The sequence below is a fragment of the Amblyomma maculatum genome, chromosome 4 (genome assembly GCF_055883805.1).
Source record: "Amblyomma maculatum isolate TAMU_Amacu chromosome 4, ASM5588380v1, whole genome shotgun sequence".
NCBI classification, from domain to species: domain Eukaryota; kingdom Metazoa; phylum Arthropoda; class Arachnida; order Ixodida; family Ixodidae; genus Amblyomma; species Amblyomma maculatum.
Window position 1 is genome coordinate 11,740,698 of NC_139347.1, and position 144,179 is coordinate 11,884,876.

General features: G+C 44.0%; 1 protein-coding gene across 1 annotated transcript; it reads right to left on the bottom strand.

Annotated features, from left to right (window-relative positions):
* Positions 1–25,199: 25,199 nt before the first annotated feature.
* On the bottom strand, positions 25,200–91,811 carry LOC146190302 (uncharacterized). Its single transcript, XM_084599766.1, has 14 exons — positions 91,581–91,811; positions 89,297–89,503; positions 88,358–88,557; positions 85,787–86,081; positions 84,333–84,363; positions 82,105–82,300; positions 77,797–77,996; positions 75,606–75,716; positions 74,758–74,949; positions 71,993–72,115; positions 66,728–66,871; positions 28,739–28,826; positions 26,013–26,064; positions 25,200–25,388 (listed from the first exon to the last, which is right to left on the bottom strand). Exons 1-14 carry the CDS (start codon positions 91,809–91,811, stop codon positions 25,200–25,202), a joined length of 2,259 nt encoding a protein of 752 aa, XP_084455892.1.
* Between the last annotated feature and the right edge of the window lie 52,368 nt (positions 91,812–144,179).

Below are 144,179 nucleotides of genomic sequence, written 5' to 3' on the forward strand. Positions count from 1 at the left end.
GTGCGACTGTACTTCTTGTTGTCAAGGGGGGCGCTTCCCGAAATCTGACTGGCGGAAGCTATACAGCGGGAAATATGTCGTGCATGCACATCATACGGTCATGTCAAAACGACGTTGCATGACGTAAAGGTTGTGCTGCCATTGCCGTTAATGGCAGAAGTTGAGCACCACGTTTGGGACCACATTATGGCGAGCGCATAAAAACATGGCGAATTTGACGTGGAGTATAGGCGGCTATTAACCCTCCGAAGATCGGCAGACAATTACTCTGGGAAAGGTAAGCTGAGAAATCTTTTTGTAATTGCAGAGAGCACTGGAAGAACGTCGAAAGTGTACTGTTTACGAGCGCTGACTTTTTAGAGGATTAGCAATGAACATGTAAATTTACAGCTGCACGTTGGCACTAGCTGTCCTCCCGATGCAAGCGCTTAGCCCTTACAGAGAAACCATCGACCCCATGATTGTTGCTAAGTGGATCAATAACTTTCTGCTAAATCAAGCGGTTAATCTGCGCGACACGAAGCGTTTCAGAGAACCCCGCCATGCACATAAGGAGTCATATGTTGCAGTGGCTTTGCAAGGAACGTAGCTGTGACAGGCAGCGAAAATTCACCAAGGACTAATTTAAACATCGGCCCTAATTACTTCTTTTTTTATCTAGCACTATACCTTCACTTCATTGTTATTGAAGTGAAGAGCTTTCCTATCGCGAATACACGCAAGCATGAATAGAGTTATGGTACGGTAAGTTTCACCATTTCCCAGATGAAATATGTTCTCCTGCAAGCCGCTCGGACTCCGCTCAATCGAACGTCAAGCTTCTCCTGCTAGCACCCCCTTTTAGAGCCCTGATGCTGGTCCACAAGACAGCGGCGTATTGCCAAAAAGCATCAGCGAGGGGCTTGTTGAAACATGCCTGCAAAATTCTAAACGACGTGACGCCAGTACCCAACTGATAGAACGTCTCGGCCTGCCGGCCCGTGCTGCCTCCGGATTGGACATTTTGAGTGCCAACGTATTTTCTAGGCTGTATAAGCGACCACACTGCCTTTGGAGACCAACACCTTCACGAGCGTTCGTCGAATGCCGTGCCACTCCCAAAGAGGGGACGCGTCGAGTCTCCCCGGCCGTAGCTGTACGTCTTGTTGTCCGCAGCCCGTGACGAGTTGCTGTGAATAATGGCATGTATATAGTGTATAAAGACGCCTTTGTTCATCTCATCGACGTTGACTTGCTTTTATCGCTACCGCCAAGGGAGCAGGTAATTCTCGGTAACGAAACGGGTGACGTGAGCTACGGGCCATACTACGTACTGCCCAACTGAATGGAGAGGGTTTATTATCAGTTTCAAGATTTGCGCCATGCTGTCGCCTCTCCCGTGTCTTTATTGCGGCTTGTTCGTGACTTCGACGTAGCCTCGGTGGAAGTGGACCCTAACAACTATAGGTGTTATAGTTGTCTCGATACTCATTGCGTAACCTAGACAGTGCCGTCACGGACCCCCTTGTTGGCCCTGTGAAAGGTACCTGGTGAGAGAGACGAGCTCACGAAGTAGTTAGCCAGAGAATGAAACCGTTGCTCAGAGCTCGAGCTAGCGCGCTTTTGAAGAAGCAGGGAAGCTATTTATCAAAAACTTGAACTTATGCGAAAAACGTATTATTCATTCAAGTCACAAGTTATAGCAACGAAACTTCAACGCTTTCGTATTAATATTCCAGGAGTTCCGCAAAGATGAATACCTTTGTGTGGGCCATTAGGTGAGGTATCATGTTCTTGTGTCGTTGTTTCCTTGCTCTGCTTCTCTCTATGGTCCCGCAAAGGCCTTGAGTCTTCATAAATATTCAGCTTGTTCTTGCAGGTGTAATTTGAATGAGAATTATATGTATGTGCTGTTCCTGTATATGTTCTACAAGCATGTCATCTTAAACGGGATAATTCAGCATTGCAAGACCGGAATTGAACTCATCTCTTGAAATGATTTCTTTTGCACCACCGCTTCAGCTGCAATTATAACAGGTCGGGCAGATCCAGGCCTAGATAAAGGCCCTTTCATTGCGTGGCCGGGGCGGACTCAGGTGTGCATTATAGGGCCTGGCTCAAGCTCAGAATTTCGGCCCACGCGCGCCTCTCATCGGAGGCCCCTCGCTCCTTCTCGATTTCGGCCTTGGTCACTTTTTGGTTGTTTTAAAACATCCTTTACTCTTAAAACCCAATTGCTATCCCATTACGTTCTGATTGAATTAGGACTGACTATGGCAGCATAATTTTACGTGCATTTGTCTCAAGCAGATACAGCTGTTCAGGTCTGCGAGAAGATGAGTAAAGAAAGAAAAGCCTTCCACATTGGCTAAGCGAGGTAAGGGGATGTGCGTACTGCCCTCTAGTTTCCGCTTGCTTTAAGTTGTGTGAGCTTTCTAGCCAACTACCTGTTACGCAGAAACTTGCATTTACATTTTTATGATCCGTGTGCTGCGCGATGTCAGTGCACGGTAAAGATACTTAGGCGGTCGAAATTGCTCCAGAGCCCTCTACTCCCTTCACTCGTTTCTCTCTTTCCGCTTTTCCTACAACCTTCCTCTCTTCTCTTAAGGCGCGAGTCAGGTGTCTACGGAACAAATGTGACAAATACTTCGCTTTTCCTTTCTTGTGAACCAATTAATAATAATAATAATAATAATAATAATAATAATAATAATAATAATAATAATAATAATAATAATAATAATAATAATAATAATAATAATAATAATAATAATAATAATAATAATAATAATTATTATTATTATTATTATTATTATTATTATTACAACAACACTTTATGACACAGCAGTATCCCTTATTTTCACGGTAGGTCTTTGTTTCCGGCAAGTAGCATGGCCTACTTTTCACATGGCCATTTATGTGTATTTACTTATGCTCAAGCGGTGACAACTGCTGAACTACCAAGCACCCTAGCCCCCCATATACACCTCCGCAAAAGAATACGTGAAATATATTTCCCAGGAGATGTTATTTGAGAAAGAAAAATCGAAAGTGCTGTTTTGAAGTAAACAACAAAAAGTCCGTCAATCTTTAAAGATAAGAACAAAGATCACTTCTTACATCCCTCGTGTTCTTGATAATATTCGATACATTCGAAAAAGCAACAGATAACGTACTAGAAAAGAAAGATAAATAACAATAATTTACGTCGCACAAAGAAACAAATGTGTTCGAAAGAGCATGTGAAAGAGCAAACAATGACCTCAAGGTTAAAAAAATGCGGTTTACCGGCACATATTCTGATGGAAGCGCTGTGTTAAATTGCACAGAAATGTTGTCTCAAAGCGAGACAGGAGTACAATTTCTTAGTGCCTGAGATTCGCCAATAAAAACTAAAATATCATATTGATTAATTACAGACTCAATTAAGTTGAAGGAAGAAAGGCAGCTCTAATTTTGCTATCCTGATTATGTCAACAGTGGTCTGAAATGGTGAACGTGAACCGTGAGCACGATAATAAGAAGTCAATTCGTTTATACCTTGATGCATACAAAGAGCTTCTGCCAAAATAAAGTTGAGTTCTTGTTCTACAGAGAACAATTACTCAAGGTATTGCGTGTAATAAATAGTTGATTCTTGTCTCATTAATATTATTCACGAACAGATTATACACGCTTGCGTATAATATTATGATTCCGCTTCTTTCTCCATTTCCGCGCAAGAAGGCAGCCCCTGCTATACAAAAACGACGCTTCCTGTGCACTTCTGTGAACTCTACAATTTCGCCCTCTGCTCCCGGTAGCTTCCAGCGCACAAGAAAACACGCGTCTGCTAGCTACCGCCACCTGAACGATCAGCGCCGAACTAACTGACCAGAGCTTGTGGCATCCGAGCAAAGAGGACGCTTCGAGTACAGAAAAATAGGCATTCGTTTTTCGGTAGGGAAATAGGTGCTAAATCATCTGAAGTCTTGAGTACAAAAGGAAAGAGTAGTAGCCTCTTCACGGAACACTGAGCTGGACTGCATCCAGTTATTGTTACCAGCAAAAGTTGATTCCGGGGCTCATCTTGGATATTGTGCCGCTTCAAAACATGCATTGCGAGAATAAATTATATTTTAGATTTTGATTTCGCCCTCGGATCAAACATCAAAATCGTGACTGACTTCAATGACGAGAATGTGGCTACGGAACCACTATTTACAAGCGATCAGCAACAAACCCCAGCCTTTGAGCGGCGCACTGAAAAATCGGCGTCGTCGGAAAGTATTCACTTGTGAAGCCGGCCGGAGATATATGGATATGCGTTTGGGCCTCTTTTAGTTTTCTCGCGTATAATGGCTCCGTTTAAAGGAAAAAACAGAACATTATACCCTTTGTAATCAGACAGCCGTTCCCTATCTACACAGTAAACTTCACGTTGTCCGAAACTCCCGTTAAAAAGCAGGCGCCCATCCTGCGCTCGTGCACTGATTCCATGTATATGCAATGTTCTGACTTGGCAAATTAAATTTTCTGTAGCGTGGCACAGATTTAGGCCCGCATTTACGAAGCCGGCACCTGACTAGCGAGAGCTCGTGTGCCCGCTACAGGAAGCAAGAGAAAAGCCACTCAAACCTAGCTACACTTGACCGGTCCATTATTCGCAGTTTCGCGCTTGTGAACCGAAGGTCTCCCGACTTTGCCCGCAAGCCATAGCGGCCAACAAGAAAAGCATTAAATCAAAATTTGTAGAGCATGCCTTCTCCTGTGGCGACGGGCTTCTCAGCGGAATGCAAGAGAGCTTTAATATTGTCCATCTTACACGTGAGTAGGCGCCATGTTTTACAGGAAGTAACAGAAGCGGCGCGCCTTTATAAATACCAATGCGTAGCCAGGCGATCATTCCGTTCCACAGATATACAAAAGAAGACATCCCGCGTGACTCTCGGCAATCAACACGTGACGTCCAGCAGATAGCTATAGCGAGACAGCGTCATTTAGTCTTCCAAACAGGAGCTTAGTTATCCTCCTCTCGTCGCAGTGTTGAAGTGCAAGTGGAAAGTGTGCACACCGTTTGCGTATCAGCACACCGTTGATGACAGACCGCATTCTATCGCATAACCCCTGTTAAGCACATATTTGAATTAGTTGCATTGTTTTCACAGCACACTGCATATCTTCTCATGTGTGATTCGTATTGCTTCTGCATCCTCTTTCTGCGGCGATCCTTGAGTTCAGCAAACCTTTTACTCAATTCATTCTCTTCTTTGCGACCCGCTGAAAGCTGGTCTTGAAATAGCCACTCGGTACTTCTACTAACAAACATTTACAGCTTTTCATTTACCCTCGAAGCTATTCACAATAAAATGCTTTGAGACTCAAAATATTACCCTTCTGAGCATGCCTGTATTAGGAGCTTCTAACAGATTATTTCGAACATTGTAATAAATTGTTTGGTATGAAAAAACAACGATCCTTTCGACAAGCTCTATATACTTGCATATGTTGGTCGATGCATTCTATTTGTCCCTGTGCGTTGTACGGGCAAAAGAAAAAGAGTTGGAATGTTCGCTCGCTCGACCGTTGAAAGTTTAGCGCAGCCAAGGTGATGGGTGCAGGCTCAGTACACCTGTTAATAAAGCTGCGGCAGTAATATTTTCATGACAGAACGGAAATCATACCGCTGTTGTACCCATAATTCCACTATAGCTGCAGTCTTCATCTGAGATTTATTTTACCGATATTAAAGCCGAGTGCTGTCGATGATTGCTGTATTAAGGATGACGTGTATGGTCCCCGACTCTCAAAAGTTAGGCCTATCCTCGATTGTAGTCGACAGGAAACATCGCTTTTAAGACAAAGGCTCCTAAACGAACGGTGGAAGCTGGGACATCCGTTGGGGCGCCGCGTTTGTCTTTGAACCTGCCTTAACGTAAAAATTTTAGTGCAAATGCACGATTTCACGAGGTCAACCGCGGGCTTTCAGGATGTTCGCCACAGATGCTGCACTTTTCCGTTCCTGTAAAGAAATTATTATTGCATTATTCAAGTGCCCCCACTCATTGTGCGTGACAGATACTGAGCCTAAATTTCTTTTCCTGTACACCGATAACAAATAAGCATTCTGAGGTAACAGCGAACAATGTGGACGGATGCACAAGGCGAGAAGACGGCACAACGAGCACTCCACGTCCACGTTTTGCGCGGTTACCTCAGGATGGAAAGCCAATAGTCCCAAGCTGCTATACTGGCTAGCTAGATTTATAATATTAGTAGGGTATGTAAAAATGACAATTAGTGATGGTGGTAATTAATAGCAAATACTAACAAAATAATAATTTCATGTTAATTGTTATGGTAAAATAATAGAATACAAACCCAAAATAACAAGAATTAAACATCCTTCTGTGCGCCATCGTTGACTTCATAGCTGCACCACGCAATTGCTACGGCACGTCAGACCATGCCAGGATGGCGAGAGAGCCGGGTCCTTCTATGGGATGGATGGACTATAGGAGCGTCCCCTTTGAAACGGGGTGGTAGCAGTAGCTATCATGCTCATTTTTCTCCATATATCTTAATTATTCATTTAGAATGGCTAACTAAACCATCATTCTGTTTATTAAATTTTGCTCCTACATTACTAACATTATGTCACTTCTCTGCTTTTAGGCCACCAATCTTCCAGCCGTTTTTTGCTAGTTTCCACAGCCGGTTTATTCACCCGGCCACTGTTATCTCTAAACCCCAGAGCTTCAGGAACAGTGATTGCGCCTGCATCAACTTCCGGATGGATACCATTGCATTCGAGTATAATATGGTCAATTGTTTCACTGGAGTTTCCACATACAGCACATGCGTCATCTCCATTGTTCTTTTTGTAGCTGCGTGTTCTAAGGCACCCTAATCTAGCTTCAAAAAGTAGGGCACTGCCTCTTGAGTTATCAAAGAAATCTTCCTTTCTGATCTGCATTTTCCACTTTCGGTATAACTCCACACTCTGTTTTTTTTTCCATCGAATTTATCCAATTTTTACCTTCTGTGTTTTTCACCTGTTGCTTAATGCTCTTTATTTCTCCGTCCTTGTTCTATGTCTCGGCCAAAGAAGCGCGCATTGTCCGACTGGTGAGTTGGAATGGGAAAAAGGATGCCGTTACTAATAAGAATACGTTATTAATGTGGGTACATCCTAGAGTGTAACCAAACAGAAACGTAGACGAAAAAAAGACAAATACCTACCAAGAGCTGAACTGAATTAAATAGTGTTTTCGCGCGCCTAACTCGGTGTAACCTTAGTTGAAACCCTGCTAATACTTTGCCTGGCTGTTGAGTAGGAACATATGCGCCGAACCCTTTTTACAGTCATAGCTTTTGAGGAGTCGAACAGGTCCACAAAAAAGGACTTAGTTTCACTGCATTGTTTGCAAGGCTATAATCATTTCTAATCTGCATTCTAGCTAAATTTGAGATGCGTTTTAGCTGCATCCAGTTGGACTACTGTCGATCCCTGATTTGAGTGGGGGATATTGAAAAATAATTCAGTTAGATGCAAGCAACTAACGCTGCCTTTTCTTCGGCATTGTAAGGCTTAATATTGTTACGGACGACAAGGAAGAAGCGGGCAGTGGCGCGGGCAGGAGCGCTCGCACTAGGCCCGCGAACATTCATTAAACGTCATCTACCATCGCCATCGGTCATGTTCTGTCTCCTGTCTTCATCGGCTTGCCGTATCGTAACATTTGGTTGGAGGTGCTGGTACTTCATCATCACCCCCCCATCCTGGTCCGGAGCATCAGCGCCCTGCGACTTCTTGCACCATCGGCGAAAGGTTAGGAGGCACTGCATGGCTGTTCCCCAGCCTGCCGGACCCAGCAAGACCTTGCCGTTCCTCCACCCCGTTCCCCCCGCCCCGACCACAAGACACGACGGAGGAGAGACTGACGCGAGACGCCACACAAGACCACAAGACACAAGGAGAGACCCGAATGACCTAATGTGACCCCACTGACCTTATGTGCCGACCAAGGACCCTACGACCCAAGACACCGCTACACTTCAAGACCTTCTCCCCTGCCTATGCCATGCGGTGCGTGCCTTGGCCTTCGCCATCGAGTCGTGGGAACGTGTGGCCCGAGAGTATCCTGGACCAAGGTTCATCGGGAATCACCATACAGGCAAGCCGTTCTATTCTTCCTTCTTCCTCTTCTTCTTCAAGCATCCAGACACGCCCATCAACATGCCATCAAGTCATCAACATCGCTAAACTTCCGCGTCCACGATCGGGACGATCGCTCGGTGGCCCCGGGTCATGTTACGGACGACAAGGAAGAAGTGGGCAGTGGCGCGGGCAGGAGCGCTCGCGCTAGGCCCGCGAACATTCATTAAACGTCATCTACCATCTCCATCGGTCATGTTCTGTCTCCTGTCTTCATCGGCTTGCCGTATCGTAACAATATAAACCTGAAAACCAACCGATGTGGGCAAAAAGGCACAAAATTAATGGTTTCAATGAAACAATCTACAAAACATTCGTAAAAAAATACAAAATTAGGATTGTGTCAGATGTCAGAATGACACCTGCATGCATGCAGGTCGTGATTATAAAGCTTGAATTTCTCTTGATTAGTCACTGTTCTGCTAAAACGGAGACTCTATGACCTAAATTCTAATTATTATTGCAATTTTCTTAGACAGACCTTTTAAAAGCAGTTTCTGGTTGCTGTGACCCTTTGGTTTGGAATGTAATGTCTCTGCTTTTGAACTTGTCTGAATGGTTCCAATCAGCACGCTGCACCAAACACACGAACGCCGTAATTCCAAACATCTGATTGGTCTGAAAGTCCTTATTGTTGGTGGTGTAGTAAATCTTGCCAAAGCTTCAGGCGCAGTATCTGTTACACTTTTTCTGTGAACACCAGTAACCGCGCAGTCAGGAAAGGGAGGAAGGTGGAAGTAAAAGCTGAAACAAAGAAAGAAGTGCGGTATTGGAGGGCTACGTGTAGTAATTTCGACCACCTGGGGATCTTTAACGTTCACTATCATAGCACAACACACGGCCGCCTCTTCGTTTCGCTTCCATTGCAACGCAGCCGCCGGCGGTCGGGATCAAACCCGGTACTCCGGAAAAGTAGTTAGGCACGTTAACCACTGCGCCACCGTGGCGGTGCTTAAAGGCGCCGTTCAGGTTCCAAGAAAGAAATGTGACAGATGCTGCGCCTTTGTTTTCTTACAAAGCAATGCACTTTTTTGATAAAACAGAATATTAAACATTTCGTGGAATTAAAAGGCGGAGTTAAAGGCACCTCAACTTGAGCACTTCTTAATTCAAAGCATCAAACCATCAAACGATATACACTAGGGCTAAATCATGCAAAATCATGCTCAACAATGATTTCGATCACATAACTAAGTTCAAGTCGTGCTTTATTTGCCACATTTTTTATCGTATGTAATTTTGAGTGCATCCCGTCCGAATACAGTTAGAAGAAAATAGATATTCCGGAGTTAGTTTATAAAGCTCTCAGTACCGCGCACGCGTCATCCTTTGTTTTTCTCGGCATTCGAAATTTATGTACACAACAATTTTCAACTGTTGGTAAGAATTGTTTCGCCGTTTACGAACTGAAACCAACAACTTCACACATTGTACTGTAAGGCGCACATGTATTGTGTTAATGAGAGACGAGGCCCTTGTCAACAAGGAAACTGGTGGCAATGTAGACAAATTATATTGCATCAGTGAGATGGTGGCAGGCATGGTAATTTACCTTAATTTACGGTACAAGTTAAATACAAGCCTACGCACCGACGTGTACTCATGATGATCACGCAGTAGAATACTTCTATAAGAATTGTTCGGTTTGTTAGTTTGTGGCGTCTACCGTCCCACAGCGACACAGGCTATGAGAGACGCCGTAGTGGAGGACTCCGGAAATTTCAACCACCTGGGGTTCTTTAATGTTCACTGACATCGCACAGCACACGAACGCCACTACGTTTCGCCTCCAACGAAACGCAGCTGCCGAGGCCGGGATTCGATCCCGCTCATTTGGGCACAGTAGTCGAGCACCGTAACCTCTGCGCCACCCCGGCGGGGATCTATATAAAATTGGCCGTGGGAAAATTAAGGAGGCAGTATACTGTACTAATGAGTGACTTCATTGCAAAGGCAGAGAAAAAACAGGTTGAAGTCCAGACAGTGGATGGCTATAGCATAGGTTCTAGGAATAGCAGAGGGGAGTTACAGGTTTGCCGAACGCGATAACATAAGAATGATGAACAGCTTCTTTTGCAAACGGAAGAACGGGAAATCGAAATGAAAAAAGCCTCAAAATGGAAACTAAAAATGAAATCGGCTTTGTAACTTGTTGTAGCCCCGATATTACGCAGGATGTGGAGGTGACCGGAAATGGGATGTGCAGTGACCACAGAATATTAAGATCTCGAATTGGTCCAGATTTGAAGAGAGAAGAAAATATATTAGGAATAAAGAAAATCATAAACGAATTAGCGGGGAGGGGGGGGGGGGGGGGGGGCAGGAGAATTCAAGATTCCGTTACAGAATGGATATACAGCTTTAACCTTGGATGGAGATGAACTGTAAAGAATGGTTGATGACTTAGACAAGAAAAGCAGTAAGGTAGGCCTGAAACTGAACATGCAGAAGACTAAGGTAATGTTGAGCAGTCTGGGGAAGGAAGAGCAGTTTACAATAGGTCACGAAGCACTGGAAGTGGTAGGCGTATATGTCTACTTAAGACCGGTAGTAACCGCAGATCCGGACCATGAAAGGGAAATAACAAAGAAAATAAGATTGGGATGGAGCGCATGTGGCAAGAACTTGCAGATTATGACTAGCTCACCGGTATCGCTCAAGAAGAAAGCATACAGCAGTTCATCTTACGTGTACTCACCTATGGGGCTGAAACGTGGAGGCTAACGAAAAGGTTTCTACTTAAGTTGAGGACAAGACAGTGGGCTATGGAACGAAAAATGGTAGGTGTAACGTTAAGAGATAGGAAGCATGCAGAGTGGGTCAGAGAAATAACTCGAGTTAATGACCTTCTAGTACAAATCAAGAGGAAAAAAATGTGCATCTGTAGGCCATGTAATGCGAAGAGTGGATGGCCGATGGCCGCCTAGGGTAACAAATTTGATTCCAGGGGAAGGAAAGCGCAGGAGGGGGCGGCAGAAAGGTGGGCTGATGAGGTTAAGAAGTTTGCGAGGGTCAAGTGCAGGAAGTTAGCACACAACCGGGTTAATGAGTGGAATATGGGGAGAGGTCTTCTCTCTGCAGTGGGTAGAGTCAGGCTGATGATGGTGATGATGTCACACATATTGAGAAAAAAGCATGTTATTATATGTATCTGGCATTTACGTCAGGTAGAATTATGTGCATTCATGTGTGGAACGTACGTATACGCATCCAGCAGGACGAGGTTGGTGAGTAATATCCTTTCATTTATCGGACCTCGTCAATGGCTATACCTGACACTCAAATATGGCGTCATGTGTACTGGTCAAAAGCGCAATTTACGGATATATAATAAATACGCACCCTTGATGGCCTCAAAGGGAACATTCTTGTGTGAAAGACAAAATCACGTGGCATAGTTCTCCTTATCTGCTCTATACACACAGTTTCAAGAATTATATGTAATCTTAAACTTTCCAGGTTATGCACATTTACTGTATTGCCCTGAAGTATCCCGAAAAGTGTCGCAGACTTTTGTAGCATTGAGGCATTCCCGGACTGTGTAGAATGACCTTGCTTATGCGTTCGGTTAATTTATTCACTCTCAAGGGATTATACATAACATCCAGGGCGCAGAACAGGAATGCAATGAAAATATGAAACGAAACACCTTAAACTTCACTTCCTTCTGAGTTATGAACTGCATTTTCGTTAGCGAAAACTTGAGATGCCAGCAATGGCACTGCAGATCTCATTGCAAAAAAAGAGAACATTAAGTGATAGTCGCCAATTACGAGCGATTTTTTTAATAAAGCTTGCTGCCGCTTTCTAAACGGTATGCTCATTTAGTCGGCCGCGTTATTATTATTTTTTCTTATGCATGCGAATTGGCTCGTTATTGAAGCCATTTAGCATATGGGCCTACATGCACTTATGATGTATTCAGTGTAGTAAGGAACTATAAGAAAAGAATTGATTTCCTCTCAAATCCAGGCGGTCCTTACTTTCTGAACAAAGCATGTAATTAGGTCGCAATTTAAGACTCACGCTCAAGATTGACTGGAAAGGGTGGCTGCGTAGGGCAACCATCGGATTGGGGCAACGCTAGGGTGACAGAAGGGAAGGTGGGAAGCACAGGCGCGGCTTTGGAGAATTCCAATAGATCGATGGACACTCCACATCTCTCCTTGCCACCTCTCCCAGCTCGCCCAGCTCGCCTCGCGATTGCGTGCCGCCATTCTTCAGGTTCGGCTCGATCCAACTTTTGTTTTGTTCCCCGTACGTGCCTTGCATTATATTATCGTTTCGTGAACCCTGCGACTTGTATCACAACGAATTCGGTGTACTTCTACTCCACCTCTTATTTAGAGGCCTGCGAGACTGAACATAAGCATCGACCGGGGGTAAGATGTCTGTTTTCGCAGCTTTTTAACCTGCTCGTCTCGTATTTGGCTGCTCCATTGCTATTTTTCACAATACTTGAATGGAAATATTATTATTTCGTTTCCTCTTTCTGGTAATGCCGTTTCGTGGCTTTTGTTTCTGTCTTGCATAAGAAATGGTTCCTTTCACAGCTCTTATCGTGATTGGTTGACGTTCTGAAGTTTCCTTGTATTGCCATTATGTGTAAATGTGCGAGCGTGTTTTTTTATCCTTTTAACTAAATTGAAATTGCCAGGAAGACGGGGAGACTCGGAGAAAACCGCGTTTTTAACGCCTGATGGCCTCTATAAGTTTAAGGTAATGCCATTCAGCCTGTGTACAGCACCTGCAAGATTTCAACGAGCCATGGGCACTGTGCTCGCCGGACGGAAGTGGCAGACTTGTCTTTTGCATCCGGATGAAATTCGTAGCTTTTTAAGCACCTTTTTCGCCCTTCTTGAGCGCCTCCAAATGGTCCCTCTAGTGAAAAATACCGTATCATTACAAACTGTTTTTTACCGGTCCTGTAAGGAGCTAATATTTCACAGACCATTTTCGGTATGCATTTCAAACCGGACATAACGGTCTGGTTAAATCTGAAACCAGGTGCACCAGTGCGGTCAGAATACATAATTTCTGATTTAACTGATACCGGACGAACCCGTGATTTATGGAACTGATACCGGGCAGAGTATTTTAGTTTCTCAACTCAATCCTGACCGTCAATCAATGAAGCTCGACCAGAATGACCATGCCGGAGGGCGCCAGCGTGTTAAAGAAGCCCAAACCACATATATTGTACGATACAACTTTTCTTTATATGCGGAGTACGCGTTGTTTCCCGAATACCTCGAAGATATATGAAGCCATCGACGTGTGTGCCAGCAGGTACATACATACGCACATCCCATCGCTTTTGCGCGTGCTACAGTCGCTGCAGCTCGTCCGATCTTGCGGTGTATCTTCATATTTGCGACTGATGATCTGCTACCTTCAAAGCGAAATTGCGAGGAAGAACAAAGCGTTTCGTTAGTGACGACAAAAGACATGATTAAACACGCAGGGACAAAACAGAAGAGGCTCACACACACACACACACACACACACACACACACACACACACACACACACACACACACACACACACACACACACACACACACACACACACACACACACACACACACACACACACACACACACACACACACACACACACACACACACACACACACACACACACACACACACACACACACACACACACACACACACACACACACACACACACACACACACACACACACACACACACGCACGCACACGCACACGCACACGCACACGCACACGCACACGCACACGCACACGCACACGCACACGCACACGCACACGCACACGCACACGCACACGCACACACACACACATGCACACACACGCACACGCGCGCACACGCGCACGCGCACACACACACACACATGCACACACATGCACACACACGCACACGCGCACGAACACGCACACGCACACACACACACAAGGACGATGCTGCACAGGCAGCAGGAAAGCGCTGCACGGCGAAAACAACAGCGAGATATTCTTGCTCGGTGATGGTGTAGTTGCGCTCAGTCTTGCTGAGAGTCCTACTGGCGTAAGCAATCAAATACTCACATCACGGTCGTCATAGAACTGAACGAGGGCAGCACCGAGGCCTCTGCTACTTGCGTTCGTATGTACATCAGTTGGAGCAGAAGGGTAGAAGGGCCGTAAGATAGGACGTGATGTTAGGAGGAACTTCAGTTGTTGGAAAGATGAGTCACATTTAGATGTCCACTCGAATGAAGCTTCTTCATGTAGCAGGCACGTGAGCGGGTAGGCGACATCTGCAAAACAAAGGATGAAGCGTCGGAAAGGTGAGCAAAGGCCAAGAAAACTGCGGAGCTCCTTCACATTCCGAGGTTGCCGAAACATGGCAACGGCTACGGTCTTCTGAGGATCAGGCCGGACGCCGTCACTTTTGACCAGGTGACCAAGCACCAACGCCTGTCGCTGACCAAAACGGCACTTCTTTGAATTGAGAGCAAGTCGAGCTTGGCGCAAGCAGTCCAGCACGAGGACTAGGCGGTCGCTGTGCTCTTTCAATGTCCGGCCAAAGATGAATATGTCGTCCAGATAGCACATACAGACCTCCCATTCCTGACCGCGTAGTATAGAATCCATGAATCTTTCAAATGGTGCTGGCGCATTGCACAAGCCGAAAGGCATAACATTAAATTTAAACAGTCCATCGGGAGTGATGAAGGCCGTCTTCTCCTTGTCTGCTGGGTGCATTGGGATTTGCCAGTATCCTCACCGCAGGTCGACAGATGAAAAGTATGATTCAGAATACAAGCAGTCAATGGCGTCATTAATGCGGGAAAGCGGGTATGGACATCCTTTTTAGTGACTGTATTCAAGCGGCGGTAATCTACACAAACTCAGGCTGCGATTGCAGATTTTAGGCAGGTTCACACGGAAAAGATGGGCGGTAGGACACTGGTGACGTGTGCCGGCAGCAGGAATCGAGCCGGAGTTCCTCTTCACGAATTATCTGCCGGATAGTTGAAGTAAGGTCAGGAGGAGCATGCTCGTCAACGCTGGCGACGTTTGTCACATTGGCAAGCCTTCCAAACTTAGGAGTTACACGACGGGTCTTTAGTGCTTCGAGTGTGCGGATATGATGGAGGACAGCGAAGACTGTCGAGATATCATTTTTGGCGTTGAGGAAGTTGTAGATATCAGCCGCGATGCCCTTCAAAAGATAGCCAACTTTGTCATCCTCGGTCATGCGAAAATCGATGGTCCTGCAAAATTTGATGACCGCTTCGGTATAGGTAGCGCATGTCTCGCCAGGTAGTTGGGCACGATGGGCGAGTGTCTGCTCGGTCTGATTCTTGCGCGCTGACGAATCGCCGAAACACTGTTTAAGTTCGGTGACAAAGCACTCTCATGTCGTCAGCGTGTTCACATGGTTTTCAAACCAGACAAGGGCGGTGTCGGTGAGGAAGAAAACGACGTTGTCGAGCTGAGTAGCGAATTCCCATCGGTTGTAACGTCTTAGCCGTTGATAGTGGCGAAGCCAGTCGTCAACGTCCTCTCCCGCTGCGCCAGCGAAAGGACAAGGCTCTCGGCAGGGTTGGTAAAGGCCGGAACCCGCCTGATTTAAAGTGGCAAGAAGCACTTGGCTAGGCTTAGTCGGTGGCGCCATTGTAAAGAACAGAGGCGGGAGTCCAGCAAGGAAGCGGCTACGACGAGGCTCCAAGGATGCGTCGATGGCCAAATGACGTGGGATCGAAACCGCACTCTCCACCAAAAATGTAACACTCCTGTCTCTATGTAACACAACCTTTCTGAGCCCAAGAAATGGTGCACACGAAACAGGCGGCAGATCCGCTCCTACTCCCTTCTTCTTCGTCCAACTACCCCCGAGTTCCTCAACTTCATTATTCATGTGGACCGTAAGAATATATTTACTTACAAAAATCTGGAATACCTATAGGAACTTGAATCGCTCCTATCCTAAGTGATATCTTCCTCGCGTCAGTAGACAGGGTGCTGGCTCCACTTCTTGCCGACTTCCCTGTGATGAAGGGGTTCAATACGTACATGACTACTTGCTTTTCATAAGCAATATCAGCCACTGCTTTTACTCAACCGTTCAGGAAATGCTGAAGTTTTTTAGTTCTGCAGCTTCCCCTTTAACCTCCCTTTAACCTTGACACATGAGTTCCAGAGGATCAGTGCATCCGTTTTCTTGATATGAAGCTTCACTTCGTTATCCGACACACTTGTTGGTCATATGAACTCCAGAATAATAAACCTGTGTTTCTTTATCCTTCAGTTCACTCGAAATTATTGAAGCGTGCCATAGCCAGTACGTGTTTTTCAAATGTCCTCAGGAATTCTTGCCCACACAGCGTGCAATCCAGCTTTGAAATAGAGCGAGATAGGTGAACAGAAGCAGGGAACTCTTCACATCTTCTTACTTCAGTTGCTAAAGCAATTTAGAAACAGACAAAAATCATATGTCGAAACAGTGAGGCTAAGCAGTCAAACTTTATTCAAAGGATAAAGAAAAAAAGGTTGCCGTTATTCCGTATTGCCACACTTTCTCACATAATCTCCAGAAGATCGTGTGCCGCGCAGAAGAAAAATTGGTCTTTCCCGCTACAGAGAGCTATTCAAGATTTGCAATCGCGTGAAACCTCGACAAGAAAAATCAGCTATCGGTAATAAGTCATAGAAACCGTTGTTTTCTATGTATAAAAAAACTGCTTTATTCCATTCCTTTGTTCTGTGGCAAAATGTAAATTGGGCAAACGGGCAGGTGTCTAAATGACCGGTTGCGTGAACAGACGAATGTTGCAAAAAACGGTGTCAAAAGCCACTTAGCGGCTGATTGCAGAAAATGTTCTCATTGCCATCCGGAATTCGATGAATGGAAAGTCATCAGTCATCATACAGACGAGCTCGCATGCAGAAGTGATTGAGACTTTTAACAACCTATCTGTAAAAGGCTCATGTGTCAGCGCACCATTCGTAGTTTTATTCGATAAAGAAATTAGGTTTCTTTTTGCTAGCAGGTAAAGCGTTATTGACGATAAGCTTCATTGAAAATCTTTCCCTTTTCTTTTTTCGCTTGTTCTTTCTGGTTCATGCTAGCTCGCCTAGAAAAAATTGGTCGTCTGCGCTCGACCCATCAGTTATAAGTCAGCGTCTGTGCGTGTTTTGTTTGCCACCTTCCTGTCTGCGACCGTTGTGTTGTATCATCAACTATGGAACACCAATTCGCCTTAGCACCCATATTACAGATATTCCAAATTTTACCTGCAAGAAAGCGATGCATATTATAAACATGCGATACTTTGGTGACCCCTCCTCATAGCCAAGAAGATTCAACGACTTAAAGGGCGATCGGTGAATTACGACCACAACTTCTACGCCAGAACAAAGAACGAAACAGCTATATAGAGATATATAGCTATCACAACCGTAATCAGTTTTGAATTTTGGAAGTGTCCTTGGGACGTCACGCCGGAGCATTATTGTCGTTGCGGTCGTGGATTGTTGCAAAGCAATAGCTCGCTGTAGAGGCAAATTAGTCTGAAGAAGTGTTGAGCTCAAGAGAAAACGCAGACGCCTCTAAGTTTTTGCATGAGCCACTGTCTGTAACCTAATTTTATCTCCAAATCTGGTACGTGATGAATGCGTTGTGTTCCACACGGCCCAGCAGCCAAACAAACTAATCAAATACTTGCGGTTTTTGTTTTGTTTTTCACCTGAGGACGTATCCGACGAACTAATTTGTTTTGTCCTATCAAAAAAGGGGGCTTTAGACCTTGTCAAGCTCCGCGGCCCCTTTCAGTGTTTTAAACCTCGCGCGCTTTTTTCTGTTTGCATTGGCATTTGCCCGGGGCAGCGCAAGTAAGCATGAGCGAGCTGACATTCGAGGGAGCAGCATGTAATCGGCGTGAAACTTAGGGGAGATAAACGCATCGGAATTAAGGCTCGCGGCTTTTGCCTGCGGAAGACCAGCGAGGGGCGGCCAGGGAGCGTCAGGGGACAGCGGGATGTGCATGGACGACAGACCGAAGACCTGCCAGACGAAGACGGGAGCAGTGCCTACAGGAATGGATTAGGCGTATTTGCGTGAATTGCTGCCACCTGAGGAGCAATGTTTCTTGTACCGCCGTTAACGATTTGGCCCTATCGCTCGCCCTATTCGTGCCGCAGTGTGTTTTGTCTTGGCGAGATAAAACCCTGACCCTCGTTCTGTTTTGTTCTTAGTGATTCCTTGTCGCGCACATCGATAGCATGTTTCCAGTGCAGTGGCGCCCAATGTTATTTCTTTTTATTGAATGCTTTTCTGTTGTTTTTTTTTCGGAATAAACCGGTGTTTTTAAAAGACTGAATTTGCCACTCGTCGGGCGAGACAATGGCTCGCGAACCTGTTATCTAGAAGGTAAGGTCTTTAACCAGTTCACTGCTTCTGTTGCAAGTTATGTCGGGGTTTTTTTATCTACGGGATCAAAAGAATGAATTTCATCACACAGACATACAAGTACGATTACGCAGACTGCTTCCAGAATTTATTGCGACATCATGCAAAATGTATGGAGCAGTAACGGGTTACCCCGTGAATGGTTCTTTCTTACAGGATGCTAAGTTGCGGTTTTCGGCACAGTATCTGAGTGATGTTAGAAAGAAAAATTTTACAAGGGCCTCACTGATACAATGCTTCCTCTGTCACTGTACCGTTTAGCACACCGTGCAGGCCCATGATCGAATGTGCTTAAAAGAGAAAAGAAAATGCCATTATTGCAATACGTTAAAGCAACTTCTTTAATCTGCACAGGCAGACTTCCCGTTATGACATGGCTTCCCGACAAGGGTATATTCATACCGAAGACAAAAAAACTGTTTTACTTGCAAGAAAGTCCGTAAAATAAAACATTTATTCCTACACTGCCGCGACCCAATATTTTTCTGTGATGTATTATAGCGTACATTAAAGGAACAGCTCCCGCTAGATTCACATGACTTAAGTTTTATTGCCGGTATATTCATCAGATCATATGCCATACGATTGAAATATGGTCCTGTTCCTCTATGATTTGTGGAAAACGAAAATGCTATTTGAACATGCCGAGCTTGCTCACCCTGTGCCCGAAGACTTCATTGAAAGTGCTGTCTGTCTTCGACAGGTGTATCAAGCATTGCCAGATCTACCTAAACGGACGGCTGTACTTGATTTGGCGTCAATGAAAAGATTTTAGTGTTGCGCTAGACAAAGTTCTGACAGCACGTTTTATGCCCTATATTGAGAGCCTGCAATAAAGAAAAAGGTCGTGTTCCAATGGCAAGCTTGCAACCAAAACGTGTTGTATGACCTCTGTGTTTGTGAACTATTACACGGCACCGTTCTGTGACGCTCCTGCTACTCCTAATTTGACCTACTAGCTGACCTCACAGCTCTTATAACACGTTTAGCAGATCATGACTGCGTTGTTATCAATGACCCTGGCAGTTTACCTATTACCTTTTCCTAAACACCTAGCCCTGATGGTATCTCATGCGATTTTATTGCGAAAGCAATACTACTTGCACTTTCAAGCCTTCTGCGTAGCGAGGCGGTGCATACCATTGACCTTTAGCTTCACCCCTGGTATGACGTCATGCCATCTGCCGCAAAAACCGGGGGCCCAACGCGCGCCGTCAGCCATGCCAGGCGGTGCACACCAACGCGGCCTCCTTCCGCGAGGAGCGCTGCAGACGAGTGACGCCGTGCCATCTGCCGCAAAAACCGCGGGCCCAACTCGCGCCGTTAGCCATGCGAGGCGGTGCACAGCAACGGCGGCCGACCTCCCGCTCCTTCCGCGAGGAGCGCTACAGATGGAGTGACGTCATACAGTTGGATAAATCGGGCCCTGGCTCACGCCGTCAGCCATACGAGTCAGAATCAGCCTGCTAGGACCCTGGCATTCACGTTATCCCTATAGGCCACTAAGGTGCGTTCATGCGGCTCGGTTAAAGCGGTGCTTTATATGTGGGCTGAGGAAGAAGGAAAAAAGAGAACGTTCGGTACCCCGCAGCTGATGCTTTCGCTCAATATTTGGTTCAGCAGCGTTGAACTCTTGTAATTTTTTACACAGCTTTTAAATCTTTGATGAGCCCTGTTCTGCTGCAGAGAGAGAGAGAAAGAAAATAGAATAGAAGGGCAGAGAGGTTAACCACACGACGCCCACTAGGCTACTCTAGACGCGTTAAGGAAAAAAAGGGAGAAAAGGGCAAGAAAGAGCGTCAAGGAAAGGCACCTATAACATGTCGAGATCTATAGTGAAAAGGGGTAAAGAGCGTACACTTAGTCTTGAACTCAGCTCCGAATCCTTTAACAATTTAAAGAGCGCCTTAAATGATTTCCTTTGTGATCAGACAAGTGCCTAGAATCTTAGCTTCAGATATTCTGCGCTTCTGTTGTTCGAATGAAATCCGCCAAGACGAACCTTGATGCTCGAGTTCAGCGATCCAGTGAGACTTACACATCTTATATTGAGGACATCCTCGCATTTTGTCGGCGTGTAAATGGCACTATGCAAGAAGCCAAGAGGGACCGGAACGGCCTTATGACATTGAAAAACTCGACTTCAACGCCCTGGTCGTGCAGAACCCTGGCACCATCGACCCTATCATCCCCACCAGTCAACGACTGGATGAACTTCAATCCATCAGCCTTCAGCCTGATCCGACTTCCTTAAGTTCTACCGCAGACTTCGACGACCTCCGTGCGCTTATCCACGTACTAATTCGTGAAGAGCTTCTAGCTCAAGGTGATGCGCCGCTCCGCACCTGAGCCACATCTTCCAAGTGCGGGCTGCGCAGCTTGACTAAAGAGTTGGCTTCTATACTTCTTCCCCGCCACCGTCGCCCGCCCCTACCATTTTACTTGTGCTATCGTACGCTTAGATCGCATCCCTGCCGCCTGCAGTTCAAGCGCCTACCTCCGGTGTCTCCCAGTTCCCATGTCACCGCATTGGCTCCACCTGCCGCGGCGCCGTAATACGACACCACCTGGCGCCTATCCCGCCCCGCTTGCTATTACTGCGGCTAGCGGGGCCATATTTCCAGTTTCTGTTGTCGCCGACTCTGAAATGAACGTCGCTGCTGCGATTCACTTGAAACAGACTACTCTACCTGCTTATCCAGCTATAGCCACCGTTCATTCCCTGATTATCACCGGTGATGAATCACCCTCTCTAGAAAGTTTCGCAGCTCCTCATGGCTACCGGCCTTCCAGGCACCGGTCCTCTTCGCCTTTTCGCCGCTCAACCTAGCCGCTTCGCCTGGCTTCTCCGATGCCGCCACTCCTATTGCGAAACCAACTACTACAGTTTTAGGAGGAAGAACTGCATTCTTCGGCCATCAAAAAAATTCTCCGGAACGCCCGTTCATAATGTTTTAGTATCAGTGGAAAGATACACGTTGAGTCTGATTGACACAGGCGAAGCTGTTTCTGGGATACACGCTAACTTGTGTTCCCGCTTGTGCAAAGTGAAAACGCTTTAGAATGATCCTGAACTCTTTGGAGCTAATAGTGCAATCCTTCGGCCTTCTGCTAAGTCTGCGGTGCGAGGTTTTGTGGACGGTGTCCGCCACCATATACAATTTGCCGTGATGTCTCCTTGCGGTCACCCTGATAGTTTTGGCTGTGATTTTCTGTCTGTCGTATTAGCCAGCATTTCTTGTCATGACAGGGCCATCCACATGAACGAGAGCAATCCGTCTTCTGATCAGCCCGAGCACAGACACCGCCTCATTGCCGCTACTGCTCAATTTTACCACTTCGATGCGAACAAGGTATCGCGATTACTAACTACATTGATAACGGGGATGTACTCATCGCACCTTTGGTCACTACCTAACCAGTGGAATCCCCTTACCACGAAGCCTTGTTCGCTTTGGGCACGGCACAGCGCCTATTGCTGCTTTGAACACTTCCACTTACTCTATAGTGTTGACCAAAGAAACCTGTTTTCCTTGTGCCCTGGACATTCAGCTGGTGTACCTCACCGCCCTCACCCCTCCTATTTTTCACCAGCACCTTCTTCTGATGCCTCTCTGTCTCTTCTCTTCAGTACCATCAATTCAGACCTCCCTGCTTCTTACCTCCAAGCGCTGCAGATCTTACTTCGCAAACACCAAGCCTCCTTCGACGTCCCTTCTGCGACATTGGGCCGAACTTCAACTGCTCTGCACCACATCATTACTCAAGGTACTTCTATTGTTACCCGCCGCCGTTGATATGATATGCTCCGACAATACATTATTCGGCCCTCAGTCAATCCCTGGTCATCCTCGGTCTTCTTGGTAATAGACATGAATGGGTCAGTGCGCTTTTGTGTTGATTACCGTGCACTTAACAAAGTCACTCGCAAAGACGTTTATCTTATGCCACGGATTGAAGACTCTCTCGACTGTCTTCAGGGCGCCGGGTATTTCCACACCTTAGATCTGCGTTCTGGGTACTGGCAGATTCCGATGCACGAAGCCGACAAAAAACAAATCCGCATTCGGAACTCCCGGCGGGCTTTACGAATTCAATGTCATGCCTTTTGAACTTAGCAATGCCCCCGCTACATTGGAGCGTATGATTGACACTCTTCATAGAGGGCTTAAATGAAAAACATGCTAGTGCTACCTGGACGGCATAGTTATCTTCTTTTTCTGATCTTTTATGCCGCCTTGATCAAGTATTAACGTGGCTGGCATCCGCCGGTCGCCCACTTAACACGAAAAGGTGTCATTTCGCAAAGACAGAAATCAAGATTCTAGACCACCTCGCCAGCTGTGAGGGCATTCGACCCGACCCTGACAAGCTTTCCGCTGTTTTGAACTTTTCACGCCTACAGCTGACTGAAGAACACCGTCGTTTCCTCGGCCTATCCTCATACTTTCGCCATGTCATTCCTGATTTCGCCACATTTGCTGCACCACTATACCAGCTTCTTACCGACCGCACTGCTTTCATTTCGTCCGACGAATGCGACGAAATTTTTCAAACCCTCAAGAGTGCTCTCACTTCAGACCCTGTCCTCGCTACCTTCAATAACACTGCTGCCTCCATTCTCCACACACTGATGCCAGCCGCATTGGTATCGACGCCGTCCTTCTGCAGCGTGATAGCGCTTGTCGGGAGAAGGTGATTGCGTCTGCTTGTCGCACTCTAAAACCAGCGCCACGCAACTACGCCATCCCTGAGCAGGAGTACTTTTCAAGAGGCAGTTTAAAAATCCTGCCTCTACATCTAGGGCCGCCATTTCCCGACCGTTCCCGATCACCACGCTCCGTGTTGCCTGTCTACCCTCAAATATTTGACTGGCCTCCTAGGCCGTGGATTCTTGGTCTGCAAGAATGCACCTACGGCATTACCTACAAATCGGGTAGTAAACATCAAGATGCTGATGCTCTTTCCCGTTGCCCGCTTCCAGAGTTCCCTGGTAGTGTTTCTTCCCACCTTCCTGCGTGCACCCTCGACACCCCGAATGTCGTCAAGTGCTCCAGACAACACCTTTGCACCTTATGCCGCTGCTCCGGGGATCACCATGCCCTTGTTTCCCAACAGCGAGCAGATCTATACTGCCGTTATCTAATTCTCAGTCTTATCGGTGCTTCTCTGCCTCCTACCGTTAGGATGCGCAGGTAACTTTAACAGTTCCGACTTGACAACAGAGTGCTTTTCCTTAGATTTATTGCCCTGAAGGCACCCGTTGGGTCGCCGTGGCCCCGAGGGCGCTACGCTCCCATATTCTGGCGGTGCTCCACAATGGTACAGCCTGTCACTTAGAATTTCACAAAACGTACCACCACTTGAAAAGCTGTTTCTTCTCTTAGCCTCTGCTCAAGTATGGAAAATACTCTTGTCTTCCGTGCCAGCGCCGCAAACGGCTGACTTCATCTCCCACTGACCTATTACAGCACCTACCTTACCCTGCCACTTTTTTTTTCCGTTGTCAGCATCGACTTATACGGGCCGCTTCCATTGTCCACACGATGCAATCGCTGGAGCTTCACCACCGTCGACCTTCTAAACCGCTACGCTGAGACCAGTGCCTGAGGTCGCGACCTTCTTTTTGCAAACCCTTGTACTGCGCCATGGGGCCCTCTCAAGTGCTTCTCAGTGACCGCGGTCGGATGTTTCTGTCGGTGATTGTAGCTGAAGTTCTTGAAGCCTCTACCACACTTCACAACAGACCTCCAGCCATCACCCGCAAACCAATGGATCGACTGAGGAATTCCACCGCACGCTTTCTGACATGCTGTCGTGTATGTCAACCAGGACTACAGGAAGTGGGACATAATTCTTCCTTTTGTTACGTGTGCTTACAACAGGGCTGTACAGCGGACTACAGGTTATACCCCATTTTTCCTCGTTTACGGCCATTCTCCCGCTACCCTTCTTGATGCTATCTTTCCTTTCTACACCTGCCAGCTCCTCATCGTCTCTTCCTGGCCAGTTCATTTCCCAAGTGGCCAGATGTCTCCGGCTTGGTCGCCTCAATACTGAAGCCAATCAGGAAGACCACTAGTGTCGCTGCGATGCTACTCATCGCCAAGTTTCGTACCATCCCGGCGACAAGGTGTTACTTTGGACACCATTACGCACTCCTGGGCATTGTGACAAATTCCAGCGCCGTTTTATTGGTCCGTACTCAGTTCTTGGGCAAACCTTCCCGGTCAACTATCGCGTCTCTCCTGTTTATCATCCTTTGGACAGCCGTTACCATGGAACTTAAGTTGTATAGGTTTCATGCATGAAGCGTTTTATTCGGCGCAATGCCGCGGACTACTTGTGGCCAGACTGGCCGCTTCAACTACCGTGGGGGAAATAGTTTGAGCGCTGTATGCCGCTTCATCGTTCACACGGGTGCACGTGCTGTTTTATCTTCATTCTTCTCTCTTGTAAATTCCCATCGTCATCGCTTAGTGTGATTCGCTTCGGTGTGGGGCCCGGGCTTCAAGTATCCAATGAATCTGGTCCGCCAAGCCTGTCTTTACAATATATATGTATTTATATTTTCACTTCTCGCTATGCTAGCTTGCCGACCTCAAGGATCTCGTGGAGAGGCTTGCTCAATGGAGCCTTAGACTGCGGCCGTATGATGTCCCTAGCGTATATAATTCCGGCCGAAAACACCATGAGTGTGATTGCTTGTCCCGAGACCCCGTTGAGCTGGCGCCAGCAGGCAAAGGTGACGACGCGGACAGCTGCATTGCACTATTAAACACGGCAAATATGGCAATTCGACAAAGGCATGGTCCACAGCTTCATCAGCTGATGGCGAACCTCAAAGGAGGTGAAAATGGATTACGCCGTATTTTTCTGCATATTATAGACACTTTCGAGGTTAGGAACAGCGTGCTGCACAATAAGAACATTATCAGCAACCAGAAATTGTTGCTGCTTGTTGAGCTTGAAGACCTTTTCAGCGAGATCACAGAAGCTTGCCATGACGATCCTACATCTGGTCGTCTGGTTTATAGCTGAACACTATCACGAGTCCGAGAGAAGTATTAGTGGCCGAAACTGGCTAAGTATGCGCGTCAGTGCACAATAACTTTTCGGGAGTGTCAAAGGCAAAAGACACCGCCCACGTGTACGGCGGGTCTTCTCCAGCCAATCTAATTTCCGAGGTTCTGTTCCACACAATCGGAATGGCATTTGTGGGCTCATTTCTCACGTCGCAGTCCGCCAGCAAATACATAATGATAGCGACTGATTATCTCACGCGCTATGCCGTGTCCCGCGCAGTTCCATCGTCGACGGCTGCGGAGGCAGCCAAATGTCTCATAGTTCATAGTCCATGGTCAATGTTTCTCCTTGGACTTACTTTGTACTCACATGCGGCAACTGCCGCTGTGATGGGAGGCGGTAGCCGTCGGGGTTGAATTGCCTAAAACAGCGTTTGCTGCATAACAAGCGACCGATCAGGTTCGAAATACTGCTTCGCGATAAAAACTCAGCTTCTCACCGGTGTAACGTATTTAAATAGAGCGATAAAATAGGATGCTGGGCAAAGAGTAATCACTTGGCGCGTGCAAAAAATTGGGGACTTTATCGGTCAACGGCACTGGGTCTTGTGTCCGCGACTGTATAGTTATGCCTCGCAGACAGAGTAAAAAGAGCAGAGTGTGATCCTCGTAGAAGTAGAGTGGGTATTGGTGAAACCCTGCTGACAGATGGAAGTGGCAAGCTGAGCACTGCAGCCATTCAATACACACTGGGAATGTACCAGAAAACAGCAGCGTCCTGGTGAACATTGTTTAGCAGGAAAGAGCATTGAATACATTAGGTTTCGCTGCCTATTTCTGCGACGTACGATGTTAAAGGCGCTTCGTACCCAAGAGGGTAGAAAGCAAAAGCTACATTGATGAACTAATGCGGACGCCGCTCTGGAAACAATGTTCAAACTAAATCAGAGAATGAATGCAAATAACAACCAACTTGTGGCGAATGGCGACTACTTGCTATCTTGCAAGTACATATCTTAATGAGCTGAAAAGCACTCTTGTCTTCACCATTGTCGCTTGCTTTACATCTACTTATCAGCTGAATGAAAACGCCTTCATTTTCCAAAAAAAAAAAGAAATAAACAAACATGAAGCAAAAGACAATTCTCAGAAAACCTATTGGTATGGAGCGCTATTCTCAGCGGGTGTCAGATTGCTGACGTAAGCAGGTGAAGCGTTTTTGAGTTTCTGCATAATGGTTGCGCATTTCACACCGCGAGTACCGGCTGTGCTCTGAGTGGACAATATTAAAGAGACCAGTTCACGGAAAGAACCACAAGTAACTGAAAATGAAGCATAATTCGTCAAGCTGGCGTGCTATGAGTTAATGAAATTTTTCAGAAGCTCTGTAATAGTAATCGCGTTAAAAATTAACAAAACGTGTGTTTTCATCACCAAAACGGTTTCAGAGTTCCTCAAAAGCCCTCAGCAAAGCACTCAGGAACAAAACTGACACTTCTGGGTCTCTTGATACTGTCAACCTATTTTCGCAAGATTTAGTTTCTGAAAGAGACCGCTTAAGGTTTGAACGGTGGGCCTTTTGTTAGCGATACCCATTTAAGCGGCCCGAAATAACTGAAACCAATAACTAGATATTTTACAACAAAGCCCATTGTTTAAAAGTTTTAAAATGTAACGGAAGAAAGGCCACCAAAATATTTCCTTGTAATGATAAAAAGGCAATAATAGAGCTTTAACATTCCTACGTAAACTGTTTCAGTAAAGAGACGTGCACAAGCTTCTGCTCTGAGGTAGGAGCTAATAGAGACGATGGAATGCAATCCACAGTACGAAGGTGTGCTTCACCTTACCACACGCGACGATTAGCTATGTTTATATATGCTTTTCGCTGAGTTCAACAGGGGCTTCGCAAAGTGATGCTTTAGCACTAAACGTTTGAGGAACAGTTAATAATTCTTACATTGACATTGCGATGGCTTTAGAAACCTGTTTTGAGTTACAGTACTCGACCAGATACATTACTATACATGAATTCATTAACACTTATATAAAGCTTGAGCGCACATGCCAGCGATCACCACACTCTGCACCAACCTCTCTATTTTTGGCAACGTCTTAAATCCGAACATTCTTTGGCGGCAAAACAGCATGTCGAAGCTTTCAAAAGCCGGCGTGTTCCTGTGTATATATTACAGGGAACTTTATTATAACTTTCTTAAGATCTCTCTTGTTTTCAACGTGAATAAATTTCAACGGCGCCTCACTGATATTCCTATACACAATACATTTAAGAGGAAATAATATTGGAGAAATGTATACGGAAGCCGGATATAGCTTGTGATGCTTAATCGGTCTGCTACTTAGATGACAGGACGTTGAAAAATTTCCCCCTTTTTTCTTCTTATCAGAGGTGTAGACTCTTGTGGTATGCTATGTTTCACAAGCATATCAATTCTGCTAATATTATGACCAAATGTATTTAATATAAAATTTACACACCACGCACCAACGAGGAAGCATGCAAAGGGTCGCTCGATTACCCTCACTGCTTATGCAGCTGTGGTGGTGCACAATTTGTAAGCGCATAGACCAAAACAAAAGAAAGAACGGGTGGATTCCGGTTGGCATGTACGGACAGATTACGGCATTATGACGACCTAGACGCTGCCCTCCCGCCCCGATCGCGATCGATTCGGCATGCTGTGAACCTAAGATCGAGATCAAGAAGCAGCCTAGTGCATTACCCTGTCTGTCAAGTGCCACCTTTAAAACAGGTGCTCGCGTGATCAGTTCTTCTGTATAGAGGCAAGGAGAAAACTTTTCGGCATCCGATACTAAAAGTATATTCGTGAACGCTATGGTACGTAAGCAAAAAGAATGAGCGCACAGTCCCCGCACAAAAAAAGCAGATAGGCAGACATTGAGCAAGTGCGGACGTGCTCCTTGCTTGATGGCGTGGCCAAATTGATCAGTGTTGGTCTAAGCGACAGAATCGAGCGCACGAAACACAGTGCAGTGGTTACCACCACAGTGAGTCCGGTAGAGAAGGGAATCCGGGAAGGGAACGGAATGATCGATTCCGGGCTCCGGACGTGCCTGTCCGCTATCCACACGATCACCTTCGACAGGAGTAGGTAGTACCAGAAGACAGCGTGCTTGAAGCTGCCGAACACGTACACTTTATCTGTGCAGAATCGGTGTAGACAAACGCAGCAGTTCGTATAGTAAAGGTAATCGAAAAAAGTGACACCGTTGGATTCCGGGAAACTTCGGATGATGTCAGCCTGCCTCGTGACGAAAGTATACACATAGCGGCCTAGTCACTGTGTGCGAAAAAAGAATGGCATAGCAATAGAGCGAGCTGAAAGAAGCTACGCTGTTTTTGTTTCATGTAGGTTCATCGCTATCGCGACCTTCTGATCAGAGTTTGGTGCACACCATGCTACTAAGTTTATTCATATTGCTGTTCTTGTTTTACGACAAAGCGAATCGATGCCGATCCGATCAGTTTTCTTGGGTTCGCACCGACTCTTGGTGCGACCTTAAAGTTCAAGATGCGCGCCAATTGGAGTCTGGAGGAAAGAAAACGTTTCTTAATATTAGCAGGTGCTAGCAGTATAAAAACTAAGATATGTATTTAAGCATTCGTTATCTCCTGTCGCCGTCTGAGAATGGAACAAACTAGATGCCTCGATAACCCGAGCGTCGGCTTTAACACTATTCCATAGAAGGATCTATAGGATGGTATTGCTGTTTGCTTCTGAGTAACGTCGTGAGTGATGCAAAATGGTCTCTGATTATTGATACTTCGTTTCATACAAGTGGAAGCAAATCATTTTGCAGTGCTCTATATTAGTGCAGCTGCAATTAGACTAATCGGAATGGAGGTTTCACGGGTCTCGGCAAAAAAAAAAAAAAGGGGGAAGCAACGAAGCCTTACCTTGGTCAGGATTTTCCAACAAACTTAATATAGCTTGGAGGGACAGGCCTCCGTCCGGTAGATGACACAAACGGGCTATGGAGGATAATTATCTCTATTACCGTTAAATTAAACGATCATCACAAAATACAGAAATGCTGTATTTGCGCAATTTCAGCTATGAAGATATACTTTCTTGCGAGACATTATGGGGGTAATCGCTTCTAGCGGTCAGCTGTGGCCACAGACGTCCGTATATTAATTGACCATGTCCGTACGTGCTCATTCACAGATCGTCTTCGCAACATAGCGCAAATGAATAGTGCGGGAAGTTTATGACGAAATTCCACTAACCACTCAAGTTTATTTCAGAAAACTGTGGACATTTAAGGGGCAAAACTGCACCAAACAACAGCTTTGAAATTGTTCATTGATTGGATGAAACGTTTTGCAGCTAGTTAATATTATTGCTGTGAGAATCAGTCTATCTGAAATTGGTTTATTTTAAAGCAACTACAAAACACATTATGCATTCCATATAGCTAGACTGGCTATTCTTTATTTTAAAAACTATGGTTCAAAAAATCAATATTATCGATTTGTTTCTAGGTATGCGCGAAAGAAACGACGCTTGAATTAATTTGTTTAATTCTGCTATATTTACGAGAATTCCGCAATTTGTAAATGGTACACCGGCTTTTATTTTTATCAATCAATCAATCAATCAATCAATCAATCAATCAATCAATCAATCAATCAATCAATCAAAGTGATCTTTATTTGTATAAAACGAAATACATAAGAATATTTGGACCGATAGCCGCGGGGCTAGTAGACGGTCCAGTACAGAATAAACTTTTCCGCCTCGCCAGCATACCTGTATATCCTCCTTATCACCCACCGCTTAACAGCACACACGAAAGAGTGGTTCAAACGCTCTGAGGTAAGCTTAATAAAATACCTGATAATTATTTTGAGACCAGGATTGTAAGACTCCCGTTCACTTAAACAAAGTAACCAGGTACCCTCACTGTCCGTATTGCTGCAAATTAATGTAGTTCACTGCGTTGTCTCCCTTTAAACAATTTTCCTCGTTATCTTGAATCCAATCTTGCTTTCTTTGATTCTTTTTCCCTAGCCAGCTTATATGATTCCAGAATTTTCTTGCTCCGCCTCTAGAGGCATCGTGTATGTCAGCCATCCAGCGATCAGTGCACTGTTTTATTTTGCTTTGGACCAGGGCCTGTACCTCAAGTTTCTTTTGTCGATATGATTCCCATTTTTGGTCGACTTTTTCCTGAGATACCTGTGCTTTCTTTGCCACTCGATGTACATTCAAATGTGGCGCCAAGCCATTTGCTAATGAAACCAATTTCGACTTTACTTTTTCATTTGTTGTCTCTTAAAGGTCCCCAGAAAGGGGTCACCAAGAAGGGTAAACAACGCCATAACACTGATAGTTATTGAACCACCCATCATTCTCCCGCAAAAAATTTCGATCTAGCTTTTGCAACACCAGAGATATCGGCGATTAAAAATGACCCTTCCAATTTTTCCTCTCAGCTCGTACGCCGAAGGGAGCCATAAAAAAACAAAGAATACAAGCAAGTTCAAAGCTCCGCCCAGACATACGTCACTTCGACGAACTTCCGGTTGCCGCGCGCTCGCTTGCGGGCGTACTCCGCCATCCCGTCCTCGCTTGCACAAACCTGAGGAGTTCGCCAGTTCGCGCAGCGACGGTTAGTGTAACCGCGAACCCGTGGTTATCCTATGTTACACGGCGGACCAAACCATGGTTGCACCACTAACCGTGGTTACCGCAAACCGAGCTTGACGACCTCGGTTTGCGTCGTTAACCGAGGTTATGACGGCGTCTGTTGACGGAAGCTACTCGTCGGCGCCCGAGTGCGCGAAACGTACGAGCGGGCCTGCTTCACAGTTATTCATTTGCCCACTGTATCACGTTTACAGATCGATGTATAGATTATGGTGCCGCCCGACGTCTTCGATTACGGCCGACAGCGCAGCGACTGCGTACTGAAGCCTTGTCGTGCCTACAGTATCGTTTGAACGGCTTGTTGCTGAGCAGAACGCCAAAAAATACGCGGCCTTAGCTATGAAAGTACAAGAGTTTGCAACGCTTGCAGCACGGGATGCCGCGAGCAGGCTGAGGTACGTTACACAATTACCGCGGGGGTGGAACGTGCGAGCGCGGCGAACGCCGGCGGCGTGCGTGACCGTCCCTATCGTCGCTAGGCCTATTGTTTCGCTTCGAAGCCGAGGCGGTCGACGCTTTGGAACATGATCAACGCTGTCGTAAATCGTCTACTTATGAAACTGCCTTATAGTGATTCCTATCCTGCAATAGTAAAATAATTATAGGATTAACTCTGCCGACGCATTAATCGCAGAGCTAGTACGAGCAGATCGGATCAGCCGAAATGCACCAGCGGCAGCTGGCTTGTGCAGAAACTAGCTTGTATCACGGCTATCGCTCTTACCAGCAATTTGCTGCTGGTCAGCGATCCTTACGAGGGCTTCATACTTGATATTCGGCTCAATATTCCAGACGCCAACAAATTTTAGCACGCTTTATTTCGGACATCGGTGCTAACGATCCGCCGTGTGGTTCGCGAACGGTATGCATGAGGAGGGGCCACAGCGGCGATGTTTACGGCGGTTAAGGAGGTGCTGCCATTGTGCGGTGCTTGACCGTGCTGTTGACGCCTCGTCGGACGACACTCCGATACTCCTGAAACCACGTTATATAAATAAGGTATTTGTAAATGCAGCTTCGTTCTGCCGATCCCTGCGTCGCTTCGGTTGTTGCACTTAATGGGCAATGGCCACCTAACCGATAAGGGCGGCGAGCTGTAACAGCCCGCACAGAGTTCGAGCAGGGCACGAGCAGACGACTTTCGCAGCTACCGGAAGTGTGTTCGTGACGTCATGGTTGCAGTGACTGCAGCGAATGGCAGCTTCTAGCAAGCCTTGCCAGTCAACCGACCCGTGACGTCACGGGATTAGGAAATAGTTCCATGCGACACCGCCAAACGACATTCCCTCTGCCCGCGAATTTCAAAAAACGCAGTTTTTAAAAATTAATAATAAATCGCTGGCTTTGTTCCAAGGAGTTATACTTTGCGTTAATGCTCAAAAGGATGTGTTCTACACACTGAACACGTTTATCAGTGGTTTCTTGGGGGCCGTTTCCGTGGACCTTTAATAATTACCTAATAAACCTGTTCGGCCTAATTATTTTTTTGCGCACAACATTACGTCACCCTCTATTGATTGACACCACTCATTACCCTCTACGACTTCTCAATTACTCACAAGTGCTGCGGACACGATTTTGCAAATTGCGCGCCAATCCCTTCCTATGCCCTTTTCTGGAATCTACTTCCGGCTGCGTGACGTCACTTCATATACGTCACATTTTTTTCACTTCTTTTTTATTCATTTTCTTTGATATTGTCAAATCGCGCGCTAATCCCTCCTATGCCCTTTTTCGGCTCTACTTCCGGTTGCGTGATGTCACATCCTTAACGTCCCTCTAGTTGACTGCCTTAATTAACTACTTTAGTCTTCGGTACTATGAAATTCCGCGCCAATTCCTTTCTGTGCCCTTTTTTGGCTCAACTTCAGGTTGCGTGACGTCACATTCTTGACTGATTTTATTTAATTGACTGATTTATTTACTATTTCAGTAATTGATACACTCAAATGTGCCTCCAAGCCATTGTCTACTGAGACCATTTTAACCTTAACGTTTTCATTTTTTGCCTGTAAATTATTACCTTATTAACTTATTGGCCTAATTACTTTTTCGCCAGAAACATTACCTCACCCCCTATCGATTGGACACCACTCATTAACCTCTACCGCTTCTCAGTTACTCGCAACTGCTGTGGACACGATTTTGCGGACGCGACCTGCGGACGCAGTCTGCGGACGCGGCCTGCGGACACGGCCTGCGGACACGGTCTGCGGACAGAAATCTGTGAATATAGCGAAGTAATGCTATAATGGCGGGAATTGGACCTAGTTGGTTATCCATAGCGGTTTCACCTTGTCGTTCTATGTGTTAGCGCGGTGAAACCACTATGTAGTAATGCTATCGCATTAAATAAGAGGCGATCCTCAACCGGCTGGTCGCCGACTCCTACCTTTCCAGCACTAGGTCACACGCGAGCCGATGCGTGCACCAGGTGCACCAGTGCACTACGTAGGTCAACAGGAGAGAGGTGATAAGTGGTGCGCTACTCTCCGCTATCTTGATCGTCAGTCCAGAAAGACAGAAATTGTAACGAATTAGCAACCTGGTGGCGCAGCTTCTTCTTGCATTCAAATATGGGAGTTATTTCATGAAGTAAAGATAGACTTACATTCGCGCATGTTTGCTATCAGCGCCCTATGTATGATATTTACTTTTTATGGGCCTCTATGTTAAACAATGTCTTATCTATGTACGACATAAAGCCTTCCACGCACATTCTGTCTTCTACATTTGCTTTTCGTTGTTCATTTTGGTCGGTGGCTTGGTTGTCACCCTCGAAGCTTCAGTTCAAGCTTAGACCATGATACTGGACGTACTGCATGTGTGTATGTAAAACAAAGTTATAAACGCGCTTCCAAAGTAGTTGATCTGAGACATTTTCTTACAATTTTAACACGTTTTATTCTCATCAAGAGTGTCGACCCAGGCGGCTAGAGTTCTTGCGAAATGTCAAGTACTCATGACATCTTTAAGTCATTCCTCGAACGAGAAATTATGCAGCGCAAAGACAATGCGGTCACTTACTTCCAAGATAATTTTAACGAAAATAACAGTGCCCTTGCTTGAGGCCAAGCTCACATTAATATGTTTGATGCTAGACAAAGGCTTTTACTTTGGAGGTATATCCGTGCTGAGGCTTCATTCCACTGCAGAGTCTCAACATTTATTTTGCATTATGAATAATTTGTCACCTAACAGTTTTCTTAGTGTTTGTGATTTACCATTATCTGCACTTTCAAGTGTAATTTCCTTTCTTGATATTGGCAGGAAAATCTTCCTCTATGACTTGCTGACGCAATATTTGTTTTGTGAATAAAGATTTAAGACGTCCAAAAACATAACGAAAATAGTGGATGGACATAATATGGTGAAACAGAGTAATCTGTAGCCGCCTGGGTATGAATAATTGAGGGTTAAGAAAACCAACGCTCGAAAATTTAATTACTGTATAAAGGTATCCCAAGCCCTAAGAAAGAATCTCACCTTAGAAGTCTCACTGTGTTCATTACCGTTGCAATCTTTCGGCTTTGTAACAAAGATAAATACTTTTACCTTGTTTTGTCGAGCGCAGGATATCTTAAAATTAAGCTTAAATTGGATTTCCCGCCACTGTTCCTTAAATTGTAATTAGGCGACAGTACTTTTCCTCGACAGTAGATTAAAAACAGGAATGGTGCGATTATCATTAACGGAACTTACCTAATCCGAGAATAATTAGATTTTTCGCCAGGAGAAATAAGTCTCTTCTCAGCTGCATTACAGACTATCCCATAAATATTATAAACTAAGCAGCCTTCAAAGTAAAAAGCAAACGAAGCGTGGAGCAATTTCTCGTGTGCATGAGAAATACAAACAGGCACCAAACTGCTCTGTGGTATTCAGGCAGAGCTATGTAATTTAAATTACATGACAAGCAGCCAACACAAAATTTTTTTGAGTTAACTGTCGAATATTTTAAACTGCGGTTGTCTACTTATATACGACTCGTAGGAAAACACTGCTTTTAAAGTTTGTCCTATGCTCATACAATGTTTTTAGGGCTACCCTGTAACGCCTTTGTAATGCATTTTTGAGAGTGAATAGAAAAAACTGCAAGTGCGAAAAGTGCGTATCTGTTCATACATTCATTGCTTCTGTGCTGTGTTTTGATAAGAGAAAATTTGTGTTTATAAACATCATTTGAAAAATGGTCTTCTCCATGCAAACTAGGTGTGTAAAACAGATGAAACCGAATATTATCTGGACTATGAAAATGCAGCCTGGTGACTCTTAGGCTGTACTACCTCTGATTGTGCATCACCGTACACTTTCAATATTAAAACTTGTGCCCGCTTTAAAGAACCCAGTGCCGATTACAACCAGGTGGAGGCAAAAGAAAGTCTACAAAAATCCGAAATTTGATTTGAGTCATCTTTTTACTGACATTCTTAAGGCCAATGTTTGGCGTCGGGGCCATTTTGGCATGAAACAAAGCAAAACAGAGCTACAGGAGAGGTAAACATCCGCAACATCAGCTGTCATCTCCTAACTCATATGGTAGCCACGAACGATGCGTACGAAATATTTATTGGAGATTAGAACGACGAGTTACACCAGACAGTCAGTTGAGTCGCATATTTAAGTAGGTATGTATGAATAATTTTATTAAGATGTCGGCAAATGACGGTTTAAAGCGTCGTGACGCTGGCCAAGCGTCAAGCCGGGGTTATGCCCTACTCTGCGTTACCTCATTTTGGCAGCGAAGCAAAACTATTCCCGCAGGAGAATGTTATCAGAAGGCCGCCTACAAATTGCCGATGGAGATCTGTGGTTGAAGGCTCGTCTTTGACAACCTACTGGTTTGTGTCCTTTTAAGTGGGTGCTTAACATAAACGGTCACTGAAGAGAAATGGCAGAAATAGCAACCATAGAAAAAGCCCTGAGAAGAATTGAAAACATCTCTTTTGTGCTGAAATAGTAGCCACAGTTTTCAGGAAATCTCAAATGAAATGCCCAAAATCTTTCCGCATTCAAATCGCCCGAAAAGTTACCAAACCCCGCGTTATTTTTAATACGCCGAATTGGTCCGGCTCTACGGCTATTGAGAATGGGAGAATACTAAGCCTCAGGCTGCTTCATGTGATTTCAACGCATGGAATTGGTTGCGAGAAAGTGGGACAACGCAGGGCAAATCTGCTACAAGAACACATTTAGTTTCGCGTGTGAATGCTCTCATTCGGCAATTTGGTGTGTTTCGGCGCTTTCGACTGACAATGTTCGTTCGATCCTCAATGAACCATTGTGCTGTAAACAATTGTAACCTTAACTGGTTGGTGCTCTTGGCACTGAAACGTTTTAAAAGGCGAGAGAAATGCATCGGTACAGAAGGGCTGTTTTCTAGTTAACCAGTACATATATTCTATATGTTATGTTAGCTCACTAGTGTAAATGTATTTAGTATCTGCTTTATTGCTCCTTAAAAATACAGCCCTACAGAATGAAAACCAAGCACTTCGTGCAGCGGGATCATCTTGAAAGTAAGGCAGAGGAATACGAAAAGAGAATTGTGAACTTAGAACAATGTTCGAGGAACTTAAACGTTGAAATCTAATGTATCGAAAACGGAAGTGTTCTGGACATTGAATGCAAAATAGGCAGCGCAATCGAATTCCCAATCACACCTGCTAATATTGAAGTTTGCCACCGTGTGCACTACTCGCAACCCAGACAAGTCAAGCATAATAAAGCAGTTTGAATCACGCACAAAGCGCGATGAGGCACTCAGGAAAGCAAAAAAAGCAAGGCTCACGAACTCAGATATAGGTGTCAATAACTCTGACAATAATTGAGCATCTATATATGTAAATGAGCATCTTTACCCCGCACTTAAACGGCTTCTCGGATTGGCCAATAAGAGGAGCACAGAGCATAAATGGAAATCAGTATGGTTGTTCAATGGAAAAATATTCACAAAGCAGACAGAGACCTCAAAGACAATACAGATTGCCGAAGAACACGACCTTTCTAAGATAACCTGACTTGCAAAAAAAAAAAAAAACATTAGCCATGGACTATCAAGCATTTGCGCTACCTGAATCCGTTTTCCGGCCCTCTTTGCAGAGTGCGTCTGTCCTACATATGAACACTCGCTCGGCAATAACCAAGGATGACGCCATCAGTAGCTTTTTATATCAATTTAGTTTTAAATTTAATACAATTATGTTGACTGAAACATGGTACTACGAGGGCTGTAATACCCTTAACATGCATGGGTACAGAGGTTTTGCTTCTTAACCGTACAGATCGAAGAGGTGGTGGTACTGCAATCTATACAGCTGTGTCTAAGAATTATGAAATTTTGCCTGAATATAGCAAAGTGACTGCAGACATGAAAATTTTGTGTTACGAAGCAAGGATGAAATGCTCTCTGTTGTTTACTGCCCTCCCAGTGGCAATGTGCCGTGCTTTCTTGGGTTTTTCGAGCATTGTTGGAATATGTGTCTGAAACCAAAATTAAACTAACATGTTCTGGGGATTTTAACATTGATATTTTAGAAAACAGGAACACAGCTTTCGATTTCGCTGCTAGACTATCCTTAACTGGCTTTACCAACATAATTTGTACAGCCACTCGCTTTACGTTGTCAAGTACATCAGCACTAGATCTTATTATTACTAACATTGAAACAACTATCCACCGTGCCGATACAATTGCATGTGAGGTAAGCGACCACTGCCCCGTGTTTGCGTTTTATTCCAAGACAACAAACGAGAGTATGACAGTGCGCGATTCTTTTCTATTTCAGTGTATCACAACTGATGCAATGGAGTCATTTAAAAACCAAATAAGTGCGCATGACCAGAGGTGGGCATTTGACCTCAAAAACCTCGACCTCACCTCAAACTCAAAAAATATTTGGCGACCTCACTCAACCTCAACCTCATCAATTGAGGTTGAGGTCCCCCAGGCGACCTCACCTCACTTTTCAGGTGACCATTGGCGACATCACTCAACCTCACCTCAAACTCAAAATGTGAGGTTGAGGTCAGGCACTCGACCTCAAAAAAAAAATAATAATAATCATTGAATTAAACCGTAACTTAAAGCAAATATACACTTCTCGGTAATCCTAGGGTATATAGGCTAGCCAGAATTTTGTCGTATGAAGGCTGTATTTTGCTCCTAATTTTATATAACAATTATTATCCCGGATAAAAGCAGAAAAACTCCGGACACTACATGTCCAACTCTGCACTAAAGTGGCAATCCTCTCCCCCTCCTCGCCTATCCTTTTGTGGTCGGTTTCAATCTAAAGCCTACATGGGTACCACGTTAATACGCATACGCCCATAATGCAATACAAAGAGTTTATCCCATCTGACCCACGTGAATAAGATTCGTATTAGAAATAAAACAAGCCAGTTCTTACTATAAACTGAAAAGACAAATGCTGTTGACCCTAGTGACGACAATGACGATATGCTCTTTTGCTTTTCTTGCCACATAGCGCTAAACAGACAGGGACACAGCGAGACACGCGGGACGGGCGTTTTTTTTTTTTTTTTTTCTTTTTTTTTTTTTATCGCCCGTCCCGTATGTCTGGCTGTGTCCCTGTCTGTTTAGTGCTATGAGGCAAGAAAACCGACACCAACTCGCCCAAGCTTCCATCCTTGCTCTTTTTCTTAATTCGAAAAAAAAAATTGATGATTGCCGAGCTTTTTTCTAATACACTGTACATTGTTTTGCGACAGAATACATTAAATTAGGAAAAAAAAAATAGGAATACAGTCGTGCCTCGTTAGTATGGACACTTTGGTTTCCGACCAAAACTTTCCATAAAGCGAGTCATCCATATTAACGAGTCATGAATAAAAACGAAAAGTATATAATTGAGAAAAAAATTTATAATTAATGGCTGCTGTTTTAATTAATTTGGGTATATAAACACAGCCGAGATGTCGATGCTACACTCTTCTCCATAAATCCGTCGACCTGAAACGTCATGTCTGTTCATAAACCTTGTCAGCCATCCTCTTGAGTTGCTGAAGTTAGTTACGCCTAGACATAGCGTAGAATAATATTTCTCAGTAAACATCTCCCTGTTTTACTGAACAAAAATTCCGTAAGTCATCACAGGTAAAACCTATCAAGACGGAGGAAGAGAAGCACCCATAATGTTGCCGAGGCAGCGAGCCTTCTCTTGAAGCATTTCGTCGCTCACGACAGCACCATTCGCGTACACATTCCTGAACCACATTAACAAGGCTGACTCCATATTTCTTCGAACTGGGCTGGGCGCTGTCGGACTGTGGCTTTCGCTGCGATGCCGACGTTGAGCCATTTATCGGAGTCCTGTAGTATATATAGATGGTATACCGTCGACCTGGCGAGGCTGAGGCCTAGTTGAACTTGGGTCCAGTCTTTCACGGCTTGGATTGACTGAGATGGCTTTTTGCCGCTTGTATTCACAGATTTCCCGCTTCGCGCCTAAGTTCAGCTCCATTCTTTTGCGTTTAACTCCCGCCATGCCAAAAGTCAGACTAAAGCTTCGGGTTACAGGCTCCTGCTTCCTTGCACTCTTTTTCCCTAGTTAACCTCCCTGACTTTCCGTTATTCTGATTCTCTTTCTTGCCTTGTACTGTTTCTGTAAGGAAGCGAGGGAGTCAAGTTGGCAGGCTACTATACAGAGGGCTATCGAACAGCCCTTTCCTGCGCCGTTTTTATATGTTCCCATAAAACAAACACTGCAAGCTGAAGTACAGTTTAGAACGACGGCTAGCCGACTACGAAGAGCTCAGACCTTGTCAAGGCCGCGTCGTTGACTCAAGGCGAAACCGACATGCGGATCGCTGTGGCGCAAAATGAGGTAGTTCTGTAGCGCAACAGTGACGAAAACCAGGAGCATGAGAAGGAAGGGCGTCCAGGACGGGACGCCCGGTCCCGGTTGCGTGCTCGTCGCCTTTCTTTTGTCGCCTACTTCGTGAGTGTGTCTTAACCCTGACCGAAAATCGTTAACGGCTTCGTGGAACACACTTTGTGTTCTGGGATAGAAAAACTTCAGTTTCCACCCCCAATTTTGGCGCTTGTCTTTCTTCTTATTATTTCTTTCTTACGTTTTTACCGGCCTCTCTTCTGTTCACGTTCAGCAGAATTTATTGCGACCACATGTTGCTATTTTCCCGACTGCGGCTTCTAGTTGCAGCGCTGCCGCTGCACCCAGAAATCTCCCGGTTCCCTCCTTTTGAGGTCTTTCTTAGTTAGCTGACCCTCGGTTTGCTGTGTACGATCCCTGCCATCCACCCTCCTTTTCTCCTCCTCCTCCCTTCCTTTCCGCGCTTGCGCCCCCCTCCCCCCCCCCCCCCCCCCCCCCCCGCCCTCTTAAAACGACGACACGCCCGCTTTGGTTCTTTCCAACTCCACAGGACTCGTTCAGGTATCCGACCGTATCGGCTGTCGCATAGGTTCCCGGCCTGCGCACCCTTCTTTAACTTGCGTGCGGACTCCCCTGCTTTTTTCAAACGATGTCCAATTAGCGAGACAAAAATACATAGGCCGAATAGGCTGTGTGCATTCATCCCCTGTCCATTGTTCAGAGAGCGAATTTCTATATTAACGAGGCATAAATACATTGAAAAATCTTCGCCCCCAGAAAACTGTCCATAATTCGGGTCCTCCATATTAACGGATGTCATTTAACGGGGCACAAATTTTCTATAATAGTCACTCATGAAACGACTTGTGAATACTAAATCCCCAACAAAACAAACAAAAGAGGAAAAGACAGCAAACATCAATTAATCATAAAACTCGGCCAACGCCGAATAAACCTTCAGAAAATTTCGAAAACGAATGCTGTTTATCTTATGAGGTCCCAACCGGCGACTCCTGGGCGTTTGTTTATAATCATGATCCCGTGGCGTATTGCAAGAATTGGCGGAATTGCTTCTTTGAACACCACGCTTACATTAAAATTACAAGGGTCGGAACTGCTAGGAAAGAGGGTTAAACGTGAACCACTTTGCTGTCGCGAACATCGGCTCGCCCGTCAAATTTCGCCGGAGCAAAATGTCCAACTCCCACCCGCCTAAAATAAAAAAAAAAAAAACACTATATAAATACTTGCACGTCCGAACTGAATACTGGATGTCATTTCGCCAACAATTCTGAGATGAGCTTCTTTGTGGTATTTACTTGTTTTCCTTTGAAGACTGAACTAATAAATTGCACGGTGGTGTCTCCGAAGCTGCTTCGCCGCATGCACCGTACGTGAATCCAGAGAAACCGTTTCCCCGTTAGTGTCGTATAGTTACAGCACATAAACGTAAAATAAAGACAAGAACAACAGTAACGAGGCGAGCAAGCAGCCCGGAGGCACCGTGCCCCCTGCTGTACACGCGCTCCTCCCTTCGCCGTCCGTCAGCATGGCATTTGGTTTTGCTCATGCAGTGAATGCCGAACTGTCACCAATACACACCAAAAGGCAGTGGCGTATGTGTGCCAGCTCCGCTTTCAGACTAGATCGCGCTTTCCAATACTTGCAAAAGAAAAGAAAAAAACTAAATGACCGCGCCGGTAAGTGGAAAGGAGGGTTGTGCTATAGGCCTCTGAAAAGATGCCAAAGAAAGAGCCTAATGTGATGGAAGAAGCCTGTTCTCTTTTCGGCAGTGTACGAACTTAATTGACATACAAGAAAATATATATAAAGAAATACCATGTTGACGAAAGTAATAACAAATGTCGCACACTAAAAACAGAAGTGAACTGTGCTTCCCAGAGCGTATAGAAAGTTTGAGACATCGACTTAGTACTGCATTCCTCAATGATAGCATGTAATTGGCTTCATTCACGTATATCTAAATTTTAAAGAAAAAAAACAACAAATGTCTAAAAAAATTATTCCGACATCTCGCCACAAAAATTTTCATCCGATTGATTTGTCCGCCTCGAGCAGACGGGAGCACAAAAGAGACACGCTCAGTTCGCCATACCAATTCGTCCGTCTAGACACCAAAATGTCGAGCCGGAAACCATCTCAATACTTTCTAGCTCATAAAAACATGTAGGAGAACGCTTTCCTCTCTTTCTTTTTTTTTTTTTTTTTTCTGCGCCTGAATAAGAGATTTCAAGGGAAACCTGATATTATGAAGTTAAGAATCCCTTACTCTCCTCCTTCCTCCTGCATTGCTTGATTTCACTAGAATTTCACTAGAATAGAAGGGCCTTAATGGAGCGAAATTATTTTTTTTTTTCATTGGGCTTTACTGTATGCAAGCCCCATATAATTTTTCGTCTCTTCTATCTCGGCAAATAGCTAACATGCGCAGGCTTCTTTCCTGTATACCAGCTGCGCCTTATAAGCTGTGCCGTTCGTTTCATCCTCTTTACCGCTATATTGGGTATGTAAGGACCGCTAGCACTTTCATCCCATTGCAGTTGTTCGGGGCCACCTGTGAATCTGTTAGAAGAAACAAGCAGCAAAAAACCAAAGAGAGGTTGTTCTGGAGAATACAAGAATATAAATTTACAGGACCGGAATGTAGAACAATGACGTACAATTCGAAAGGGAGGGCTTCAATAAAATGCTTAGATGGTATTGGGCCGGTTTTCCTGGTTTGTTCAGGTTTTCCTTTTTTTTATTTGTCAGTATCACGTCCTCTAACAATTCCGCTGCACCATTTTCTGTTAAGTTTCCGTGTAATGTACAGCGGGATCGAATGTAAGGCAGCAGCCGTGACGTTAGCGCCTTGAAACGGGCATGCACACGACAAACAGCTCTGCTCTGCACCGTCTGCGCAAAGACAATTTGCTTCGCTTTTTAGTTTGCTTGTTTCTTTGCGGCATCCGACAAAAGCACCGCGGGTCAACTTGAGTTACGTGCTTTGCGCGCTCCTGGGTGTTTGAGCCTGCGGCAAGCATCGGCACAAACAAGTCAGAGGAAACGGGGGTGGCGGGCGGGGGGCATGAGTAGTTCGTGAAGTAAAAAAAAAAAAAAAATCTCCTTTCAAGAAGATCAGAGGGAAGCGTCCTCGGGCTGCGGACATTACGGTGGAATGCCGAAAGCTGGGCAGGGGCTGCGGCATCCGGTCGTCCGAACGGGGGGTTACCAAACACCGAGAGTCGGCGGGCACACCGCAGGCAGTACGCTCGAGCTCCACGTCAAAAGGAGCGCTCTTCGAAGAAAGCCGCGGCAACAGCAAAAAGCCTGGAACTCACAATTTCGACCTCACACAATGACGACCTCACTCAACCTCAAACTCACGCGTGAGGTTGAGGTCCAATTTCGTGACCTCACTCAAACAATTTCGAGCTGTCACCGACCTCACCTCAACCTCACCTCACTCCGTGAGGTTGAGGTCATTTTGAGGTTGAGGTCGACCTCATGAGGTCGAAACCTCATGAGGTTGCCCACCTCTGCGCATGACTGGTCTTTTATTTAAAAAAAAAAAACGGAGTCGGTGCATATTCCGCTTTTATTGAAACATTTGTGCGCTTATAAGAACAAAATTCCCCTTTCAAGAGAGGCACACGCTGTAAGAAAATTACAAAGTCTTGGATCACGCGATGTCACATGATAATGATAAGGCGTAAAAACCGCTTGTACAATTCGTTCCTGAGCACGCGTTCGCCAGAGGCTTTGAAGGAATTCAAAAAGACACGAAATAAACTCAGTGCCGAGATTAGACGTGCAAAGCATACGTATTATCATCACCTATTTGCAGGTATATCTACAGATCACCCTCATTTAGCTTGGAAAGTAGTGAACAAAGTATTGGGCCGCAGCAACTTCAACTCCGCTCCAGATAAGGTTATCGTTGACGGTAAAGAACTCTCCAGCAAGTCACTTGCAGATTACTTCAATAATCATTTCGTCAGCATAGGCGCAACAGCACAGCCTGGGACACATGATGAAAATACAGTTTGCAGCCCAGTAAGCAGTTCTTTATGGAACCCACTGATGAAACAGAAGCGTCCAGAACATTTATGAGTTTAAGTAACAGTTCTACTGTAGATTTTGATATTATACAAAATAAACCGGTTAAGTACGTATTGGAATTCCTGCTTCCAGTGCTGGTGCACATATTTAACTTAATGTTTTAATCTGGCGTCTTTCCTGCAGTTATCAAACGTTCAAGAGTTTCGGTCATTTTCAAAGGCGGTGATAAGAACTTCGCGAATAATTACAGGCCAATAAGCATTATTTTCGTTTTTTCTAAAGGCCTAGAAAAGCTTATGTTCACACGTCTCATAGAATATTTTGTTCTAAACAATGTATTTAGCGATGATTTACATGGTTTTAGACCTGGAAAATCAACCGAAACAGCGCTAATATCTTGTAAAAAAAACTGTGTTGGATAATTGCAATAAAAACTTTTTTACCTTTGGCCTTTTCGTAGATTTCGCAAAAGCTTTTTACTCTTTAAATCACAGAATTCTCATAACAAAGCTATTGTGCCACATACGGTACGGAGTATGTGGCACACCTCCGGAATTAATTAAATCATACTTTAGTGACAGAAAACAAATGGAAAACTTAGAAAATCACCGATCGAACTTTCTAGCAGTCACTAAAGGTGTTCCGCAAGGAAGCCTAATAGGACCGCTGTTATTTAATGTCTTTATCAACGATATTGTACACATTGACCCATCAGTTAAATTTATCATTTACGCCAACGACTGTTCTATACTCATGCCCGGTCCAGATGCAAATGTGTTAAGAGAGCAGTGCCAAAACCTCCTTGTAAAGTTATCCTCATGGTCAAGGTCAAACGGTCTAATAGTCAATCCATCAAAGACGAAGATAATAATTTTCAAAGCCAAAAACAAAGCATATCTTTTAGACCACCCTATCACCTATAAAGGCCTGAATATAGAAATAGTTGAGTCACATAAAATATTAGGTGTCACATTTAGCAGTAGTCTAAACTGGGACATGCATGTTATAGACATATGCAAAAATTTTCCAAGGCAGTTGGCGCTGTCTCACGTTGCCGCGCAATTCTTCCAGTGCACATTAAGCTCCAACTATATCATGCATTATTTGCTTCGTACGTCTACTACTGCCACATTGTCTGGGGAACCACAACAAATACTAACATGCAGAAAATATTTATCCTACAGAAAAAAAATCATCCGGTGCATTGCAAAGCATGAACACCTCTCTCACTCCAGTCCCTTATTCGTGACATAAAATATCCCTGTGTCGTGCTTGTACGAATTTCGTATATTACGCTCATATCATCTTTCACGAGGCTCCTTCCACGATTTTTTGATTGCCACTGCTTTATGAAAACCTCACGAAAGCATCATTTCAACAAGAAACTCTGAAATTTGTTTTATCCCGCGTTTCCGCACTAATTATAAAAACCAATCACTAAAACATAACCCCCAACACTACTAAATGGGTACATATATGATGCAAAGTCTACGCGAAAGCAGTTGAGGAACCAATTTATTAACATGTAGAATAAAAATCACGTGAATATGTACTCTGCGTTGGCCTGATGCAACATATTTGTTGAAGTGGTTGAGCTCATCTCACAATCTAATGCTCTTGTATTTTATACCTTGATAGTTTTTCCTTAGCTTGCATATGTGCTGTAGAATTTTAAATATTGTATAACTGAAGAGTGTTTGACATTTCATGTGGTATCAGCGATTATGTATCTGGAATTGTTTATTTGTCATTTGTTTTACATACTGTATATCTTCTTTGTTTGAACGCCTGTGCATCACACGTGTGAACACGTCGGTTTTCGTTGTTCCGGTTGTCTTTTTAACGAATTCTTTTCATGCTCACCACACCCTACCTTGATTTTTCTTTTCTGTAATGATCACCTGGGCCTCGTCAAGCTCCCTCGAGCAGCTTTTAGCCCAGGTGCTCCAACCAGTAAGCACCAGGTGAAAATAAACGATTTGATTTGATTTGATTTGGATTGCCTGAACATTCAGAAATAATGTGTTGTAAGTCTGATACAACTTTCTATACTTTCCCGCTAACTATAGAATTTAGGTGTGTAGAAAAATGTGATAGAACTGTCAGAGAGCTCCGGTCGTTTCTTTATAGACCTCAAAGATCTACATATTACTTCCATTCGTGTTTACAAGAGTATTATAAATTAAACTATTTTGGAATAACAGCGCGAAGGACGAGGACGAAGATCAGAAGGACACAAACACAGCGCTGTGTTTGTGTCCTTCTAATCTTCGTCCTCGTCCTTCGCGCTGTTATTCCAAAATGTATTACCAACTAGCCGGCACCTCAACGCAAATTAAACTAGCTTGAGTTTTTCAATGAGCTGCCCAACATACAGGAGACAGAAGCCCCATCCTTAAGACCTTCACAACCTCTCACATTGTAAGGATTGAAAAGAAAGGACAAGGATTTAAAGCCGCTTCGCTTATCAAACATATTTTCCTGTGCTCCTACAGAACCTCCTTATCAGCCATGGTGGCTCGGGTGCGTATCTTGCGCACAATCCTAGCACCGGCGGTCGCGTTTCAAACGAGATGAAATGCATGACGTGTGTACTCAAAGCTACCAGCTGGTACAAGTTCGGCGGAGCATTTCATAAAACAGCCTTCTATAGCAAAATGCACTTTTGAACGTTGAATTCCATAAACCATAAACAATGTACAACTTGAATACGGCATCTATGATTGCTTTAAGTGACAATTTGAGCACTGTATTTCCATTTTGATGCTCGCTTTGCTGGCTGTTATTGTGGGTTGTATGCCGTGCGGAAAAAATAGGTGTCAAGTTTGCAAACACATGCAAACAACGACCACGGCAAAGAGCACACACTCTGATTTTAAACACTCCATCCGCGGAAATTTGAATTGTGACTCCAGGAACGTGGTATATATGCTCGAATGTGGCGAGTGTCAAATGCAATACATAGGGCAGACCGAGAACCCCCCTTCCGAATTCGTTTCAACAACCATCGCGCACACACCAAATCTCTCCCCCACCTTCCCCTGTCCAAACACCTGCAACAGAAAAGTCACAAATTCGAAAAACTTAAAGTTTTCCTGCTCCAAAGCGGCTTCCATAGCAACCGCGAACGGGAACAGCGAAAATCGTACTTTATATTTAAATTTAATGCCCTGCATGCCGGTATTAATGAGAGCCCTGGTGTTCTTTCTCCACTTCAAAGTTCAGTTACCCCGTAAATTCCTTCCTCAAACACACCCAAAATGGCCAAGTCAAGCTTACTGCAGGTGGCCCAAAGGAATGTCAGCCTCCCCCACCATACACACAATGAAGGTCACACAATTCCTGCTTTTGTCGCCTGGGGTCATACCTATTACTGTGCTTCCTTCCATGTGCCGTTTTTTTTTTTTCCCACCTGCACTTTCTTCCACTCCCCGCCTGCACCTGCTTTTTACCCCACCCATCACTACAATGCCATTGTACTCTGCGCACCTGTCTCTCTTTCCACTCTTTGCATATAAAACCTACTCCCATTGCTTGCATTCACACTCCTGATGAAGGCCAGCTTCTGGTCGAAACGTCGAGTCTAATAAAATGTTTCTTTAAATGAAGCGTACCCTTCGCTCTATAATTTTTTAAGCAGCCAAGTACGTTAAATGTTCTCGCATCCTATATATATATATATATATATATATATATATATATATATATATATATATATATATATACATATATATATATATACATATATATATATATATACATTTATCAAGGCCGTAAAGGTTATATTTTTAAACTGCCCACGCGATCACTGCACTAAATCCCTTACGTGTCTGCAGAGATTAAGGAAACTACTGAGACGTCTGATGTTGCGACAAGAGGACTCCCTGCAACTTCGCAGGGAGTCATTCCCACGCAACAAGGCCAAGCTGGTTCAAACTAGGCAGGAAACGACGATTACAATTAATGAAAATAATACCGCTAAGCGCATCAGTGAGATTCAAAAATGCTGAATATTGCGTTTGGTCGTTTGCTTACATGTGGCAGCTACAACAACTTCCAGTGAAATGGATTAATTATTCATGACTAAGGGCTGCGGTCGTCCCTTAGAAGCTGCGATGTGTCCCGGGGCAAGAGGCTGCCGGAACAGGATTTGAGGCGTTCTATTTCGTCTGTTTGATTTCCCGCAGAAAACGATAGTTTTTACAGAACACCGCGCTCGGCATTAAGGAGCGTATGAGGCAGCGTGGTTGCATTACCTGTCTTTTTTTCCCTGCAAACTGCCTCGAAGTAATAAAGAGCCCACGAGGCCTTCAGCGTTTTGTTTAAGCGAGGCTGTAGAACTTTTGCAAATGAGGAGTTGCGGCTGGTTTTGAAAAAATGCTGTCTTAAATGCTGAGAGAATTGTTTCCTAAGCGCTCCACGACTCAAAATCACAGCGCTGTTGGAAACGTTGTCATCGAACTCCCCCTCCGAACATTTTTGCAAACTCGACCTTTTTATATCAAGAAGTGCGAAGCTTTTCTCATAAAAGCAACAAAAAAAAAAAAAACAACAACACCCTACTGTGTATTGAAGACAAAAAAAGAAAACGCTAATGGAAACTTCGCAAGAGTTTGCTTACGTGCGAGAATGCGAAGGCTGTAATTTACGTCATGCCATTTTGTATAATGACGTTGGATAATAATTATGCGACGTTGCGTAATAACCATAATTTATTACTAAACCCATACGTCATGACCATGCCTAATATGTGTAGAAGTTTTACACCTTGAATCACGTAACTTTATAAAGTGCGAGTTATGCTACGAGCGACTAGTCATTAATGGGCCATGTCGTGTGCCAAATATTTCCTTCTAGTCGTACGCTCCTGTCGTCGTCTATGTTTTCCAAGCCAGATGAATGCGCCTGCGTGGGCTAAAAGAAAGGAGCCTTCCCCACAATAAAAAGGCACCGAAGAGTTCCAGTGATATCTCAAATGTGCTCCTGAAAATTCGGCCATAGAATGCCAATTTGTGATGCCAAATAACGAACCTATCTGTGCCCGGTAATGTACCCTGCGTGCTACCACATACCAGAAGCATGATCGCAATTTTCGCACTATTCGTGGGACGACGAGTTTCTCTCTACAGGGGTTTCAATGTTTTGCATGAATGAATAATTCAGCTTGTTCAGGAAGGTGGCTGTTGGCAGGCAGCTCTAAAACGGCATTCACAGCGACGCCAAGTTATTTTCTTGGTGGCATTCGATTATCTTCGAATTAAATGGAATTATTAATCCTGACAGGCGGCCACAATTATTCACTCCCACGAAAAGGCATTAATAGTCTGCGTCTATTCAGTCCTCTTCACAATCATGTCTCCAGAAGTTAGTAGGTGGCAGGCGATATGGCCACATTCGTGCCTACTATCCATCTCACCGGCTGAATAGCACCTAGCAGTGGCACGGTCATTATGTTCGTGCTATGGACGCCGCCGCCGGCTATTGTACTAATTGGACAAAAAATTTTTATCAAATAAATGACCTAAAGAGAAAGAACTTATCTCCATGTGTTTTCTCTTGCCCTCTGCTGATACGTAGAACAATATTACCTGTCTGAATGCGACGAAAATCGTTCTTGGCCGTATTTGGAAAAATACTGTTCTGAAATATTTTCTAGAAACGACATAGAGTGTAAAAACCATAGCAAACCATGCAGCACAACGATTACTAAGAATTAAAAACTGGACAAATGTTTCAACTACAGTTAGAGTGTAGTCGTTTTGCTAATGTGTAGTTAGAGTGTAGCCATTATTGCTAACTAGGACGTTTTAAGATAAACCTCGCCTCAGACCATTTACAGACTTCTTTTTGACTTTGCAGGACAAAAACAACTTGCCCTAACATACTTGACAATGGCAAACACTGGAGCTGTAAAATTTAAACAGCCAGCGAATAACAGACTGCAGACAAGTGCACTGCCTTTGCAATACAGTGCATTTTTGCTACTGAAGAGGAATACTCGTTCGCATCGCTACTTGCACGCCTGTTAGTATTCTTGCATTATTATATTAAAATCTTGTTCCATCTGACTGTATTGCGTGTGGAGAGAGGCCCATCGACTCGAGATAACTACAGCAACGCACTACCCCCGGTGAGCAAGCTGCAAGCATCGTACTCTTGGTCGCGCTGCCGTCCCTAGTCGGGAACCTTCATTCCAGCGTCAAACACTCAATACTCGCACCCCCCCCCCCCCCGCTTTGTCATTTCACATTCCTGGGCGTGTTGCGTAAGCATTACGTGAACGTAAGATTCTGCCGACTCCATCTGCAAGCTCAGCGTCGCTGCTTCTGCATGACGGATTTAGTCTCCATGCAGAGCGGCCTGTGCGTTGCAGATACGTGTTCTCACAACAGCGTACGGTGAAATACAGCTTAGAGGAAAATAAGTAACCAGGTTTGAATTTTTACTTGAGTGATCCCCGATCATCAGTGCGCTGTGAAGGCCAGTGAAGTAAGGAAAGAATAATAGGCAACGCTCGTGGCATCATCGATCAAATTGAACTTTGTGAAACTGTACCGTCATCAGATTCGACCTTAAGCACGTGAACGCAAGCTTAATGCCTTTTGTGTGGCTCGGGTGTTCAGAACCCACAGGAGCACAATTTACGCTAACCGAATCTCCCTACTGCCAGCTACATGGAGTGCATGTTTTATGCGTGCATTTTTCTGACGGGCACGACGCAAGAGCTTTCGCAATCAAACATTGGCGGTGATATATTGCAAGCATCTCCAGGGCGAACAAAATAAGCAATGCAATTAAACCAACAATAGCATCAACGGCGGCGAGCAAAGCGGATTGAAAGCGCGGAATGGAATGAGAAAAAAATTCGTGCTTGTGTTGGTCGCCAAATGTCTTTCAGCTTCTTGTCAATAAAGGCAACCAAAGCACTCTACCCGAGTTTCGAAGGAAGATCACTGAGAAGAAAAACCTGCTTACCCGTCACTTATCGAGCTGCAGACAAATTTAGTGCGTGCAGGCGTGACTGAAGCCACAGATTCGCCAACTGATCATTATGTTTAGGGCAGCGTAAAGAGTGCTGCTGGAGCGGAACAGACGAAAGCTAAGTGCTGTTGTCAACTCTGCTTACTTCACTGCTGCTTATTTACGACGCTTTCCGAGTGCCAATGCATCATGATATTCGCAAGAAGGTTCAGTGTGGTGCAATTTTATTGTAATTTGAGTGTTCAGTGCTAAATGGCGAACTCTGGACAGCGAAATATTCGTAATGGCAAGCGTGCGCATTGTTGATTTGACCATAAAAGCAGCAGCCACGTCAGAGTCCTTAGTTACAGAAGCGTTGTCAAACTGTAAACTAACATTTGCAGCACGTGTCCTGATTGCGAACATGTTCAAGCAAGACCAATCTCCAGCAGTTCCTAATATCTAAGGGGAGAACAACGTTTTGTAAACAAATATTGCCACCATGATTGCGCACATGATGAAAAACGCAGCTAAACTGAAAACGATACACAGAAGAAAGACACGCACACACCAAGGTAAGCATGATGCTGCAATGAAAACTTATTAATCACACCCACGCACCTCCTTATTTCTTCACTTATTCATAGTACATCTAACTTCTTCCTTCACTGTCCTGCCAGTAAGCTCTAAACTCCATCTTCTTCTTCTTCAATAATGACACGGAAGGCGTGCTAACATATCGTTCACGAGACATATTGATCGCCCAGGCTTCCAAAAGCTCTCGTGTCAACTTCCCCTTATTGGCTTTCAAAACTTACTATGCAGTGTTATGCAGTTCAGTTGGGATTTTTGTTTCGTGCACAACTTGCAAGAAACAAAACCAGACTGGAGCATTGTCTGGTGAGCAATCTGTTAGTAAGCCTTCCGTTTCCTTATTGAAGGAGATGAAATTCCTAGCTTACTGGCAGGACAGGGAAGGATAAAGTTAGCTGTACGTAGAAGAAATAAAGAAAGAAAAAGGTGCCCGCGTGTAATTAAATAGTTGTGAGTGTAGCATCGTCCTTGTCTCTCTATGCGTCTCTTTCTTCTACGTATAGTTGCCTTTCAGCTGCGTTTCTCATCATGCGTGCTGACCAACTAGCTCAACGTTCAGGGTATTATTGATTGTTCAGCAGAATAAATAGATGTGATAGCAAGATCCAATGTTCGCGCTGTGCGTCATTGGGGAGATTAATTACGACTCGGAAGGATGACGCTATTAAGCAACTTAGTTATGGCGCTCGCTATTTACGTTTTTAAAGCCCCTAATATAAGACAAAAGAATGAAAGTGCTACATTGTTCGTAATTTCTACGTAGCATCAATACGTTGGAAGGAAGCGATTCGCCATTCTCTCGGATGCTACAGCGAGAAGGTCTCTAAGAAAGTGATAATTTATTGCTGCATTTTCGCGTGGTTGGTTGGTGTTTCGGCGTTTTTTCTTCATGTATTGTGCCATTCTTACGCCGCCTTTTAAGAATGGACATTACACCTTTCATACAATGATATAAACGTATTAAGCGTGGATGCATAATACGAGACGAAACGTCCATATTGGAAATTTTTGAAATGTTAGTAACTGGTTAAAAAAGTTTCTCACCCGACCGCATATCGCGGCGTAGGCATCCCGCTTTAAAAGCAAGAAATGATATTGACGCGTGCTGATGACGAGGAGGCTACAAGTACGAATTGTTTGTGTGCATGCGTGACAGTCATCTTGTTGGAGTGCTTTTGTACTGTCCCGCTGAGTGAGTGTCAAATGCTCGTTACTTCATCAAGCTCTATTAAAAAATGCGGACGCTTATGTACTTTGTCTAGCTTGACTACTCGTATTAGGTATGCAGGCACCTATTTAAGGAAGCAACAGTTACTGTCTGTCAACCTCTTCTAAAACTGCTTAAGGCAGATGCTGTGGAAACAAAAGAGGGCTGTGCCTGCAGAAATAAATGAACTTCAGGTGTTAATAACTATGTTGAAAAGTAAACCGATTGACTGTAGCATGAGCAAATGAGATTATTTGCGCAACCGCCTCAATAGGCCAGAAATGTAATCAAATACTAGACTTTTTAACCGACGAAATCACTCAGTTGAATGAACATAGTATCATAAAAAGTAAACATTACCACAATAACTCTAAACTTGCATAATTTTCAGTTATACATCGAACACATGTCGAACCGTATGAAGAGCCCACCTCGCGAACATTAAAACAAATGTAGTCAATGCTAAACCGAAGCATCCGCTTTTCGCGCACAGTGCATTAGAAAAAAAGCACCCGAAGCGCAGACGCATGGACTAAATTGCAGAACCCAGAAAAAAAAGTGATCATCGATGGTGCGCTCTTTAAACACTGATCAATATTTAAAGCACAGAGCTTACTGGCATACAAGACAAGAAAAAAAAGCATGCATCACTCATTGTTCAAGAAGAAACGATGACGGAGACAGGAAGCCAGAGATCACTGAAAAACAAAAAATAGTAGTTCATAATGTGATCGAATATAGTGTAAATAATAATTATTTCAATAATGCCTTAATATTACTCTACTAAAAGAAAGGTTCCTTGGGCTAATAGGCGACCGCAATGACAAGACCATTAGAAGTAATAAGGAAGTAATTATACTGATGGCGATCCGAAAAATTGCAATCACACAACTGAAAACCGCTGCGCTGATCCAACTTGCCACGGCAGTAGCTTTCAGGCGCGGACAGGACGAAAAAACGCCTGTCACGCATGTGTTGTGACTGCACGTTTAGGACGGCCAGGCAGACGAATTTATTTCTAAGTAGTCTGCAGTGTGTGTGTGTGTGGGGGGGGGGGGGGGGGGCGCTCATCGCGATCCGTATGCAGGTTATGTAGTTTACGCATCATGAAACCACAACAGTGCAATGGTATGCTTTACGTAACGCACCATAACGTACTAAAGGAGAGCGAGCACTGAACAAGGGTAGAGGGGAGGAATCCTCAGTTCGCAGATCGAGCAAAAGTTTCTACAAGTGGGCTTGTCTTCGCGTGATGAAGACAAGTCCACTTGTCGAAACGTTGGCTTAACCTGCGAAGTCCCTTCTACCCTTGTTCAGTGCGTGTTCATACCGCGTAGCCATCCTCTCCCTCTCATTCTAAAAAAGAGTGAGTTTCTGGATACACGAACTTTTCATTCTGAACCTCCTACACGTTGGAAGTTTTGTCTAACATCTCCTGTACTTGTTGATTAGTACCGCTGTGTCTCGCTATCTTCCAGCCGTCGTGTTTAGGATGTCCCGTGTATAAGGCTTCCTGGAACAAGCGGTAGTTCTGTGTTCGATCCTCCGGCAAGAATGAACGATGAGAAGCCCGAACTGTTTTACAGGTGTATTGATCTTCTTTAGAACAAGTAATGAATAAATGAGCATCGAACCAGAACAAAAAAAAAAAAAAAAAAAGCTTCGCCGCCCACTACGTCTGAACAATGGGACGTCTTGGTGGCTTGTTTCTTGACATGCTTTTAGATTTCGCTTCGCACGCCGTCATCGTCTCGGTTAGATCTGAAAATGGTAGACGTTAATTAGGCTTCGTTCATCTTGACAAATGCCTAAAGAATGTTTGATACTTGGCATGACGAGACGTGGCAAAGCAAATGCACAGCGAGCAAATGTAGCTAAATGAGTGGCAATTAACGCTTCTGCATGCATATCCGTGCTTCGCCAAGCTTATCCGCCGCTTATTACTTCCTGGTGTCACCTAATGATGTTTCGTAAAAAAAAGTTAAGTAGAATGTTTGCATCTGAGTACATCTTGAGACGTTCAAGCCGCAATAATGTTCAGTGTGCAAGTTTTAGGCTCCCGTTTATTCTGTGTTCTTGCCAAGTGCAGTTATATTGTCTACGACAATATTCCCTATGTTTTGTCTGTTGCGATTTTAAAGTAGCCACACATTTCCACAAACTCCATTAGAGATTTCCGTTTGTTATCTTCACACCGGGGCCAATACCAGTGGTACATAATTTACATTGGAAAAGTGTAGCAAATGTTTCATCATATCGTTATTTCATCATATACGATCAGTACGGTAACATTATTTTTATCTTAGTACCGCATGCGTGTTCTAAGCCCCATTTCGACAAAAGCATTCTGAACATGCTTACAGTACAAATGTCATGATGCGAAAGCACTGATACGCTCACCCATACAGACCAAAAATCTTGCCCGAACTTTTACGTGTTTGATTGGCTGAGCTGTTCCGTGCGGTCATAATCAGATGCCCGTGGGCGGGTAATTCAAACTCAGTACTGTACAGCGGCTCCAAAGCGAGAGTCGACTCCTCGTATTTTTGATATTGCATGATTGAACTTAAATGCAATGCAATCAGTAAAGACCGGGTCTGTTATGTTTGTCAGCCAAAAGAAAGACTGATAGAATCTATAAATGAGCATGAGTGATTATGACCTCTAGTAGTTTCATACTCAAAAAATAAAAGAAGGAACTGGAGCGTATGTGGAAGTGTTCACTTCGAGCCTGGTAGACGGATGCATATTTTCAGCGCAAAAATAAAAATAGCGTAGGACGAAGAAAGGACACAGACACAGGACGAATGCTTACATAAGGGGTAAATGTTGCGATAGAACATCCTGCTGGTCGTATACTGGACGCAATGAAAATCCTCTATTGCAATTTGACGTGACGGCGGCTCACTGGCGACATCAAGAGTCTGTTGCCTCCTCGTTAAAGCGCTCCGCGCCGTTGCACCTATATCTGATCACAGAGGCCACGGTTAAACCTCTACAATTTCAGGCGGCGACTCCAAGATGGCCAGTTCACATTTTTTCAACATTAAACAATTCACACATGCAGTCATATTTTTACATTTCATATTAAGGCTGAAATAGCAAGAAACGCTTGCAACAAGAGAACAAACAAAAAGACTTTATTTGACAACTTCTGGTTAGCCGGCAAGCAGCCGGTAAGCAGCAGAAGATTACATGAAAGATAAGTAATTAGCGTAGAATCCAGGATCAGTGGTAAACGTTGGGATAAAGCACGCTGTTGGTCGTACACTGAACACTGTGAATATCTTCTAATGAAAAAATTATTTTGTGCAGCTGGACTCGAAAAAACTACGCGGAGTACTCTACTGGCTTCTGGCGTGTCAGTTCGAACGTTTAATTACTGATATTGAAAACTAGGGCATGTGCGCACTGGTAACTGGCGCTACGGCACGTTCTCGTAGAAAGTTTGTTCATTTTCACTTTAAGGAGACTTGATTCGAATTGGAAGAGAATAGCATTTATATCTGCGCCTGCGCTGTCCTTACACTGAAGTATGTGGTATAATTTCGAATGTGACGACTGCTATGCAAATTGGCTGCCCAGGCGCAATACATGGTAACGAGAAGCCTTTAGATAACAGTGAATTGAAATAAAACTCTGTTGGATATCAATGGAGAGTTGATAACACTCGAGCTGAGATCAGGAGAACATTGGACTGGGAGGTGCTTTTAATGCGTTTAGAATCGGTGTACCCTACAGTAAAAGTGCTGACTGTTTATACTGATTGTTCTCACTCGCTGGGCTACTCTTACAGATTTAGGCACATGCACAAGCATCAACCGGCATGCACGCGGCGTCCTCTCTCAGTTTGTAAGTCAATGCTGTCTTTTTTTTATATATATATATTTCTACAAGGCAATAAAAGGCTGAAAAGGTAGCAATTTTAATCCGCTCTGTTGTGTGACCACTACACGATAACACTAAGCGGCGGCGGGCAGTCTACCGGGCAGACGAACATTACGTTTTTACCATAATTGCCCTTGAGTAGGTGGCCATTTGCGGTTCTAAGCAAAATCGATATCCTCCACTGCAGTTGATGCTTGGGAGCCTGCAAAAAAAAAAAAAAAAAATCTGTTATTTGGTCTCTTCGTAATATATACATACTCCATTTCTATATCTGAGGCAACGACACATCAGGCACATCTCTAGTGTCAAAACATTCATAAGTTTCCTTCGGTTTCTTAGTGGCACTGGAAACTTAAAAATAGAAGTGTACCTCATTGAAGTCAGAGATTACAAAAGTTTCAACGAATAAATTATAAATCTCGAAGCTTTGAGTTGAAGACCGAAAAAAAAAATAAGTCGACTATTGCTAGGTCCTAGGAAACGCAAATCTGGACATGAGGAGCTCGTAGGAATGGGTAGTACCTGTACTGTTTTATTTGAACGCGTTGGCAAATAACAGCTTTTATTATTCTTTGCAATTGTTTATGGCTGTAGTTAGGACTCGCTCTTCTAATATAAACATGGTATAAAGAGTGTCCCTAGCTGTTTCATTATTTGCAGACCAGCATGGCTGTTGCGTATTTCAATGTTGAATTCAAAAGCCTTATATTCAACGCTTTTTTGACGACGTTTTGACTATAATTACGTTTGTATACTTTGTTTCATTTATAACGTACCACTACTTTCATTTACAAGCAGAAAGCTTGAGCGTTCTTCTTTTTTGTGGGCTACTGTTTTTGAGGTTCATTGCATTCAGCTTCAGCAAGTTCCTCTAGGTAAAATTTCAAAGCACTTTAATGTCAATTGAACAAGAGGCTTGATATTGGGACTGACCTGAAAATATATGCAAATAAAATAAATTACATTAAAAACGTCTCAGTGCACTCTATCATAAAATTTTATTTTAATGCATAATTTTTTTTTCAATATACATTCATACTAAAAATAACCTTGTCTAATTGAAACGGTTCTGCATACGCTAAAGCACGACAGTCAATGGCTGGGTTTTGTCCCTAGGGCAATTTGCAACTCGTTTATGCTGGAAATAGGCCGACGAACTTCAGGAGCAGCCACACCGCGACCACATGGCGCAAGATTGAGTTGTTAGCACCAAAGCTAGGAGGGTCACTTTTGTGAGGTCTCTCTCTCTCGGGCCGTCTTCGCTACAAGAAACCCCGTTACAACTTGGTAGAGTGTCATCCTCGCAATTCACTATTCACATTTATTGTCTAAAGCTAATATTTCTAAGTTAGAAATATCATCTTCATTGCAAACAAATCATGACCAATAAATTACCTGTGGTGCGCAAGACACCAGTCTTGACATCACACAGTGGCAACTCTATTCAACTGGTTTCCTTGGCCTACCTCGCCTGCACGTGTTATTTTTTAACCCTTCGTTTAAGTCGGCTGCGGCATCCTGTATGCAGGTATATAGAACCGAAATTTCGCTGTGGCTTACCTAGGTTTTGCTTTTTTTAGCTTTGCACGTTCTGCCATTTAATATGAACTTGTTGTTCAGGCCCTCAATTCATAGGGCACTTAAATACGTTTTTCAGCGCAAACTTTTTAGGGGAGATGAAGGCGGCAATATCTGAAAAGCAGCGACTATAATTGCAGCTTAGCACATGAAGAAACCGGCTACTGAGATGGCGCAGTAGTCTAATGCAGTGGCCAGGGCAGATGACTCGGCAAGAGTTGAAAACTCATTGGTGCTGAATTTTGTTAACCAAAAACTTTCCTATTCTCCAATTTGACATTCAAGGGGCAGAAGAACAAACTGCTGCTATGCGGTGCAGGTGTCCACCGAAAAATGTGACCGATACTGTGCCTGTCTTTTTCTATAAGCCAACACAAAATGTCAGCGTGTGAGTGTTACTATGAGGTTTAGGGTATGAGCGAAGAGCAACATCGCCTCGACTGTTACGCTTAGCGCGTCATACGGGTGCCAGTTAAATCTGGATGCGAAAGAGACCTACCAAGCGTAGCAATGCTCTGAAGCTTTGGCTGAATCCCATGTTAACTATGCAGAGCGTTTGCAAATTTTTCCCTTTCTTATACACCAACAACAATATTAGCGTGGGCTAGCTATTAAACTTTAAGGACCACAGGAAAAGTGGGGCTCTAAATATACTGTCTTCCTTTCCCCATAACATCTGACCGCTTGATGTGTACCCTTGTATACCATCTTGGTGTCGCGCCTCCAGGTCATAACCTTAGCCTTTTGATTTTTGAGTGAACTTTGACCTTTGGTTCACTTTTGACTTTTTAAAATAGGTGCTCAGGAGAAAAGTAGAGGGATGAAACATGTGATTATACACTTGGGTGATGTCTCGGCGCGCCATTGCGCGATAGAAACATCCATGACGTGAATTCATGGGTATAAGCGAAGAGCAACCGCGCCTCGACTGCTACGCTTAGCTCGTCATAGTTAACATGGGATTCAGGCAAGTAAATCGGGCTACGAAAGAGACCTACCAAGCGTAACCACGCTCTGAAGCTTTGGCTGAATACCGTCTTTCCTATGCAGAACGTTTGCTACTTTTTTTCCAGTGGTTGCTGGAGGTAGGTTCAGAGCAATGTCAGAGAATCAGAAAAAAATTGGTTAGTATTACCCAGGCATTAAAATACGCTCAGGAGCGCCACACAGAAGGTAATAGTAGGTGCTGCACCTAAGACTTCCCGCATTTCTAGAAATTGCATTTTTAATAAGCGGACCACTTTTTTCTGCCTTGTATTGTGCAATCAGTTATCTTTTTTTTTTACTTGCTGATAGGCCTATTGGTATTGAGAGCTTTGTAGCACACCGTAAATAAAAATCAGCTGATGGAAGGTCGAACATTTTATTGTCACTTGCTGCAGCGTCAATTTCGTGACCTCACCCATGCGAAAGTGAGCTGTCATAGATACCACCTGCCACGCTTACGACGCTATGAGCGATCGACCACATTACAGGGGCGCCGCAGTGCAACGGGTGCTCGTAAGCGCGGCGGGCGCTGTCTGTGGCCGCTGTTACGACCAAGCATCCGCATTTGCGCGCTCTATTGTTCGCCTGTGGGCATGGATAAGTGCTGTGAATATGTGGTGATGGTCCAATGGCTCTAAGTGAGCCTGTTTCCAGGAATCCTGTTTTGTAAGCATGTTTTGCTTTGTGGACAACCTGCAAATGCCAAATTGACCCTGTCAAGAGAACGTCTGGAAAAACACAAAGAAACGTCCCCCTGCGGGAAATAGCAGGAAGTGCTTTCTTTCTTTTGTTCACCCTTCCAGTCGAGAAGTGCTATCCTCCAGTGATGAATGCCTCCTATCCAAAGGAGACGACAGAGTGACATGTCCGCTGACGTGCAGGACAAGAAAGGAGCATGACTCATACGGCCATTAAGTGATTTCCCGGGAATGCAGGAAAGATTTGCAATTGTCGAAAAGGGACCATGTTGGGAGCCCTATGCGGCGCCACGTGCACTCGGGTTTCTGAGAAGTAAAACCCCTTTTCAGAACCAGCCTGTGGTTTCTTTGCTGAAGAATAGAAATGTACCTCCTCTCCTCGCCGTTCCCAAGCTTTTCCCGCCAACAAGTGATCACGCCCAACGAATGAATGCCGGACCAGTCAGTGCTTCAGACCATCAGTGCAGTGATGTGTTCGATTGGATGCCGATACCTGAGGGGCGTGCCCTGGATTTGGTTGGTCAACATCTTCAGAGAGGGGCTGGACATAGGGGGGTTTTAAGGACGCTGCAGAGCACGAAATGTCGCTCTGGGCCCTGGGTAAACGGCTCATCCAGTCGCTTCTCGCTATGAACTCTTAACGCTTGTCATTTTGCTGATGTACCCTTCTTTTTCATGTAAATATTCTTGTAAATACGTTTTCTCAAAGTGCCAGTAAACCTGCTTGTACATATTTTACCAACTTCGAAGATTCAGTCCTTCTTCAACCCCGAGTCTCTGCACGCTACCAAGTGAAGGCCGGGTCGACTTAGTCCCAGCGTCACGACAACTGGTGGCAGCGGTGGGATCTGAATCTACAAGCACAACGACTGGTGCCCAGCGTTGGGATCTGAATCTACAAGCCACAACATCTGGTGATTGGAGGTGGATCTGAAGCTACAAGCCACAACACCTTGTGATCGGAGGTGGCATCTCAAGCAACAAGCAGGCGCAACAATCGGCCAACAAGAGGGCAGCTCGGAACATCGATCGCATGTGTGGGTGAGTGCTTGGCTTTTCTTCTGATGTGGACCAGGTTCTAGAACAGGGTTAGATTTTAGAACTGGTAAAGAGAGTGTGGAAACGCCTTTAGGTTGGTAGTTTGCACAGTTGTTTTGGAAGTAGCCGACACTCGGAGCGATCATGGACCTACAGAAGCTGCAGAAACCGGACCTGTTGCTATTGTGTGAGGAATTGGGAATTGATACAAGTGGTTTGGCACGAAAACCCTTGATTTTAAAGGCAATCACTGATTTGGGAGCCGATGATGAGGAGCTCAGTGAAGCATGGAACCTCATCGCCCAAAACAAGGAGGAACAACTCAGACAGGAAAAGAGGCGTGAGCGTGAACTTGAGAGGGAAAAAGAGGAAAGGGAGCGCGAACGTCAGAGGGAAAAAGAGGAAAGGGAGCGTGAACTTGAGAGGGAAAAAGAGAAAAGGGAGCACGAACGTGAGAAGCTTGAAAGAGAAGCAAAAAAGCTGGACCAAGAAATTGAGCTCCGGAAATTAGAACTAGAGTTGAGCAAGAGGTCGGGCGATTGTCCCCAGCTAGCGGTACCTCGTCTCAACAAGGAGGCAGATTTCAAGATGTCAAAGTACATGCAGCCATATGTGATATCAGGGGATATCGGTCTGTATCTGGCTAACTTTGAGCGAACCTGCGAAAAACTGTCCTTCCAGCGAGACACTTGGTCTCAGAGATTATTGAAGGTTCTGCCCAGCGAGGCAGCGGAGGTTGTCGCGCGGCTAAGCAAGGAGGACGCGGACAACTACGAGAAGGTCAAAGCTTGCCTTCTGAGAAAGTATAGGCTTAGCGCCGAGGCGTTCAGACAACGTTTTCGGAACGCTACTAAGTCCAGGGACGAGAGTTACCCTGAATTCCTGTACAATTTAAGAGTAAATTTGGGCGAGTGGCTAAAGAGCACAGATTCCTACAGTGATAGGGACGCTGTAGTCGAGCGAATTCTTTTGGAGCAGTTTTATAACTGCCTCCCAGAAAAAGAAAGAAATTGGTTACAGGACAGAGGCGAAATTAAGTCGGCAACTGAAGCTGCCGAACTTATTGAGGAGTATGCTTCGCGCCGACAATTCAGCAACCCAGCAGTGGATAGGCCCCGCAATCCCAAGTTCAGTGTGAATAACCGTCAGAAAAGGCACTTTGCTAGATTTGGAAACGAAGAAATGAAGGTTTCTTCAGGCAAATTCCCTAGAAAGGACGGCAGTGAGAAAAGTGGGGAAGTGACCAACGTGCAGAACACAAAGAATAAGCTTGAGGCTAGGAAGCCGCTCACATGCTTTAGGTGTAATGAGCAGGGTCACATTGCCGTCAACTGCCGGAAAGAAAAGATTGCTTTCTCGTATGTCAGGGACTGCGATGAAAATATGCAGCTTTTAGAACCCTACCTGCATGACCTAGTAGTCAACGGGAAGCCTTGCAAGGTACTGCGCGATTCGGCCGCAACGATGGATGTTGTCCATCCGGCGTATGTATCGCCTTCCGACTATACAGGACAGTGTGCATGGATCCGACAGGTAGTTGAGGAACAGAGTGTGTGCTTGCCGATCGCGAACGTGGTCATCGAGGGTCCTTTCGGCGAATTAACAACCGAGGCTGCCGTTTCAGGAAAGCTTCCTAAGTGCTATCCGTATTTGTTCTCCAACAAATCGGACATGCTACTGCGAAAGAGGGGCATCCTGTTCGGAGACAGAGATGTGCAGGCCTTAACACGTTCAAAGGCGCGAGAACTAGCTACACTGCTCATTTCAGAAAAATCAACAGCGGAGGAAACGGCAGTTAAAACAGTGGTAAATGCGGAAAATAGCGGGCCAGAAAACTTTGAGAGCGAGGCATCTCAGATAAGTCAACATGAAAGTGAGCTTGATAAGACACGGAATGAGGACGTTCTTGAAAGTAACCTCTTGCCGCCAGTGTCTAGTAATCTCACGAGACTTTTAAGTGGAACCCGAGAGGACTTAGCTATGGAGCAAGCCAATGATCCCAAGAATAAGCTCGAAGTACAGTGGGAAGGACCTGCTAAAGTCGTTGCAGAGCTTTCTGACACTAACTACGCAGTGAAAATCCCCGATAGGCGTAAAGCAGTGCGCATTTATCATTGCAATCTTATGAAGCCTTATGTGCAGAAGGAAGCCGTGGTAAATCTAACGTTAAACCTTCCCGAGGAGATGGGGGACAACTTGATTTGCCTCAGCGGAAAAGGAAGCAACGCTCAGGAGCTTCTCAAAAAGACGGAGCAGAGAGGAGAACTAAAGAAATCCCAGCTGTCCGATCTGGGCGAGATAATAACAGAGTTTGAGGCCTGCTTCGTGGACAGGCCAGGGAGAACTGATTTGACTGAGCACGATATTGAGCTGACTTCAGACGTGCCAGTGCGATCAAGGTGCTACCGATTTTCTCCAAGGCAAAGAGAAATTCTGGATAGGGAAGTAACTCGCATGCTGGAATTGGGAGTAATAAAACCCTCGGAAAGCGATTATGCTTCGCCTATGATCTTAGTAGAAGCTCCAGGTAAAGACCCTAGGCCTGTGGTAGACTACCGAAAGCTAAATTCTCTCACCAGGGATCAAGTGTATCCTATTCCGAATATTGAGGAGAGAGTAGAACAGGTCAGTAGAGCGGCATATGTGACTACGCTGGACCTTACTCGAGGATACTGGCAAGTACAGCTCACTGAACGCGCCAGCAGATACGCGGCTTTCGTCACTCCGACGGGCAGCTACCAGCCAACAATGATGAGTTTCGGGCTCAAAAATGCTCCATTTTGTTTTTCCCGACTCATGGATAGGGTTTTAAAGGGGTGTGAAACATTCGCGGTGCCTTATTTAGACGACATTGCGGTTTTTTCCGACTCATGGGCGGACCATATGGTACATCTAAGAGCTGTACTGAGCCTTTTGCGTCAAGCTGGACTAACCGTAAAGGCCGAGAAATGTTGCCTGGCAAGGGCGACCGTGGACTACTTGGGTCACAATGTAGGTCAAGGTTTCAGGAAACCCAGCGAGATTAAGATTTCTGCGGTAGCAGACTACCCGCGGCCGAGCACGAAGACGGAAATTCGAGCATTCCTAGGTCTGACTGGGTACTACAATCACTACATCCCTAACTATTCAGCTTTGGCTAGCCCTCTGACCGACGCTCTCCGCAAGACAGAACCGACAAATGTAGTCTGGGACGAACAAAAGGAAGCCTCCTTCGTAAACCTGAAGGCTGTGCTGATTAGCCGTCCGGTATTGCGAGCTCCAGACTATGGCCGAGAATTCACGGTCCAGTGTGATGCCAGTGATCGAGGGTTAGGTGCTGTTCTCTGCCAGAGAGATGACGACGGTAATGAGCACCCCGTGCTCTACTTGAGCAGAAAACTGAGTTCTAGAGAGAGGGCTTATTGCGCGTCAGAGAAAGAATGCGCTTGCATTGTATGGGCCATTCAAAAATTGCAGTGTTATCTTGGAGGGGCCAAATTCACCGTAGAGACGGACCATTGTCCCCTGGCTTGGCTGCAAACTGCGACATCGAAGAACAGTCGCCTTCTTAGGTGGAGCTTGATTTTACAGCAGTACAATTTTGAAATAAGATACAAAAAGGGGAAGTTAAATGGGAATGCGGACGCGCTTAGCCGCTCTTTCTAAGCGGTCCGAGATGTTCCTCACCATGTATCCAAATTGATAATCAGGTTTTTTTTTTTTTTTCCGTGCGCTTGTATATGTGTGACTATGTAAAGCAGCACGTTTGGTTTTCTAGGAATACGTGGGTCCTGAACGTCTTGAGAGTGGGCTTTTCTCGAACAACAATGGCAGTTTTCTTTTGACCTGGTCTCTTCAGACGGGAGCCGAGTGCTTGCTTCGACATGTGGTTGAGTTTCAGACAGCTCGAGCAATTTGGCCTACAACAATCAAGACAACGCGACAAGCAACAGCGAGCTTCAAGCGTTCACGTGCAGGCCATTAAGTCGTCTCTTCATGCAGCAGCTGGGACTGCTGCCCTCCGAGACTCTTCTGGCGGGGGAGGAGGCTGTTACGACCAAGCATCCGCATTTGCGCGCTCTATTGTTCGCCTGTGGGCATGGATAAGTGCTGTGAATATGTGGTGATGGTCCAATGGCTCTAAGTGAGCCTGTTTCCAGGAATCCTGTTTTGTAAGCATGTTTTGCTTTGTGGACAACCTGCAAATGCCAAATTGACCCTGTCAAGAGAACGTCTGGAAAAACACAAAGAAACGTCCCCCTGCGGGAAATAGCAGGAAGTGCTTTCTTTCTTTTGTTCACCCTTCCAGTCGAGAAGTGCTATCCTCCAGTGATGAATGCCTCCTATCCAAAGGAGACGACAGAGTGACATGTCCGCTGACGTGCAGGACAAGAAAGGAGCATGACTCATACGGCCATTAAGTGATTTCCCGGGAATGCAGGAAAGATTTGCAATTGTCGAAAAGGGACCATGTTGGGAGCCCTATGCGGCGCCACGTGCACTCGGGTTTCTGAGAAGTAAAACCCCTTTTCAGAACCAGCCTGTGGTTTCTTTGCTGAAGAATAGAAATGTACCTCCTCTCCTCGCCGTTCCCAAGCTTTTCCCGCCAACAAGTGATCACGCCCAACGAATGAATGCCGGACCAGTCAGTGCTTCAGACCATCAGTGCAGTGATGTGTTCGATTGGATGCCGATACCTGAGGGGCGTGCCCTGGATTTGGTTGGTCAACATCTTCAGAGAGGGGCTGGACATAGGGGGGTTTTAAGGACGCTGCAGAGCACGAAATGTCGCTCTGGGCCCTGGGTAAACGGCTCATCCAGTCGCTTCTCGCTATGAACTCTTAACGCTTGTCATTTTGCTGATGTACCCTTCTTTTTCATGTAAATATTCTTGTAAATACGTTTTCTCAAAGTGCCAGTAAACCTGCTTGTACATATTTTACCAACTTCGAAGATTCAGTCCTTCTTCAACCCCGAGTCTCTGCACGCTACCAAGTGAAGGCCGGGTCGACTTAGTCCCAGCGTCACGACACCGCCAGGCTTGCGTTTGCTAAAGCGAGGCACTAAATTTCGCCAACGAGAACTTTTCAAAGTAAAAAAAAAAACTGATAAAGATAATACGGCAGGCTGTAGGCCTGACAGAAATAGTCAGCCGAACAGGATCAAAACTCATCAAATAATTACTAGTTCAATGGTCTTCCAACCTTTACATCCTTGCTGTAATATGATGTACTATGCCGTTGGCAATGCTACAGTGAAGAATGTGCTCTTCTAACTCCAAAACCTCTTTTTGAAACTTGCATGAAGTTTCAGATGGAGCACCCTTCATGCTTTTGTTTCAGCCCGCTGCAATACAACATTTTTTTTTCACATTTTTTGTCACTGTTTATCACACAAGAAACACCCGTCGCAATTCCCTATACGCCAAAACAAAAATGTAAGGAAACATTTGTAGTGTTATCCCGTCTTTCAGGTGCGAACCATGTGGTAGAACCAGGGGCCATAAAATAATGAGCTCCATTGGCGTAGTCGCCAGCACTCACCGCGGGCGGAGTATTTCCTCATCATTGCCACGCCAGTGACAGCGCAGCCTGCGAGTGCGCTGGCGGGCGCATTTAAAGGTGTGATCCTGTGCCAGCAGTTGTCTGCCGGGGTGTAACGTTCCACGTCGGAGATAAGCGACGTGCCTGCGAAAGATGGCGAAGCGAGGAGACGATAGCTGGCGCGTATACTCAGAAAAATATCAGCAAAGAGGTGCAAAAGATTCACGGCAAATATTGGCTGCTTGATGAACCTAATGTACCCGACAATGTTACAGCGCATAACGAGGGCCATCGTCCTATAGAGGTGGCGCAGCATTGTCATCGGTATCATGATTCACCCGATTATCTACGCTTTACGGCCTCAGGCTACAATATCTGAGTCTCAGGCCAAGTCTTGGGAATAGAAGCCTCAGGCTGGAATCTCCATGCACTCCTAACCCGCACCCACCGTTTCGTACTGCTACTCCCTCTTTGTAACACAGGCAACATAAGCAGCATTATTTCTAGATGGTCAACTTTAAGTTTGCGCTAGTCTTGTCTTCTTCCTCGTACATTGTCACTCCGCTTCTGGTTTCCTCTAACAAACATCCTGCTCTGTTTCACTACAACAAATTGAGCTGCGCAATCTATGATACTTGCTTTTTCAGTGTAATATAGCATGTTTCATTTCTTGGCAGTAATGAAGTTGTATGCAATACAATTTATTTTCCATAATTTCGGGTAGGCATCATTAAACTTTGTCATGTCTTCAATCACCACAAATGATTTCGAGTGTATCCTCACCGCACGTGACACTGAAGAGCGCCACCTCCCCTCTCGTTTTGTGGTCCTTCACGGATTTTAAAGCAGCTACCCAACAGCGACGTGCCACTTTGCAGCAGGGGTTACGGCAGGTCAACAATGACTGTTTCCCTGATATACGGAGGTTGGTTTGGTCTATATGCTATAATTTACTTTCTTCCTTTTTGTCTAACTACCGTGCTCTAATCTGCCTTGAGACAACTTGTTTTGGTTTAAATATTTGTAGATTTATCTTGTTCTGGTTTAAATATTTGTGGATTTTTCAAGATCTCATTCCAGTTGGTGCATTTTTTACCATCATGCCGACGACCGCCGAACTTGCTAAACAAGTTGATAGTTAAAAAACAAAGTTGAAGAACTGTGGAATTGCCTTTCCATGTTCAATAACCTTTTTCAGCAAATGAAACGCAGCAATCCTTTTTTTTTTTGTTTTAAGAAAGCAAAGACCTGAATTGCTCAAATGGGCAACTGGCTAAGAGGGTGGCTGAACTAGAGCACTACGCTCACATGAACAATAGCGAAATCAAACGAGTTTCCGTTACACAGGGGATGGACTGTTCTGAGATTCGCTAGTGCATGCATCGGCGAAAATATTGGCTGCCCAGTCAACCGACATAGGTACTGTGCATAGAGCACCTGCTAGCATGAACAGAACACAATTGCTAATTTTTGCACTCGTGCAAAGAAAGCTCAGTTAAGAGGCGAGGCGAGGAAAGTGCGACTACTTCTACAAAATAGGAATCAAAGTTAGCGTCTAAGAGCCTTACCGATCCACCGAGCTATATAAACGCTCATCTGACACCTGAAAACAAACGCCTCTTTGGACGGGCGCAAAATACTGAAAAAGGAAAAATGATGTAAATTGCTCTGGGTCGACAACTCATGTCGAATGGCCAGTGAGGTTGATTTTGCCATTGTAACTTAGAAAAATGAAACCAGGCACCTATACTATCTGGTGGCCATGGCGCTAAACACTTTAGACAAATTAGAACTACTTCCGGCATGCGCTTCATCACAAAATTTATTCATTTCAAAATATTGAGTCTGTCTAAACATTATGAGGAGCTTGTCGTTTGTTATCCATCATGAATCACAACATTTAGTTGATATGTCTTTCCGAAACCAGGTCATCTAACAAAGGACACTTATTCGCTTTACCAAGCTTCCGAGCTAAATATAACATTCGTGTAGAAGTCCGCCATGGCATTTCAGCCATATACATTTCTAACTTCTTAACTTGTACATGACGCCTTGATATCGCATTCCGTATTAATAAGTGTGAGTCTGTCTGAATAGAGCTGAACCCGCCTTTTCTTTCATCTAACAAGTGTAGCATAAATATATCTGTCGCTCTTTGTCTTCATCCTACTTGAGTTTTTCCCCTTAACTCCCTTGACTCGATGGCATTTAGAACTTCCTGAACCTCGAAAACAACATATCGGACACGCAAAAGACACAAAAAGACGATAAAAGAAGACTTCTTTTCTTGTGTTTCTGTGTCTTTCACTGGTTGAAGTGTTAGATTTGTACCAACAAGCTCGAATTCTGAGCATGTTAAGCCTTGAAAACAGTAACATCATTATTTAGTTGACAATAATGTAGACGTAACAAATACATCTAATGTCCAATGCCCTGAATACGCAAAATGCATTTTTGTCATGGTTTAGAATCATGACTCCCCTTCACGATGCAGAGCTTTTGGCCCGCACACCGCCCCTGATCATGTTTTATTTAACCTTCTATCACCCCACGCTGCAGGGGTAGTCCACTTCGATATAACTGTCCATACATTTTTTACGACTTGAAAGTGTGATCATAAGCATTCCAATTTCTCCACCTCCTACTGAGTTCACTCCGACTGTTTTGTTGACATCATATCTCATGTAGATTGGACAGCTATTGCGAATGAACTCGGTTGAGATTTCTTTTAAAAACATATAACATACAATAACTAGAAATAATAGTGCTTGCACGTCCATGTCTTCAGTGCGGCGGTGGCATTCTTTGCCCAGAAACCCAAGGATAACAAATGGACTGCTGTTGTCGATTCGCAAAAACGATAGCCTTCATAAAAACGTCAAACGATAGTCATATGATCTTTCACTCAAAAATTGTTTTTAAGAATATTGGCGAAGTCACACTCCATTACTTGAAAAGGCAAAACTATACTACTATAAAAAAGGAATTGCTAACAATGTAAGTACCAATCTAAAATTAGCTCTTAAATTCATTTCTGCACATAGACCGCCAGCAACAAACTCCAAATAAATTCCATCATTGCAACAAGACGCTAACTGATCCCTTTGACATAGGCAACACGTTTAACATATTTGTTTTACGTGCCCGCCCAATGCAAGCTTCTGTTCTTTGTAAAACTTCGCGCTGCCCATTATCGTGCTTTCTGTACCCCATGTCATTTAAATGAATCCTAAAGACAATCATTTCCTTAAAGAGTACTGGACCAGGAGTAGATCAGATCTGCCCATCTGAGATTAAACCTGTGGCGTACAGTTTATTTTCGTGCTCGCGAACAATAATATAAAGTGCTTAAGACAGGCGTTTATCTCATATCGTTAAAAAGAGGCAGATTAGTACCGGTCTTTAAGAAAGGAGATCATAATAATGTGTCTAGCTATTGACTCATAACTGCTTGCCCGTTTTTAGCAAGCTCTTAGAGAATGTTTTGGTTGATTGTTTAATGTAGTATTTCGCTAAGTTTAATCTGTGAACTCCAAGCCAGTTTGAACTTGGTCCCAATTATTCTACAGAGCTTGCGCTATTACAGCTAACGGACGCTATGAAATATTTGATTGACCAAGAAATTTGGGCGGGCGCCATTTGTATAGATTTTACTAAAGCTTTTGGTAGAATTAACTGTCGCAGTATTTTATTTTCAAACTATAGTCTCTGGGAATCTGCAGCCCAACTTTAAAACTTGTACACATTATCTTACTGACCGAATTAAATAGCAAAGTTTGCCGACATTTTATCCCACCTAGTATCTACTAACCACGATTTGCCACAGGGTTCAGTTTTAGGACAGATCATTTTTCTTATTCGACACTAAACATTTGGCAGGTTCTTTTATCAAATCTAACTGCATTTTATACGGCGATGACAATATATTATATACCATTGACAGTAACATCAACGATCTGATCACGGCGTAGAATGCCCAGCTTGGAATTCTAGTTCATTGATGTCAAGATAATCAGCTTGAAATCAATTCAAAGAAACAAATCCTTTGGCCTTTCAGTCGCGTATCAACCAACTAATATTGCTCCGTTTTATTCAGATAACCACTTTCTAAATGTGCTACATTTCTTGGTATCCTACCAGACGAACGTTTAAGATTTATTATGCACACTGAATCGTTATGCAAAAAAGTACCCTCAGGTATTAGGATGTTTCTTTGAATATTTCATTACTATCAGCAATATATTCTTCGGGCACATATTTTGCTTTTGTTCACAGTCATTTACCGTACTGCATATTATCTTGGGGAACTACGTATCTCACTCATATGTCAAGCATCAGTCATTTACAAAAATGTGGTATTCAATAACTACCTTTTCTCTCATTCACCGCTTCAGCGGCCCCCATATAGCTAAATATTATTATGCTTACCTTATTGAGTCCGCTCCATCTAAGAATAGCCACACTTATGTACATGTAGTGCCCGTGATGGTCACATTGTAATTACTACCCTTCGCATTTCGATGGAGGCGAAAGGCAAGGCGCCCGTGTGCTGTGCGATGTCAGTGCAAGTTAAAGAACCCCAGGTGGTCGAGATTTCCGGAGTTCTCCACTACAGCGTCTCTCATAGCCTGAGTCGCTTTGGTACGTTGAACCTCACAAACCAAACCAAACCAAACCTTCCTTCATATTCGCTCATAAACAGTAATTTGACTAGATTTTTACAAAACGACAGTTTGCAACTTCCAAGAGGGCTAAATATGGCAAACGAACTTTTTTTTTATCAGCTATAACTCTATGAAACTGATTAACCTCATGCGTTAAAATAGTTAAATCATGAACGCTTTTACCGATATTAAAATCACTTAACGAAGCTAAAGCCGCACTCCTTTTTTAGTTTAACCATTCATTATTTCTCTTGTTTTTAATAAGATTATAACATATCTTAATGTTCTATTTCTGCCTTTTGTATTTGTTTCAAACATTTTGTTGCAGGAGGTTCTCCTGACAGCGTCACTTTGAGACCTTGTTCTGTACCAATTAAAAAAGACTAATTTGAGTAACACGGTTCTAAAATACAGCTCGAAAGCTGATAGACATGTCTATTTTTGGCTGCGAATCACAGTGCATAATATCCCACACCATATGCATGGTCGCATTAATTGATGCTTTCGAAAAACGCTTTTTAGAAGCTGTTAACATATTGTAGCCTGTCGGCGTAGGTGGCATGATACTGAATTCTGAAAAAAGGAAGGAACCAGTTCGTACCATTGAAGCCCCCCATGACGTACAAGTCGGAGCCCAGCTGAGCCACCGCGAATGTGCTGCGCGGGATGTTCATCCTTGGCATCTTGCGCCAGCACAGCGGAAGGCTGGGTTCGCTACGAAGAACTGCGAAGAGAGCACCTGAACCACAGTCTAACCTCAAGGGTGTTGTGTACACCTTACACATATTTGCCCAGCTGGATGCAACCCCCTGTTACAAAGAAGTGAAAACTTCTTTTTCCTCAGCCATTTCACAATAATGTACATCACATTCGAAAACCTTGGTCTGCGCTATTATGTTAGTTTGCTACGCGGTCCACAGCGGTTGAGAGGTGAATAATGCGGAAATCACCTATGCTATAAAAAGCATGTGCAGGTTTGTAAAGCAGCTCGAGATAGAAACAAATTGTGAGAGCATGGGTGTGATTATGTCCACTAAAGTTTCAATAAATGTGCACTACATGCAATTTTCTACACCTGCCATAACCTCACTATTACCTTGTATTTCAAAGCGAGTTCTAATCCACAATATCCGGTTTTGAACACCTGCATATTTCATCGAATGCAGAATGGCCAAAAATATAATAGAAAATATTTTCAATCCAGAATACTGTTGCAGAACACATTACATATATCAGATGAAACCACGTAAATTAATAATTTTGCAGGGCTACAATAATCATTTTCCGAGAAGATAGATACGCTTTCTTTCGATCGCCTGAGTGAATATGCTACAGGTAGATCGCAATGCAGCCTAGAATAAAATGAAACGCAATATATCCAAATAAAAGGGGATTTTGAATCCAGTTCACAAACATCTGTAACTTGACATAGAAATCAGCAATATAAAACCTTATCTCTAACTTCGAAGGAAGAGTCCATTGCGTTAGGCTGCCACACTTTGGTTTTGCAGCGACGTACCATTAACTGCTTCTCATGCTGCTGGAGCCCATTAGGAGCTGTCAAGCCTAACTTGCATTGCACCTGAGGCGCAGCTCACAGGGCATCGAAGCTCGCCACTAGTTGTCACAAGACGTGAACTTGTGTTTTTAGTATCCTACACATATGAATAAACTATTCTGACGTGAATTTGATTCTTGTAGTGGCTTTAGCAGCAAAGTTCGAAAACTACATATCATAGAGTCCATCGAAATAACCACGCTGGCTGTTTGAGAGCTGTTAGGAGGCGCCTCCACACATACGACCTTTCTCCACTAGCAAAAAGTAGCAGAACAGTGGTGTGTGGAGATGCGGTACTTGAAGGAACTGTCGCGTACATTAAAAGGCGCGTGTTTCACGACAATATTCTGAGAGTTCAGTGCCAACTGCACTTAAAGATATAGAAATTTGACATACATAGACTAAAATTTTTTTGCTTGCTTAAATTTCCTAAACATTTACGCTTCTTTTCTCGATTTTTGAATGATTGAGGTTAACTGGAATGATATTCTTCAATTCAGTTTCATAGAAGTGCTGGCAAATAACATGATCATTTGAATACGGCCACATGTGACTGTGTTCGCTTTTCGTTTGTAATTTGTAAGTTTCACGTATACCTATTTCTGCTCGTCTGTTCGTTTCGCATTTTTGAAAATTCTGTCCATTTTGACGCAAAATGCTTGCCTGCTGGGTGCTTCAATAAATCAATTTGCTAAATAAAATATTTCGGTGCCTGACAAAGTTAAAGAGCGCTGCACACAATTGGTTTTCATATGTTAAACAATTGCAGATGAAATCACCGCCAACATGCCTGTTGGTCAGGTATGCGAGCGTCAGCATCATGTATGAAATTTAGGCTCTCGCAAAAGTGATCATTAACCGTGGGCAAAAACATTGAAACAAGCACCGCCTCGACCTGAATTAGAATAAAGAGGCAATCAGTAGCTACCACTCACTCGATAGAGAATATAAGCATGATGGATTTATATGCTTGTTGTGCGGTAAATATGAGTGTGGTTCATTTCCCAAAGTACAGTCGAAGACAGATTTGTTAAGATATTCATCGTAGATAAGCAGTGTGCCATGACAGGCAAAACTATAGTCATAGTGCTGCCAAAAATATTTGGAGCAATTGGAATGGGTGGCATCGCGTAGTCTGCTTTCGCAAAAGTGATATTCTTTTAATAGGCCTGTGCATCATGTATTAATGTGTTTTCTTTCTATGTAATCCAAAACGAACTATTCCCCGGAGATCAGGCTATAAACCTATCGGTCTCTTCTAAAGCCGCTGAAGACTTCAAAAGTTAAATTCACATTGTGCTTCAAACCCTCTGTTTATAGTATGATCTTATCACATGCATTTTACGACGCGTCGTTCGCAGTTCCGGTCATATTTTACAATTAGGCGGCCTAAAACAGGCGCGAACCTTACCCCCCACTTACCCCTACAAATACAAACCACCCAGTCAAAAAGGCTACAGGACCGTCTTGAAATACGAAAATATGTAGTTTGGTCTTGAAATCACATTTTCAGATTTTGTGTAGTTTCGGAGTACTTTTTTCGTTAGTAGTTGATATTAGTTTTCTCTAGTCTGTAGCTCTGTATCGTTTTGCTATTGCAACTATACAAAATTTTGTTGTAACTTATATAAATTTTGTTTTCAGAAGAGGTTCATGCTCAAAAACCGGAGGGAAATTGTCTTGTGGCAGCAAACATTTTCAGCGGTGTTTTTCGACCGGACAAGGTAAGCGAGCACGGTGAAGGATAGGCTAGAATGACATCAAGGACAGCACTCAATACTTGCGCCGCGTGCTCATAACCCACATACCTGTGTACAACCGTCGGCGACCGTCGTAGCCGCCGATGACGTAGAGTCTGCCGCCATATTCTATCATGCGGTGGCTGCAACGCGGTGTCAACAGCGGCCGGACAAGGCACCATGAGTCCAGAGACGGTGTGTATTCCTCCACGCTTTCGAGGACCTGTCTACCATTGAATCCACCGCTGATATAAATGCGGCCTGAAGAAATGAGGACGATAAGACACATAAGCATGGTGTCATTCGCCATATCGACAAACAACTCTACCGAGACACTACAGTGAATTTATCCGAGGACGTCTGGGTACTTTCTTTACATTAACGCTTGTAGGTGGCTTGCCGATAGGGCAGTATGGCTTCTACATTCTGAAATATATTGCTGCTAAATGACACTGCTTTCATTTGTTCTTACCCGGATAGTGGCATTACAACGCTCTTGGTTGCTGGCGTTAGATACTGCTCACATCTGTCTAATACCACGTTACAATTTTTTTTAATGCAGTTTTTTCAGTTAACTCATAGGTGCTGATGCAAAGCCAAGTAGCAGATTGCGATACCAAATCCTGAAAGGGAGAAGGAAACCAGAGGAAACCAAAAGTTCCTGATTACATTGCATCCTTTCAAATGTAATCTCGTTGTTACCTATCTCATAGGACCAATGCTCCGATTGCAAACATTTTGTAACGTCTGTCCCCTTCTGAGATACCTGGCGTGATGCAGTAGACCGCTATGAACATTTGAGTACGTCTTTATCACGTGCTACACTCAAGAAGACAACCAGGTACCTCACTGTGCTTTAAAATGACCTCTGATAGTCCTGCATAGGTTCGCGTTTCTGTCCAAGCATGACCACTTGCCTTTGAAGGCGCAGGCAGATCCGTCGCTGCGGCGTCTGCTCATGCGCGCAACCATGGTCCACTGGTTCGTGTGCGGACTGTATCGCTCAGCAGTGGACGTCCGCTCGACGCCTGCGGCAGATAAAAGTTAAAGAATTCCATCATTTTGGGTCATGTCTCTGCGGAAGTCTAGACAGAAATGCATATGGTTTCTCAGGTCACATAAAAAGAATCTTGAACATGGACATCATTAAGACGTCAACTCTTGCATTCAGTGAAGTAAAAGTCTTAAAATGGAAATCGCAGGAACCTGTTGTTTGCCAGCTCACTGTGCCCGAAAACTCAATCTAAAAAAGAGCCATATATATGTTGTTGTGAAAAGAATGCAGAGATGTGACGAGGAGGAAAGCTAGTTTCTGCGTCAGGCCACCTTAGAAACCACACACACACACACAAAGATTACGTTAGATGAGGCGCATATAGGCATTATAGGCAAGCTTAAAGTGTGACTTGACGCTTTCTGGCGGCAGTTCTGCAGCTCTTAGTTTCATAATGCATGCGACGCGATCGTTAAGCACGCTTTGAATGTGACTGCTGCTATTTTGCTCGTTGCAGCAATCAAAAAGCAAACACAGACACCCTAACATAAAAGCATGAGTCGACGCCGTAGTTTTGCTCGATATAGGCGCTCAGAAAGTTCCTCGTGACAACAAATTAACTCATTTCCTGAACTGTGTGCAAGGCTAATTTTCTAGTCAAAATAACGACAATAAAAAGCTGTCCATTATTTTTATTAAAACTAAATGAAAGTGTGCGTCTTTTTCCCGCTGCAGTTTTCTCGATGGCGAAACAAAAAAACGCAGCGGTACTCAAGGAATAGATCGGAACTGAAACAGAAGGCGATCGCAAGTTTACAAAAGAACCTGTAATTTTACATAATCATTGTCGTACTGATTACCTGCTTAAAGCCGGGGTGCTATCACCTGAATCTGAATCAATTCTTAGTAGTTCAGAATTCCTGAAAATTTCCAGGTCCAACCTCTGATACACCAGATTTTGACACGTTACGTAATTATTTAGCTAGCATTGCTTAATGATGAAACAACTAAGGCTGTGTCATGAATCCGTGTGCGGGTTTTTCTTATGGCTACATGACACAGCATTTACCCAAATCCACTTGTAACGCCACTTCCTCACACTTAATGTCACAAAAAAATCAAGCTAGATCAAAGCACTTGCTTTACAGCAGATGGACCTTTGAGGTCTGCTTTCTTTATGCTGTATTTCCTTTATATAGAAAGGACAAAGAGCTAACTCGCACCACAAGTTAGGCTTGCTCAGGCGAAAGGGTGTAACGCAGCTGGAGGTCAAACACATCTAAATGCTAGTTTTTGGAAACCAACGCATTTATCGGTTAAGTATATTTTTTCTTCAATCTAGGGTTAAAGCATGTTCAGGATAGTTGACCATGAGAACTACAACGCATGCAAGTTTTGAGCGCTTGGTATAGAACCTGAAATTATATATTGAAGAATATTTTGAAGAAGTTATGGAAGGAAACACGAGTATGGTAACGTTCCGGAACTAACTGTAAAGAGCGTTAAGGAACAGAAACATAAATTCGGAATATAATAAAAGGAACATAATATATATATACAGGCGAGTGCCCCAAAATCAAACGACTGTCAAGGTACCCTCGAATTGCAGAACATGGGTACAATCCGGGCGACGAAGATTGCGTTTGGTTGTTGATAAGCGCCAGGACGCGTGTAAAGTACACGTAAAGAATCCCAGGTAGTCGAAATTTCCTCGGAAGTTTCCACTTTTGACACAAAACCCCTTATGCCATATTATACGAAAACAGCTGCAGTAATCAAGCTGCACAAGAAAGAGGCACATTTGTCTACAAGGGCATACGTATACAGACATGCCTGCCAATAGAAGCGCAAAGCAGTCTGCGCCGAAAGTGATTAGTTTGAACATTAAGCAGAAGGAAGTTTTTAGCGATAAACGTGCCTTGCATCACCAGATTTGAAGGACAGTTAAGCATGTTTTGCTGCGGTACTCCGCCTCATTTGGTGTAATGGCGAATGGTGAAATATGGTAGCAAAGACATACTTGATCATTGCCTAAACTGCAAACTTAATCTTTGGTTCTAGAGACCGCAGCCGTTCGGAGAACCTTTTTCACGTGAAGAGGCAGCTCTGCGTACCGGTGTGCCCCCCGACGGCGTATATGTGCTCGCCAAGCGCCGCAACAGCCACGTATGCACGAGGCACATTCATGGAGGCGTGCGAATTCCATTCGCAGCGATCCAGGTCGTAGCTGTGGACCGTCCGCAGGTAACTTAGCTTCTTCAGGCCTCCGATCACGTAGAGCCGCCGCCGAACTTGCACAATGCCGTGGTACGCCCTGTACACATGCGCAGCGTTTACTATGAAAGCATCACCTCTCGCTAGCCCGTTAAAACCCACACTGAATTTAAACCTATCCCATATTTTAAGTGATTGAGCGATGGCCACGTGTCTTAGCAAAGCCGGCGTATCAGTTTGCGTTACGCTACTGCACGAAAACCTTGAACGCTCGAAACGTTAGTGACCTTACACACACATTACCAACCGCGAGAATTTCGAACACCGCATTTTGTTGTGAAACATGACGTGGTTGAAATGAGACTTCAAAATACTCCGCGTGTATGACTCCTAAAATTTATATTTTGCAGAAATCGCTTTTGCCTAAGTAACTGTCAATATTAAACGGTATTTAAACAGACTCTCTCGGGTAGCGAGCCAGACACGCTAGCGACTAGATTTGGCATTTTTAAAAATCAGGACAACTTTATTTACAAAATATACATCACCGGCATTAAAAGAGATTTATTATTATACCAATGTCACAGTTGGGAGGAGTATAAATCAAACGAAACCGTTGTTGTTATAGAAAGGAATGTGACTGCGGGTGTCACCGCACAATCCTAATCATGTGTTTGGTTCAGTACATCCGATACTTTTAGGCAGCTGAGTTTCATTCAGAGATACGCATCTTTTCGGATTAAGGCAAAAACCTTTAATGGCTAATACTATCGACAGTTCGCAGAATTTGTCACACTTTCTCATGCATTCCAAATATGGGCACACGCAGCCTTAATGATACCTAACAGGAAAGGAAAGGCGCAGTATCTGTCACGCTTAATCCGTGGAAAACTGAGCCAGGCCGTAGAGGGAGGGAAGAAGGCGTGAGATTTGTGCGCGAGATCTGTCTTATTCCGCGAGATTTCGCGAGATGTGTTCTTGTCTAGCGTTCCTGCCGTCTGCAATCCAACACTCCGTCGCCCGCCAAAGAATGCCACGCCACAGGAGCGATGCGACGAAATTCACACTTGCCGGAAAAGGTGTGACAGATACGGCTCCTTTTCTTTATTGTAAACCAATTACAATTATATGTAGCACTACAACAAACGCCGATAATAGGCAAACGATGAGAGGCAAGCCATAGGAGAGGAAGGGTAGGCTTTCGCCATTCTCCTCTTAAGAGACACTCTAATCTTTGTTTTGAGAAAAAAATTATATCGTTACTCAGGAGCAAGCAGAAGGTTTTATACATGTGTCGTGTGGCCTTTTAGGTAAAGCTGTATTTGTAATGTATGAGCTAATTTGTACCATTTTGGTTAAGGAGGATAGAAGCGCATTGAGCGTCGGACTTCTAACCACGTCTTAAGTGTTCCTTTGAAAGACGCGACAGTAATTGAGATCAGTCATCTGTATGGCAATGCGAGAGAAGCTTTGCGCTTATGTTCATGACAGAGTAAACCATATATGACTCCCATCTCAGCCCCTGACGAACACGGACATGAATAGGACTATTCTTTCCTCTTTTGTGAATCATTCTTGATATCCTTTAATTTACTCAATTATGCGCAGGCTGCTAACCGTTTGGTAATGACCTGGACAATTTGTGTCACAGAGAACACCCCGACGAATATGCTTGACATGCATGAGATAGAATGCGCAGCTTAAAAAATACGCAATGTAAAGGGCGATTTAACGCGAGCACACAGTATGGTCCAAAACTTCTTGTTTATTTTGGTGCACATTCAAGGATAAAGTTTAAGGAATCATGTGTTGCTTTGTTTCCCATTTTGTGTTGCTGACTTAACTGAAGTATAGCAGCAAACTTATTGCAGCGATTCAATTTTTATTTATGGGAACACAAAAACAGGCCGTTAGCGTGCCGAAAGAATCCTTATGAGCCGTAAAGGTTTAAACTGTCACATGGAGCAATGAAATTGAGAAGTTACTAAAGCTTGACATAAGTTCTGAATAAAAGGTGTCGACATGCCTCAAACGTCATTCGGTTGTGGCAATACACAAAGAAATGAATATCCCTGAAGGAAAATTAAGAGTGTGCTTAGGAGAGAACTAAACGGCGATCCTGGGCCTTTATGTCTAGGTCGTGTGATCGTTCACGCAAAGTGGTCGCTTACCACTGCGTGTTAAGGCGTCAGTGTCAGATTAGAGAGCAAATAGTTGAGGGAGTTATGGTTAGGAGGGAATAAAATACATATCACCGAGGGGTGAGTGTACGTGAACGAATATCCGCAAAAAGAGCCGCTTTCGAACTCATTAACGTTGTCGCGTCATAACCTTAAAGAGAGCGCTGAAAGTGCTCCGGCTATTTTATTGCTGCCTAAATCTTCACAAAATATATATATATATATATATATATATATATATATATATATATATATATATATATATATATACGGCGTCAATGCTGTATCACTCTGCTTCCTGCTCAGGTGAAGATGTCAACACTGAATATTCTGCATATCTGTTTTTCAAATATTGGTCAACTTTGGACAAATTACAGAGTCCGTGTTTCGTCCACAAAAAAAATGAATTGGTAGAAACAACACGCACTTCTGTCCCTAGTTATAAGCTGTTAGCTATGCAATTAACTGCGGGAGCGTTGTGTTGCAGCGCCCCTATCTCAAGAGTTGTTTAATCCACTTAACATGCAGTCTTTAACAAGGTAATGCGTCTCTTTTCTTGAGTGCTTGCCTCTACAACGTTCTATGCGATCTGTTTTGCGTCGTTTTCTTATGTTACTTCCAACGACGCTCCAAATATTGCGATCTTCATAATGTAGCATATAGATAATGCCCAAGACCTCGAGGTATATGCTAATACACCACGTCACCTGGGGCCCTGCATGTCAGTCTATTGTTTGTTGAATTTGTTAACAAACATATTGTGTGAGGAACTTACATTGGCGATGTTTTGTGCAGTAAAATCTTATAGGTCTATGTAAATCTCTTGGATGTATGCGTAGTAAGTTTTCGAACAGACCCACGCCAGAGGTCGCATTAGAGCGCCAACATGAGTATGTATATATGGGCACAAAACGCCTGATGTTTTTTTTTTTGAAAACCTGACCGAAAGCAATAGAAAACCACACAAACCAATCCGAAGTGAACAATAAGTACATTTTACACCGGTGAAATTAGCACAGAGCGAAGCATATGACTGTTAATTACGACATAGATTCCTTTCTTTTCATTGTCTTGCTGCTGGCGAAGAATTGAAGCTCGAAAACTGTCAGTTTTGCATTCCGCATAATTTGTGCGGTGCAAAATGTGAGAATAGGCTTTAAAAACAAGTACACAATCTCGGCATATAGGTTAAAAAAGCGGGCTTTCCCGACGGTTCCGAACAGCGAGTATGCGCGTGGCTAGTCAAAGGGTGCTCAACGCCAAGCAATTTTCGAAATAAGCCACTGTTGTGTAGAAATACAAATTACACAGATGTTTTCATAATTTATTTTAGTAACGCTTTAAATTTCACGTTCTCTAAATAATTTGGCGTTGGCACCAATTCTCGGTGTCAGGATTTTGACCATAAAGCCACGGGCATATCCCTGGCAAAAGGCGTGGCCATGCGCAGATTGGTCAGTGGGCTGTGACTTCTAGAGATTACATGAGATAGTAGAGATGGCAAAGTGTTCAACTCTGAGAGCATGTTTGAGATAGGAGGTTGCAATATGGACCAAACCGTCCAGGTCCTTTGGATCCTGCGTGAGACATGCTACTCCATGGGCCATGCTGATACGTGTATAGGCTTGGTTGAAGCGGGGATTTATATTTAAGTCCAGTAATGTTTCACATATTATAGGTAAGAAAGGCGCACATTAGGAGCTTGATGATAAAGCGGATAACAAATTCTTCAAAAGCCATCAACGCTTTCTCGCCGTATCTGTAAAGGCCGAGATTAAGTATTCGCCAAATGTTTGTTTTGAGATATTATTCAAACAACAAATTTTAGGACTACATGCAGAGTAAAGCAAAGACAGTTTTGAAGTTAGCGTGAAAATCCACAAATATCACACTCTGAAATTTTTAACCTTTGTTTGCACTTTCTTCGGACTGTCACACAACATGTTTATGCGACGTGAGTTTGGCGACGACACGTACAGGTATTTCTAGACAGATTCCTGGGTAGAAATTACAATACATTTTACTTGCCTCGGCTCGAATTCCTCGTTTTTGAATTGGAACCATCGATTGACACGGGTGTCAAAAGCTTCTATGGTTGATCGCGGTTGGCCCTGGGACCACCCGCCGACAACAAAAATTAGCGCAGAAGGAAGCCGTGGCAACCACCGCTCCGGGTTCGTCAGCCCACAGGTGAGGCAGCGAGGTTGTGTTAGTGGCATGGTCTCTGCCAGAGAGGGAAGATTGTTGGTTTAGACATCACCAAAGCCTTGCATCTTTCACTGTGCACCGCAACGCACTAACTTCACCAAGGAGCGGTGAGAGACCTAGGGGGACGGTTTAAAGCCGTTGTAAGCTACAGCAAGATCATGTGTTATTTTAGCTGGTGGAAACGTAGGATCCAATTTTAGCCGAAATTTCGATGAACGATGCCCTAGAAAAAATGCATCAGATAGGCAGCAGCTGTTGTATCTTAAAAGCGTAAATATGTCGTCGTGGACACGGCTAATACAAACTCGTAATTGTCATTGCGCATAGAACCATTAACGACCGAGATTGGTGAAATGTGTGATATTAACTCCGTGCTAACTTTCCTGTTGTGTCCATGGTGTTGATACCTAACACATAAAAGATGACGGAGGAAAACGCTAACGACCAAAACCGCCGTAATATCTTCAACTTGCGATGTCAGAACCGCATGTATTACCTACGAGCCATTCAACCGTCGATTGTACACACGCTTGCCTGCCAACCCACCGAGAGCATGTGTAACGTCCATTATAGAAGGGGGTTTCCAGGTGCTAGGAATTTATTAAGAGATGTTACGTCGAAAAAGGATCTTGTGGTGACCGGCCCCTTCAAATATAGAAGGATTGTAGCCTTGACCGCCTAGTAAAGAGCAGAGACATTAGTTTGCCAACCAAGATCCGTATAACTCGTGCTATGGTCTTTCCAGTTGTGATGTATGGATGCGAGAGTTGGACTGTGAAAAAGGCTGACCGCCGAAGAATTGACGCGTTTCAATTGTGGTGCTGGCGAAGACTCTTGAGAGTTCCTTGGACTGTCAGAAGATCAAATCAGTCGATATTGTCGACCATAAACCCTGACTGCTCATTGGAGGGTCAAATTCTAAAGTTAAAGCTCAGCTACTTTGGTCATCTGATGAGAAGAGAGGAGTCGCTGGAGAAAGATATGATGTTGGGAAAGGTTGAGGGTCGCCGGAGAAGGGGTAGGCAGCGAACGCGATGGTTAGATGGCATCCTCGAGGCACTGCAGATGAAGTTATGTGATGTTAGGAAGATAGTGAGAGACCGGAAAGCGTGGCGTGACATGGTCCATAGGGTCACGAAGAGTCGGACACGACTGAACGACTGAACAGAGGTCGAAAGACACATATTATAAATTTTTAGTTTACTTTAGCGCTGCCGCTAACCGCGGCCGTCTACCGTTACCGCTCACTGTCAGCGCAATCCGCGCCGATTGGTCCCCGCGTGCGGCGTCCACTGAATTTTAACTGGAGCGTGGCGCCATCTGTCGCCATCGGTGTGATCTGCGCATGCGTACTTATGCTCGCGCGGTAGCGGTAGACGGTAGCGGTAGGCGGTAGCGCTAAACTAAAAGTCTCCATTGACTTTACTTCTGCTAAGGATTATTGCGTTTTCTCTTCGTAGTATACACTCACACCAGTTACTTAAAGGACACCTTTATCATAATTTTTTTTTATTTCACATCGCACCCATTTCTTCGGTTGATTGCGGTAGTACCATTTTACAGCGATTAAATGCCTCGTTTGGGAAATAAGTATTCGATGTTCGTTGTTCTCTGAACCTGGTTGTACCTACCATGGTTGACAAGTTGAAAGTGGAGAAGGCAACGTTCATCTGCACTTCTAGCGGAAGCAAAACAAGGAAAGGGTGAAACTGGAGGACGGGAAACTAGAGGACGGGATAGGATATCCAGAGAAATCGCAGAAGCGTTCAAAATTCAGAGCGCAAAGGAGCAATGTGTGAGTACTTGTCGCACACATTGCACGCAAGCAATCCCTGTGCTTGTCGCAAAAAGAATTGGAATTTTTGAGAAGCAGGTTAAATGTTAAATCTTTTTCATAAATGCCCCTCCCCGCCACTTTTTTTAATCACTTTGTGCCGCGAGTTTAGTCCCGTGTTTTTACCGTTATATTTTAACGCTTCTACTTGCCTTTATTGGTTATGTGTATATCTGTTTTTACCGTTTTTACTTTCCGACGTGGCCTTTTACACCGTGGTTTTTATCGCTTTCAATCTTTTCGGCCTTTCACCTTTTTATAGTTTTTACTCTTGGACGTGACTACACTGTTTCGGTGATTGTGCGGAATCGCCTTGGCTACACCCCCCTTATTGTACCCTATGTATGTGTCCTGCATCGAAATAAAATGTCAGTCGTTAGTCAGCGCACGTTTCCGTGTTTTTTTTTTCCTTCGTGTTTCGTCCCGTTCCTTGTGTTGTTTTATTTCATTATGCAGCACCAACTAGCCCGGCAATTTGCACTTCTGAACTTTTGCACTTCTGTGAAGAACCCGTAATGTGGCTACGGTGGACGCTGGGGCATGAACCCGAAGGGGAGCTCAGAAGAAAAGAAGAGGTATCATAGCTCGCAGGCATCCAATTCCTTGGGCGCATACGGCCTTCTCTTGACGGTTTAACTGAGCTGCGGGGTGCTTTTTAGTGCGTCTCATGGAATCGAGACCTGCAGCAAGTGGCATACAAAGCGTCAAAAACGTGCGGTCAGTCGGACAGCAGCGCCTTGGGATAGCTCGCCAATCAGAGATCATTCTCTGTAGCGGGTAATATAATAACGAATAAAAGCCTGCAATAGTAAACAAGCTGGCTAAACATGCGATGAAGGTGGTTCTAAGGAGTTTGTGATGTGTCGTGATATGCGGAAGGGAATAGAAGTCTCATGCTATGCGTTTCCGTTGAATAGGTCGCGCATTCCCCTTTCATTTTATTGCTTTGCGCACGCGCGACACTTATCAACTTAAGGCCTGCGCGCAACTTTATAAAGGGGCAGTTTTTTTCTCGCTTCCATTTGGCAGAGTTTCCAAAAGACGAATTCAGTGTACGGGTGTTGAAACCACATGACCAAAATAAATCGCTCGCAGCTTTACTGGCTTATAACGACACACCCGCACACATCCTATGCGCTATGCATCCCTGAACGGTAAGGGGCTAGATTAAAGAAAACCATGCAACATCGGACCTTGCTCGCATCGCATGCGGTGAGAGAGTGCGATCCGGGAAACGCCAGGAGTGCGAAGTGCGTGAAACGGGAGTGAGCGGAGCGTCAACACGGAGAGCGGATGTTTCTTTCACATGTCTTTTTTTTTCTTTTCAATGCTAACACTGCCCCCCTTCCTCCCTTTCCTTACGGCGTGGTTCAGGTGTCGACGCAACTGCGGCTCAAGGTCAAAGACGGCGTCCGCCGGGGATAAGCGACAGCTCGAAACCTGGCACAGTATTGCTGACGCAATCAAAAATAAAGACGAGAGTTGAAAAGGAGCGCCGTTCCGCGGGTGCAGTATACGTTATCATAAAAATGAGTGCAGCTTCAAAATGTCAGTATTAAGCAATCACCGAGTTACTTAACTCACGCAACGCTTACCCTTTTTAGAAACATCACCTAGGTTGCCAGCTTCCTCTTCGAGCTCTTCTATATCATCCGCTTGTGTGCCTACAGCTACGGCTGCGGCCACGCCTGCGACAGCCATTGCCGCTGCCGCTGCTTGCGGGTTAAATGTGACAAGCGCGTTTGCAGCGATGCCCATCGCTTGCGCCACTGCGGCGGCCGGGTTCGGGACAAGGTTGGGTGGAGCGAGTTCTGGTGGTGCGTTTCCAGGCTTCAGCATTTCGAGTAGGAGCTTGTCTTGTGAACACAAGCACGGGCCAAGTATCAACGCTTCGGTAACGGCGTCCTTGTAGTCGTTGTTGCCAGCCAACTCTGGCCAGCGTTGTTCAAATTCCTCAATGGCTCTGCGTTCAAATGCAAGAATTTTTGCCCTAAAGATATGAAGGTTGGTTTCGTCTCTACGGTTCAACTTCCCAGAGCGACTAAGGCGATGACACGCCGTAATGGAGTACTGCGAAATTTCTACCACATGGGGTTCTTTAACGTGCACTGACATCGTAAGCCACAAGGATTACAGTGCAGTTGCCAGCTCCTCTATATCTTAAACCAAAGTTATTATTATAGCAATTTTTGACATTTCTGTTTTGAGAGTGATGAGAGTTTCCTCTCTGCAATCTGTGCAGCTGGCTTCAACACCAAGGATGACAGTAATATGCGTTGTGGGGCTAGTTGGTTCATACTCAGATAGGTTTTATGCGCACAAAAAGACGACACAAAAAGACAAGGGAGACAGGACGGAGCGCAACTTTCAACTGTTTTATTCCGGAAATGTACACGACATTTATACCATTTATTTATACATTTATACCATTTATTTTTGGTATAAATGTCGTGTACATTTCCGGAATAAAGCAGTTGAAAGTTGCGCTCCGTCCTGTCTCCCTTGTCTTTTTGTGTCATCTTTTTGTGCGCATAAAACCTATCTGAAGGATGACAGTCTTTGTGTCACAGAGCAAAGCGTTTAATGATAAAATGATTATCTAATTAGAACAATTAAATAAACTTTAAGCTTTACAGCCCCTACGTGATATTTATATCTTGAAATTCAAGGCAGTTAGCAGTAAATATCAGTGCCTTGTTGACATTTCTTAATTCGATATATTGCTCAAAATATCAAGCATGAAAAAAAAAAAAAAAAAGCTTCTGAAAGGTCACTATTTGAGCCATCATGCACGACACATTCATAAAATGATGTCTTTTGAATGTTTTATGCATTAAGTAAAGACGCTGTTTGTGTATTTGGTGATGGAAAAAGTAAATATTATTTTGACTACAATATTACGAGCAGGGAAGCCATTTATCAAAGGCACAACTCCAGAAGTCGAGCGCAGCCAGCTTTCACGTGCTGATTTCTTTTTGACTCTGCATTGCGAGTGAAAATATAAAACTGGGCATTCAAATTCCATGCTGATTACCTTCGAGTTTCTGTACTGACCTTTAAAATCAAGCAAAATCACAAATAAAGCTTATATAACGTATTACGTTTTAACTGTCTTAACATTTGAACACTACTACATAATAATGCTAGCCTTGCTGTAAATACTGCCATGCACAGACCGCACCGAAGTATTTCTCAATTTTTAGAACAATTCCGTCTGAAGAGAAAAATATTTGGGATATATTATTCGCTTCTAAACATTGGTTGCAAAGTAATATGAACAAAGAAGTGTAATTGTGATGGCAGCAGACGTTCGCTCTCGAGCTACGTTCCCGTGCACTACTGTTCCAAAATATTTGCTCAATTATTTCCAATTCCAGGTGGCGTATTTGTCTGTTTTCTTGCATTCGCCCGCATAGTTTTAAATTCAGTACACGCAAAGCGCTTATGCTAAAATGAAGCAGCGGCTTGCGAATATCAGACTAGAAGAAACAATGTGATTAGTTTCTATAAATAATTCCTGCTGCCAAGTCCTGTGGAAGATTGTAGCGTGATGCCGCCATGCGGAAACATTAATTCGTCATAATATTCGCGTTGCTGTGTGCTCAAACGATGAAATGTAACAAAAATTTAGAACCACGATAAAATCGACGTAAGTGTAGGTTACATCCGCATACAAATATAGTGATGATGATGCTTATGATAAATATAAAGAACAAGGTATAGAGCTCCCGAATCACGTCAACAAAGAGGACAGCGGGGCGCGCAAGTCCAAGTTGTTATGTCAGTAAGAATTTGTTAAACACACCACAGATATGCGTTGTCTGTATTATAAACTAAGCTTAATATGATTACAGCAATATATTCTCATATCAGAATGTGCGATGTCAATTTGAACTTTACAGTAGCAATCAAGGGGAATTTGATCGTTTCAGAGTGTCTCAGCGCCAGCCATTGAATGGCGCTCGACAACACTTCATTTATCCTTCATGCGTCTTTGGTAAAGATGGTGTTTGGCGTAGAAATTCTATTCTTTAATATAATTTCCTGTTAGACGGCCAGCCCACGCTATGGAAGTAAGGCCGCCTGCGATCTGTAAAGTTATTTTTACTTTCCATACTCGCACTCGAGGAAACGTTAGCTACTTTGAATCGAAAGGATCTCTAAATATAGGTGGCACCATTTTCAATGCTGGCGCGCTTAATCCACAAGCTACAAGTGGAGGAATAGGCGCCCACTCACTTTTTCTCGCAGCGGCCTATGCGCACGCAGCGCAGCAGTACTAAGAGCTTGGAGCGCTGTTCCTCACTGGTAGTAGAGAACCATCGGGCGATCGCCTCCAGCACGCTTGCTTCGCGTTCAACGTTCAGCTCAGGTGAGGCAAGCAGGGTGTACAACAGCCATGAAGGGGTTTCACCAAATGCCTCGGTTCGTTGCCAGACCTGCGTCACAATGCAGGCGACGAACACCTGACGTTGACTTCATGAAGTGCTAAGAACTTCGAACATTCTACTTTCCTCCTACTCGTGGCATTCTGTGGCAACGAAGACTGAAATGGTGTAAAAGCGTGGCAAACTATTCCCCAGACGTCTTTCGACTCCGCAATTTCTTCGGCTCATCCGCTGCGTATCTAAATGACGGGCAAATTTCATTCGACGCCGCGCACTGTCCTGCCATATAGAGCGTATATTCCTGACTACTTTTAAGTTTGTCATATTTTAGTACAACTACAACTTTTTCTCCACAAGAACAAAGAAGTCCGAAACCTTCGAAATGTATTAAACCAGGGTAGAGGTAACACGTTTTTTTCACCCCTTTCAGAAAAGTTTGCCGCTAACATTTTCGTTGATCACATTCTATCATATAAAAGGCAAATCGTTATTGGTCACCAAGGTTATACTTCACGGAACCTCGTTTTGTTTATTTTGTAGTATTAGCTGGAGTCAGGAATGTGAAGCGCGTAGTTACAAAGCTATCCACAAGCTAAAAACATTCGAATGAACCTGGCTTTTTAGTTATGACATGTTCGGATACAAAAAAATAGCAAGTAGAGACCACTTTTGAAAAGCGTTTTCAGAGAATATTCGTCAGAAATTATGCTGCTGCCTTGTTCAACCTTCCAAGGCCATGCAGTGCAGTATTCGCAAGGGATTCTATCGCTTACTCTATTAAGGCACTCACATCATCAAAGTTCTTTCGTATGTAGCCAATCACGGCTTTGGCGAACTTCGGGCAGTAGTAGCGACGCGTGAGTGTCCCCAGGAAGAGGCAGTTCTCGGGGCGCATGGACCGTAACAGTATATCCAGGCATTGCTCCCGAGCCTCGTCCAGGAGGAGCATGTCGGCCGCCTCCAACACGTCCAGCACGTTCTGGTTGTTCACGCATAGCTGTGGCATGCGCGAGGAAAGTACATAAGCTAAGACCATTCTTTGTGGGGTCAATTTCCTTAAACGCAGCGCCCCTGGTTGCAGTTTAACTTTGATCAGACCATGTACGACAGATACCCTTGGGCAGTGCTGGCCGCTGAAGTCGTATGTATAGAAATTGAAATACAAGGTAATTTTCATTCCCAGCCAAAGGACACTAAGGTTTAAAATTTATTTCGCAGGCCCTCACTATTTCCCCTCCACCTCTTTCTACCATAGTTCACGCTTTTTTCATTCGTGTTTTCGTGAACCATGTGGTCGAGCTCATGACAGAGAAATGAAGCAGTTGCATGGACGTTTCCTTCCTCAAGACCAATTTTCGTACAGAGACTATACATAAAAATGCTGTGGTCTAATTAATCCAAACCTGTGACGTTAGCGAACTGTGCTTCCACTTGTGAAAACCATTAGAAACTTCGTTCAAGCTGAAGCCTCTCTAACTATAATATGCGCGTCCGGCAAAATACAAGTGCGACAAATTCAGGAAGAAATTTTCATGCACGAAAAATTTTAAAATAAAAGTTAAAATAAGGAAATTTACAGCATATATGCGAAATTATTTATGATGGCGGTGACATTTGTACTAGCCACTCTCAGTTGGCGACTACCTGGTAACCTTAGAAAAACGTACGCCGAGACTAGTCCGGTCCCAATTTCATTTATTTCCTTGCATTTCTTTGCCCCTAGAGGCCCGGAGGCATTACATAAGGGGGGGGGGGGGGGGGTGTACATGTAGGTTTGGGGGTAGTGGCGGCACAGAACGATAATGCACAGGGTACAAAAGAAACAAATACTATACAGCTTAAGAGCAAAAAGTAAAGAGTGATGCAAAGGGGGGAGTACCATATCTTTGCCAAAAGTAACCAGGCTGCATGTTTAATTTCTCACTTGTATCCTAAAGTCAACATGCATTCTCAGAGAAGCACAACTTGTTGAGCAGTGAGGACACCAGTTTTCCTTTGCTTTGCACGGATTTTGAGCTTCGGAACTATTACGAATTTTCTGCTACCCAACTGAAAAGCGGCGCACGCAGCCTGGTTACCTTTGGCAAAGACGGTACATGTAGGTTGGGTGGTAGTAGTGGAACAAAACGAAGATGCATAGATACAAAAGGAACACAATAATATACAACCTAAGAACAAAAGCAAATAGGGATGCAAAAGCAGGTTTTCGAAAAATAAAGTAGAAAACAGGGTAGTATTTAGGTTACAGCATCCCAATAAAGTTTTAACACGACTCGGCTTATGGGAATGAGTAGTGAGGAAAAATGTGTAACTAGGGTTAGAAAAGTTTAGCCAGATCGTCGCGGAATAGATGGCGGTCAGTGCATATGATTATGCTATCAGGAAGGCTGTTCCAAAGCACTATGGTGTCAGCAAAAAACGAACTGCTTATGATGGAGGTGAGGGCGGCGATAATTTGTGCGATGTGGTGGCTGTGTTTTATGGGAGATGATGTTCTAGAGGGTGGTTTGAGCAAACAAAACGAAAGAGTGGAAAAGGCATAGGCGTGAGACCACGTGGCGGCATGCGAGTACTGGCAGGCTGAGAGATCATTCTAGTAAAGCGACGCTGGTATTTGTTTAGTATTGTGATGTGATGACACGGGTGGCGTGGTTTTGAATGACTTCGACGGGTATGAGGCCTGTAGATCCGCTGGTTGCCGCATCGCTTGACGGCGCCACTTTAAACGTTTGCCATGGCAGAAATTTGACTCGTCCTAGCGAGCTCCCTCTAAAACCGGGGAGTGTACGGTGATGGCTTCTCGCCCCAACGACAACAGTACGCTTCTCGCAAATGTACTACACCCTTGATGAGCGTCTACTCTGTACTGCACGCAGCCGTGTGGCAATAATGGTATGAGACCTTTTCTTTCTCTCGCACAGAATAAGCATTTCATCACCATGGTTGTCGGGGAAGCCAATACAACGGGGCCTTATTTTCACGTTTACAGCCGCTCGGACATTCATTGCTAAGTGTCAAATCTCCATCCTCCTCTCCGCCGCATAGCAAGAAGAAAGAAACATGGTGGGACTAACCTGGTCTGTGTACTGATAGGTGAGGAGCACATCAAGCGCGGCTCCCTTGACTCCAGCGACGAGCACGTTCCTCGGCGCGCCGTAGTCCTCGCCGAACAGGGCCTGGAAGTAGGGGCTCGTTGTGCAGAGGAAGGCACGGTGCGCGTGGAATGTGGCACCATCCGTCGTACGCAGTGTGCAGTCCGCCGACAATTCGCCACCTGGAAGGAGCAGCGCGCTGCTCGAAAACATGGCGGCCGTCGGCTGACTGCCCGTAGACTGCGCGGGCAGTCACGTGGCATGCTACTGCGGCAGCATACCCCGAATCTCGTGCGCCGCAGATACTTCGTCCTCCTCCGTTATGTCTATTTAGCCTTGAAACTAGCATGTTAATTCTCTTCATCACGGGTGGACTACAATATCCCCCTTCTGTGCTGCAATCAGTGCGTAGTGCTGCATTCCTCCTTTCCGCGTTTATGTAACATTCTAGTTGGCTCCAGGTGGATTGTTTGATAGCGTTATTAGGATCCTATAGCGTTATAGGATCTGAGTAGCGCCTTTTTTTCTTCTTCCGGCTATTTTTACGCGATTTCTGTTCCTTTATCTGTTGCGCATATAGGTGTTGGCAGTCATCACACTTCCCACAAGTTTTATTGCTGAGATCAGTGAGTGTTGTTTTCGCTCTCACAATGGCACTTCCTACTGGTCGCTTTTGAGGCGAAAACCTTTCAAGGCTCATGGAACCAAATACCGTGCGCAAGCGTTGTGCGCGAGAATTGTGCACGACATCTGTCATATTCCGCGAGATTCCACGAGATTCCGCGAGATTCCGCGAGATTTGTTGTCCTTGTCTAGCGTTCCTACCATTTGCAATGCCACACCTGAACCCGCGTCATTGAATGCCACGCGAATGGAGTGATAGTGTACTGTCTAATTCACACTTGGCGGCGAAAGTGCGACAGATACTGCACATTGCCTTTTCTGTACACAAGTTATAATTATATATTGCACTGCAATGAACGCCGGTAAGAGACAAACGATGAGAGGCAAATGATAAGAGGGGAAGGGTAGGTTTTCGCCGTTCAGACATACTCTCACCAAGCAGAATATATATCATATTTATCTGCGTTTCACACAAATCTTACGTACCTTCAATTAAAAGATATGTTCTGGTTGTTACACTGTAACATGCCCCCGCCTTTACGGTCAACACAGGCGCAGAATCTCCTTTACGGTTACCCATCGTCCCTCTATGAAGTTTGAGAACACAGTTAAAAGTCAACCACTGAAGTACGTCTATCGGTGTGGCATGGAGGAATAAGTTAAAGAAAGACACTTCTTTTTTTTTTAAATACTTGAATATCTAAGGTTGTAATTTCAAGTTACACTGCATGATAATAATTGACAAAAAGAAAAAAAAAAGGAATGCCACGAAACGATAGTGGTATAGAAGACGACTCGGTAAATGACAAAATGAAAAAAAAAAAAAACCGACAATGAACAAAACACTGTGGTAAAAAAAAAAAAGAAAGACTATAAAGATAATAAATCAAGGATTCCAGATCTAATAAGTAGGGGCAAGAGTTACCCAGAAAACACGCCGTAAAAATTTCAAGCCAGATCAAGGTTTAAACAAATGCGAAAGCAATATTCAACATTTACATTTCTTGTGACCCAATTATTATTATTATTATTATTATTATTATTATTATTATTATTATTATTATTATTATTATTATTATTATTATTATTAATATTATTATTATTATTATTATTATTATTATTATTATTATTATTATTATTATTATTATTATTATTATTATTATTATTATTATTATTATTATTCCCGATGCCGCTGATATTCCGCATGAATTTCTTCATTGAATAGGCATCGTTGGAGGGGGGAACCTATAACCAGATACTGTAGCTCTGAATGACGCTGATAAATTTAAAGATGTCTTTCTAACGCGCTTAACCAAAGGCCTACTTCAATTCTTCATTCTGCGCACTTTTAATCTTTTTTTTACTGTGGCACTTACTTATATTCACTAGCTTCTGTCTCGTAGCCTGTTGTTATGTTCACTAATACTATAATGGGAATGTTATCTGTCATATTTGCTGTGTTTGTTTATCCTCATTTGTTAGGAATTAGGTTTCTGGTACATGTAGTCTTGTATCTAATTTGCGAGTTTCGAACTGTCGAATGATGTGCTCCTTTCAGCTATGCTTTGTTGTCGTAATAAGGTGCAGGATTGTTATTTTGTGTATGTATTGTCCCTTTCTTGCAGCCACTTATTCGCTTTTTCAAGTTATATACCTCTTTCCTCAGTAATGATCTGTTCGCCATGAGGGTATCGGGAAAGAAAATAAATGATTTTGTTTTTTCAATAAAGTGGTTTTCTTAGCATTTTTCGTTGACTGCTGGCGCTACTACACTATTTACGATGCCTAGACGGGAACAATATCAATCGCTGTAGGGAATCAGACACCCTTTCAAATAAGTGCGCATGTCTAGAGAAATGGTTTTATTTAAAAGCGAGGACATTTACAAACATTTCAGGAACATCTGAAGACATAATGAAGCATAGAGAACTGGAGGTAAAACAGATATGAAGCAATATATGAGCAATCTGGAGCGTATATTGGTGCCTGGGTATATTTCATGGATGTGGCACTGTACCTAATTTAAGATTTGACGCACAGACTGCAGATGAACTAATTAACGGCTTAAAGTTCTGCTGAAACCTTGAAAAATAAATATTGTTTTGATTGAGGCTATATAAAATTCATTAGAAACATAAGCCAAAGATATAAGGCATTTATATGAACGGAGTAAATGTCGACGCAACGTGCAGGATAAGGAGTCGCTGGATTTCGACACGTTGTATAAACAAGAACAAAAACAACGTTTTAACTAGTTCCTAAAGAAAAACCTGTACGAATGAGATGCGTCTAATAGGAGACAAAAAGAGAGAAAAAAAGATGACTCCCTTAGCACAAAACAGTACATAGTGACATGTGTTATGTAAAGTCTGTAAAACATCAAGAACCCCCTTTATATGTTAGACTATTTGAAGTGACCTGGGAAATGTATAAGCAGGCGTGAAGAGGAAATTCAAATTGGTAGGACGATAGTTAGTAGCCCTTATCTTGAGCTTGATTACTAAAGCCTGCTTCTAAAATTGAGTGAAAGGGAAAGTTAAATCGTGCTGTTTCTTTCTCGGGAAAGCTTTGAATTTCGAATATGAATTTACCCATATATGCGGGCAGTTGCCTTCAGTGCAGTCCTTAATTAAGATACTGCGACAATAAACCAGAAAAAATAATCTCCCAAGTTAAAACAAAAAGTAGATATTTCTTACACCTGTCGTGAAGCTGACGGTGGCTTGTTCTTGCAGGCCTTACTCTCAAACTGCATCACTGTGTAAAGGGCGCTGAGTTAGCAACGGTCATCAATATCAGCGGAAGTCCCTAAAGACAGCGGCCTGGTGTTATAGGCTACGTATCGCGAACAGTTAGAAATGATAAGCACCAAATTGATGCGCTTCCGACCGAGAAAACACACCGGCCCGCCATTATCTCACAGGTAGCAAGGCTCTGTCAGGCCGTACCTCATTAATCAGAAAGGAGGTCTCCTGGAAAGCCAGGCATGTTACTCTTACACTAGCGGCATGAAGGTGAACCCCTACCGACTTTTAGGGTTTTGCCGGATAGGAGAATGGCACCGCAGAACACGACGCAGCGTCTGTTATCTCTCGTACCCACCGGTGGTTTTAGCTGCATTCTCCACTTCGTTTATATATGCACAGTCTGAAGGCCTCCAGCGCGGGAATATTGTTGGGAAGATAGTTTTCTCAGAAATAAGTTCTTATTCTCCTCCTGACAGGAGATGAAGGCAAATAAATTATACTCTCATAAAATTTTACAATAATATATCGCGGATTTCGGCGAATATTCTGTATTCTGAACACCTTTTTACAAATATTTTTTTTTAAATCTCTTTAATACCACCTAACTGGAGCCTTTCGTAAAGCTCGTGCCAAGAAGTAAAGAAAAACGATGCATCAAACTTCATGTCTTTCTCTCTTTCAGTGGTCGAAAGAATATGTACTATTTGCAGCACATGTGCTGCAAATGAGAAATCGATTTCAAGAATTATATCTAGATGACAGAGAGCCTGAATAGATATGGACTGATGTTCGTGATATAATACAAGAAGTTGCTACTAAGGTAGTTCCAAAGCAAAAGAAATGCAAGAAAGCAAACTGGTTATCTGAAGAGGCTTCGCAAATAGCTGAGGAAAGGGGCAAAAGTTATGGGGGAAAGAGAAAGATACAAGATTTTCAATGCGGATTTTCAGAAAATAGCTAGAAGAGATAAGAATGCCTTCCTGACCACACAGTGCCAAGCAGTTGAGGACTACAGCCAATTGAGGAAAACAAGCGCTCTGTATAAGAATATCAAAGATATCAAAGGAAGCTTCTGTGCTAAGATGGGCGTGATAAAGGACAAACGAGGCAGGGACCTCACTGAAGCCTCAGATATAAAGAAGAGGTGGCAGATATACACAGAAGAACTGTACTAGAAGGACCCGGATGTGCAAACCCAACATAAGACGGTTGTCATTACTGATCTAGAGCCGGGCATCCTGAAGAGTGAAGTTGAATGGGCCTTAGCCAGCCTTGCTAAAAACAAAGCTAGCGGAATTGATGGCATTCCAGCTGCGTTGCTTCAAAACCTCAACCATTACGACTCTATTAACGTTCTGTATGCATTATGTCAGCAAATTGGACAACCCTGCAGTGGCCACAGGATTAACGGAGGTCAGTTTACATTCCCATCCCAAAGAAAGGCAGTGCCAAAGATTGTTCCACTACCGCACGATCGCGCTTATTTCGCATGCTAGCAAGGTGGTGTTGAAAATCCTCCAAGGCAGGCTGCAGCAGTATGTGGATCGGGAGCTTCCGGACGTGCAAGCTGGGTTTCACAAGGGCAGAGGAACTAGAGACCAGATTGCCAACCTTCGCTGGATCATGGAAAAAGCAAGAGAGTTCCAGGAACCCTCTACGTCTGCTGTATTGATTATGCGAAAGCGTTTGACTGCGTAGATCACCGCAGATTGCGGCAAGCTCTCCAAGAGATGGGAGTTCCAATTCACCTGATCTGTCTCCTCAGGAACCTGTATAAAGGGCAAGAGGCCACAGTCAGAACTGGGCATGGTCTTACTGATTGGTTCCCGATTGAGAAAGGGGTGAGGCAAGGCTGCATACTGTCGCCCTGCCTATTTAACCTATATGCAGAGTGCATCATGAGGAAGGCCGGTCTGGACGAGTCTTCAGCTGGAGTGAAGGTTGCTGGAAAACGTATCAACAACCTTAGATATGCGGATGATACCACTTTAATGGCCGAAAGGGAAGTGGAACTCAAGAGACTTCTGATGCGCGTGCAAGAAGAGAGTGAGAAGTTTGGGCTTAAACTGAACATTAATAAAGTAAAGATCATGGTGTCTTGCCCTATCAAGCCCTGGAGCATCAAGGAACAAGAATTGGAAGCTGTGACAGATTTTATCTTCTTTTGCTCCAAGATTACCCCGGAAGGAGACTGCAGCCATGAAATTAGGAGACGCCTGCTTCTGGGAAAGAGAGCCGTGGTTAGCCTTGACCGCCTAGTAAAGAGCAGAGACATTACACTGTCAACCAAGATCCGTATAACTCGTGCTATGGTCTTTCCAGTTGTGATGTATGGATGCGAGAGTTGGACTGCGAAGAAGGCCAACCGCCGAAGAATTGACGCGTTTGAATTGTGGTGCTGGCGGAGACTCTTGAGAGTTCCTTGGATGGCCAGACGATCAGATCAGTTTATATTCTCGACCATAAACTCTGACTGCTTATTGGAGGGTAAAATTCTTAAGTTAAAGCTCAGCTACTTTGGTCATCTGATGAGAAGAGAGGAGTCGCTGGAAAAAGATTTGATGTTGGGAAAGGTTGAGGGTCACCGGAGAAAGGGTAGGCAGCGAACGCGATGGTTAGATGGCATCCTCGAGGCGCTGCAGATGAAGTTATGTGATGTTAGAAAGACAGTGAGAGACCGGAAAGCATGGCGTGATATGGTCCATAGGGTCACGAAGAGTCGGACACGACTGAACGATTGAACTGAACTGAACTGTGCTTGTGCTAGCACCGTTTCAGCTATGTTCCTATTGAGCCGTAAATCAACTTTTGCTTAGTGCTCAAGACATTCAACAAACAAGGCATTCAAAAACGAACAAGACATTCTGTGTCCACGAAAGTGCATCTGCCTACCAATGTTCTCTTATAGAATAGTTTTTCATTCTGGCCAGATGAGAATACTTGCATTGAGGATGCTTTATGTTCTAAGACTGGTGTATTGTCACAACTGAGGCAAAACTATCAAATTTTTCAGCAATCATAACAGTAGCAAGAAGATAAGCAGGGCAGTTCAGTTCAGGCGTTCAGTCGTGTCCGACTCTTCGTGACCCTATGGACCATGTCACGCCACGCTTTCCGGTCTCTCACTATCATCTTAACATCACATAGCTTCATCTGCAATGTCTCGAGAATGCCATCTAACCATCGCGTTCGCTGCCTACCCCTTCTCCGGCGACCCTCAACTTTTCCCAACATCAAATCTTTCTCCAGCGACTCCTCTCTTCTCATGATAAACAGGGCAAGCAACAACAAATATACTAGTAACAAGAAGCAAAAAAACCTTCGTTCTCCTTCTTCAGAACAATTAAGTCAGTGCGGGTTCCGTTGGCATAAAGGACCGTAGACATGTGTTGATCAGCTGAATAGCAGCAGACAGGTCGCCTGGGCAAGAGAAGCAGCGGTTAGCGAAGTAATCTCTTCATAATAGCAGCTCTTTCCGCTCGAAAAAATCAACATGGTGAGCAATGTTCAGGACACTCGACTGCTGATCACAAAGACACAGGTTTGATGTCAGCTGTTCAATATCAGTGCAGGTTAAAGATCCTCAGGTGGGCGACATTTCCAGAGCCTGCCAAAGCAGCGTTCTTCATAGTTGACTTTTTTTTGGTAGAATAAAGAACAAAAAGAAACAAAAGTTTTCCTCACAGGCTATCCTTTACATTTTGCGGCAAGAACGTGAACAGGAACCTGCAGGTTGAGCAAATGTTCAGTCTATATTCCTATTTCAAGGATAATTGTCGCAACGTCAAGACGAAGTATGTGTTCTATCAAAAACTCAGAGGTATTTTTTGTAATGCAGTCTTTCTTTGGGATAGTTGGTGATTCTCTGAAACAGGCACTATAGTAGCACTGACAAATCCTTCGGTCCATGCCTGTCGGCTCTACTAGCACCTGTTTTGGTCGGCTTTCTCGAAACAGCATGCAGCCGCACAGGAAGCTTGACTTTAAAAACAGTAAAAGGCCTTATAACATGTCATTGCGGCTTTTCAACATGATACACCATTATGCCATGTTTGAAAGAAAAGGTTGGTTCACGAGATATAACGTCTTAAAGCGGCTAACGCTTTGATGGCTCCGTGAGTGAGTTAGACTACACTATGTTTCAATAACATGCTCTGACATCGCCCAACGTACACCTGCGACTTCCATTTCGCCTCCATATAAGAGCGGCCGCCTGGAACAGAATCGGTCGAGCCCGCGTTCTTAAAATTACTAATCGAGAGCCCTAATCACTAAGCCACATCAGTAGGTTTGTAAAATAAATAGTGACAGTTTATTTTAGATAAGCACGCAAATACATGCAGAAGCAATATTTATTAGTAATGTAGCCACAGCGCTTCGTTAGGCATTGGTTCGCCATGCTTTTCCGTATATATAGCTATGTATTTGTCGGTTGCTCATGTCATTTCGAAAGCTTTATTAATTTTTTCAGTGTAAATTTGTCAAAGAATATGACGACAATGAAGGCGACGAAATCCTAAGTGCAGAGTGAAAAACTGGTACTGGTGGCCTAACGCAGTGGCCGAAAAAGCTTATCTCTTTGCATATCTTGGAATTGAAACCAAGTGCCGGCAAAATATTTTCCAATGGTTGCTCAAAGGGGGCCTCAGGCCACAACGGCGAAATCGATTCATGCCCGTAGTAGTTCTTCAGCAGTAAACTGCAAGTTATTTGTGCAGAAATAAAATTAGGTTGCATGCATGGGAATGGAACCTGTGGCTATTTGATCATGGTTACGAGAAGCAACCTATGCACCACCTAAGCGGCTTCGTCCGTTAGTGTGACGAGTTTTGAGGCATATCAATCTGACTGGGGTTCAAAACAATGGTGCTATGTATATATAGTATAAGATTCGAAACATCACTACTAATGGTTGCCGATCTGAAATCATGCCTTGTACGAAATGAAACACACAAAGTAAACGAATCATGTACAATCAATCTTGTTATACATTGTGTGTGTGTGTAATCAGGAAGCAGAGATCTACAAGAAATATTTGCAGGCATAAATCAAGCAAGAAAATGAATAAATATTGCTTTTCCAACCAGCACGCAAACGTGCTCCCAGTAAAAGACGTCTTGTGGAGTAAACACGGAGCATAAGTAACTAGAAATACTACACACAAAGACTTACGCTGAAAAACCTTAACTACCGCAGCAACACTAACAGCGCATCTGAAATGGAGTCATTATACAATGTGAGTGTTATTGCAATCAATAGAACCTTTCATCCATTGCCAACGTGCAAAGGTGCAACTGACACAACACACCTTTAGGCGCTTGTCTCCAAAAAACAAAAAAGGAAGTTTTGCAGCTTCTATTAACACTACACATAATTTGTAGTGCTTTCATGTCACGGCCAGGTCGTAACATATGTCTACACAGAGCTATAGCGCGGCTGAAGCAAACACGCTCGTTACCCGGCAGCACGTTACCCGGCTGCACATAGCCCACCCTGTTATAGGAGCTGATATCGATATAGCCTCAAACAAACGGCTGTGCCTCGCCAGAATGGGAACCCGACACGCTGAAGCTAATAGTGCACGGCCACCTGAGCGCGCCTGCCTGATTAATGGTTGTGTCTCTTCCTTCTCTCGCTGTTTTAGCGCTGGAAACAACTTCCTCGGGGCAGGCTTAAGCTACGGTGCTGTGGTGGTTCCGCAAATGAAAAAAAAAAACAAAAAAGCTTCTTCGAGATCGCAGTTGGTTTTCACCGAGAGTTATTAACGCAGCGCTAAGATCAGTAAAATACATAGAAAGAATAATCGACTGATCATTAGAACCGTATGATTCGAAACATTTTCTTTGTCGGAGGACTGTGACGGGACTGGTTGGCGACATTTTATCAGCCGCTTGTATAAAAAGAAATGCTTCATGAATAAGAACTCAGTTGTCAATTCGGCGCAGTGTGTCTATGTCTCTTTCTGTCTGTCAACCAACTCACCCAACAAGCCACTCCGCTTGATTTATTCGTTATCGCCAGGATACTTATGACGCACACATGGGTGTTTCAGGCACTGCAGTGCAGAGGAAGGTCGTGCTGCCTGGATGAACTGTTTTGGGTGGAATACCGTTCCGTTCCTACGGCGTTTGCCAATGCAGAATGTGGCCTTTGCAGATGCACAGCCCCAAGATCAAGCTGTGAAATCATTTAAATATGCTTTGTGGGTACTGGCAAGAGGACTATGATATTATAGATCAAAATCAGGTGCTCGTTGGCGAGAACACTGCTTCCCAGTGTTGATGCGCTTCGAAGGAGCCCCAGGCATGTATGCTGGCGAGACCGTGGACTGTCTTGAAGGCGCGCAATTATTCTTGCACGTATTTGAAAGTAAACAGTCGGTATAACGTTAAGAAACAGGAAGCTTGCGGAGTGCGCCATAGAAATATATCTCGAGTTAATGACCTACTAGCGCAAATCTAGAGGAAGAAATTAGCATGGGTAGGGCATGTAGCGCGAAGAGAGGATAACCGATGGTCGCTAATCAGTTATCCTCTCTTCGGTTCCAATCCGTTCCAATGGAAGGAAGTGTAGCAGAGGGGGGCAGAAGGTTAGGGGGGTAGAGGAGGCTAAGAAAATCTCAGGTGTCCTGTGGATGCAGCTAGCACGGTGCCGGGTTCATTGGAGGAACATAAGGGTGTTTTTTTCTGCAGTGGCAATATCCGTGCGATATGCAATTTTCTCAAGGGAAGGGTCTCTCCACAAGCAAAGTTGGATATTGAAAACATGTCAGGGTGACAGAATAATCGGGCTAATATGGGCACGAGCCCATTTCCAGCTTCAGGGAAATGAGGGAGCTCATACAAGCCCGCGGTGTCACCTTCCGGGTAGGCTCTGACCTTCAGTACGCTCTTAGCAGGGACAGGCTAGTCATATATAAAGCAATTACTGAGCACTATCAGCTCAACTGGTTAGAATACTCACCGGCAGATAGGACACTAAATCAGTGGCAAGAAAGTATTTGGAGGCGCTTATAAACAAGTACGCTTTCGAATTTAGCTACCCTAAGTCAGGAGTATCCGGAATAATTCTTAGATAGGTGCAAATTATGTCAGGACAAGGCGGATCTAATACATATGTTATGGACGGGTTCAGAAATTAAAAATATAAATCAACTGATAAAAACGGAAGAATTTTAGGAGACTCTACAGTTGAGCTGACACCTTGAGACTCAGATAAGGGGTAATCCGACTGGCCAAACACGCCGCCCGGGTCCAAGGGCTCCAGACCGTCGTGTAGGAGGTAAGTTGACTGCTATCCTGTATCTGTTGGAGATTAGTTTTACCACTACCACCACCACAACCTGAGCCAAGCCATAAGGAAAAGAAGGAAAGTGGGAGCGAAAGAAGCGAGAGAGGTGCCGCAGTGAAGGGCTAGGGACCACCGCTCTATAAAAGCTTTCGCCTCATCGCTCTTTAATGGTCTAAAGTGAAGTGGGCCCCGCCGCAGTTGTGCAATGGTTAAGATGCCCGACTACTGTGCCGGAGTATCCAGGTTCGATCCCGATCGCGAACGGCTGCCTTTCAATGGAGGCGGAATGAAGAGGCCTCCGCTCCGCGTGGCGCGTGCTTTGCATTGTCATCGCACGTTAATGATCATCAGGCTGTCGAAATGACTGCGTAGCCCTCCACAACGGCTTTTCTCTCATTACACTTTTACTTCCACCTTTCTCCATTTCTTTAATGCGCGGTCAGGTGTCCACAAAAACAAGCGTGATATATACTGTCTTTCCCTTCATGTGAACCAAATATTAATATATGGTCTAACGTGCCCGCTAGAATTCTTGATCTTACCTTATGGTTTTCCGGTCATGATTTAGGGAACTGGGAGATTAGAAATCTGGTTGGCTACTTCGAAATCTCGAAAACCCGCTTAGGAGCTTACTCGATGTCGACAGTTCGCTCTAGAAATTTTAGTTGGAAACGCAGTGGAAAACATAGCCCCGGCTATACTCCTGTGATATCTAGAATTAATGCTTTTTATCCGGATATGATGAACTGGTTTTGGTAAGGGCTGTCTTCAATTGGCAGCGCCATCTACAATGTTGCGAGAGAGAAACACAAATAGCGCTGTACACACGGGCCCACATGGCACATGTAAGGCAACATCGTTGATGACAGCATTCCTGATCCCCTTTACGCATGGCGGTCGGCTATACATGTGGCCTGAGAGTTCAGTGAAAGGTCAGTTTACATATCCTCTCCTTACAGCGAATGTGATCCCGGTCAGGGGTGTCGTTGGGTTATGCATGGAGTAGTCTCAACTCCATCCCATTCAGCTTCGAGCTGATTGCCTTGAGAGTTAACAAGCTAGCACCTATATCATTACCTTTGCTCATGATATCAGCTTTTGGGCTCCTGGGTCGCCACTGCCACAAATGCGGGCGACATTGGAAGGAGCAGTGTAATCATCATCATCATCATCATCATCATCATCATCATCATCATCATCATCCGCCTGATTATACCCACTGCAGGGCGAAGGCCTCTCCCATATTTCTCCATTTAACCCGGTTCTGTGCTAGCTGCATCCACTTGACCCCTGCGAACTTCTTAACCTCATCCGCCCACCTACCTTTCTGCCGCCCTCTGCTACGCTTTCCTTGCCTTGGAATCCAGTTTGTTACCCTAAGCGACCATCGGTTATCCTCCCTTCGCACTACATGTCCTGCCCATGTCCATTTCTTCTTCTTAATTTCCGCTAGAATGTCGGTAACTTGAGTTATTTCTCTGACCCACTGTGCACGCTTCCTATCTCTTAATGTTACCCCTACCATATTTTGTTCCATAGCCCTCTGGGTTGTTCTCAACTTAAGTAGAACCCTCTTGGTTAGCCTCCACGTTTCAGCCCCATAGGTGAGTACAGGTAAGATGCAACTGCTGTATACTTTCCTCTTGAGCGATGCCGGTAAGCTGCTAGTCATATACTGCGAGTGCTTGCCAAATGCGCTATATCCCAATCTTATTCTTCTTGTTATTTCCTTTTCATGGTCCGGATCTGCGGTTACTACAAGTCCTAAGTAGACGTATTCGCCTACTACTTCCAGTACTTCGCTACCTAATGTAAACTGCTGTTCCTTCCCGAGGCTGTTGAACATTACCTTAGTCTTCTATACATTGATTTTCAAGCCTACTTTTCTATTTTTCCTGCTTAGGTCATCAATCATTATTTGCAGTTCATCCCCCGAGTTGCTTAGCAAGTCAATGTCATCAGCAAATCGCAGATTACAGAGGTATTCTCCATCTACCCTTATCCCTAACTGCTCCCATTCCAAGTCTCTGAATACTTCCTCTAAGCAAGCTGTGAAAAGTACTGGGGAGATTGTGTCTATTTGCCTAACTCATTTCTTTATGGGAATGTTGTTACTTTCTTTATGCAGAACTATGGTTGCTGTGCAGCCACTATATATATATATATATATATATATACGTACGGCTCGTCTACCCCCTTGTTTCGCAACGCCTGCATCACCGAGAGGTTTTAACTGAGGCAAATGCTTTTTCGTAATCAATGAATGCTATGTATAAGGGCTGGTTATATTCTGAGCATTTTTCTATCACCTGGTTGATGGTATGGATATGATCGATATTAGAGTACCGTTTCCGAAAACCTTCTTCATCCTTTGCTTGATTGCAGTCTAAGGTTGTCCTGATTCTATCAGCGATTACCTTAGTAAATACCTTATACGTAACAGACAGTAAGCTGATTGGTCTGTAATTTTTAAGTCCCTTAGAGTCCCTTTTCTTATGAATGAGGATAATGCTTGCATTCTTCCATGGTTCCGGTGCCGTCGATGACACCAGCCACTGCGTACACAGGGTGGCCAGTTTTTCTAGCACGATATGCCCCCGTCCTTCAACAAATCTGTAGTTATCTTCTCCAGCTGATTTGCCCCTTTTCATAGCTTCTAATGCTTTCTTCACCTTGTCCTTCGTCACTGGTGAAACGTCTGACTGTTTTTCCCTACTGCCAATCTCATTACGGTCGTGACTACTTTGGCTACTGTAGAGATCTGTATAGAACTCCTCGTCTACTATGACTATCTTCTCCATATTCGTGATGACGTTGCCCGCCTTGTCCCTTATCGCATACATCTGGTTTTTGCCTATGCCCAATTTCTTCTTTACCGCTTTAAGGCTTCCCCCGTTCTTTAGAGCATGCTCAATTTTCTCCATGTTATGCTTCCTTATATCGGCCACTTTGTGCTTATTGATTAGCTTTGATATCTCGGCCAATTCTATCTGGTCTGTTGGATTGGAAGCTTTCATACTCTGGCGTTTCTTAATCAAATCTTTCGTCTCCTTAGACAGCTTACCGGTATTCTATCTAACTATCCTACCGCCTAATTCTACAGCGCGCTCAGTAATGATATCTCTGAAATTATTGTTCATTGCTTCTAGGGTAATGTCCTTGTCCTCGGTTACAGCTGAATATCTATTTTGTAGCGAGATCCTGAACTCTTCTGCCCTCCCCCTCACCGCTAACTCGTGCACCAAAAGTGCCAGCGGTTATGCTCAACAGCTGCAAAGTGCGCTGTATCGCATTACATGCAAATCAATATGCAGCTGTCCGTGAATAATTCACGAGCCCACCATCTTACAGAAGGCCACGAATACCGACCCTTGCTTCACCCTTACCGGGATTTGCAATCAGATGACTCTTAGCAATACGAACGCTCAGTGCAGGTCATGGCGTGAAACACTCCAGGTCTTGGGTGAGGGCACCGCTCACTGCGAAATAATTGTCCCTGGTGTCTAGGAACGCGATGACATCGACCCCACTAATTATTAAAAAAAATTGCAGGTAGCGCGTGCGATGCTGTCGCTGCCTGCCTCCAGCGAGTTGTATTAGTGTGGTGGGGACGGAGGACCTTATATTTCTCTACTATGATGGGCTTGCATCCGATGTCGCTGGTTCTAGTTGTTCCGGCGTGAGCTGGGAGAACGGCGTCCAAAGACCTTAGACTTTGAGAATGATAGGTAATCGGGGACAGAGGTTACGCAGACGTGACCGCGTTGTGTCATACCGATCAGTCAGAGGCTATCTGGTTTGGCCGTTCTCAAATTAGAGGACAGAGGTCTTCCGGTACGAAATTTTTTAGGCCTACGCATTGGTACGAACCCGCACTGTAGATGTGACCTGTCTCACGACAATGATAGCAGAGGAGTCGATGCTCTGGGTCCTGCCTTACATTACTGTTAGCCGCTGAGAGCCCACCGGAGCGAATCGCGAAAAGAAACTGGCGGCCACACTCCTGGAGCTGCGACATAATGTAGCCTGATGAGTCAGCCTGACGTAGGACAGGCGCATACGTGGGTCTCATGTCAAGCTGTTGGCGAACGTCACGTATGTACTTGTTGAGTTGCCAGCGCAGCTTGTCCCGGACGACATCTGCGCAAGACGGAAATACATCATGTTGCATGTCATCCGGGGGACTTGAAATTCCTCCCTGATGAAGCACACTTCATGTGCAGCAGCGTGTTGTCTACAGTCTACTTTACAAAAGCCCATGTTATAAACAAGTTCTTAAACCTTATAAGGTATAAGAACTTGTTGTGTGTTGTCTACAGTCTACTTTACAAAAGCCCATGTTATAAACAAGTTCTTAAACCTTATAAGGGTTAAGAACTTGTTTATAACATGGGCTTTTGTAAAGTAGACTGTAGACAACACGCTGCTGCACATGAAGTAAGGTTTAAGAACTTATAACCTTATAAGCGAACTTGAATATATTCAAGTTCGCTTAACATTAACTGAAAATAAACGTCAAGGACAAAGATATTTCGGAAGCCCCGCTGCAGAGATTACACTGCGACGCTCCACATATGGAGCACGAAAGCTCTGAACGTGTACGGAATGGCGCGGGAATGCGGCAGGGCATGGACAACGCTTGGTCCTCGCATACCGAGTTTATATTTTTCTGCTCTATAGATGGTGGTCTCCACCAGGAGCAGCCCCGACGCTGCACGATGCATTCGGAGCCTATTGGAGGGCTCATTCTTTCAGTCTCGTCTATTATGGCAGCCTCGCTGAGAATTTCGGCCACAGTGTGCGGCGCACTCCGCACTGGCCTCGCGAAAAGCCCTTGCATTACGCCTCGTATTAGGTGGAGAAGGTTGTTTTCTGCCATGTTTTGATCAGGAGCTTGGAAAGAAGCACCATGCCTTCGGGAAGCCTGCGCATGCTCTCGGTTTGATGTCACATGTTGCGCGAGTGTAGCATATCTTCGGCTCATTTCTAGTGGTCGGCGCTCGGAAATGTGACCTTTAGGTCCCAGCCGAATGGTTCCCTATAGCAATGAAGCGCATGTGTTTCGAACCATCTCCACGTCTTCAAGAACACAAAGAATTTTTGTCACTTGCGCTCATCGCTCCGACGGTTGTAATGACCGAGACGCTCGATTGCCTCCCATGGTATAGGCTGGTAACCTGCTCTCCAACGTCATGACTGCTGGTTCCTCTGACATCCGAGCTGAGTCGTCCTGGTGGCGGCAGAAAGGAGTCCGAATTAAGAGAAATCATTGGGGTCATACTCGCCTTCTTCAGTAGGTTAGGCGATTGGCGCGGCACTTCCAGCAGATATCTAGCCAAACGTTACACAAAAGGCATTCCGAGACTGATATATATAATACCTTGGGTGATAATGAGCATGGGAGGCGTGAGGCTAGCAGCTTCACTTCAGTCTCCTCCAATCACATATGTCAAGAGACCACAAGTGTTTAAAAACATATAAAGATGCAATTACCACAGAATTGTTCACAATGCCTTGTGAACAATAGGGGAATAAGAACAAGCAACTATAGAAGGATGCATAAGCTCAGCCTTAAGTCTATGGCACAATAGTGATCTGTGTCCCGCTAGGATGTTATTGAGAAACCGACGTTCGCACGCCGTTGGCACTAGGAAAGATGCTTACTTACTTTGAACGCGGAGGCACCATCTGTCTTGGCAACGGCAGATTACATCTCGATAGGTCTCGTACGCGTGGCGTCACAGTGCCAATTTTTTTTTTTTTTAAATCAGATATTTTTTTCCGGGGACATGACGACAACGTCGTTTTTTTTTTTTTCGACCAAGCGAGCTATAAACGCTAAAGCGCAATTTCACGTTTCCAGCCACAAACTTTTGGGCATTATTATTAACCTTGGTCTTTAATGGTTGCTGCGCATTAATATGCTGCAGCTTTCTCCACGTTTTTCTGTTCGCAGCAGACATTGAATGTGGCCGCAATGAAACACTCCTCGTAACAACTTTATCAGAATCGGTTTGCAGGCTAGGTTAGATAAAACTTCCTAGTAATACCTAATATCAGCATTTCCTGCTTGCAGTCATTAAAAAACGCACAAATGTAGATTTTTTAGAACATTCCTGTCCAATAGTCCTACGAACAACTCCGCTTATATGTGCGTCAATGTACCTGTCATTATTGCTAACGACTGATGATCAGTCTTGGTAAGCCACTAGGCTGCCGTCTTCCTTGCCATCAATCTCGTACACTGTCAGTCTTTGATCACAATCCAGTCAAATTATTGTCGGTGATTATTTCGATAATGCTCCATGTTACCGGCATGCTAAATAGGTCCATAGTGTCAGCCATGGGACTGAATAAACTTGCTCTGGCGTACCTCCGGTAAGGATAGAAAAACGTCTACGTATTACAGCCTTTTGGACCTATGTCACCACAGGCACCGACAGCAGCTCTGCTGATTTCCACGCAGAATACGACTCGTCGATTTGTTTACGGACTAAATTTAACTGCTGCTCAGCTAACTGCCCACCGGGAACTTATTCGCTGCATATATAGAGGGTCACACCACTTGTGGTGCACGTTCATGGACTGAAATCCTGGCCGAATTGTTTACATCACACTGCATACAAGTTTCTTTTACTAGACATTACTGTCCTCTTTTCACCTTCTCATGAGCAAGACCATCATAGAAACGCTCATGAGATTCCTGAATACACTGTCTGTTTAGAAATGAGAGGACCGTTGTTGGAGCAAAACTTCCCAGAGTACTGCTCAATCTGCACTGGATAAATGCAAAAGCCTGAGCGTTGCTGCCGCACACGGTACATCGCGCTCCGCTTGTATACCTTTTGCTATCAAGGCCAGACTTCTCGTCGAACAGTGGACATTTCCTTCCCTTGGCACATGCTCCTTCTGGGCTCCTGCAAGTGTGGGATGGGCGGTAGGGCGTCGTCGCACGTCGTTGCGCCCCCTTCGTTGCCATATAGGCAGGAACTCAGACAAGGAGAACACATCTCGCGGAGTCTCACAAACAGATCTCGAGCACGCGAGATTTTCATCATGAGCCAATATCGCCATCAGCAATTGCCCGCGAAAACGTATATAGATTGCTTTTTTTTCGAGCTGTATCAGGCGCGAAACAGTGAGATACTGGGCCTAGCGAGACGCTCGACATACTCCTTTCAAAAGATTAGATATGGGCATCATAATTCCTCTTCGACATGACGTACATGTATGTTGCTGCATAGACTACCTTTAGATTCTGTTTTCCCACGCATGAGCTCATTTTTATTTGGACACATGTACTTTCCGGCCTCTTCCACTGCCGGAATTACTCAGCGAGCAGAGAATGTGTGGCAAAAACCGCGCCACGAATAACTGTACAATAGGTTAAAGGTTCCATGAAGCGATTAGGTAGCATACTTGTATTGGGGTACTTACTGCCAGGCGCTTGGTCGGTCAGTTGAAATGTTCGCCAGGCAATGCGGGCACTTTCAGAGCATTTTAGCGATGCGGGTCCAGCCTCGCTATTATGGTGGCAAGAAGTATGGTTCTTTACATTAGCAGTTTTCCGATCATTGCATCGCCGCCCAAATGACCTTTCTTTACTCTCTGTTCCTTTTATCTGAGCAAAGTATCAAAGCTATAATAAACTGATTTTAAGTGTAATTTTTCTATCCAGATGCTGGACGGCTTCTCAAATTGGCATCTGGAAATATTCTATCGTTCGTGGGCAAATACTTTCCATACAAGGAAACTACTAATCAGGACGAATAAAATAATCTGAACAATGCTTTGAAAAACATTTTTAAATGACGCGAGCGATAGGGGATAGGTTTAAATTTTGTCAAGACTGTTTAAATGCCGATAACACTAAAAAAGATACGTCACAGTTGCACATATCAAATACTCTCTTGCAGTCTTCAACAAATATCCAACTTCAACAATAAATGCTAATTTATTGTGTAACTTTCATATAACCAATATCTGCTCTTCCACATTTTGCAAAATGTGATGGTTAAGACTAACTGAAAAATGCCTCCCCTAACTCTAACCTACTTTGTTACCATTACATATTGAGATCTAAACTCGAATATGTATGTTTAGGGTGTGACCCGCACACTCAATCTGGCGTTACAAATCTGGAAAGAATACAAAGAGCTGTTAGGTTTATCTTTTTTGAATAAGCAAAGACTGACTTCCCAGATACATAATGGAAAATATTAAAATTGAACCACTGGAATATTGAAGAAAGTTTAGATTAGGATTTATTTCTGTTCTACAATATTAGATACTTGGTCTGGATTCGTCATTATAGTTAACACCGCCATCAACAAAGCTAACTCGACATCACATTTGTCTAATCCCCATATTTGATAAAACAGACACAAGTTTTCTTTTTTTCTGGGCACAATAACAAATTGGAAAGAAAGCACAGTAGTATTTATCAGCTCGTGTGTCTTTTTTCGTCTCATAGAGAAGGTGCACACAATCCCCCGTTCCTAGCGCACAGATACCGTATAGGTAACTGCAATTAACGAGTAAGTCGACTTTTATGTCTTTCGGCTACCCTACCACCTAGTGACATGTGACACAAGGGTACGCTGCAGAAGGTAAACTAAAAATAAAGCTACCATAGTGAAGGGCACTGCGCACAGCCTATACCCAGCTAAGGACATATCGCCATTGTATGCCATCTGTCTCGCAAGAGTGCTTTCACACTTTCGAGATCGGAGCGACGGCTTCTCAAGTAGGTTTGGTGAACAAGTGGCGGGGTTAAGCAATGGAGGAGGTAATGCGTTTTCTCAAGTGTCTAGAGTTTCTTCTAAGAGAGAGAGAGAGAGAGAGAGTGGGGGTGTCGGAGAGCTGAAGGGTTGGCCCTAAAGTAGCGTTGAGGAAGGGATGGACATGGAAAAGCTTTCCAGCCTAGGCAGTCGGGCTTGTGCCGACTCTTTGCTGCAGTGGCTGGTGCTCTCCGAATAAGGCATACTGTGAATAGCCATTGAAGTTATAATATTTGGCTTGTAATTTGCTTGTAGTTTTCTCTCCGCGCCTCCATCATTGTCTACGTGTTCTATGCATGTGCCGTGATCAGCAGACATCGAGTTTCAAATCTTCGACAGTAACTACGGCCTCTTAGATTGCTGTCTCCTGCCTTCTCATTATCACATGACAATATACATTTAAGTAAAAGTAAGGCACTGAAACTGGCAAGGGAAGACATCTTCTTTTGTCAGATGCTTATCAACGTTCCGTATCACGGTTGTGAATATTGGCAGGATTAAGAAAGGGAGTAGGTCACATTTTCTGCAAACGTGAGAAAATTGCTTTCAAAAGCTCTTTGCCAGAATTAGTTTTTTCTATGTTGTTCCTTTCTCAAGGTTCTGAATTGTGTTTTGCATTGGTGCAGAAAGAAGTAAACAATTGTAAATAATGAATTTAGTAATGTTCAGGTGTGATGTCCAACACGTTACGTAGAGAAAGGTTGTCAGTATACTGTTATGAAGAGAATATTAGTTTCTATGATTCCGGGCTTACGTTCGCATATATCCGGGACAGCGGCAAATGCAGGTCCTATCAAGCAGAAAGCAGGAAGCTAACACCAGCCAGGCATACAAATGTCGGTTCGTAGCAACAAAACGACCCACAGTGCTGGAGAATGTTCCTGAATACATTATGAGATTTGCTATAATTTTGCTTATAGGCCTTTATGCTGATTCTACTCCAAATGTGTATCAGAGTGAGCACAATTTCAGAGTAATTGTTCAAGGGAGTGATGCGAACTGAGTGCACGAGGTCGTGCTACATCAATGTCCTATGAAAATGGCGACAAGACATTTCATTTCAACTAGATAATCGCTATATACGATGTTTCTCGCTCTGACGGCGGAATGCATTGCGAAAAAAAGCAAGTATCCAACCGCACGACGCACCGTAGATCCCAAATAGCAGGGAGGGATGAAACTCGTCGCAGAATAACAGCTTGCGGAGCGAGTTGCAGCTGTGCGGTGGTTTTTCTAGTTTCTGTCTATGTGGCGGAAGTTGTGGCTCTCTTGCTTGGGCAATATGAGTGATGGACTTGGATGTGAGGGCTGGTAACATTAACTGTTGGCTGGACATCTGCTTCAGAAAAAGAGGTGTGTGAGTGAGATGTACCTGGAAGTAGAAGACGAAGTTGCAGCCGAGTGTGAAAGAGGAATTTCGGGTTCCATTTTGTTATAAAGCCTGTAGTGCGTGCCTGTGTTGTTTCTTTCTACTTATTTGTCTACGTTGCGCCGAAGTTTTAGGATGCTGGACGCGTTGCAGGCTCTGAACCGCTAACGTTTCGTTGACGCTTGCATCAGTCGTACATCAGTGGTGAGGTCGAATAAGGAACTGGATTTTTTAAGACTGCTTATGTCGGCTGTCATCAGTTGTTTTTTTTTTTTATGTGAAGAGAGTGCGTGTTTTTTATGCCAGTGGTGGATACGGACACATGCGTGTTTTCGCCTTGCGGCACGCGGGTGATAGTTTGGAGCGTATGAGTGCTTTTTTGTTTTATGTATTGTTGCTTTTGTATGTTTTTTATTTTTTTTTTCAATTATTTTATTTTTTGCCTTTTTTGTTTTGTAATTTCGTTGTTGCAAGTGTGATATGTTGTGACGCCTTTTTTGCGGAGTTCTATGTGTTTTTTGTCGATGTCAGAAGTTGAAGAGAGTGCTTGTTGTGTTCATTTATATTCCTCTCTGTCCGTGTTTTTTTTTTTTTTTTGCCCTCTTGTAAGTGTTGAATGTCACCGGACCTGAGGCGAACAAAGACCGTGGTGCCTTAAGGTATCATAAAACGGTGTTTCTCATGAGGGTTGCTCAATTGGTTTAAAACTGCGTTGTCACTACAGCTATCGAAATTGTACCCAGGTGACGGATACATAGAATACGTTGTAGGGTGTTTAAGCGCAAAGACAAGGAAAAAAGAAGCGACACAGACACGCTCGTGTTATCAATTGACTTTACTGGCGGAAGGAAACACCATATATAGGCCGAAGGGTGGCAGAGAATGAAACCAAAGCAAAAAACAATGAAAAAACGCCACAAAGGAAGGAGCATGCGCGGGTGAGCACATGTGTAACACACGAAAGGACACTTTTTGCAGAGAATCAACAGGTAGTGCGTTAAAAAAATCAATCTCAGCACAAACAAAGATAAAGAGGGTTTGCTGATATACTCACTGCCATGTTCTTAATATGATAAGCCTTTAGGCTAATCCATGACTTCCTGTCTTTAGACACTCTTTAATATTAACTTTATTTGAATTTAGACTTTACATTGCAGCGAATTTTCCTTGCTTATAGATTATATAATGTTCGGTGCATAGGGGTTGGAAGTAATGAACACCAACGACCCCCTTTTTTTTATGTGGTAATGTTCATGCTTGCAATACCATAGACCATCAGTGTGGCTTGGGTTCCGATACTCATTTTCTACTCAGAAAGAAAATTCAGTTGTCGCTATAGATATTTGAAGTTGCATGGAATTATTCGACTGCTCCTTGAAACTGCCGGACATTTTGTGAAGTTGGAAGAATAAACTCTGCCGGACATTTTGTGAAGTTTGTTTCTAGTTACAATGTTTGATGTTTTTCACGTCAATGGCATTGTATGAACCGACGAGCGCGCCTAGCCTTCGTGGAAACATTTCACTGCATATATTCGCTTAACTCTACGAGTTTCTAAGCCGAAAGTATAATCTACCATTGATGCATGGGACATATAGATGCAAGCATTTGAATATTTGTTCTCTTATTTTCATTTTATCTAGTCATTATTTAATGAATCACTAGTACTTGAATATAATTGGTACATTTAGAAACATTTAGTCGCTTACTCATTAATGTCAGTGCTAATCGGATAAATAATATAAAAAACTCTGTGCGATACAGCACGGAGGGTTGAGCTAGTTGGTGCGAAATTCGTAAACATGCAGCGCAATGCACTGACCTCCGACCTTGCACATCTTGGATCAGTGAAGCTTCAATGTTCTACAAGCACAAAGAAAAACTAATCAGAGGATTAAAAACTTACCTCTTTTACAAGAATTCTGACCTATTTGTAAATAACTCAAAGGTGATAAGTTTTTTTTTTAATGATAATATCCGCACTTGGTTCTCAGAACATTTTGTGCATGTATTCATCAGCTTGTTTTAATTGGTTGCAGGAAAGGCAAGGCCCACTATCTGTCACAATTGTGTCACACATCTCTTTAGCGTTCATTTTTAAGGCAAAGGCCTTTAATGGCTATTCCGATAAATTGACCAGTTCGTAGTGCTTTTCCCGTCTTGTCCTTGATCCGTTGCTCTGTGTTTTTAAAAATTGACGGCGTTGTCAGCATCGATAATTATATATATGTTTCTATCATATCAATAATCATACAAAATATCTAAAACAGGAGAGAAAGTTTGGAAAAGAAATAAGGTAGAATAATACTCAGCAGCCTCTCATGGTCGGTTGTCACGTCCATCGGAAAAGAAAGTCTTATCGGAATGCCATCGTACTTTTGAAGTTAAGGACGCAGGCACATAGAACGGTGTGAGGAAAAAAAAAAAAACACATCTTGTTTTCAAGAAAGACGAAGCGTTTTGTGCTTAGGTGAGCAGAGAAGTATAAAAACTGCATACGGGAATCACCAAGATGTAAACCATTCAAAGAGCCTTTGCCTAGCCATGCAGCTTCTGCACATATCTGGACGAGCAGCATACCAGAAATAAACCCCTCTGAAGGCACTGTTTCAAAGAGGGCTCAATATAAAGGAGGCATGAGTGTCTGTGCACACGGCACTCCTAGCAGAAAAAAACAAACGAAGAGAAACAATCTTCCCTTAGAAAAGAGCGTTACCATTCGTTGAGCTCATATGATCAGTACTGCAGCACGTACTCCTCTGCTGACTTCACAGTTATCTGGTTTCCATGCCAAGGAAGATCTCATATTTAGCATCTACGTCGCTATGATGCCTTAGTAGCTCTTTCTGTTTCAGTGTTTTCTTTGTTTTTGTGGAACTGTTTGCTTGGTAGAGGGGCGATGTCTCTAGTAAAAGAAAAGGAGCCGCTTGCCCTGATACTCTGCTTCAGTACAAAACAAAATGGTCAATATAAAGAAAGAATGAACGACATGTGATGACATTGCAGGCAGACAGGAAATTAACGCCCCCTTGGAACGAAGCGCCGAGGTGTATTTTCGAGCGCTCGCTGCATATGACAGGAACTGAGAGCTTAGGACTCTGCTATAAATGTTTTTATTGCTCATTTTCTCCTCTCCTCTCGTTGTGCGTCCTGTAAAGGTAAACTGAACTAGGTGCTTTTGTGCAAAAGGTATCAGCATATAGTTTTCTGACGGGGCACTCTCGGTGTTTGTTATAACGACAGCCTTCGACAGAAGTGACGACAGAAGTAACCAGGCTGCTGCGAAGGCTGCAGCCTGGTTACTTTTGGCAAAGAGTGTAGCCTTAAATGGGAGTGCGCCGAAAGAAGAAGTTTTCAGCGAACCTAAGCGCCGACTACAGTCCCCTCCTGTCCGAAGCCCCTTTGATGAAACCACCATGACTGAAATTCACACCTACGCAGGCAGTGTCGGCCATGGCGCTGTTCTCGTTCAGAAGAGTGGCGACAGGCGAAATTTATTGCGTGCGCCAGCAGATCTCTCTTAGAGGCCGATGCCAGATGCTCGATTATCGAGAAGGAGCGCCCGCTACGATCTGGACTACATTAAAGTTCCACCGAAACCTATACGGTAGACCGTTAAAGGTGGTAAGTGATCATCATGCGCTCTACTGGCTAGCCAATTTTAAAGACCCCTCCAGCCGCCTTGCCCGATGGAGCCTACGCCTTCAAGCATTTGACATTTAAGTAGTCTACAAGTCTGGCCGCTAGCATTACAACGCAGACTGTTTATCCTGAGCTTTACGCACATTCGCTTTTGTCTCTAAAATCGCGGATTGCATCAGTTCTATGTAGAACATTAACTTTAAGGATCAGTTTGAATTCAGTCTGGGAAATTGGTTGAATATGCACTGCTGCAAGCAAATATAATATTCTTGTCAACGTTTAAAATAGGCTTTTTACAGAAGACATTTTTGCTCAATTTCCTAAAAGCTTTTCGTTATATTAAGCACCAAATCTTGTTTAAATATTAACTAAATACGGCATTGGCGGCTGAGCGCTAACATTAATAGAGAGTTGCCTTGGAGGTATAACGGATTACATGCCAATTCATGATTGCCAATCCACCTCAGTGGACTTGAGATTTGGAGTACCGAAGGAATCAATTTTAGGTTCATTGCTTTTTCTTTTCAAGATTAATGATATTGGCAATATTCCTCTACCTCCTGCTATTAATAAGTACGGTGATTACACAAAAGTTTTCTTTCCGAGTGCAGACATTCACGCCATAGAGCAGACTGTCTATATGTGTATTTACTGTCTCCATAACTGGCGTAATGTGAACGAGATAATTCTAAGTCGTAAGATACTTCTAAGTGTATGAAAAGACAGCTCACATTATTTCGTCCCAACGATGAACCACTGCTTCCTGATATAACACTGAATATCAACAATCATAAAATGATGTCTTTGAAATCTTGCTGGCTCCTAGGAGTCCTTCGTAGGTTTAAGCTCACTTCGTCTGAGTATGAGAATTAAAATCGCTGGAAAAGTAATCTAAATATTTTTGGACGATGTACCTAGTTAAAGATTTCTTGCCGTTGCGTATTAGGCAACAACCCTATCTTTCATTTATCCACTACCACATTACACACTACCTTCTAGTTTGGGAAAGTGCAATAAGACGGATCCTCAGCAACTCTGCTCTCTGCAGAAAAGGTTACGTATATCTTCTAACCCGCCTTTATCAACATACTCGCTGTGTGAGATTTTGAATATATTGTTATTTTGTGAGTTAAGTGATTTTTACCTACAGCCACTGTGGGTTTCCGAGATTTAAACACCTTTATTCTGCGTTTTTCAAACCAATACGTAAAAAGATTGGTGGCCTACGACCCATTTACTGTCTCACTGACGGCGTCAAGATCAAGAACCAAATACGTTACTAAAATATCTGGCTAATCAAATATTATCGCTTCGCAATGTATGTCTCTCCCTTATGCAGCTTTCGATAAAAACTGTAACTTTGTCTCGTTTAAAAAAAGTCAAGCTCCTACCTCCAGCGAAGTTGCAGTAACTTATTTTCTAATGTCATATAAGATAATCACAAATGTCTACATTATTAAATATGTTTTATATATATGTACATAAACCGCTACCGTCTTGAAGGCTTTGTAATAGATAGTATGCGTAGATACAGATCTTATATAACTTTCATTGGAAATATTGAGTGCCAGCTAGTTTACTTGTATTTTTTTTTTTATCTTTGAGCGGATCTGGGTAATAGCCCTGTACTGTCCTGCAACATCTATGCTTCAGTGATTTGTGCGTGCTGTCCAACGTGCACGTCCGAGATAAAGCCTCGTCAGGAGACATTACAGTCTCATCTTGCCATTACTCGTGCACGCACTACCATTGCGAAGTGATGTTAGAAATAAACAAAGGAATAAAAGAATCGAGAAAGAAATAATTTCGCAGAGTTCTTCGTAGCGTGCTATTCGTGAAAAAAGAAAAAATTATTGTTTCTAGAGGATATACATTTAGCATTTCTATATTTCACGCACTGAATATAGGTATCAAAGGTTGAACCTTAGTGTACACACCGTTGCGCATTTGGCGTGCGCACGTCTTCGGACCCAATGATGCAGCCAGTATATCGCAATGGTTCGCTGCCAGTTTTGTGAGGCTGTTTTTTCAAAACCGGTAATTTTGAAGTGGTGGATAAATTGCTCTCTTTCAGAGAGGCTGCACTGCAGGCTAATTCCTAATTATCTTATCAACATGAGTTTAAAAGTCGATACATTAAAAATGCTCCTTTCTGAACAATTTCTTTTGGAACCTGCGGAGTAATCTAATCAACTACTGCAAAGAGAAAATGAAATGCATTGCGTGAAAATTAGGAAGTCATTTCATTCTTCCTGTGCTTAACACGCTTAACTGAAATAAAAGAATATCACTTGTCGATGACATCATGTATGTGTAGATCTCTGGGCTAGCTTTATAGTCGTTTATGTTGGCACTGCGTTTGAACCTTCATTTCACCTTCCATGTCTACCGGTGTCACTATGGCGCGGTGGTTAAAGTCGGGATATGGATGCATTTACTTGACAAAAGTAAAAAGAACACCTGCAATTTAAAACATTTTCTTGCTACACGTATGGCTTCCTTATCCTATATGAGCCCTTTCTTTTCATTTTTAATAAACAACCGGGCAGCTATGTGACTAGATCGTACCAATCATTCGAATTTCGTTTTTTAATCTATGAAAACAAAATTTGGATGCGCCTTTTGCACACCAACTTGTATGCACATCCTTTATGTTACACTGACAGCTGTGCGGCTAGTTGCACAGATAGCGCACCAGAATTGCGAAAGTTCATTGAACTCGCGCCCATAAAAAGTTAGATCCCGTCTCTGCTAGCGATGGTACCACAGACTTCAGAGAAGGCATAAATATTTGGGGCGGGGAGGTAAAAACCACGAGGGACACCTTGGTCCACTGATGTGATATCAGCGGCCTGGCGCACCTATTAAGGCAAACATAGCCAGGCAACAGCATAGCATTTGCAACGGCGCTCGGACACCCGTGATGTGTGACCTCCCATGTTCGAGTTTTGTCGCCGTCACAACATATAGGACTCGTACACGCAGGGTTGAGGGGAAATGAGATACAAGACCCGGCTATAAGGAAAGCAAGTTTATTTTTATAGCCCCAACTTTGACCCTTGCCACTTACGTTGAACAAACAGAATGCGGAGATTAAGCCATCGAGTGACTTCCGGATATGCCTCACAGAAAAAGCTATTCTCAGCCATGGCTTCAGTCAACTGTATTAGGGACAAGGCCTACTGGGTAGAGGGGCCCTTTCCCAGTCATAATACGGTCAGGACGGCAGAAAAGAGCCCGGTTTCCTTAATGCTGTCTTGCCGTGACTAAAGTGAGAAAAGCTTTTTTGCCTCTTCTATGCTTGTCGCCACTGCACGAGACTTCAAGCATACGGCTGGAGGTGTGTGGTGTTCCTCTTTTTTATGCCCTCTCTCGAGGTCACCACTCTGCTCCTCACTGCACCAAAACTGCGGTATTTGTCGTCGACGTGGGGTAAAGCACGTACATACACAGTGCTGGCGGCACCTGGGCCTCGCCTACACTTATTGCGGGTGGTCACTTCCGCAGTAAAGCGCAAAACAAGTCGCAGAATCATCGTTGTGCAGCTGGTCACGTTTACAAATAAATATTCGTTGCTTTCTTTGGTGCTTCCTAAAATTGCATGGGCTCAAAGAATGTTATGTCTGTCAGAACTGTATAACATGGTTGTCTGGAAAATACGCTGATGGCCTGTACGCTATTTCTTTAAGGAAGGGGCGCAGATAGCGCTAGCGCCCTCTAGTTCATGCCTGGAGGAAACTAGGTAGAGCATTAAGCATAACTTACACTGTCCGTGAACACCTCATGGTGAAGGCAAGGACAACAAACACACCTCCCTCCTTTCTCAACTTGTACTGCCGGTGAATACCTCATGGGGGAGCTGAACAGACAAATCTCCCTCCTCTCTCTTGGCGTACGTGGCATCGAGAAACAAATATACCGCATTTGTTTGACCTCGTTTGAGAAGCACTTAAGCACTGCCTTAACAGGTACGATGAAGTAGCGTCAACTTGTCCCGTCAACATATTGCCCTCCCCCATCAAGACGGGCCTTCTTTCGTACTTCATAACAGAATGCTTACTACGCACCTCATCACAGCATAATCACAACACACCTCTACATTTGTCGTAAACGCCTATAAGCATACCGTCGTTTCTGTACGCTTTCCGCTTAGCAATATAGACCTTGCTACTCGTTTAATTACGATACCTACCTTGGTAGCCAGGGACGAACAAATAAAAATTCAGCAGTAAGCAACCACATTATGAGAATGACCGCACGGCGTACATAATAATCCCGCTTTTACCTAGCCATACGAACCTGCCTGCATGGCCCTGGCGTAGTGTTTCTAACTAGAGTTCTAATGATCCCGGGGCTCTATATCAATTTTACCCTAAATTTTCTTTTCAGCCCTATGAGTTTACTTTGCATTCTTGTATGGGACATTCACGTTTCAGTTCTTTTGTGACCTTGCATCCGCTTTTTTTTTTTTTTTGTAAAGTTTTAATTGCGATTCAATTCAGCCGCTCCACTTGTCACGTCAATCTTTTCGAGCAATCCGGCATTTATCGATCCACCGACTACAATTACGCTGGGTTCTCCACTGCACAGAAAAAAAAATGGTGGCTTTTTAGTCTGCTCTGTTTTAAAGCTGCACTAAATGCGAAATTCATATCCTTATGAACAAAGGCTGACAAAAGAAAAATTGACAGCAACACGTGGAGGAAAGTACCTAGGATGACAAAGCTAAAAACAAATGACAGAAGCGGTTCATGGAAACGCGAGTTCCCCGCCGGGGTGGCGCAGTGGACGAGTGATCGAATCCCGGCCTCAGCGGCCGCTTTTCGATGGAGGCGAGAAGCAAGGCGCCCGTGTGCTGTACGATGTCAGTGCACTTTAAAGAACCCCAGGTGGTCGAAATTTCCGAAGCCCTCCACTACGGCGTCTCTCATAGCCTGAGTCGCTTTGGGAAGTTAAACCCCACAAACGAAACCAAAACGCTGAGTCCGACGGAAACAATGGGATGATGTATATACTTGAGCAATGACTAAAATTTCAAGTATACTACCATAGTAGGCCAGGAAAAAGCTGCCATTCAAAAGACATCAGGAAGCTTAGAAATCATTTCACTAGTGAAGAAGTCTCGAGGATATCCAAGCGACGCCATGTAGGGCGTTCTAACTAGGTGCTGTGTTAGCAAAGAATGATTTGTTAGGGGTAGTTGTTTCTCATAGGTATTCCCTTAAGTTTTGGCTATGATGCAGCCCAATCTTTTGTGGACGCAAAGACTCGATAACAGCGTTAATCTGAGGCTGTTGTGTCAAAGCTGATAGGATAATCTTTGTCTTTGTCGCTTGCATAATGAATTCCAAGCTCTTGCTTTGAAGGACAGCCCAAGGAAATAAGATTCATGTGTAAGCATATTGATTGAATAAAATTGATTTTTTTGCATTTTTGTACCCTATCAGTATTTGGTCGCGAGTGCAAGTTCTATACTGTAGCCGCGTATTCCATAGTACCGCCTAACAACCTGTACAGCCAATATAACAATTATTGGTAGACCTAACCATTATGCCTGATCACTCTCGCGTTCGAATTACTTTTTCATGGACTCTCATTGTGTTACCTATACACTGTGTATCAGAGGTAATGGTATCCTTACATTATATATGCAATTGTTATTGATGCAATGAGAAAAAGTTTAGGATATTGCTTTTACTTGACGATATTCACATGGTTTATCTAGTAATAATGTTAACGCGCCAAGTAAACCATCACGAGCCTATAATATCTAAAGAACTATACGCAGTGCCTTTATAATTAGGGCTTTCTGTGGGAAATATAACCGGCAGTTTTCGCCAAAAGTCTGATCTTTATAGGCATGCTACATAATATATCATAACTGAATCACAAAGAAATAAGAGTGCTAAAGATGGACGGTTGAACTCTTCCCCTACCACGCCCATTCACAATCCTTAGAACCTCACGTGCCGATTTGGTGTAGCCTGTCCCCGTCATGTCACAAGTGAAGAGAAGTGAAGTTTACCTTTCACTTAATTATTCTTTTTTTTTTTATCGTAGCATCATTTTACCGCGAAAGCGTTGTGTCCCATGTCGCAGAATAGCCGGTGTAGGTGTTATGGTTGTAACGTGAAAATCATAAGAAAGTAAAGAAAAAAATAAAAGTTTTGTGAAAACAAGCGAAGCTGAGCACGGTTTCTTCGCAGGGCGAAACGAGTACGCAAGCACTCCGCCGCAGAGCCGCATCACTTCTCTCCAAATAAATGTGGACCTAATGTGTGCATTTCCTGAGGACTGTTGGTCAATGTTCAGGTGCGTCATTAGAATGAAACTGCTTACGGAAGCAATGGTTAAGCGAGCAGCAAAGAACATTTCCGCTTTGCCTAACTGCAATGCGGCACACATTGGAAAATTTCTTCGATCGTACGGAGCTGCCGCAACAGATGGCGCGAGCCACCTCCCGATTCAAACCCTGATACATCCACCTGCCCATCGTGTTCCAAGCATTGGAGATTAAAAGCTATCGCGTTGAACTCTTAAAAGCGAAGCTTAAGAGTCCTGTAGTTTGTTTTTGCATGCACCCCGAAGACACCGTATATCTATCAATCTGCTAACAATTACTTTCACGCCTATTTCGCAGCTTTAGATGTTAGTTACGGATGCTGTGCGCTATCTGGTATGTAATCAGCAAAATGAAATTTTGTTTTCAATAATTTTTTGTTTTTGTTTTTTCTCTCGTAGGCCACCTTTTAACGCGTTTCGAAAGTGCGGTAGCATCGAAAAAGAATGTCCAGCACGAAAATGCTGCTGATCTCCTGATCTCCTGAGGAGCAGCCAGTCAGAATTCGATTATGAACAAGAGAACAGTGGGCACCAGGCTAGACATCGGCGTCCGCACGCCGGTTAATTTTGTTTGCGTTGTCGGTCTCTCCAACGTGTGGCAATATTTTGTACGAAGAATGCTATTCAAGCTAGAAATTTTGATATTTGACAGAAAGTGGCTAATAAAAGGACAAGAATTTTGCGTATATTGCAAACATAATTTTACACTTTCCCTTTTACCTTTTCTTTTCAGGTACCTCTGCACTTTTGCAAGTTTTGTCCAATTTTCTGTAAACTCTTGTTTTTGGCAATTACAATTGTGTGTTGCAAAACATTTCGTTCTTCAATCTTATATCCCTATAGTTCCGGACAATATCTTCTGGCTATGCAGCCAACACTACAGAATCGAAATGCATCAGCTCACTGCACTGCAGAATGTAGTCCCTTCCTTCTGGAATATTATTCAATTACTGAAATATTTACGATGTTATTACATCATGCTAGTACTAAAACACAAGCCAGTACAACGGTAATGTAGTACATTTCCAAATCAGCACAGTACGCTGAGCAATCGAGATGGTTGCGCCATCTGTCAGAAATTTCCCGAAAAATACGTCGGCTGCTGCTTCTGCGTATACCCGCCGGCTTCTGAATCCTTTCGGAATGCTCAGGTTACGGCAGTGTACGCAGCGCGTGATATTGATTAACCGTGAACTTACGTTGCACATAGACCTTAAAGACTACAAAGAAAGTCATTTCTGCGTTGTTGGCGGCTTGAAAACTATAATTTCAAGCAAAGGCTGAACTTAAATCGAAACCGTAAATGTGGGAAGATATGCCAGACTACATTGCTTAGTATACCACAGGGACGGAAGCTCCGCCCACCGAGCCTTGGTTGCACCGCCAGAAAAATTTGTCTGGGAGAAAAAAACAGATTTATTTACCTTGTATTCCCTGTGTTATATAGAATACTAAATGAAAAAGGCTGACCGCCGAAGAATTGACGCGTTTGAATTGTGGTGCTGGCGAAGACTCTTAAGAGTTCCTTGGACTGCCAGAAGATCAAATCAGTCGATATTGTCGACCATAAACCCTGACTGCTCATTGGAGGGTCAAATTCTAAAGTTAAAGCTCAGCTACTTTGGTCATCTGATGAGAAGAGAGGAGTCGCTGGAGAAAGATTTGATGTTGGAAAAGGTTGAGGGTCGCCGGAGAAGGGGTAGGCAGCGAACGCGATGGTTAGATGGCATTCTCGAGGCATTGCAGATGAAGATATGTGATGTTAAGAAGATAGTGAGAGACCGGAAAGCGTGGCGTGACAAGGTCCATAGGGTCACGAAGAGTCGGACACGACTGAACGCCTGAACTGAACTGAAATGTAATAATTTAAAAAAAATTACTACCGTAGCCTACAAAAGCGAGTAATTTTTTATCACGGTAGGGCAAGAGTTAAACACAAATAGGAGTGGCGCTAGAGTCATCTGAAGAAGAAAAAGATTTGGTTTGGTTTGTGGGGTTTAACGTCTCAAAGCGACTCAGGCTATGACAGACGCTGTAGTGGAGGACTCCGAAAACTTCGACTCCCTGGGTTCTTTAACCTGCACTGACATCGCACAGCACACGGGCGCCGTGCGTTTCACCTCCAGCGAAAAGCGGCCGCCGAGGCCGGGATTCGATCACGCGTCCTTGGGAACAGTAGTCGAGCGCCGTAACCACTGCGCCACCCCGGAAAGAGTTCGACTACGCTCAGAAAACTACGCCTGGAATCACGTGAGGAGAAAGTTGCTTAGGATCGGTTTTATTTTTTAAATGATTCTGGTTTAATTATCAGCTCTCAGAATTATTACCTATCATGTCATTGTGTATGTGATTATTACATATATAATGAAATATTGCTGAAGCTTATTAATCTGAATGATACGCATTATAGGCTGGAAACTGCTTTAAATTTATAATTGAAGCAACCCCGAAGACAGAGGTGTACTGGATTGTGTATACAGATTGCCTCTTTGTACAAATTAAAAATGATGTTTGACTAGAGAAGCAGACGCTGTGATTCATTAAATCCGGTTTAGGGAGACAGCGCTCACAGCCGTTGCACAGGGTCAAACTGCGTGTACCAAGTGGTCCTTTCTGGCTTGAGTTCTCAGAGGTTCTGTCATATTGCTTTTTCTCCCGAAGTGACGTACATGGAGCCATTTTTAATTTTTGAGACATAAAGTTTCACGAAGTTGTCGGGAAATTATGTTTTCGAATGGGATGTATTAAGTAACAAAAAGTCACTCCTCCTCGGCACGGAAAGCATATTTGCTCTCCCCCTTCCAAAGGAATTAACTGAGGATAACAATTTTACGAAATGTCTCTCAGTGGCCTTTACAGATAATCTTAGGGAGAGATGTCGGTGCAAAAATGTAATGAAGATGGGTTAGTATGAGAAACTCATCTATGGTAGCAAGGCAGAGATGGCCACGAAATTATAGCATGTCTCATTTCTTGCCACTGACGGCAAGGAAAGTCAGGCAATTTCTTAATCAACTTTTTCTTTCTAGTGATATTTTACTCTGCCTCGGAACTTCTTCCCTTTTCGCGAAAGTCTCACAGACCATTATGAATTGAGCAAGCAAAAGCTAGCCCAAGAAAATTACTACGACACAAAGATGTCCTGTGAACACCTTCAGAGGAATAAGTGTTGGCGCAACGTCGAAACGCCGCCATTTTTACTGCGTCGCAATCAACGCAACGCGTCGGTTGCGCCTGCTGGCAAGAGGCGGTCACCTTTTAATCAGGGGCAAGTGTGCGACGTGCCACGCACCCAAAACAAGGCTGCCCCAGTCTACAGTGTGCTTTGTATAAGTGTCACGAACACGCCCAAGAACTTATTGCTGAGGGCTAGCTCCTGGCAAGCGGGTCACCCATACTTTCTTTGAAAGAGAATCCATTCCGTCACCTTTCTTTTTGCGTCCTTGTTTTGTCTTGAGAGGGAATTATATTTATTTCATCCTTCACTTTAAATGCTTCAGCGAGACTACGCTAGTTGTTTTGTTGTTGTTTTTTTTTTGCACAGGATAAGCAGCATAGACCGCCTTGGTGACTATTGACAATTATTGTGTAAGTCCCACTGCTTCGCTTAGACTCGAAGAAACTTACGTTTATTCCATCCAATTAATAGCAATTGCAAAATGAGTAACTTGCCTCTCCTAATTAAAATTTTACAAACAACCTTTCCACTTTTATCACGCAATAATTCTGCGAAAGGCAACTCCGTCATACATGCTGACTTCACAAGTTACCAATTAGTTTTCATAATGACTGGCCAACATACGACGCGTTTCTCGTTAGTGATGTTTAAATTGCATTCCTTTTTTTTTTCTTTTTTTTGGGGGGGAAGGGGAGGGGGTGGGGTCATGTGTATTCTTTCTTATAATCATAGAACAAATATTGAAATCAGCTTCAAGAACATTTTTGAACCGATTTAAGAAACGACTAATCGTTTTTGATCAATTCTTACTCTGAAGCTGCATGGTTCGCACCTGTAAGATTACGGCTTTAGACCCGGAAAGGGCTTTTAGCCTCTTTTAGCGAAGTTCCTCAGATGGCTGTAACACGGCTTCCACTTAACGTTTTGACGCACTTTGAAGCACCCAAAAATAAAGCATCTAGCTCAACGTTCGCAAAGTTTCCGAATGCAATTTTTTGGCTCACGCCGAACGTCTGAGCGTTGTTAACTTCTAAAGTTCACCCTTCATAGATCCTGAACTAAATCTTGTGGATGTGACGGGAAGCGTGCACTGCAGGGCTGCCGGATTTGCCGAGTATAAGGGTATTTTCCAGGGAATGTTTTTCCTCATTTTATTTAGCTTATACTCTGCCAACTTATAGGCTGCATGTTCACAGACCTTCCCATACTCTCTCAAGTTAACGATTTCTAGGGGCATCTATACCAACCTTAATACTGTAACCCTATTAATCCTCTCAGAACTAATTTTCGGCCACTCCCTGGAATACGTTATATCTCTTCAAATCATGTGTTGTTCCGTCATGTGTTGTTGCGTCAAAAGCACTGTGACTACTTGCTACAATCGCGGGAGAGATTAAAGGGGCCGGGGTGCTTCACCATTTTTCAGCTGTTGCTCATTAGGTGCTATCTTAGGAATGAGTTCGATTATTGTTTCGAGGAAGTGCACAAGGCTGTTTAGATTCCAGCTTGTTTGCTGGCATGCGAACAAACTTAGCGACAAGAAAATGCGAGCTGTCTTTTTTAATAAACGCATGGAAGACTCTTATGCCTTCCCTCCAGTTGAGGCAATTTGTACTCGAATAAATTCATATCTCCGAATTGTTCTAGACCTCGTCCTGGGTCCGATGAAGAGGTACTGCTTCGTGAGTGTTTTCAACGCAGCCGTCAGGATTGTGTCGCCTTGGAGAAGTCTTTGATTACTGAGACAAGTTCTGATTGGAAGATCGTCTAGAAGCGTCGCAGATGACACACCAGTTGTCGCGTGTGGTGTAGACCTAACCGTACCGAGGTAGTCAGAGTAGGATGTTTTTAAGGGGCGTTTCATAACCTGTCATTTGTACCCAATTATAGCGGACACCGCAGACTCTTTTGATTTCTATTTTTCCCCGTGACTAGTATATTGAGGATCGCTGCTGGAGGAGGTTCCTATCGCAGAGAAATTCAACGGGCATTTGGGACATGAATTGTGGCTTTCTCTTCGCTGCCATTTCATCTGGAAAGCTTCGTGGCTGAATAATAATACACGAAGACAATCGACGATAGAATGTGATGTAACAGTCGATACAAATGCAACTTCAGGCAAGTCGATTGTGATTATGGTCATTAGGTAAGTACAATTTCACATTGTTCGCTGAGGACTTCCTACAATGCCCATCTAAAGCTTCTGACAAGCTTGTTTCGGGAAATATCCCAGGTGCCAAATATGCGAACTATATGCGAACAGTAGTCACAAAAGACTGGTTTAGGTCTCACAATGCAAGGGCAGTTTTCTTGTGAAATTTTAAACACCTCTAGAGTCAGTAAAGTGGGGATTGTAATCAGTTTTCAGAGCAACAAGTAATTTAACTGAGAAATTTTCTCTCGCTAGTAAATGTAAAAAAGCACTTGTGTCAATTTCCCTTGGTGTGTTCATCTTTTTTTATGTATTTCACAGCTCTTTTCAATACCTTATCTGCAGTAGTGCCAAGCGTTAACCGGTGTCTTGTCCTAGAAGATGACACGACGATACCATTTATTCTGTTCCGTTTTGGTTTGAATGTTTTCAATACGCAAGCATGAAAGTGCATCTGCGGTATCGTTTTGAGACGCACTCTGATATTGGATACAGGAAGAGGGCAGGCTATCTGAATATTCGAAGGCGGCACAGAACTACCAAGAGCCATCTTTCTTTCGGACAGCAACTATAAGATCCATAGCAACGCAAGCACGGGGTATATCTCCACCAGAAATTTGCTTTCACAGAGTAACTGGAAGGTGAAGAAGTTTAGGAGAAATCGATGGCGTAGAGTATAGCTGCACTAGATATGATGCATGAAGTGTTTTACCTGCCCTGGGTTCATTGTGAAGAGCTACGAGAACAGAGGGTGCAGCATAGTGGAGGGCGAAAATGTGTGTGTGTGTGGGGGGGGGGGGGGGGGAGGACAAAGTTGGCAGCTCTGTAGTAAACAGTCGCAGTTTATGCGCCTAAGCTAGAGATGATGTCGCACTGGGTAAAAATATTGTCCCGAATAATTTAAATCTTAATTTGCTCTCTTCAACAGCTGCCGCCAGCATGTGGACCGATCACTGTGATCGCAGCGCGGGGAAGGATCTTGTGCTCTTTGTTTTTTTTCACACGTCGCTAGACAAGCCTTTTTATCACTTTAATTGTAGTGCCAGATGAGCCAAGATAAGTCTCGAATGATTGCAGTCAAGCGCCACTCGTTCCGTATTGTTCCAGACTTTCCCACTTTAGTTTGGCCGGTTTATCTAGATATGTCTCAGGCGTATTTAAGTTGCGTGCTGCCAAATGCCGTGGGCATTCGTATCTTGACGACTGGCAAGTTTTTTTTCCTTGCGCAAGTCAGCCCAATAAGAGATAACTTCAGCGCTGTACCTGCGTGTTCAATTAACACCAACGGTATTGTGACTACCACGTGAAATTAAGCCTTTTTTTTTTTGTGATCTGGAGCACCACACCAGCGTAGTTCCACCGTGAGAAACAATTGTGGCAGGAAGCATTCACCAAACATTTTAAGGCGCAAACCTCAGTTGACTCATTCATGGCGTCTATAAACAGTAAACCCGCCTCGCGACAACAACGTTATACCATCAATTCATATTTAAGTTGTAAAGATTCAAACCAGCGGCATATATACCGTCAATTCTATTCCTGCATTTGTATTCATGGGTGTCTACCAAGAACAGAGACAGGCAATGCCCTTTTCCTTTCCCTAAAAAACCTAACCAACAAGAGATTTAGCACTTTGCCAAACTCTGTGCCAGTGTTTGCAAACCTGTGTGGTCAGCTGCCGAGAAAAACAGGCCAAACAGTGCTTTCGCAAGTCTTATATGATTTAAAGGGAGCTAACTCACTGCTCATTTTTTGTGTTCATTGATGTAGTTCAGAAGGGGTTACAAACATTCCAAATGCATAAACATCCGCAAAACATTTGGTACAAAAATCTTCACATAGACGGTGAAATAGAATTGTCTTTGTCGAATCACAACCGTGGCATATATTCCTTCTGCATACTATCTATATAATAGACACGTATTTTTCGTGTTTTGCTGATGGCGTTGGCTTCGTAAGATGTTTGGTGTGGCCATGTTCTCTTCTCTATTTTCTTTTTCTTCGATAATTGCAGATATTTTAAGTTTGCCCAATCTGTTTAAAGCTGCGTGAGGCAGTGTCTGGCGTTTGCTAGACATGCAGGAAAACCTTGAAAGTCTGGAGGTGAACATAAATGGTCACAGGCCGTTTGCAAGGAGCTCAGTATCGCCATGGTGGCTTCGTTAACGCAATTAAATAAGGAGCTGGCGGCGAATTCTTCTGATGGCTTTACCGCATGTTCGATCTGTTCTCAAATCTCGATTGTGCGTTGACGAGACACGATTCATTGTAAAGTAGGTGCGCTTATACTCTTTATGAACTTGTTCCCCAAATTATATGTCAAAGATTCTGCTGCCAGTTGAAGTTTCAGAATTGCCTGTAGCGGAAAGTTCTCTGAGATGGTTACGTAAGCTTAAAAACCCTCACTGGCTAATTGTCTGCGCTGACGGAGGCAGTGATGTTCTAGAATTTCGTTTCTTGCAGCTGCTAAGTGAGCGTCGGGTAGCGAGAGCAGCATTTAAAATGTCATCAGCCCTTGATGACGTTTGCACAGGGACTGGCGCTTTTCCATGATGCTGTGAGGCAGTGATAGACACGTTGGCCCTGGACTCTGATTTAGTTCAAAAGTACCCTGCTAGTTTCTTGTGCGTCGTCTCCAACCACTTTAATATGTTAAAAAAAAACAGCTTCCGCTGCTGCCAAAATACTGCATGTTCTCCTGGCGTAAGTAGTAATGGTGGAGGAAGCGGGAGGGCTTCATGGGATATTATTCAAAAGCATGGCTTTCGGAACAGGACACTACGATGGACTCATCGCCGCTATTATGTAGCGTCCACTGTCCGGGCGACGGTGACGAGCAAGCGCATATATCATCTTAGAGGAGATGTGGGTTCGACAAAAGTAAGATAAATGTTTGTGATGATACCACAGGATGCAAAAGGAAAAGAAAGCTCAAATTATCGATTCTCAAAGCTCTATCGCTTCACTCTCGTAAGCTGGATGCGTGGTGAATACTAGCAAAAATAAATGTGTCCTCTCAGAATACCAAATTTCTCGCTTGCTATTCCAAGCTGCAGCATTCATAAGATACCATTGAAACGTACAGTCATTTTCTACATAATGTTTATAAACACCATTTTACTAATTCCCCCCCCCCCCCCAAAAAAAAAAAAATATCCGATTGTCCTTTTGCAATTCTTCCTCTCAAATTATTGGCCAGGCAATGAGATAAGCAAATGCAATAATTCTGAAGTGTTCCCCTTGTAATGTATTCCAACGCTAACGAAACGAGATGTCTTCATAAGGCCTGTAAACGGCGATGAATGACTCTTCATATAACTTGTCTCATGCCTCACATTCTTGCTAATCAGAGCTGAAATGCTTCGGCTCATAGTATATTAATGTAGCTGTCTAAGCCGCTATCACTACTCTGCAGCACAGATACATAGTATGCGTCTTCTGCAGTCTTTTTTCACGTTGCTAGTTTCAATCCCGAGGCTTTGACTTAGTCACGTGCTTGCTCCAAAATCATGAATGCTATATATTATAAGTGTACTTTCTCTACTTCGCTGCTACCTGACCTTACAAGGGCCACATTTAGCACAAAACGCTAACCAGAGAAAATAAATACACAGGAAGAAACAAGGGTGCTACTCGCAACTCATTTATTGTTACTGATGGTGTCAGTAACATCCGTATACGAGTATAATGCTTGAAAAAGTAAGCATGGTTCTTTGGAGGATTGAAGTTAAAGGTGCCTCTGGTAATATCAGCGGTAACCTTTCCAGTAGGAAACAGTAGAAAGCCACCTGGTCCGTAATTTGAGAACTCCCTGTATTCCCTATTATATCAGTTAGCATAACATTGTCCGTGGCACAAAATGTATGCGGCAAAACGCAGCAAAGAGCTACCGATAAACCACCGAGCACCGGCACACCAGAACACCTAGGAAAACTTATTCATGTCATCTGTATTCAGGTGATTATAAGGGCCTTGACAGGTCTTCACGTTGCTGGTGTCAGATGTATTTTATATTAGATTAAGCTAGGCAGCAGCTGATCCAGAGAAATGCCATAGTGATCAAGCAGATTTTTGCGACAGCCTAGCGCAGTACACTGCACAGGGCAGCTCAACGAGACAGAAGTTTTTCGGAGAGCACGGTGCTGCGAGATGAGAACCGAAGGAAGACAAAGAATCCAGACAAGAAATAGACTATGCGATGGCGGCGGTGGTTGAAGCTCCGCTGCAAATTCTCTAATACTAGTAATAGGCAGCGGGCTAATTGGTAGGCTTGTTTAGCACGCGGTGTCGACTTTTAAGCACACAGAAGACAAAGCAGATAGCGTAGGAAGCAACGTGCCAAAGGTGAATGAGTATTGCTGTTGTATACGAAGGTTAAACAGGGAGAACCGGCATTAAATGATAGGAGGAGCTGTAAGCAAACCAAACGGACTGATGGGCGGCACCCAAGTCATGATGGTCCGGCAAGACGCTCATCGCGAGCGTATCGGCCTGAGAGCGGTTGGGGCGCTCGATGAAGCTGTATGTTTAGGTATGATGGGCACTAGCGAGGTTACGTTTCCTTGAGCATATACGTATAGATAATGTATTTGACGGTTTACAAAAAACGACACCTGTGCTTAATAAGTTGCGCGCCAGAAATACGATGAAAATGAATTAGTTATGACATATAATCGGCAACATGAGGAGAAGTGCTGGTTTGGATTGCCAGAGTAAATTCACAGCGAGCATTATACCCTGTGATAAACGCAACCCATCTCATTGCAGAGGCAGACTCAGGAAACGATCTGAGAACACCTAAGTCGACAAGGAACAGTGGTTCGATTGGGACATCAATCCGTTATTCCTGGCCAGCCGACAGTGCCACTGGTCTGGTAATTGCTTAGATAGGAAGCACAGACGCAACAGTGTAAAACATGGTTGAGTGGAGGTCAAAATAAGGGATGATTCGTGGGGTCATAAGTATGCGAGCCACCCAGACTATCAGCAGCGGAATTATCGTGCAGCTTTCAGGGATATCAGTGCTAATGTTCTTCAGCGAAAGAAAGAAGTTGCTTTGAGACACTAAGTTAAATATGTGGCGGAATCAAGAGTGTTATAAAAAGAAAGTAATTACTCATTGACGTCTGCCAAAGCGCCGCCCTACGGCTATAAAGGAAAACTATACATCTTCCTCGGACACTTCGTAGGTAAAGCTAATCGTCTTGGTTAGCTCAGTTCGTAGAGCGACTACCCCGGTAAAGCGGTGGCCTCAGGTTTGATTCCCGGATCAGGACGAGTTTTTCCTTAACCACGAAGTTTCCTAGAAAGCTGTAACCTTTCCTTTGTAGCCGCATGGCAGCGCTTGGGCAGATGTCAGTGAGCAATTATCACCTTTTTACAAATGTACTCCACCTTAGGGCACTGCCCTAAATATTCGCCCAAAATGGTATTATGCTGCACAATCTGGATCATCGGTTAAAACTCACGTTATGTTGTGTAGCAATTTGCAGTGAGGGGGTGCGTGACGTTTTCCATCACAAGTTCTTGGCTGCATTAGCACTGAGGCAGGAGAGTTCTGATTCCATAGCAATGATTTGGGTACTGATCTCAGTGGGGGTTGCCATAACATAGCGCGAGACTGACATGGTTTTTAGCGATGTGAGGACAAAAGAGCGTGTTCTACCATGAAGCCAGTCATTCCAAATCTACGATCCGTACTGGGGATCTTTATACAAGTCTGCCATTGAAATCCGCCCTTTGGTTCATGTAGCGAAACGAAAATGTATGCTGCGCAACGCCTGATTTAATCTCATCTTAGACAGTCCGTATCTGCACAGCTTTTTGTCGGCTTGCAAAAGTTGCCAGGATGTAAAATGTGAACACAATGAATATATTAAAGGCGAAGTTTGCGCTAACACTTGGACGAAGACGGAAAAACACACACACGACGACACACACACATACGCGACGTTTTCTTTCTATGTCGTGGGCCTAGTGTTAGCGCTAACTTTGTTTTTACTATGCAGAATCAACTAAGCCGGCAATACGCATTTCGGGACAATAAATGTCCGCACTATAAGCATGGGATAATTTTTAAAGGCCGTAAGTTGGAGAAATATACTGTTGCAGACTGGGTTTTGTGTATTACGGCACATTTGGAGCGCTGTCAGCCTTCAGGCTAACAGTAACAGAGCTCTCGTTAAAGCAGGAGGATTAAATAAAAAGAAGGAATGCTTGAAGCATCTGACGACCAAGCACAAGAGAGTAGTGGTACAAAACAAAATATTGCCGCCGATATTACGCCATTAAAAAACTGCTAAGGAGAATATTATCAGTGAGACGTTTTGAACAAAACATTCATGAAGTTGCCAATTAAAACTGAGCCGCGTAAGGACCTCAGTCTCGCGCGTACTGCCGCTCTTAAAGATAGTCATACTGATAGCTTTCTTTCTGCGAAGGTTCCTTGTACAGATAATGTACAAAAAGGACCTATTGGCAGATAATAATAGCCCACCCAAAAATACGCACAAGACAGAAAAGACAGGTCCTTCCGTGCGGTACTTTTTATGCGCAGTAATTTAAATGTTGAAAGCTGAGCACCGTCTCGCTCAAGTAAAAGTGTTGTTGAAAACATTATCTAATTGTATGGAGCTGACACACACCGACTTATAGAATAAAGTCGTTTCGCTACTATTGGGTGAAGCGGGTTTAATGATGTAGTTTTTGATACAGATAAAAGAAAAAATAACAAGTCTGCATAATGCTCCTGTTATAAAAAAAAAAAGGTGGTTTGCAGTGTATAGCTTGTTGGGCTCTAGAATGCGTCGGTGAGGTGAAGTTTCACGTTCGGTAATTTCCTATTCTCTGATGCATGCATATGAACTCGTTTTGTGCTCGACATCAGTGCTCATTAGAGCTGCCGCTTGGAGACCTGAATTAATTACAGCCCTGTGCAGGATCCATAAAGCGAACCCGTGCTCCGGAGCTGGAAAAGATATTTGGCATGCGGCTCACATATCAAGGCCGCGTATGTACATGTGGTAAGTTAGCAGAATCGCAAAATAAAACACTTCCCCAAAGCTCATTAGTGTGGAAACGAAGTTAGTTCTTAAGCATGTATGTTAGATAAACAGTGACATCAAGCAGCCTACTTCAGGTCATGATAACAGACTGTTGAACATATAGTTTTCAGAAAGCCCAGAACTACGGTTGTCTATCGTACCAAGTTTATGAAGCGCTAGATAGCCCTCATTCTGCTCACTGCTTTGCGGTGTCTTGGTATTTGACTGGGCTAAGTTTACTTTAATCATGCACAAGCAAACCCGAGAAACAGCGCTGCGGAACGTTTTTATCTTTATAGAATAGTGCGAAACGTATTTATTCGAACACATTTTGCTTGATGCTTCAATTTACGAATTGCAGAATCAGCAGTATGGAAACAGACAAACGTACACATGCGCACAAATGGTGAAAGCTGGTTATTTATAGTTTCAATCACCTCTCAAAATTTTAAAAAGCTGCGGTTCTAACAGGCGGTAGGATTCTCCGAGTATTTTATTCGAAACGACTGAAAATCCCGTCGCTAACTGGAGCTCGCAATTTTGAATCAGCTCGAATTTTTTATTACACAGGGGAGACAACATAGAAAACAAAGCAAAAGCAACAACTTACCTGGAACAAGAAATGTTCACACATATCGGATGGATAATGTGTTGTGCGCCCATTCCTGCTTCTATATTTTACCTCTTGGCCGGGGAGCTGCGAAATTTCCGAAACACTTTCAAGAAACAAAAATGTTTTTTGTGAGCACTGGTACGCCAAGAAGGCAGCTTGAAACGTTGGAGCTTTCAAAGAGATGCTAAGGTAAACTCAGCTCAAACATTTCTATGAGCATACGTTCACTCCTCGCTTCCTTCTTCCTCCACTTACATGTTTTTTGTGTTCCGCAAAAGACGCACTTTCTGTTGGAAAATTGAAATGAAGCCATTAGTATTGATCGCTCTTCTAGCAAATGCGAGATTTCGGAGCACTTTTCTAGCTGTTTTAGTTTTTCAGATTTGGCGATAGGCTAAGGTGAGAAATTAGGAAGAAAGTTTCGATAGATATAGAACTAGAGAAAAATTTATAGTTTCCCACAACACAGCTCTTTAAATAGAGATCAATTCTTTCAGTACCCTGATCATTATAAAAAAGTCAGCAGTGCCGCACTTCACCGACCTCGCCTAGTGCGACCTCTGGGTGGAGCGTGTGCATTTCTCTTGAAGGCTCCGCCTTCTATAATACGGGTTCGCAAGCCATGGTCTCGCCCGACGAGAGAAAAACCAAGTTTTTCTTAAAAACACCAGATTATTCCGGATTACTAGAAAAGAAATAAAAAAAAAAAGCGAACAACATTGGACGAAACTGCGCTGAAAAAATGCCGGCAACGTGCGCGACAATGGACTACCAAGAATAAAACAGAAAAAGGGTCAGAACATTACCGCGACAACACAAAACACATGCGGTGCGAATAGGGCGAGTAATAGGGTCAAATCGCAACGGCGGTACAAAAGCATTGCTCCTCGCGTGGCAACAACTCGCGCAAATACACCTAAGCCATTCTTGCTGGCACTGATTTCGTCTTTGTCTGGAAGGACCTCGCTCCGTCGTTCATGTACATACATCCCGCCGGTACGTGGCGCTCACTGGCCTCCCTTCGCTGGCCTGCCGCCAAAAAGCCCCGAACCTTGCTTCCGAGGCGCTTATTTACCCTCGGCTTCGCACCGATAACATGCCGCCCCCGCTACAAGCAGTTCGCTCATGCGTGCTCACGCTGCCCGGGAAAACCCCAACGCAAACAGGAAAAAGCGCGCGCAGTTTGAAACACTAAAAGGGGCTGTGGGACACCACACCCTTTACCCGAATATATTTTGCTATGGACAATTTACGCATTTCTAAAGTTCAGTCATCAAGGGTATGATGCGAAAGTGTTAATTGCTCCCAGCTGTTGCTCTCATTTCAGGGTTGCATTTGCGCTCTTGCCCTTCGCTACTCGCTTAATCACCACTTCCCTTCTGACTCTGCCATCTCACATGTCACCTCAAACCTACATAACACGCAGTCGTAAGCTACCACATTACGAGAAAGGCTGCCTCCGGCCGAAATCAAGCTGCGCTTTAAAAAAGTCGTCCGTACGCCTCTATTGTCCTAGAGATTGTACGCCAGACTCGCGATGAAACGATACCGGGTTCGATTCACACCTCAACATCCCACTTGGTCGCTACCAAATCGAGTGGTATTCGACCCCACCTCCATGACTGCAATCTATGTAAATCAAAACGCGTTCATGCCAGAGGCAAGCTCGTGCTTTTTCGCTCACAATGCCCTCAGCCACCGCCACAACCTCCTCCTCTATATTCCATCTTGCTCATACCTGATTCTCTGTTTCGCCACTTACTTGATCACTTCTCAGGCGCATCCGCCGTACGTCCTCTCCATTCTGCTGACTGCATCCCTTCGCTCTCGTCATAAAATTCGCCTTACCGGATAAGCGACCTCTTGGCTCCTTCCAAAAGAATTATCGCAATACTTCGTTTATGACATTGACGATGCCCACACCGACAAAGCCGATGCAATATTTTCTCGCGAAAGACGAATTTTGCGCTATTGTTGTAGAAAATGTGTCATATTTGTCGACAATATAAATTCTTCAAAGGCCCTGCAATCGCCTTCACCGAACAGTGTATAAAGCCCACAAAGCCCACAACGCTTACTTTAATGCCAGGGTACATTACATGTTTCTTTTCGTGTCTTTAAAGCGTTGCACAGCGTAGTTGACAGTCCTGTCAGAGGCTAACTCGCGAAACGTCGAGCGCGCCCTGCAGAAGTGGCCTCCGCCACGGCACTTTTAATTAAATCACTTTCACAGCTGACGCCGTGGTGAAGGACGCGAACGTTCTTTCAACACGAGGCGTCAACGCAGCTCTTAAACTCCGCTACCACATTGTTCATTGCAACGCCGCCTCTGCATTTTATATTGTGTATATTCGTGTGCAAAATATTGCACCTAAAGTTCTTTTTGAGTACACAACTGTGCCTGTCACACCATATTCTTCTTGATGTCGATTTTACAAAACGTACGCGCCATATGCGTCTGTAGACGATGTAAACGCATGAGACCTGGGTGGTTTTATGTTTCTTACTTAAAAATATTAGTTATTGGTAGGATCGCATTTTGAGGCGCACAAAAGTACAACTTGAGCAATTCCGTATCCGCCAAGTGAGCGGACCATATTACATGTGGCATATTGGTGTATGTATCCGCTCTCCTTTACTGCAGATTAAAGTTTAGAGTCTTAACCTTAAGCGACCCCTTATGGCATATTGGTATATGTATCCTCTTTGCTTTAATGAAGATTAAAGTTTAGAGTTTTATTTCGGGGCACTCTCTTCATCACTGTATAGTTCAGAAAAGAATATTTAAATAAAAAGAGACAGTTCTTGGCATTTTTTTCTAATGACGTGAAAGACGCTGGTTAGAGATTGGTCGCGGTCGTCGCCTTTCAATGAACGCAAGCACGAAAGAAGCCTTTTTGGTTTTGTTTTATGGGGGGTTAACGTCCCAAATCGACTCAGGATATAAGGGAAGCACTAGTGAAGGGCCCCAAAATTTCGACCACCAAGGCTTCTTCAACGAGCTCTGACATCGCACAGCACACGCCCGCCTAGATTTTCGCCTCAATCGAAAAGCGACAGCCGCTTCCCAGATTGCGACCCTCGTCCTTGGTCATAGTAGTCGAGCGCCCTAACCACTGCATCACGACGACGGGCCGAAAAGAGCCTGTCTGCAGTGCAAAGTAGGCGTGTGTAAAAGTTGAAGAAACTCATGTGGCCTAATGAAACCGGAACCGTTTATTACGGTGTCTCTCACAGCATATAAGCCGCTTCAGAGCATTCTCCCACCAAACCGAAGTGTATGATAAGGACTGAATTCTCTGACAAGCGATTTTGTGTATGACTACACAATCAGCCAAAGGATAAATAATAAATATATTGGAGGTAGGCGAGAGAAGCTTGTATTTGGTTGGAAGACATCCAGCGCACCACAAGCATATCTTAGTTTTGATATTATTAAACATTTATTTTATTTCACATTTGTTAATAATTGGATACTTAATTTAGGTCATAAATGTGATCTACAAATTTCGAGAGCACTTTTTGGAATACCCATTCCATTATTGCTGTAGCCAGGAATTACATGTATTTTTTTTTCTCTGCACACGAAAAACAAAAGCAACCATTGGATTAGAGCAGTAGTACGCCACAAATGCACTCACTTCAAACGTGCTTTGAGCAGCCAAAATCAGCTGCGACCCTGAGTCGACGGCCCTGGTACAGCGTCAGGCCAATAATTCGGTGATGGTTTCTTCGCCCTTTTCAGCCAAGCTACGAAAGGCGAATATATTTTTTGTCTCATTTAGAACCAAAAAATAAGCCCCTCTTTTTTTACACTCTAGAAGCTTGGTCGCCTCTATCGCGATGTCGAAGTTCGGCGTACGGGCTGCAGCCTGCAGCCGTAACGTGTGCCAATCGGCTCGTGTGGCTAGAATGAACCATTACCGCATATATACAGGGTATGTCCTGAAAGTAATTCAATTTTATCGGTAGAAAAAAGACAATTCAAAATAATTTAAAAAGCGTGTTACACCTGAAAGAAGCATACGGGATACAGTCTTTTCTCTTCCCCAGAGCTCGTAAGCGAGTGTAGTTACGAAGTGAGGAGAAAGACGCAATGGCGATGATTTATAATCGTAGGTCTGTTCTGTTCTTTGCTGAAAAGCTTCATTTGCAATCATTTTTCAGACTGAGATGCTCGTGACAAAATGCACCTCGAAATCGCACTGTGTGCCTGATGTAATAACTGGAAAATTATTATAAAGTTTACTAACCCTGTATTTATGTCTGTGAATAATAGCACAGTCCCGTCACTGTTTAATTCTGCTTTCAACGACTCACCATTGCTCAGGACTTCCGGATTCAAGAGTCCCGATGATATATTTAATACTAACATATCCTGGTCAAAGCATACTAATTTCATTTCCTTTAAACACTGAAAACAATTGGGTATTTCAGATTATTGTTTAATGCTAAGAAACACTAAGCTACTCATGTACACATCAATAATTCGCAACGTTTTTCACTACGCATCTCCAGCCTGGAATCCTCATAAACATTGCGAAATTGAAACATTCGAAAGCATTCAAAGAAAAGAAACGAAGTTTATATATCCATCGTACGATCGCTAATTTCCATTGTCTTGCCCGCATCCACTTTGAATGTAACCACCTCTGCCCATGCGCCAAAAAAAAAATGTGTGGAGTCGTAGAAGGCTCCGCACTGAGGCCGGGAGTGTGGAAAGACTCTTTACACATCAAAGACATAGATTATTGTAAAAATTCCTTATCCCCTGCGGCAGGACTGCTCAGGCGCATAGGGCACATCTCAAATTATTGCTCGCAAGTAATGTTTTCTGAATGTTATTTTTCCAGACTGACTTTCGTTCAATAGGAAGTAGATAAAGCGAAAACTAGCGGCTGTTTAACAAGTGCTTCTTCAGGCTGGGGTGATAGCTTGCTTGCCTAATGCAATCTGCAGAGAAACAGACCTGCACGCTTCGCCGTGAATTGGAATCATTTTCTAGCACGTATGCTACATTAAGCATGAATTACTTTTAGCTGCGGCTAATGGCAAGTTGAGGGGAAGTGAAAACAGAGCCAGCACCCTTGAGTGGGTTTCCAGTCATCCGGACGTCGGTTTTACACTCACGATGGAAACGATTTCTAGTCATTCGCGCATCGAATGAGATTTAACGAATTCGTTCTCCCAGCCCTTGTGCCGGACTGGCAAGTATTCAAACTCTGGGTATTGCTCAAACGAGTTATTACTGAACTGGTTTAGAGGCGCAAAGCTGAAAGGCTCCAAACTGAAATTTTTGGGAGGGCGCCTGAAACGCCCCATGAGAGGAGACAGGTGCCACAAAATAAATGGAATGCCATTGATTAGGGTACACGAGTAAGAGAGCGCTTCTACCTCTGCGGCACTCACCGAATTGACAATACGCATCCGCCAGTGTTCTCACTCCGCTACCGAAATCGACGCGAAACCAGACCAGCAGGGTTCCACACATAGAACAAGCATCTTAACAAAGTCTTCGGGTATCAGTCCGCTGCCATGCGGGGTTCAATGAGCCCGTATTTAGCGCGGTTCATATATAGGCGCTCTCCCTACCCGTGTCAGTACAGGCGGGCTGGTTCGTATAAGCCGCAAAGCATCAAGCGCGCGAACTCAAATCGCCGTGGAAACACCAAGTATTGGAGCCAGACTATAAAGGATAGTACCTGTAAAACTACCTCCTAGATCACTACAGAAACTGAACTGGGAGAAGGCGGGAGCATTATCGCTGCCACGACGTTTCTACCACTCACTTATCACTGTCTTTCACTAATTCTCATCGCTAGTTATCATAGCACAAATTACCGTATGCCATCTCACCATTAGTTATCTATAACTAATTATTGGTATCAATCATGGTTCTCAGTAGTAAACTGTAATCAAAGGTTTGAGAAATACTATCACCAACCAAAATACTTATTAGAACCCGACGTTTCGGGGCCAACTCGGTCCCTTCTTCGGGGATGACTAAAGTTTGAGGCCTGCAGTAGCAAGTAGCGGCCTATGCTTCCCCTTTCCGAACACGTGGCGGAGTCCAATTGTGTGCGCGGAGGGTAGCGTCCCCGGTTTCCTATTTACTGCTGCAGCTGTCAGCCGGATGAACCACGACTGGACGTGACATCTTTTAAAAGGGTTGGTCTCCACGTCAAGGACGCTCACCTTATCGAAGGCGATTTTGGGGTCGGCGCGTTCGCAGTGTTCGGAGAGGTGGTTGCGTTCCGAGTTCATTTGCCGGACGTCATTTTTGTGCTGTGATATTCGCTCACTGAGATTTTTTGTTCCGCCAATATACGAGGCCGGGCACTCGGAGCACGGGATTTTATAAATAACACCTGGTTGTCTTTCTCTGGGGATGCGGTCTTTTGATAGCGGCAGAAAACGACCGACTGTTGAGGCAGGTTTGTGCGACACACACGTATTTGCGCCGGGAACTTTCCTGGTTGCTGCGAATGAAATGGTTGAACTTTATGCTGACGCTGACAAAAAACGTTTTTGAGACGGAGCTACTAATTATCTTGTTGTAGCCGAAGGGTTTCAAGCATCGTTCAAGGCAACAAGGTGAGCAGCTCACTGTCACTGCATTTGACCACTTCTTCATCTCTGTAGCCATTTTCTTCACATGCTAAGCCGCCAGTATTCAAGAAACACTTCGCTTCTGATCTCGTCGTCTTCATCTCTTCTGGCTAAGTTGGACTGAAGACTAATCAAGGCTCGGTTGTCATACGCCATAATGAAATCGAGAAGCAAAGCTTAGCTAAACGAGAGATAAACGTTGGAACGTTGCGCGACGACAGATAGCAGCGACTGACTGATGCCGCTGACGCCGCTAGCGAGTGAAGAGAACATGACTCTGCGTTTCGGCTTGGGATGCACGCACCATGATCCGCTGATAGAGAGCCGGCGTTTAGGCACCCGGAGAGCACCCTCGCTGCCACGCAAGAGGTGAAGAGGGGGGGAGGGGGGGAGGGGGGGAGGGGGGGGAGGGGGTATAAGCAGCGGCGAAAGGGGCAGCGTGTGAAGCAACCAGATAACATGCGCGGTCGCCGCCAAGCAGGAAGAAGGGGGATTAGCTGGGGGGTTGAGAGGGGGACGGAGCTGGTTACAAAGCCGAAACCGACGGCGACATCAACGCGAAACCCAGGAACGGGTTCTGAAGAGCTGCGCTCTAAAATCAGCGACAAGCCTATACCAGTTAGGCTTAACTGTTTTGATTGTACTGAGAAAGTGGAAGAACCACGTAACTGTAACAAGCTGAAGAACACAGACTATGCTATCAATCATGACTATTATAAATCGATACCTAAATAGACGCTCTAACCTGTGGAAGTTAGGAAAGCAATTCAAAGATAAGGCCAAGAAGATTATTTTGGACAGCAATCGTATACGCGTGGACGATACTGTACATACGTGAATCAAAACTACCTCACAACCAGTTCAGCTATCCCGTGTCAAGCCAAGTGATAAACCATGCTGACACAGAACGAGAGAGATGAGCATTATTTCACTCAATGCAAGCAGTCTTGCGAATACTTAGGCACAAAATACTCAGGCACAAAGTCTGCTGATGACGTAAACTGGAACGGAAACTACAATATTCATACGGGCGAAGCAGGTGTCGTACCGATTAACGTCTGCCAGTTGAAGTAAATAATCTTTTTCTAGCGATATATTTCCCAGACTGATAGTTAGGCTAAAATGTTAGGCTAAAATGAGGCAACAGCCATGCTTTGTTCTGCTCGATCGTTTGTGTATCTCGGTCAAAAGAAGCTGGTACGAAATAGAAATTTGCTTTATCTCCTGGCACTCGTGCTCAGGTACACTTTAAACACAAGTGTATGTGTTATTAACTTGGCTGACTTGTTGTTTGGAGCTGTGTGAAAAGAATGCGTTTTCTTTTGAATTGACTCTGAGACCTTAATATATAACTCATTATTCGGACAAGCAGGCCTGTAACACAAACAGTTCAGCTGCGCATTACAGTAGAAATTCATAGAAAGAAATAATTTAGAACTCAGGACGGTGTATGCTTCCGCCGGACTGGAAAACAATGTATATGAAAAGCAGCAATCTTTCAAATAAATGAATAACTAGAAAAGTAGGTCGCGAGCAAACTTGGCTGTATTTTGTTCCCCGGTTAGTATCTGCTTACGCCTACAGTGCAGATCGCCTAGCGCAAGTGAGCGTATGTCCGGTGAAGGGCCGCAGGTCAGGGGTAGGTGTCCGGTCCTCTGAGAATTAATGGTGGCACCACCGCTTCGCGGGTGCATCCACCCGCGGAGATATGAAAAATGACTGACAGAGGGAATGAGGCAAAAAAAATTGCGGCGGGTGATATTTCACGCCGCATAGAGCTAGACGCATTCATTGCGGCAATATCCTTCGGCTCACGCCTCGGGAGAATGGCGGGAATGAGGACAAGAGTTATAGGCCCTTCCAGTGAACAGCGCCAGATATAGATGATGCGGCGTCAGAGGTATTGAGTACAGCTTGGTGAAGTGCAAATGACTGTTCAGCCTTGCATTGCAAAATGGCTTGCAAGTAGGTGCATATAGCCACAAATGGAGTGTTAGTGTTTTACATCGGCTTGCATTCACCATGCTCAAATGCGAGGAAATAGGATGGCGTCACCAATGCTTTTCCATGCCTAGGACATTTGGGAAGTTTTAAATTTGTGAATTTACAATTTTTCAGTCCCTCTTACACTACACAGTCTCCCAAACGTATGTTGCGTGGAGGTGGCGATAGTGTCAGGGTTTACCCTCGAA

What these genes read in the sequence shown, in the direction of transcription:
- LOC146190302 (XM_084599766.1), bottom strand. Translation starts at nt 91,811, where the DNA reads ATGTTTTCGAGCAGCGCGCTGCTCCTTCCAGGTGGCGAATTGTCGGCG. An exon ending in AACGAGGAATTCGAGCCGAG is followed by an intron (nt 77,997 to 82,104) that starts GCAAGTAAAATG and finishes GCATGTGTACAG; the next exon opens with GGCGTACCACGGCATTGTGC. An exon ending in TCGCCGACGGTTGTACACAG is followed by an intron (nt 72,116 to 74,757) that starts GTATGTGGGTTA and finishes CTCTCTTCGCAG; the next exon opens with TTCTTCGTAGCGAACCCAGC.